This window comes from Takifugu rubripes, chromosome 17 (assembly GCF_901000725.2).
Source record: "Takifugu rubripes chromosome 17, fTakRub1.2, whole genome shotgun sequence".
Classification (NCBI taxonomy): Eukaryota; Metazoa; Chordata; class Actinopteri; order Tetraodontiformes; family Tetraodontidae; genus Takifugu; species Takifugu rubripes.
In genome coordinates this window covers 8692649-8813625 of record NC_042301.1, presented here as the reverse complement: position 1 = coordinate 8813625, position 120977 = coordinate 8692649, and the positions used below count along the sequence as shown (strand labels likewise).

General features: G+C 46.6%; 14 protein-coding genes and 2 long non-coding RNA genes across 34 annotated transcripts; 6 read left to right on the top strand and 10 right to left on the bottom strand.

Annotated features, from left to right (window-relative positions):
* Nucleotides 1-11510: 11510 nt before the first annotated feature.
* Nucleotides 11511-18173, bottom strand: LOC101073985 (homeobox protein OTX1 B-like). 4 transcript variants are annotated; one of them, XM_029851101.1, is made up of 5 exons: nucleotides 18061-18173; nucleotides 17581-17667; nucleotides 14652-14816; nucleotides 13784-13935; nucleotides 11511-13284 (listed from the first exon to the last, which is right to left on the bottom strand). In XM_029851101.1, exons 2-5 carry the CDS (start codon nucleotides 17624-17626, stop codon nucleotides 12550-12552), a joined length of 1098 nt encoding a protein of 365 aa, XP_029706961.1. In that variant the 5' UTR covers nucleotides 17627-17667; nucleotides 18061-18173; the 3' UTR covers nucleotides 11511-12549. The 4 variants fall into 4 exon arrangements, with proteins under 4 accessions (XP_029706961.1, XP_029706960.1, XP_029706963.1 ...); XM_029851100.1 differs by lacking the exon at nucleotides 18061-18173 and adding an exon at nucleotides 17865-17992 and having other exon boundaries at nucleotides 11605-13284; XM_029851103.1 differs by lacking the exons at nucleotides 17581-17667; nucleotides 18061-18173 and adding an exon at nucleotides 15773-15998 and having other exon boundaries at nucleotides 11614-13284.
* Nucleotides 18174-19861: 1688 nt separating this feature from the next.
* Nucleotides 19862-28156, bottom strand: LOC115253373 (uncharacterized). 2 transcript variants are annotated; one of them, XR_003891711.1, is made up of 6 exons: nucleotides 27798-28156; nucleotides 26809-26891; nucleotides 24922-25006; nucleotides 22628-22717; nucleotides 22218-22278; nucleotides 19862-22103 (listed from the first exon to the last, which is right to left on the bottom strand). It is a non-coding gene; the product is annotated as an uncharacterized lncRNA (long non-coding RNA). The 2 variants fall into 2 exon arrangements; XR_003891712.1 differs by lacking the exon at nucleotides 26809-26891 and having other exon boundaries at nucleotides 19863-22103.
* Nucleotides 28157-30427: 2271 nt separating this feature from the next.
* snrpb2 (small nuclear ribonucleoprotein polypeptide B2) lies at nucleotides 30428-36067 on the bottom strand. Its single transcript, XM_011612665.2, has 7 exons — nucleotides 35929-36067; nucleotides 35294-35362; nucleotides 35039-35211; nucleotides 34570-34707; nucleotides 30993-31028; nucleotides 30807-30895; nucleotides 30428-30731 (listed from the first exon to the last, which is right to left on the bottom strand). The coding sequence occupies exons 2-7, from the start codon at nucleotides 35355-35357 to the stop codon at nucleotides 30572-30574; spliced, it is 660 nt and encodes a 219-aa protein (XP_011610967.1). The 5' UTR covers nucleotides 35358-35362; nucleotides 35929-36067; the 3' UTR covers nucleotides 30428-30571.
* A 1300-nt stretch (nucleotides 36068-37367) lies between these two features.
* Nucleotides 37368-52884, top strand: kif16ba (kinesin family member 16Ba). Of its 7 annotated transcripts, XM_029850964.1 has the most exons (29): nucleotides 37371-37824; nucleotides 38451-38520; nucleotides 38596-38709; nucleotides 38929-39045; nucleotides 39214-39311; nucleotides 39413-39522; nucleotides 39600-39742; nucleotides 39871-40039; nucleotides 40120-40248; nucleotides 40319-40494; nucleotides 40739-40804; nucleotides 41020-41079; nucleotides 41161-41280; nucleotides 41396-41447; nucleotides 41565-41702; nucleotides 41764-41846; nucleotides 41914-42002; nucleotides 42479-42511; nucleotides 42783-42836; nucleotides 43105-44412; nucleotides 44496-44639; nucleotides 44699-44810; nucleotides 45230-45277; nucleotides 47509-47628; nucleotides 47701-47790; nucleotides 47860-47943; nucleotides 48008-48101; nucleotides 52521-52564; nucleotides 52747-52884. In XM_029850964.1, the coding sequence occupies exons 1-29, from the start codon at nucleotides 37778-37780 to the stop codon at nucleotides 52822-52824; spliced, it is 3990 nt and encodes a 1329-aa protein (XP_029706824.1). In that variant the 5' UTR covers nucleotides 37371-37777; the 3' UTR covers nucleotides 52825-52884. The 7 variants fall into 7 exon arrangements, with proteins under 7 accessions (XP_029706821.1, XP_029706823.1, XP_029706824.1 ...); XM_029850961.1 differs by having other exon boundaries at nucleotides 37368-37824; nucleotides 38451-38709; XM_029850965.1 differs by lacking the exon at nucleotides 42479-42511 and having other exon boundaries at nucleotides 37373-37824.
* On the bottom strand, nucleotides 48912-53065 carry LOC101063235 (dynein regulatory complex subunit 4). Of its 3 annotated transcripts, none has more exons than XM_029850969.1 (10): nucleotides 52976-53065; nucleotides 51815-51907; nucleotides 50695-50892; nucleotides 50344-50550; nucleotides 50213-50267; nucleotides 49944-50149; nucleotides 49529-49696; nucleotides 49360-49446; nucleotides 49090-49299; nucleotides 48912-49019 (listed from the first exon to the last, which is right to left on the bottom strand). In XM_029850969.1, exons 2-10 carry the CDS (start codon nucleotides 51827-51829, stop codon nucleotides 48948-48950), a joined length of 1218 nt encoding a protein of 405 aa, XP_029706829.1. In that variant the 5' UTR covers nucleotides 51830-51907; nucleotides 52976-53065; the 3' UTR covers nucleotides 48912-48947. The 3 variants fall into 3 exon arrangements, with proteins under 3 accessions (XP_029706829.1, XP_011610972.1, XP_029706830.1); XM_011612670.2 differs by lacking the exon at nucleotides 52976-53065 and adding an exon at nucleotides 52053-52179; XM_029850970.1 differs by lacking the exons at nucleotides 49360-49446; nucleotides 52976-53065 and adding an exon at nucleotides 52053-52204.
* ndufaf5 (NADH:ubiquinone oxidoreductase complex assembly factor 5) lies at nucleotides 52893-55397 on the bottom strand. Of its 2 annotated transcripts, XM_003972235.3 has the most exons (11): nucleotides 55068-55397; nucleotides 54835-54875; nucleotides 54703-54766; nucleotides 54589-54636; nucleotides 54387-54490; nucleotides 54180-54219; nucleotides 53830-54027; nucleotides 53513-53573; nucleotides 53346-53429; nucleotides 53146-53228; nucleotides 52893-53065 (listed from the first exon to the last, which is right to left on the bottom strand). In XM_003972235.3, the coding sequence occupies exons 1-11, from the start codon at nucleotides 55311-55313 to the stop codon at nucleotides 52982-52984; spliced, it is 1053 nt and encodes a 350-aa protein (XP_003972284.2). In that variant the 5' UTR covers nucleotides 55314-55397; the 3' UTR covers nucleotides 52893-52981. The 2 variants fall into 2 exon arrangements, with proteins under 2 accessions (XP_003972284.2, XP_011610970.2); XM_011612668.2 differs by lacking the exon at nucleotides 54589-54636.
* esf1 (ESF1, nucleolar pre-rRNA processing protein, homolog (S. cerevisiae)) lies at nucleotides 55390-59783 on the top strand. Of its 2 annotated transcripts, XM_011612667.2 has the most exons (14): nucleotides 55390-55625; nucleotides 56090-56431; nucleotides 56652-56950; nucleotides 57020-57133; nucleotides 57256-57365; nucleotides 57472-57624; nucleotides 57895-58009; nucleotides 58110-58275; nucleotides 58339-58470; nucleotides 58543-58670; nucleotides 58738-58822; nucleotides 58983-59062; nucleotides 59147-59296; nucleotides 59467-59783. In XM_011612667.2, exons 2-14 carry the CDS (start codon nucleotides 56107-56109, stop codon nucleotides 59749-59751), a joined length of 2142 nt encoding a protein of 713 aa, XP_011610969.1. In that variant the 5' UTR covers nucleotides 55390-55625; nucleotides 56090-56106; the 3' UTR covers nucleotides 59752-59783. The 2 variants fall into 2 exon arrangements, with proteins under 2 accessions (XP_011610969.1, XP_029706828.1); XM_029850968.1 differs by having other exon boundaries at nucleotides 58110-58470.
* On the bottom strand, nucleotides 59752-62437 carry acaa1 (acetyl-CoA acyltransferase 1). The gene is given in 11 exon segments (XM_029850971.1): nucleotides 59752-60184; nucleotides 60265-60410; nucleotides 60490-60545; nucleotides 60607-60786; nucleotides 60851-61041; nucleotides 61222-61302; nucleotides 61376-61474; nucleotides 61539-61575; nucleotides 61635-61826; nucleotides 62051-62105; nucleotides 62244-62437. Coding segments are annotated over 11 exon segments (1290 nt in total). The 5' UTR covers nucleotides 62412-62437; the 3' UTR covers nucleotides 59752-60099.
* Nucleotides 62438-62576: 139 nt separating this feature from the next.
* Nucleotides 62577-65612, bottom strand: btbd3a (BTB (POZ) domain containing 3a). Its single transcript, XM_003972200.3, has 5 exons — nucleotides 65219-65612; nucleotides 64678-64966; nucleotides 64183-64273; nucleotides 63975-64093; nucleotides 62577-63838 (listed from the first exon to the last, which is right to left on the bottom strand). Exons 2-5 carry the CDS (start codon nucleotides 64836-64838, stop codon nucleotides 62806-62808), a joined length of 1404 nt encoding a protein of 467 aa, XP_003972249.2. The 5' UTR covers nucleotides 64839-64966; nucleotides 65219-65612; the 3' UTR covers nucleotides 62577-62805.
* A 1170-nt stretch (nucleotides 65613-66782) lies between these two features.
* On the bottom strand, nucleotides 66783-78489 carry strn (striatin, calmodulin binding protein). 3 transcript variants are annotated; one of them, XM_003972201.3, is made up of 18 exons: nucleotides 78026-78489; nucleotides 74325-74428; nucleotides 73670-73737; nucleotides 73208-73289; nucleotides 72646-72807; nucleotides 72429-72555; nucleotides 71098-71233; nucleotides 70559-70672; nucleotides 70220-70351; nucleotides 69756-69892; nucleotides 69457-69626; nucleotides 69340-69387; nucleotides 68790-68911; nucleotides 68548-68715; nucleotides 68270-68410; nucleotides 67996-68097; nucleotides 67726-67812; nucleotides 66783-67615 (listed from the first exon to the last, which is right to left on the bottom strand). In XM_003972201.3, the coding sequence occupies exons 1-18, from the start codon at nucleotides 78224-78226 to the stop codon at nucleotides 67446-67448; spliced, it is 2271 nt and encodes a 756-aa protein (XP_003972250.1). In that variant the 5' UTR covers nucleotides 78227-78489; the 3' UTR covers nucleotides 66783-67445. The 3 variants fall into 3 exon arrangements, with proteins under 3 accessions (XP_003972250.1, XP_011610976.1, XP_029706827.1); XM_011612674.2 differs by having other exon boundaries at nucleotides 71107-71233; XM_029850967.1 differs by lacking the exons at nucleotides 73208-73289; nucleotides 73670-73737; nucleotides 74325-74428; nucleotides 78026-78489 and adding an exon at nucleotides 73018-73161.
* Nucleotides 78490-78674: 185 nt separating this feature from the next.
* map1lc3c (microtubule-associated protein 1 light chain 3 gamma) lies at nucleotides 78675-79857 on the top strand. The gene is made up of 4 exons (XM_003972238.3): nucleotides 78675-78880; nucleotides 78964-79019; nucleotides 79092-79198; nucleotides 79559-79857. Exons 1-4 carry the CDS (start codon nucleotides 78820-78822, stop codon nucleotides 79719-79721), a joined length of 387 nt encoding a protein of 128 aa, XP_003972287.1. The 5' UTR covers nucleotides 78675-78819; the 3' UTR covers nucleotides 79722-79857.
* Nucleotides 79858-84805: 4948 nt separating this feature from the next.
* On the top strand, nucleotides 84806-88039 carry rrp36 (ribosomal RNA processing 36). Its single transcript, XM_003972239.3, has 8 exons — nucleotides 84806-85012; nucleotides 85423-85822; nucleotides 85917-86052; nucleotides 86121-86187; nucleotides 86256-86360; nucleotides 86437-86511; nucleotides 86623-86740; nucleotides 87710-88039. The coding sequence occupies exons 2-8, from the start codon at nucleotides 85489-85491 to the stop codon at nucleotides 87856-87858; spliced, it is 984 nt and encodes a 327-aa protein (XP_003972288.1). The 5' UTR covers nucleotides 84806-85012; nucleotides 85423-85488; the 3' UTR covers nucleotides 87859-88039.
* Nucleotides 88040-88649: 610 nt separating this feature from the next.
* LOC101064572 (apoptosis-stimulating of p53 protein 2-like) lies at nucleotides 88650-96005 on the top strand. Of its 3 annotated transcripts, XM_011612677.2 has the most exons (18): nucleotides 88650-88822; nucleotides 90657-90804; nucleotides 90911-91095; nucleotides 91195-91296; nucleotides 91402-91567; nucleotides 91745-91938; nucleotides 92019-92183; nucleotides 92252-92456; nucleotides 92551-92673; nucleotides 92752-92849; nucleotides 92913-93020; nucleotides 93099-93285; nucleotides 93393-94099; nucleotides 94190-94327; nucleotides 94622-94755; nucleotides 94838-95004; nucleotides 95285-95484; nucleotides 95635-96005. In XM_011612677.2, the coding sequence occupies exons 1-18, from the start codon at nucleotides 88814-88816 to the stop codon at nucleotides 95674-95676; spliced, it is 3078 nt and encodes a 1025-aa protein (XP_011610979.1). In that variant the 5' UTR covers nucleotides 88650-88813; the 3' UTR covers nucleotides 95677-96005. The 3 variants fall into 3 exon arrangements, with proteins under 3 accessions (XP_011610979.1, XP_011610978.1, XP_029706378.1); XM_011612676.2 differs by having other exon boundaries at nucleotides 88671-88822; nucleotides 92913-93285; XM_029850518.1 differs by lacking the exons at nucleotides 88650-88822; nucleotides 90657-90804; nucleotides 90911-91095 and having other exon boundaries at nucleotides 91204-91342; nucleotides 92913-93285.
* A 341-nt stretch (nucleotides 96006-96346) lies between these two features.
* Nucleotides 96347-101522, bottom strand: gtpbp2b (GTP binding protein 2b). Its single transcript, XM_011612675.2, has 12 exons — nucleotides 101154-101522; nucleotides 100943-100969; nucleotides 100468-100652; nucleotides 100150-100261; nucleotides 99718-99915; nucleotides 98836-99010; nucleotides 98362-98581; nucleotides 98070-98205; nucleotides 97949-98007; nucleotides 97507-97678; nucleotides 97235-97399; nucleotides 96347-97145 (listed from the first exon to the last, which is right to left on the bottom strand). The coding sequence occupies exons 1-12, from the start codon at nucleotides 101331-101333 to the stop codon at nucleotides 96960-96962; spliced, it is 1815 nt and encodes a 604-aa protein (XP_011610977.1). The 5' UTR covers nucleotides 101334-101522; the 3' UTR covers nucleotides 96347-96959.
* Nucleotides 101523-118083: 16561 nt separating this feature from the next.
* Nucleotides 118084-120222, bottom strand: LOC115253360 (general transcription factor II-I repeat domain-containing protein 2A-like). The gene is made up of 2 exons (XM_029851392.1): nucleotides 118335-120222; nucleotides 118084-118251 (listed from the first exon to the last, which is right to left on the bottom strand). Exon 1 carries the CDS (start codon nucleotides 119818-119820, stop codon nucleotides 118339-118341), a length of 1482 nt encoding a protein of 493 aa, XP_029707252.1. The 5' UTR covers nucleotides 119821-120222; the 3' UTR covers nucleotides 118084-118251; nucleotides 118335-118338.
* Nucleotides 119400-120551, top strand: LOC115253361 (uncharacterized). The gene is made up of 3 exons (XR_003891697.1): nucleotides 119400-119529; nucleotides 120133-120158; nucleotides 120265-120551. It is a non-coding gene; the product is annotated as an uncharacterized lncRNA (long non-coding RNA).
* The last annotated feature ends 426 nt before the right edge of the window (nucleotides 120552-120977 follow it).

Sequence of the window (120977 nt, the reverse complement as noted above, 5' to 3'; positions counted from 1 at the left end):
AGTTGGTGCGCGAGGTTGAGAAGTTCCGACTGGATATAGTTGGCCTCACCTCAACGCACGGCAAGGGCTCTGGAACCAGTCTTCTCGAGAGGGGTTGGACTCTCTACCACTCTGGAGTTGCCGATGGTGAGAGGCGATGGGCAGGGGTGGCAATTCTCGTTGCTCCCCAGCTCAGTGCCTGTATAATGGAGTTTACCCCGGTGGATGAGAGGGTAGCCTCCCTTCGCCTTCGGGTGGGGGGACGGATCCTGACTATTGTTTGTGCCTATAGCCCAAACAGCAGTACAGCGTATCCACCCTTTTTGGAGTCCTTAGAGTGCTGGAGAGTGCTCCTTCTGGGGGCTCCCTCGTCCTCCTGGGTGACTTCAATGCTCATGTTGGCAATGACAGTGTGACCTGGAGAGGTGTGATTGGGAAGAACGGTCCCCTGATCTGAACCAGAGTGGTGTTTTGTTATTGGACTTCTGTGCTCGCCTCAGATTGTCCATAACAAACACCTTGTTCAGGCATAAAGGTGTCCACATGTGCACTTGGCACCAGGACACTTTAGGCCACAGATCGATGATCGACTTTGTGGTTGTGTCATCGGATTTGCAGCCGCATGTTCTGGACACTCGGGTGAAGAGAGGGGCGGAGCTGTCAACTGATCACCACCTGGTGGTGAGTTGGCTCCAATGGAGGGGAAGGATGCCGGATAGACCCGGCAGGCCCAAACGTGTTGTGAGGGTCTGCTGGGAACGCCTGGCAGAGTCTCCTGTCAGAAGGAGCTTCAACTCACACCTCCAGGAGAGCTTTGACCATGTCCCCGGGGAGGCGGGGGACATTGAGTCCGAGTGGACCATGTTCCATGCCTCCATTGTTGAGGTGGCTGACCGGTGCTGTGGCCGCAAGGTGGTTGGTGCCTGTCGTGGCGGCAATGCCGTCAAGCTGAAGAAGGAGTCGTATCGGGCCTTACTGGCCTGTGGGACTCCTGAGGCAGCAGATAGGTACTGACAGGCTAAGCGGAGTGCAGCTATGGCTGTTGCCGAGGCAAAGACCCGGGCATGGGAAGAGTTCGGTGAGGCCATGGAGAACGACTTTCGGACGGCCTCGAAAAGGTTCTGGACCACCATCAGGCGTCTGAGGAAGGGGAAGCAGTGCACTGTCAACACTGTATATAGTGGTGATGGTGTGCTGCTGACCTCAACTCAGGATGTTGTGGATCGGTGGAAGGAATACTTTGAGGACCTCCTCAATCCCACCAACACGCCTTCCAGTGCGGAAGTAGGGCCTGGGGACCTGGGGATAGGCTCTCATATCTCCGGGGCTGATGTTGCCGAGGTAGTCAAAAAAAAACCCGGGGGTGGATGAGATCCGCCCAGAGTTCCTTAAGGCTCTGGATGTTGTAGGGCTGTCGTGGTTGACTCGACTCTGCAACATCGCGTGGACATCGGGGGCAGTGCCGCTGGATTGGCAGACCGGGGTGGTAGTCCCTCTTTTTAAGAAGGGGGACCGGAGGGTGTGTTCCAACTATAGGGGGATCACACTCCTCAGCCTCCCTGGTAAGGTCTATTCAGGGGTACTGGAGAGGAGGGTCCGCCGGATAGTCGAACCTCGGATTCAGGAGGAGCAATGTGGTTTTCGTCCTGGCTGTGGAACAGTGGACCAGCTCTACACCCTCAGCAGGGTCCTCGAGGGTGCATGGGAGTTTGCCCAACCAGTCCACATGTGTTTTGTGGACTTGGAGAAGGCATTCGACCGTGTCCCTCGGGGGGTCCTGCGGGGGGGCCTCCGAGAGTATGGGGTGTCGGGCCCCCTGATACGGGCCGTCCGCTCCCTGTACGATCGGTGTCAGAGTTTGGTCCGCATTGCTGGCAGTAAGTCTTCGCCAGGGCTGCCCTTTGTCACCGATTCTGGGCAGCTCCTTCAGTGAGCGGCTGCTCCACCCTCGCTGTGTGAAGGAGAGGTATCGTAGATCTTTCCTGCCAGCTGCTGTCAGACTGCACAATAAACAGAACACCCGCTAACACAATCTGAATATTATATATTCTGATATGTATATTGTATTCACCCTCTGTACTATGTACAGGTACACAGAGGCCGAGTATCCATTTATCTGGATTATTGTAAATATACATCCTCTTTGTATATTCCATTTGATTTCTATTTGATTTTATCTTATTTTTCTCTGAGTGCTCTTGTTGCTGTTGTTGCACTGTAAATTTCCCCGTGTGGGACAATAAAGGATCTGAATCTGAATCTGCACCGGTCCGTAGTGGTGAAGAGATTGACTGGTCGATCTTCGTTCCTACCCTCACCTATGGTCATGAGCTTTGGGTAATGACCGAAAGAACAAGATCACGGGTACAAGCGGCCAAAATAAGCTTCCTCCGTAGGGTGGCTGGGCTCTCCCTTAGAGATAGGGTGAGAAGCTCTGCCATCCGGAAGGAGCTCGGAGTAGAGCCGCTGCTCCTCCGTGTTGAGAGGAGCCAGATGAGGTGGCTTGGGCATCTAGGTAGGATGCCCCCTGGACGCCTCCCTGGTGAGGTGTCCAGGGCATGTCCCTCCGGTAGGAGACCCCCGGGAAGACCCAGGACACATTGGCGAGACTATGTCTCTCGACTGGCCTGGGAACGCCTGGGGATCCCTCCGGATGAGCTGGAAGAGGTAGCTGGGGAGAGGGAAGTCTGGGCTTCTCTTCTTAGGCTGCTGCCCCCGCGACCCGACCCCGGATAAGCGGTAGAGGATGGATGGATGGATGGTGTGTGTGTGTGTGTGTGTGTGTGTGTGTGTGTGTGTGTGTGTGAATAAGCTGCTAATAAAAAATATATCTGATTCTCTGAGTGTAACTGGTCGAACTCTACGTTGTGTTTAATGAGACTCTCGTATCCAGGATTCTCTTTATTCTGGCAGCAACAAATAATAACAGTTATCGACAATTAACAGCCCGCTCGAGTTCCTAAAGACAGATAAGACAGGAAGACGAACATTAGTGAGACTCGTCATGGCGAGTAAGCTAGTGGTCAACACTGTCTAAACATCATGTTTAAGTGCTGGTATGTTTCTATTGTATTTCTAGCATGAATAAACAAACATATTAAACAAACAATTAGAATACATAAATGGATGAACACAGAACCAAAGTAACTAATCTGAACTGACGTGATGGAAAATGAGACACCCACCTCTCCCACGAGAGTAATGTGCAAAAGGAGAGAGGTGGAGGGCTCGCCATCAGTTTTATAGAGGCACCACGCCTAGTAATTTGGCTAATTTTATTAGACCCAAAGTGACCTGACAATCCAGGGTCCAGACCAGGATGCAGAGTTGTAGTCTTACACACCTCTCTGCTGCTTCCTTAGAAGCCTCATCCACCAACAATAACATATTTAACACTATAGAGGTAGTCTCTGTTCCACGGTTAAAAGTTCACCAAGCACAGAGCAGGGGAGCGGTCAATCACCAAAATCTTATTAAAATTAATACTAAAGCACAAGTTGGAGAAACTAATATCACAATTAAGTGTGGACTGTTAAATATTAGATCTCTTTTGTGTAAATCCCTGTTAGTATACAACCTGATAGCGGATCATCACATTGATTTATTTTGTCTTACTCCTCCTCCTGAAGCCAGGTCTCAGTATGTTAGCTTAAATGAATCTACTCCTCCTACCCATCTTAATTATCATATTCCCCGTGTTACTGGTCGAGGAGGGGGAGTGGCAGCAATCTATCACTCCAAGTTATTAATTAATCCTAGACCAAAACATGGCTCTAGTTCATTTGAAAGCCTGACTCTTGGCATCACTCATCTGAACTGGAAGGCAGAAAAGCCACTTTTGTTTGTAGTTGTATATCGGCCCCCTGCTGGTCCACATTCAGAGTTCCTGTCTGAGTTCTCTGATTTCTTATCTGACTTGGTCCTTAGAACGGACAAAGTCATTATCATTGGAGACTTTAATATCCATATAGACGTTATAAATGACAGCTTTAAAAATGGCTTCATTTCATTACTTGAGTCAGTTGGTTTCCTCCAGCAGATAAACCAACCAACTCATAGCTTTAACCACACCCTAGATCTAGTTCTGACTTATGGTGTTGAGGTAGAACATGCGTCAGTGTTCCCTCAGAACCCAGTCCTGTCAGACCATTCTTTGATCACTTTTACATTTATGATTAAGGATTCTTCTATCCTCAGAACAAAGTCTTACTATAGCAGATGTCTTTCAGATAATGCTGTAGCTAAGTTTAAGGAAGCGATCCCTGCGTTGATCCCAGGACCATTGTGTGTTTCCCCAGGGATAAATCATTATAATCTTAGCCCTGCTGAGGTTGACTCTATCGCAGAAGGTGCAGCAACCTCACTGAGAATCACGCTTGATTCTGTTGCCCCCCTGAAAAAGAAAATAGTAAATCAGAGGAGGTGTGCCCCCTGGTATAATTCACATATCAGGACCCTCAAGCAGAAAGTGCGAAGACTGGAAAGGAAGTGGCATTCTTGTAAAACAGACAGCTATCATGTAGCCTGGAAAGACTGTCTATTAGTTTACAAAAAGGCCCTTCGCAAGGCTAGAACAGCTTATTTTTCAAACAAGAATAACCTGAGGTTTCTTTTCAGCACTGTGGCCAAATTAACCAAGAGTCACAGTGTTTTAGATCCACTTATCCCTTCTTCCCTTAGTGGTGAAGACTTCATGAGCTTCTTCACTGATAAAGTTCTAGCTATCAGACAGAAAGCCAACCAGGCCATCCCAAAAACTGGATCATCACCAGATGTGCTGACTGTGGGAACATACAGGGTCTCCAACGAGCCCTTAAACTCCTTCAGCCCTATATATTTTTCGGAGGCGTCATCGCTAATTCAGAAATCCAAGACCACCACGTGTCTTTTAGATCCCATCCCAACACACCTGTTGAAGGATGTTTTACCATTGATAGGCAGTTCTATCCTGGACCAGATCAATGGTTCTTTAGTGTCAGGTTATGTACCCCGGTCCTACAAGGTGGCAGTGATTAAGCCGTTGCTTAAAAAACCATCACTGGATCCTGATGTCTTAGCAAATTATAGGCCAATATCCAACCTTCATTTTATCTCTAAAGTTCTAGAGAAGGTGGTGGTGACTCAGTTACTGGAGCACCTGCAGAGGAACAGCCTGTTTGAGATGTTTCAGTCAGGCTTTAGAGCTCACCACAGCACAGAAACAGCACTTCTTAAAGTCACTAATGATCTTCTCATAGCTTCCGATCATGGACTGGTCTCTATGCTGGTTCTGCTGGACCTCAGTGCTGCTTTTGATACAGTTGATCACAGCATCCTGTTACAGAGACTGGACCATGTGATTGGGATTAAAGGGACAGCACTAGACTGGTTTAGATCATAATTATCTGATAGATACCAGTTTGCTGATGTCCATGGTGTTCCCTCCTCATACAGTAGGGTTAGCCATGGAGTTCCTCAAGGTTCTGTACTTGGACCAATCCTCTTCACCTTGTACATGCTTCCCTTAGGGAACATTATTCAGCAGCATGGGATACATTTTCATTGTTATGCTGATGACACTCAGCTCTATTTATCCATGAAACCAGAGGAGACAGAGAAGATAGTGAAGCTCCAGACCTGTCTTAAAGACATAAAGTCCTGGATGTCTTCAAATTTTCTCCTCCTTAACCCAGGAAAAACTGAGTTCATAGTGTTTGGTCCTGAACCTCTCAGGGATAGATTAGATCACATGATCACTCTAGATGGTATCTCATTAACATCTAGTCTCTCTGTGAGGAATCTAGGAGTAACTTTTGATCAAAATCTCTCCTTCAACTCACACATTAAATTAGTCTCTAGAAGTGCCTTTTTTCACCTGAGGAACATCTCAAAGATCAGGAAGCTGCTGATGCGGCATGATGCTGAAAAGTTAGTCCATGCATTTGTTACTTCCAGGCTGGACTACTGTAATTCTTTATTATCAGGGTGTCCAAACAACTCTTTAAGAAGCCTCCAGTTGATCCAAAATGCTGCAGCCAGAGTTCTGACAGGTATTGACAAAAGAGATCACATAACTCCTGTAATGGCGTCGCTTCATTGGCTGCCCGTTAAATTTAGAATAATTTTTAAAACCCTTCTTTTGACCTACAAGGTCCTCAGAGGCCTAGCTCCATCCTACCTGGAGGAGCTAGTGATACCTTTTCAGCCCAATAGACCGCTCCGCTCTCAGAATGCTGGTCTACTTGTGGTTCCCAAAGTTTCTAGGAGTAGAATGGGGGGCCGAGCATTTAGCTACCAGGCCCCCCTGCTATGGAACCAGCTCCCTGTCCAGGTACGGGAGGCTGACTCCAGATCGGACTTAAAACCTACCTCTTTGAAAAAGCTTATTGCTACTAATTCTGTAGTTCCAGTTACTATCATAGACGGACAGATTATCATACTTAGGGGGTCGTCTAATCATTAGGTCACATCTTAGCTATGCTGCTATAGGCCAAGGCTGCCGGGCTCCGGAAACATGATCACCTGACAGGCCTCTGTCACCCTACTGGGTCATGGTTTCCTCTCCTCTCCTCTCCTTTCCTCTCCTTTCCTCCTCCTCATCAAGCAGACTAGTTATGCTGATTCTTGTGTAGTTTTTCTGCTCCCCCCCCCCTCTCTATTTATTTACAGGTATAGCCGCCTTCGGAGCTGGATAATCCTCTCCTCTCCTCTCCTCTCCTCTCCTCTCCTCTCCTCTCCTCTCCTCTACCTCCCCTTCATTCTACTTCTCCTCTCCTCTACCCCTCTCCTCTCCTCTACCCCTCTCCTCTCCTCTCCATTCTATCCTCTACCTGTCCTCTCCCTTCTCCTCTCTCTTTACCCAGCCGGCCATGAGCAGGAGGGTCCCCCTACATGAGCCTGGTCCTGCTCAAGGTTTCTTCCTGTTAAAGGGGAGTTTTTCCTTGCCACTGTTGCTTGTCTGGGGTCAGGCCCTGGGATTCTGGAAAGCGCCTTGAAACAATTTTGATTGTATAAGACGCTATATAAATAAAGATTGATTTGATTTGATTTGACCACAGAAGAAGAAATGCAGGAGTTCCCAAACCCATTACTAAACACCGGAAATTCTGTATTTCTGACAGCTGAGCATGCAACAGACCATATTTTGTGTAATTAAACGCTTTATAATGCATTATAACACAAAGGCCCTGTTACATGAGCTTTGCTTAAATCATATATGTGCTAATTTATTTTTGTGTTTTGTGTTTATTGATCACAGTCCTAAAAAAACACATTGTGTCCCTAAATGTTAAAATAAAGGTCAATTTTTCTGAACCAGCTCTGTCAGCATCTTTGCTCTCAGGACACAGCAGGAATTCTGGGAATGTGGTTTTCTGCCATATTTAATCACTTTCTGTTGAAGTTAAAGGCAAAGTGTGTCACTTTGCCCAGATGGTGGCCATCTGCCACCTCATCCTTGTTATGGTGAGCGCAGAAGCGATGTGGGGATTAGGAATATTCTGTGAGGCAGCAATGCTGGGAGAACCCAGATGCATTGTGAGAGATCCTTCTGTCCACCAGGTGAACCCATCAGTGACAGATCTAAGGACACAAAGTTTCTCCAACTGGACCTGAGTTCTCTTCTTAACCTCAGAGATTCATACATGTGGTTCATTTTCTAGGATAGTTTTATTTTCACTGGGATGAGCTGAACCAAACTTCAGACCACCATCTTTGGTGTCTTCTGCTACATGTACCCTGACCCAGAGGTCATTCTGCAGGTCACGTCAGTGCACTTCTGCATTCCAGGGAGATTAGCAGCAGGTTGAGGAGAGAAATCCAAACCTGGGATTAAAACTCCCTCCTCAGATGCGCTGATAAGCAAACACCACCCCAAACAATGGCTGCAATCAGAACTGCAGGCCATGACTTAGCCCCATCCATGCAGGCCCCTCACAGGAAACAGCCTGATGTCCTGGATTAGGATGAGTGGATCACTGTTCATAGTCAAAAGAGGATCAACCAAAGGATGATGCCTCTGCATCTGCCACCTCAGATCCAAGTTCAGTGCTGGCATTAAACTAACTTCGCCAAATGGTCATTGGTCCACAAAGAGGGAACAAGGTCAAAGGCAACACTACAGGTCAACTCATCCTGCTTCAGCTCCACCATTGTCAAAACCTTGGCATCAGATGGTCTAAAACTACCATCTGGTGGTCTACAACTACCATGTGATGGACTAAAACTACCACCTGATGGTCTACACCTACCATCTGATGGACTAAAACTACCATCTGATGGGCTAAAACTACCATCTGATGGTCTACAACTACCATCTTATTGTCTACACAACTACCAGCTGATGGGCGACACCTACCATCTGATGGGCTACACCTACTACCTGATGGTCAATTACTATCTGATGGTCTACAACTACCATCTAATCAACTAAAACTATGATCTGATGGTCTACAACTACCATCTAATCAACTAAAACTATGATCTGATGGTCTACAACTACCATCTGATTGACTAATACAACCAGCCTGACCCTGGACCTTCTCTTACGTCGCTTTCTGCTCTACGATCCCTGTAAAGAGACTTACTTTATATTCAAAAAAAAAAAAGTGAATTACCATAAATGTGTACACACAGTATTTGTATATCCTGTTTGTGAAATCAGAAAAAATCAGGGTAGGACAAATAAATTAACCCTGTTTGACAGAAGCCACATTAATCGATGAGGTGTGTGTGTGTGTCTCAGTGTGTATGTCTGTGGGGGGGTCTCCCTACTCATCCTAATGAAAACATAAAGGCGTATTTTGGCGCTTCACTAGAGCATTATGGCATCTTTGTTCTGGCCCCTGCAGACGGGTGGTGGTGAAAGTGGATCCAGCAGCCGGGCCCTGATAAGGAGACTTTGGGGCCTCCCCAATACTGTCTGCTCCAGCAGGCTAAGCCTTCCCAGTTCTACTCCCCTCCAGAGGAGAGGACAAAAGCATGCTTTGATTGTTTGAGCAAAAATGCAGAAGTCTCAGCTGCTCTGCTAATCAATAATAAATCATTTAAAATGGTGTTAAGGTTTGATTATGGTGATAGAAAAATGTGGAAAATGTCACTATTATTGTTGTTATTATTAATCATTACAAACACAACTAGCTCCAAACTGCTAATATGAAGGTGGTGTGGTGCTCTCCTAGGTGTGGTGTAGCTAACATAGCATCACTAACAAATATAAACCATTCAAGACATTAAGCATTTATCAGCCAGGAGGAGGTTGGGGGTCTTAGTGTCTGTCTCCCTCTGCATCATCTTCCTCTAATTAAAGTGTTTGTTGTGATCCTCAGTTTTTGATCTTATTAATCTTTATTTCTAAGGCGCTTTACAGAATCACACCTTCTCAAGAATTTTAGAGATAAAAGAGTTGAATATAGGTCTATAGTTTGCTAACACATCAGGATCCAGTGATGGTTTTTTTAAGCAACGGCTTAATCACTGCCACCTTGTAGGACCGGGGTACATAACCTGTCACTAAAGAACAATTGATCTGGTCCAGGATAGAACTGCCTATCATTGGTAAAACATCCTTCAACAGGTGTGTTGGGATGGGATCTAAAAGACACGTGGTGGACTTGGATTTCTGAATTGGCAACGACGCGTCAGAAAAATATATAAGGCTGAAGGAGTTTAAGGGCTCGTTGGAGAACCTGTATGTTCCCACAGCACATCTGGTGATGGTCCAGTTGTTAGGATGGCCTGGTTAGCTTTTTCTCTGATAGCTAGAACTTTATCAGTGAAGAAGCACATGAAGTCTTCACCACTAAGGGAAGAAGGGATACGTGGATCTAAAACACTGTGACTCTTGGTTAATTTGGCCACAGTGCTGAAAAGAAACCTCAGGTTATTCTTGTTTTCTTCATTAAAGAAGAAAAATAAGCTGTTCTAGCCTTACGGTGGGCCTTTTAGTAAACTAATAGACAGTCTTTCCAGGCTACATGATAGCTATCTATTTCACAAGAATGCCACTTCCTTTCTAGTCTGCGCGCTTTCTGCTTGAGGGTCCCGATATGTGAATTATGCAGTGGGGCATGCCTCCTCTGATTTACTATTTACTTTTTAAGGGGGGCAACAGAATCAAGTGTGATTCTCAGTGAGGTTGCTGCACCTTCAGCAATAGAGTCAACCTCAGCAGGGCTAAGATTATAATGATTGATCCCTGGGGAAACACACGGTGGTCCTGGAATCAGCACAGGGGTCGCTTCCTTAAACTTAGCTACAGCATTATCTGAAAGACATCTGCTATAGTAAGACTTTGTTCTGAGCATAGAAGAATCCTTAATCATAAATGTAAAAGTGATCAATGAGTGATCTGACAGGAGTGGGTTCTGAGGGAACACTGACGCATGTTCTACCTCAACACCATAAGTCAGGACTAGATCTAGGGTGTGGTTGAAGCTATGAGTTGGTTGGTTTATCTGCTGGAGGAAACCAATTGACTCAAGTAATGAAATGAAGCCATTTCTAAAGCTGTCATTTATAACGTCTACATGGATATTAAAGTCTCCAGTGATAATGACTTTGTCTGTTCTAAGGACCAAGTCAGATAAGAAATCAGAGAACTCAGATAGGAACTCTGAATGTGGCCCAGCAGGGGGCCGATATACAACTACAAACAAAAGTGGCTTTTCTGTCTTCCAGTTCAGATGGAAAGGGAGGAGCCAAGGCCGCGGAGCATGAAAGAGGACAGAAGACGGGGGAGAAGAGAGGAGGGTCGGTCTTCAAACACCCCCCGCCTCTCCATTTGCAGACATTTGAAGGGTGAAATTATTAACCCCCCTACAAACAGTTTAGAAGTGGCCCGGGGTGGCTTTACTGAGGAACACACACAGGAGCACTCATGTTTGTGTGCTGTAGGAGTTTGTGTAATGTTCCGGTCTGAGTATTGATGTTGTTGTTAGTGCTGTTGTCAGTTACAGCTGAAATCACCAAAACCCACCTCAGCATCTCTGAGCTGCACCACAGCACCCCACCCCCACCGCATGGTTTAACCTCAATAACCAAAGCCTGCTGCCACAATGTGATTAGTTTGTCAGTTAGTGGTATAAATTGGTTATTTAAAGATAGAGATGTTTCCAGATTGACGTTTGACCTTTAGCAGCTAAGGAGCTACCATGTTGAACAATATCTCTCTTTCTACATTGTGGTTTTCATCAGAAGTTTCACTCGACAGCAGCTTTAAACTTTCACTCAGGCAGGGAAATCTGACAGCATGTGGATGGAGTCACTTCAAAGGCTCCAGTTTGGTCTCTGCTGGGATTTAATCTTTCCTTTGAAGACAGCATCATTGTTTGAAGGCTCTGATACAAATATTCATGTATGGCGGGGGGTGTCCAGCTGCTGAACAAACCGAGGAGCCATTTTGTGTCAAGGGAGTCACGTTAGGGCTTCTCAGGATTAGCGGGCCAGCAGTGGGCAGCTCCCAAATCCCTCAGTGTGTCCTCATGTGTTTACCCACTGTGCAAAGAGTGATTTCCACACGATGCCAGGGACAAAAAGGTCCAGTCAGAACTCCGGGAGAGGGCCAGCTGATCCTGAATGAACAAACTCCAGGATCTTCAATCCAGAATCGTGAGACGTCCCTTCTCTCTGGGGATCAATTCAGTTGTTGGTAATCACTGCCACTGTTTGTTTGGTTGCGGCAGTGGCACACGTTTGCTAACAGTGTGTGTGCAGGATGACGACTTTAACGGTGATGAATAACGTTCTGCTGCCACAGAACGCACAAATGTTCTGTTGTCCCGTTACACTAAAGGAGGACCTGATGTGGAAGATATGGCTAAAATATCACTTTAATCCCTCAATAATAGAACATCCACGAAATCACAACCAGTGTTTTACAGTCAGGATCAGAACAAACCAGAGTCTTTGGGGCACCTTTATGGTAAAGGCAGAAGCACCTGGTTGGCCTTATAGGGACCAAACTTCCAAGGGAAGTGACACAAGCACTGACACCACTGGCACCATCAGTGATACCAGTACTGACACCAGTGCTGACACCACAGATGAACATAAATATAAAAGTGCTTAAAAAAGTTTTTGTATCTGTGTTTTTTGGCTCAGCAGATTGTTTTGAACAAAATTTTATTATAAAGACACAACATTTACACTGGAATTCTGTCATCTGTTCACATTTTTAGGTGTGGTCTCTTTGTCCAAAACCAAACAGGACAGTTCCCTGGTAACCAAGTGCTACCGCTCATTGTTAGGATGGAACCAGCTCAGCTTGCCCATTCAGGAGTAAACAATAATCCTGTTTGTCCTCTTCCACAAAAAAAGTTTGATTTTGAAGGTACTGACCACCCAATGATGATAAACTTGTGAAATCCAGAGTGGCCATTGTGACATCATCAAAGTCGGCCATCAGTCTTGTCCACGTTTTAACAGTATTTCAGAAAATCAATGTTCATTAAATATTTGAAAAATTGTTAAAATGACAGATATCAGTTTGAACGTTTGACCTGAGTCATCTGGACATCAGGGGAGGAAGAGTGGCTTATTGACCATGCTGAATCTAAAAGACTTGCGGGAAGTCTGTGAGGAGAGGACAGGAAGTCACAGCACCTGGAATCGCCAGGACCGCTGGTCTTTGTAGTCCAAACACTCTGACGCATTGAAGTTAAGCTTCCAGGCCACTGCCGGCTGATCTTTGTTGTCCAGACACTCTGTGGAGTTGAAGGCAAGGCCAGATGCTGAATACGCCTGGTGGGACTGGTGCGAGGACTGGTGATGGTGATGGTGGTGCCCTGATGGAGGGCTGATGTGATGGTGCAGGTGTCCCGACATGGAACCGCTGGTCATGGGGCTGAGCTGGTGGTGTGGATGGTGGTGATGATGCATGGGTGCCAGATACGAGCCACACTCCACACCACCAAAATATGAGCCTGATGCTGTAGCTGGGTAGCCCTGGCTGTATGCCGCCGGCGTCTGGCTGTAGGCCACTGGGTAGGAGGACGATGATGTTACTGCTCGCTGCATGCAGGAGGCACCAGTGGGAACAGCAGCATCTGGAAGAATCTGTGGTGCCAGAGCTGGGGAGATGGGCGCTGGACTCCAGATGGATGACGCCGGAATGGTGACAGAGGAAGAGGTGCTGAGGAGACTGGAGGAGGACGATGAGGATATGGAGGAAGAATTGGACATGACCGGCGGCGTGAACTGGCCACTGCTTTCCGAGCCAGTGCTGTCCCTCGCTGGTGATGACTTATTCTTCATGGATTTGAATCTGGTGTCGGTGCTACTGCTGCTCTGCTGCTGCCGACTTTTCGCTCGTCGGTTCTTAAACCAGACCTGACGGAGGAGGTGCAAGAGAATGTCAGGAAACGGAAAGTGAACCTGGACTGACCTTTGACCCATCCCACTCACAATTCCCAAAGGTCATCAGAATGAGTCAGAATGAGGCGATGGGAATAAGAAACAAGAAAAGGAAATTCAGCTAAATCAGAATGCAAAGCTCCATTTTTCGAATTCAAGCATCAAGGCCAAAATTGATTTATTACCATTTTACTGATTTTCAAAATATCGGAAAAACAACCAAAAGAGAGTTTGATGGTCAATTTGGATGTCAAACGATAAAAAAATCTCAAATCTCTTACACCATCAAAATCACTTAGCTCGCTGGCTAAGGAAGTCCTGGAACGGAAACAGGCTCCTGGAAAATCAAAACCTGGAGCTGAAACAATGTTTCTGGGCAAATGTTGGCTTCTCAGAATGAAGAGGAACAAACGTGTTCCTGACAGCTTGATAAGGAAACTAACTAACTAACTAACTGTCCGTCCGACCGACCGACCTGGACTCTGGACTCTGGCAGGTTGATTTTCAGGGCCACCTCCTCCCTCATGAAAATGTCGGGGTACCGCGTTTTAGCGAACAGCGCCTCCAGGATGTCCAGCTGCATCCGGGTGAACGTCGTCCTCTCCCGCCGCTGCTTCCGTGGATTTGCTATGGTCAGGAATATTTCATTTATTATGAAAATACAAGCAACAAAGTACTTGATTTGTTTTACTCCTATTTTCTGCTACATTTAGTACATTTCATTCTCATTTACTTGAGTTACTTTGTAGATTGGGATTTGTATCAATGTACATTACCTATAATGGTTTTAATTCAACAAACCTTATTTATCCCCACATGGGATTTAAAGACGGGCACATCGGAACAGACACTTTACAGATGCAAATATTATAGTATTTTATTAAAAGTCCGCCAGGAAAAAGAAAAAGATATACTGACATTTTCCGGGTTTCTTATTCTCTTTTGTCTTGTCTTTTTTGGGACTAATACTTTCAACTTTAATTTGAGCTATTAATTTTGAACTCAACATAAATAAATTCTCATCAGAATTTTGATAAATTTAGAATTTATGAGGAAAAAAACTTTTTAAAGATAGTTTTTGTATTCTCAAAATTTAAACGAATTCTATTACTTCTGAATAAGAGAACGAAAAAGTATTATTGAATATAAAATCCAGCGTGTGTTTAATTTTAGTGTACTTGTGATTTTTCTAAGATGAAAAATAAGATTTAATACTTTAACTATTTTATTTACACATCTAGATTAGATGTTAAAAGTTTTACTGTCGCGTCTTCTAACGGGAACACTTGCCGATCCTAAAAATGGAAGATTGCTGGTCCGCAACGATCACGACTGTTCCCTACCTGGGTAGCCCACAGAGGGGTGCAGCAGGTCCATGGCGGCTCCGCTCAGGCCCAGTCCGCTCATCCCGTAAGGGGCCTGTTTGAGGTAAGACATCATAGTCGCGCTTGGTGGAGGGGACCGAAAGGCGCAAGATGTCCCGCTGTACCGGTGCTCAGATTCGGTTCCTGTCAAAAGAAACATTATTATTATTGTTGTTGTTCTCAAGTAATTCTGACTTAAAATCTGACTTTAATATTTATATGCTTTTAAAACAACAAACGTATAGCCGAGTAACGATTTCTTTAACTGTTGCGTTTTAAATTTATTCAATTCAGGAAATTTTAAGAAAATCATTGAGGGGTTGTGACGTGTGTGTGTTTTTTGCAGCCAAGAAATAAAGTTTAAAAAACATGTAACCTTTTAGCGCGAACTATGTCAAAATAAATGTAGTAAAATCCAAATGAAACAGAAACGCGTGAGATATCTTTGCTGAAGCATCAATATAATAAGTAATGTACAGACACACATCTTAACCTTTAACATTTCATAAAGTTAAACGTTTTTTTCAAAATATTGTTAATATTGTTAAACGTAAAAAAATAAAATTCTGCATACGTATTTACTTGCAGAAATAGTTTTTTTTTAAAGTTTCTAAAACGATAACACATTAATAAATAATGATGGAGAAAATGTTTCCAAGTCTTTCCAGATAAAACGTCCTGCTGGATTAACGAACTACCTTTCAGAATTTCCATAATCCCTCTGGACTCCAATTTGCAGGTAAATGCGTGAATGTCACACAGCTTCACTTTATTTCCATTTAAATGCAGGAAATCAGTAGAATCCCGCGATGTACATGTGCCGACAACAGAGTACAAATTAGGTCCATTAAAAGTGAGATGAGATCTTATCCGACAATTAACAAACACTGAAGTTTTGGACTAATTGGTTGTTTGAGTTTTCCCAAATAATTGCCTTGATTCTGATTTTTTGTAGTATTAAAATAAAACAAATGACGGGGTTATACCGGATGTGTTGCAGTAGTAAAATATATTTTTTTTATTAAATATGTTAAATACTGAGCAGATATATTTAATTTGGAGGCTTAAAATCTAAAGTCTGAAATTAAATACCGTCTCACAGTCGTATGTTTCCTTTAAAAATCCTCTTGGAAGAAAAGTTTGATTCCAGAGTTTTTTGGATTAAAATCCGCAGCAGGAATCTGAGCAGAACTCGAACATTCTGAGTTCGGGAATGAAAAAATAATCAGTGTTTTGATCGGGGGTGCTCCTCGTGGTTTCTGATGACGGATTGACTCGCGTTCCTGAGGCTCGCGCTTCTTTCTGCGTCTGCAGCAGCTAATCGGGAGGGAAAAACACAGCCAATCAGAGCTTCCCGCATCATGTGACCCGATAGCTCACAGGTGTCCGAAACTTAAAACAGACTTGAAATATCGCGAGAATATATTTCAAACGATTGTTGACTAACAAAGTTAGAGGTGAAGTGGAGACTGAGCTGAAAGCTGTCGTTTCATTATCTACAGTTGCCAACAACCTTATCAGTTTCAGATTCAATAAGATAATTAAATAAAAAAGTTAAATGTATTTAGAATTAATTTTTTATGTTGCCAAAAACACCAAAACCAACAAGAGTGGAAAAAAGAAAACAAAAGTAAATATATTGATTGGCAGAAATTAAATCAATTATAAAAAGAGCTAAAAGCAAATGTAAATAAAACAAATCTTCATATATATTTGTGTGTGTGAGAAACATGTAACATTAGTAGCTTACACACAATGAATAAATAGCATTACATCAAACTCATGATATTTTTACCTGAAATGCAAAATGAATCTAAATTCTGTGATTTCATTTATTCTGAAAAAAATCAAACCGCTGTTGAGGTTTCTGATCAAATCTTGAACTCTGTTCTCCAAGTTATAAAATTCAGTGTTCAGGCAGCCTGGCAGACTGTGTCTATGTGATTGTGTGTGTTTACCCCATGTTGACTCAGGTGACCTGTTGCTAGTGCTAGCATTAGTGGCTAATGTAGACTGACCACCTTGCAGTAAAAACCCCAAGCATTCACACCTCACAGGTTTACTTGTTCACAATAGCCCCACCCCTTCCTCCAGTTTTCAAGAAATGAGAAGCAGCAGAGTGTCAGGTCCAGAAGACCTGAGAGCAGCATCCAGCCATCAATCAAAGGCCATGGGCACCACCCCTTGTTAAGGTTTACAGGAGCTGAAAGCAGGCAAAACGCAGTGATACAAAGTCCAACAACTAGTCTTTATTTAGCAAATTCAACTGGCACTTCTCCTGGACCACAGGGAAGCACTGGTCTAGTCTTCCGGGGCACACAGTGAGCTCCAGCACAGAGCCAACCCAGGGGTCAAGTCCTGCACATTCTCTAGTCCAGCAGGGCAGCGTGGAGACCTCAAACGAGCAGGCGAAAACACCAAAACTCTCCAACACTGGCAGACAGGCGCTCCCTCCTTAAATAGGTGGCCTGATGGAGATTGCCGACAGGTGCGCCTGCCTGCAGCGCCTGCCTGCAGCGCCAGCTGTTGCAAATATCAGCTCCTCCACACACCCTGCAGCAAAAAACAGACACACAACCCAGAACCCTGGACCCCAACACCCCTCTCATTAAAAAGACAACAGAAAAGAGACCAGGCAGCAGAGAACTGACCCTGTCCATTACCCATCAGCCCCTGTGAGAGGAGGGCCCCCCTCCACCCTGGATGTGGGGCATGGCCAGAGCTCATTCAGATATTTAATGACACATGGCAGCTGTTACCATATAAACACTGGTGAGACAAGAAAGACTGTACTGTACTGATGCCGCCATCCTAACTGGTTGTACTGGAACTGGAGAATAAACTGACTGGATAATTGGACTGGTTGGACAGAAGGGACAAATGAACATATTAGATAGAGGCACATCACCTTTGACCTCTTGACATTTTGTTCTGTGCAGGCTAGTTTTCCCCATCGTGAAGAATTAATCTTTATTGCTGAAGATGAATCCTTCACCTGAAAAAAAAGAATAAAACACTTTATACTGAAGAAAAACTCCAGATGCTGTGATTTCAGGTCATCACAGGAGCTTCTGAAGTTCTGCTGACTCTGCTCTCCTTGTGGAGCCACAGTTCCATCTCCTTTCTTCAGACTAAGGAGAAACCTTTATCACATTCGTTTATTCACTGAAACACAATCAAAAAGAACAAAACCTGCTTGTCCTAGATATGAGAGACCGCTCCAAAGGCTCCGCGCCATCAATAATCCACGATGAATAATCAGATTAACTGATAGCAGGTGTGCAGATGACTGGCGGCTGAGGAGAACAGCAGAGACCCTTGTCCAACCCCCAACCTAAACCTTTTAGACCCTAAACCAATTAGAATTGATTCATTATGGGTCAGGTACCTTATCATCTAAGAGAGAGAATTACAGTTTGCAAGTCAGAGGTTGCAGGTTGCCACTGAATGGCAAAATCAATCCAAGTCGACTTTTCTGCATCTAAACGAAGAACAATGCCACAGACCATGGCCCTAATTCAGACAATTACACATTTACGCTGATTGTGAACAAATGCAGGAGCCTCCAGGTGAAGACAGATGCTCCAGACTTTCCAAACACAACTTGAGGGAGAGCAAACAAGGAATATGTACCGTATTTTCACGACTATAAGGCGCACCTAAAACACTGAGATTTTCTCAAAAATCGACGGTGCGCCTTATAATATGGAGTGCCTTGTGTGTGGACTGAGTTCCAAAATCTGTATTTCAATCTGTAAACGCTCCGCCAATCGATTAGCGGCACACCTCCGCTTAAGGATCCCCTAAACTGGCGCCGGTCAAGCGAGACACGTATGAATGAGGCTTACTTTAAACTGCAGGCCATCGAATATGCGGCTGAAAAATGGCAATCGAGCAATCTTCGTGTTTTCGCTTTATGAGGAGGCGGCATCTCTCCATACGCGCAAGGACAACTGTTGCGCAGCGGCTGCCCGCGGATTACCAGGAGAGGGTGGCCATCTTCCGCACCTACTGCCGCGACAAGATAACCACGCCCAGCCACATCACCAACATGGATGAGATCCCTCTGACTTTTAACATCCCTTTGACCCACAAAGTGGAGAAAAAGGGACCAGCACGGTGGCGATATGCACAACGGGGCACAAGAAGTCGTCGTTCACCGTGGTTCTCGGCTGCCACGGAAACGGACAGAGCGCTGGATGACGGAAGGTGAACACTCCTTCACAAAGACTGAGGCAGCGGCGGGCAAGTTATGCTACCATATGCGGGTGGATTGTAGACGCATGGGCTATGATACCGTCTTCATGTATTGTAAGAGCTTTCACAAAATCAACGCTGAACCGGAACCGGTTGGTGAGTCCGATTCAGATGATTAAGAAGAGGAATTCAGGATGTTGGACATTGAAATAGTGCAGCTGTTTAATTCAGATACAGAAGATGAAAACTTTGGTTTTGTGGTGGAAGAATGAATATTTTGTTCAATAAATGTGTCGAAACTCAGTTTTACTTCCGTTGTCATTTTTTACTGTATGTTTCAGCATGCGCCTAATAATACGGTGCGCCTTGTGTATGTTTTAAATACAGAAATAGCACCCATAACTGAGACTGCACCTTTTAATACAGTGCGCCTTATGGTCATGAAAATACGGTAGCCTGACAGAGGCTGCATATTGCTAACTGAGCTAGCATTAAGTGTAACAACTGCCTCTTATAACTGTTCATATCTGCACCTCTGGAAACTTTGGAGCATCCTGACCCTTGATTCCCTTCATCACACTGGTCTCATAATATCTGCTGGTCTGTGACTTTAATACTGACAGAGGAGCAAATGAATCAACTGAAAGTTGGATGTGCACTGAACACTGTCACGGACCAGGTGAGAACCCAAATGCGACACACGAGTTTCGCTTTATTGTCAGAAACAGACAACAGACAGGATTCACCAGGGAGCGAGCAGAATAGAATAGTTGGGGACAGGCAAGGTCGAGATCGGGCAGAAGGCAGACAGAGATTCTCCTCTCTGGAGAGAGGATCAATGCATACCTTTAGCCTACTGGATGCACCTTTCACGTGATCTTCATCTGTCAGATGTTAGTCAAATTCTGCTCTTTATTCCCACCAGGGCTCAGGAGATCTGGCTGGATCCCGACACAGGCGGGCTTAAAGCTCTGCTGGTGTTGGTTGAGCACATTTTTCCTTTTTGCTTTAGATAACAAATCTTCTGGTTGACCCTGAGGGTTCAGGGAGCATTACAAATTAGTCCCAGTTTTAATGAGTCTGTCCAAAGCTGGGATCTTCACTCCAAGAGAAAGAAAGATTTATTTTTTATTTTTACACAAACACTTTATTTACAAATTACACACCCTGTTGACAACACAGTAGTGACAATAAAGTAAAATAAATAGAATTCAACAAACAACAGTAACTCCACAAGGAGTTTGTTCAATGTGCAAGTAATATTCAACATTCAAAAAAAAGTACAGTGAGTCTCTCGTGCTCATCGCACACTTGAAATATTGTCTTTCGCTCGGAACAGAAACGGGCACTGGTCTGACACAGAGATCCATCCCAGAGAGGAGAAACGGTGGTGGTCTGTCACGCAGGCTCCAGCGGGGGAAGGGGGCATCCCTTCCCAGCCGGACAGCCTACAAGCTGGTGCTCTTGTTTGACAGTTCTGAGCTGTTTCCTGGTGTTTCTTCAGCCGAAAGAGCTCAGGGTCAGTCAGGTCCGACGCCGCTCTGTGTTTTATCCAATGGTTTGCTGATTGGATGAACAGGAGCTTGTCGGGGAAATATATCCCCAAATCAGGGGCCCTCATGCCTTTAGTCTGTGTACGAAACGTCTCGATCGTACTTGGGGGGGTATAAATCATCCCTCTCGCTGTCCGCCACTGTGTGTGACAGTTCACTGGTGTCAGACATGTACTCCTGGTCACTATTATCTGTGGCAGTGGCTGCATCCTCCAGCCACCCAGCTCCTTTGTCTCCATTGTCCTTCCTGATATTTTTTTGCTATCTTCGGCGCTTTGCGGGAGCAGGCCACCATTCAGACAGCCCCCCAGTGACCTCACTTGTACCCGCACCTCCCTCACCCAGCTCGCCTGTGCTCACACCCACTTCACCTGTGCTCATTCCTCCCTCACCCAGCTCGCCAGCCATTTTCCCTGGCACCCCACGCTCACCTGTCCCCTGCCCCACTTCACCTACCGCTACACCGTTCACCTGTTTGACCCAAGTCTCCCGTCTCTCCTGCCTCACCCAGTTCACTTATTTCACTCATTCCATCACCAGTCTCACCCAGCCTGCACAACACTTCAATTTACACCCCAGTTAAATCCCTTACCTCCCCCGCCTCACCACTCTCGCCAGTCACTTCCACCACCATCTCCACATTCTCCCTCTCTCCACTCACCTCAGTCACACGCACACATTCATTCCTTTTCCCCTCCGCCTTCGACTCCATTGCTACTCCGTCCGGGACAGCGGGGGCCCCCGCACCACCGATGCCTCGCCGGCGGAACGGCCGGGACCGCGCGGCTCGGACAAGCCCTGGCCATATGTCCCTCTTCGCCACAGTTAAAACATTTAAGGGCAGAGGAGGTTGCAAACAAAATATAATCAAAGTCGTCGACGCGGACAACAAAACGATAATTAAACTCCTCCACCCTGTTGTTTAAGATAATATGTACTTGTCTACGGTGAGACACTACGTGTCACAACGATGGCGACCTACAGCCCGACAGTAATTTTCTGATGGGGGACAACAGTTTCCCATGTCGAGACAGTTCTCTTGGCAGGAACTCATCGCTGACGAACGGCGGCAGGTTGGACAAGGTAATCCGTGCTGCCGGCTACGTCAGCGGAGTCACCTGGACGAACAAGTCCCCCACGGTGTTCATGCGGGCGGCGGATTTAACCGAGCTGTGGCCGATTTCCCGACCCACAGCCAGAGCCACCTCCTCCACACTGAGCAAGGAGACCGCTCCCACTTTCACTCCGTGCTTTCTGCTCAACCCGGTTAAGTCGGCGTTCGCTGCCATGACGGCCGCCCCACAAACTCTCTCTCTCTCTCTCTCTCACACACACACACACACACACACACACACACACACACACACACACACACACACACACGTTAAACAAATAAATACGAAACACACAATAAATAATATTCACTAACATTCACACTCACACACACAACAGAATAGGAAACGCGTTTTCGCACAAAACCCCGCTAGCACTCCTTCCACCACCAGCAGAAAGAAAGAAAGGAGGGAGGGAAGATAGGATCACAGAGAAAAAGAAATATATTAAATCCTGTGATCACAGGCAGCTTTTCTTGTTTGTTATCCTCCATTTTACCGTTAATCCAATACTCGCTAATCCAATTTGTCTTCAGACCCTAACATCTCCTCATCTCTATGGTCATCACCTAAAACACACACACACACACACACACACACACACACACACACACACACACAGAGGCTGGTGTGAAATGTAACATTTGTGGAAATGTAAGATTTCAGGGTTTAAAATGTCTTACTTTAAAGCTAGAAAGCACCACTGTAGCTTGTGAGTGTGCATGAAGAGCCGTCTTCAGGTCTCTGAAGGGGAGTGTTGGGACACAAAGGATTGATTTAATTACTTAGAGAGGGCCAGAGCAGCTCAGCCACCTCGTTAGGCCCCAATGAAAAGACTGCCGGTGCTCTTCTGGTTGGTCTGTGGGGGGGCTAAAGACGCAGATGGTGGGGTAGCCTCGCTTCCTAAGTCACCAAAACTAATCTGCAGCATAAAAGCTCTGAAAAGACGGTGAAAAAACAGACAGAAGGCTCAGAACACCCCCCCCCCCCCCCTCGGAATCATCACCATCATCATCATCATCATCATCATCATCATCATCATCCTGCAGCAGAATTCTGACACATTAAAAACATAATTGTTATGAACACTGACCTTGTCATCAGGATGTGATGCCTCCAGATTTCTGACAGTATGCATGATTCCATCATATTTGTGAACATTTGAGATCAGAGGAAGGATTTCCTGTTTGAGAGCATAAAGAAATAAATCTGAAGTTTTAAAGATGTGATGTTAATTCACCTATATGATCAGGTTTTGGTAAATTCTTTAAATTAGTTATATTTTTAAACATCTGTATAAGAAGTAAGGGTTTTTTGCTCCATATTTCTTTCCTGTGGGGGAGCTGAATAGGGTTGAAAAGTGGAGACCCTTCCCCTTTGGTTTCAGAAGAAAATGTTCAGATTTCTCATTTGTCTTGATGCTGCGAGCGCCACATGTTCCTCCAGGACTTCGGATACATGGGAAGTGACAGAGGGTTGAGATCATTGGCATTGGCTCACAAGATCATTAGCATTGGCTCACAAATGGGCCTAAGCCCCCGAAGGCTCCAAGATGGCCGCCTGCCTCACTGTGCCCCCTGTTTCTTTGCACTCATTCAGGACTTTTTGTTGGTTCGGGTTCTTGGGAACAAGACCGAGAGGCTCCTGGGAGAAGAGTTGAGTTTAGAATTTATGACATTACTCTGAGAATTTAGACAGGAACTGCTCTGAGCAGGAAGTTTATCTTCAGGTGAGGCAGAAGAGCGACAAAGCCTCAGACAATGTGGTCCTGAAAAGCCACCAAGGCCCAGTTCAGATCAACCAGGAAGACCCAGAGTTCTGATTCTTTCCGACGTGAAGAGAAGGAAGGAAGGAAGGAAGGAAGGAAGGAAGGAAGGAAGGAAGGAAGGAAGGAAGGAAGGAAGGAAGGAAGGGAAACCTTGTATCTGCAGTCCTGGGAGAGTGTGTGGGTTCCCACCAAAGTCTCCTGCTTCTGATATTTTAAGGCAGTTCTAGACCAGATGTTGCAGAACTAACCGACAATCGTCCTGAAAGCAGAAAAGAAGCCGTGCGTGGGAGGAGGAGGGGGCTGGAATAAATTAATTGCTAATTTCTCTGTCTTTGATGGAATTAGGCTCACTTCTTTCCTTGTGCAAATGTCCAAGCGTTAAACATTTTTTCTTCTGACTGACCCCCCTGGCGGCACTCTCAGCTCTCTGGCAGTGAAGGGCCACCCAGAGGAGCGCAAGCGAAGCAAAACCAGCAGTAATCCTCTGTTTGTCTGGGCTCCGAGGCTCAACCCCAATCTCTCCCCCCATTATCCTCAGGATTTAAGGCAAACTCTCCTTTATTGGCCTCTGGCCTCCGTTCTGTGGATGGGCTCCTGCGCTCAGAACCCCCCATCCTGAGCCCGTCCCTATGTGGGGACATTTGCATGCAGCAACAATGCATGTTGCCGGGGTGGGGGCCGGTGTGTCCATGGCTGCAGAAGAATGTGGCATTGAGGGGAGATAGCAGCACCTGTGTGGCTGGGACCCCAGCATCCGCAGCACCAGATGAACTGGCTCCAGAGTTCTCCTGCTGCTGATCTCAGGATGATGTATTCTTCAGATTGTTGGGTAAAATATGAATTTTAATATCAATAAGGGATTATGGAAATAGATGGTCTCACCCACTGTCGTGGAAAATTTTGTCCAAAAAGCACTCTAGATACATTTTTAAATGAAAAGCCACAAAACACTGATCGAGAAGGAAGTTTATAATGCACAATATGGAGACAACAAAACTCCAGTACAGGTGTACATCAGAAAGTGCCTCCCCAAAGGAAAAATTCAGACAGCATAAAAAAGGTGACATTCCCAGACTGATTGGGGAACTATTTCTGAACTATTTATGCCTGTCTGCCAAACATGCAGTGTACATTTACAGATGTCTTCACAGGCTCCAAGCTCCTGCTGACCATTGCATGCTTCCAAGTAACTGAGCCTTTTTGACATCAACAATCTCTCTAAATAGCCAGGCATTTGTTTTTGTCTATATGATAGACTCAACATGCTAATGGAAGTTGGAGAATTTCCATATCACCACTGACAACAGGCCCCGCCCCGCCAATCAACAGAACCTGCCATCACAGAGACCCTCGATGGATAGTGTCCACTTTGTTCTTATTATTGATCTTTCATGTCAACAGTGATGACTCAGGAGGTTCTGGACTTCAGACCTGCTAGAATATCTGAAGAGTTTCTAAAGGAGCTTCTTCATCACTGAAGATTCTGAGTGTTCTTTTGGGTTCCTGTAGTCCATCCAGTCTGTGCACACACTGGTCTTACTGGTCTCTTGTAAGTTTTCTGTCCCTCATCAACTTTTGTTATGGTGTTACTAGTGCTGCTGAGGTTCTGATCTCAATACCTTACAGCAGCATCCATGTTTTGAATCTTCATGTTTTGAATCTTAATCTTGTTTTTCTTCATCACTGATTTTATTCACAGAGAATCTGAAAATGATGTTCAAAGTTAGATCAGACAATAAACATACAGATAAATTCTACAGGCAATTAGAACATTATTACTCTATGTAAATTCAAGACCGATTTTAAAATCAATCCTAGTTTGTTCTTTTTTCCCCACATGCTTTTGTTCTGCTGAGACTGTCGTTAAAATGACAGAGGGGAAAAAAGAAAAATGGAACTTAATGCCGACTATCTTCCTCTAAATGTATGTTCTCTGACTAAGGTGAGAATAAACCTGAACACCTTCAACACAGAGACAGTAATTAACACTGTATAATACAGTAATAAACAGGAAATAGGCCCTCATTTATCAGCTGTGATCACATCGATACATGATTATTACATTTTGTAAAGTTTTTAAAACATCAGTTTTTCTCAGCAGACAGAAAAGCTGTGATTCTCCCCTTCTCGGTCTCTCTGTCTCTGTCTCTCACACACGCACACACGCACACACACACACACTCACACACACACACGATGCTAATATTTGTTGCAGTCAACCCCTCCCAATTGGCTCCGCCTCCCCATTAGCAGCAGCTGTGTTTTGCCCCCCAGGGGCTTCTGTTAGAACAAATTTGAGTAGTGTCATTTCGCACACATTTGAACATGGCCAACAGGGTTACACTCATATTAGCGTAATGAATCATAGCTAAACCAACACAGGCAATTCCAGCAGGGAGGAATCCCAGAGAACAACTGTTGGGAAAAGCAGGGAGTCATCTGCAAACTGACTCCAACCTGCACCTCAGTACATTCACACAATCATCAGGTAGCATTGTCATGGAGACAGAATAAAACAGCTGTTATTCTTAAGGTTGTGTTGGGCTGAAGAATGAGAAGTTAGAAAAGGAAGGCAGGAAATGCTATTCTGAAGGATGGCGGCGTTAGCACGTGAATGCATCATGAACTCACAATGAGCATCTGAAAACACACAGATCAAAACAGGTGATGGATTGCCATAACAGGTGATGATTATGGGGTTCAGTGGTGATGGAAGAGCATCTGAAGAACATCAGGACGCTTTCCTGTTTCGTCAATAATCTGGAATTAAACCTCAGGAAATCCATAAAACAGCAAACTGAAGTGTTCCCAAAGACACAAAAATGAAGTTTATAGTGTCGACACCACCTGCTGCCCCCCCCCCCCCGTGATCCCCCATCCAATCACCAAACAAACGCTTTTCGTATTTTAATCTGCAGATTGTCAGATAATAGCCGAGAAGCCCGCTGCCTAATCTCCACTGCCTTTATCCCCCTGTGGAAGAATGTTTGAAAAGGCACAAAGTCAAAAAGAGAAGAAGGAGAAAGGACTCACTGATGTCAGAAACATCTGGGCGTGGGGGAAGGGGGCATGCCCAAAACCTTCCAAACATTTCAAATTTATTTTTAGAAAATTGTTCCTCTTAACTTTGAATCAGAGTGAATGTTTTAACAGCAACAGTTGTGTCAAGATGGAGTAGAATTATTTATAATGGCCACGATTCACAAAGTTCTTCTTCTTTTAGATCATTCACACCTTCTTTACATTCGTTAGTGTGACACTTCTTCAGAATTCAAGATTTGTGGACTTCCTGCTGCTCTCTAATCTGTTGCTTCATAAATGACCTCCTGCATTTCCAATTGCTGTTTCCTTCACTCAGACCATAAAACCAAGTGATCTCAGCTCTGGTACCACTAAAGCCCATGAGATGATGAAGCTGGTTCTGTTGAAGAAGCAGGTGAGTCAGCTTCCACATGAGCCCTATTATGTGTAAAACACTTTATTCTTGCTGCTGTGAAAGATTATACCAGTTATCCTGTCAGTGTTGAGTAAAAAGGCCATTCTTGCATCTTTAAGCTCTTGTCTGGAGGTCAATAAGACTGTGACTGTTCTGAGGAGGAGAGGAGAGGAGAGGAGAGGAGAGGAGAGGAGAGGAGAGGAGAAGACAACTAATCAGCTACATTTCATCATTTCCATCCTAATGTTGGGTTTATTGCTACTGTGGGGAGACAATGCTAATGCTAATGAAGAACTCCCACTAACTGTGGGAGTCTTAATGGGAGCCCATTCACAACTTTGGTCAGACACACCCGACCCAGCATACCCCACCAGGGAGAATGAGTCCCAAACTGGAGTGAATGTTAACAAAGGTTATAAAAACAGACGACTGCTCACTCTGCACAAAACAAGTAATCCAAACTCAGCCGCCATTGTCTAGCTGTGTGTGTGTACGGTCACATGAGCACACGCGTGTTGATGTAAACTCTGTCAAACATTACACACATACAGACACACAAATACAAACAACACATACACAGAAACACTCTCTCTCTTTCTCTCTCGCTCTCTCACACACACAGTCTCTCTCACACACACCCTGGCTTATCACTGCTCTCCAGACAGCTGCCTGGATCGGACGACCCTCCGTGTGATTGATGCATCCGATTAGGAATTAAGACAGAAACCAGCCTAATTTTAATGCACGTGTGTGTGCGTGTGAAGGATGATATGGTGGTTGTGGGGGGAGGGGGGATCCATACCAACAGAGAATACTCTGCATTCCCCCAGTCATTTCTGGTCTGATCCACCTGTTGATGTTGATGAGCAAGAAAATATTAAGAAACAAACAGGAAGTGAACCCCGACAGTTTCCTGTTGCTCTGACAGAGCCGATCCATGGACACGGTGTTAAACCTTCCAACCTCCACTGGTTGAAATAAAAACGTAATGATGATTGTTTTGTGTGTGGATCCTGTCAGAACCCAGCTGAGAGCCGGCGTGAAGCGTCTGTATTTTACCTCCAGCGTGCAGCCGTCAAATACCACCGTCACAGAAGGTCAGCTGATATCCGGCAGTTACTCCCACCGTGTCAGGACAAACAGGACGCTTGGCTCCACCCGGGGCTTCGATTGTCAGTGCCCTCCCCTGCCTGACCCATCTGCGGCGCTGAGAAGAGCCGCTTTGGTCAGCCTTCTCAGCAGACTGATGACTCCACCCACCTACCTCTGAGGGTCCTCGCCATCGTGTTTGCCCATGAAGGGCAGATTCCACCTACTCTGCTGGGGGTGAAACCAGCAGGAACACTGTGTTTATGTCCACCTTTTCCTCCAAGCAGTAGTTTGACCTGCAGCAGCTGTCTGTCCATCCTCAAGAACAATGTGGAGAAGGTCAGATCTTCTCTGGTGGAATAGGACAGCACACCAGGAGGGGGTCCAATTAGCAGGTTAGCACATCACATTAGCGGCATTTGTCCCTCACTGCACGACAAGGACCTACAAAGGTTTTTTCTCGAGCACCTCCCTAGCAACATCCTTATGGACGTAAACATCGATCAGTCTCACACAATCTATGACTCATCAATGGTTCCATCAAAGCACCAGAGACCAGCTGCTGTTCAAGCAGCTTCAGCATTTTAATGATAGGAAAACAAGCTCAGGAAGCTTGTAGGTTTGATTCTGTGTGACATCTGGGGGGACGCAAAGGGGCGGCCCAGGGATTGTCTGAGGATGGAGCGTGTTCATGTCCAGATGATGGAAGCAGATGAACAAATTCTGGGTTTGGGGCCCCCACATCATCTTGGATCTCCACATTCTGTACCTTTGTCCACGCCGGAGCACTGATGACCTCATCATCGTAGAGTTTATGGATCACCAGCCTCCATTTCTCTTATTGAATTATGAGTAATTCATTTCTGGATGGAGCAGCTTTCAAATCCATTCAGACAATCGGGAGCTGCTGCAATGTCACCTCCGCCAACACGGGGCTCACAGCCATTTAACAGTGAAACAGATAACCTGACAGGATCAAAGCAATCAAAGGCTAAATTCAGCCTTCCTGAGTCCAGTTCATTGATCCCCATGCTTCACATTCTTCTTGTCATGTGACTCAAACACGTCAGACATTCACACCTGAACCCATTTGACCCGCCAGGGTCATATGCCACGTGGTCATAGGCCAAATGGGTGTAAATGGGTGTGTACATGTGTGTCTGTGCGTGCGTGCCTGCGTGAATAGGTGTGTGTGTGTGCCTGAGCACAGCCTTCTTCTCCCACAGATGCTCAAAAACACATTCAAAATGCAATTTGTCTTTGAACAGGAAATTAAAAACTGTCACTCAAGTGTTTCTATTATTTCCAACCATTGCAGCATATAAACAACAGTGTGAGCAACAGTGTCCTGTCAGTGTGATGCTGTAGGTGTGGGAGGAGTCAATGCATGGGAAGTGCTAGTATGAGTGCAGCCCAGGTCTGTGTTTGTTAGCATGTTCGTTTGAAGTCAAACACGTGAGGTCACCTGTGTCTGAGGTCAGATACCTGAAATCACCTGTGTCAGAGGCAAGAATTCCTCCTGTTTCAGGATTAAAAAGCTAAACAAGTTTAAGTGGCTAAAGGTGAAAACTGTCCAGTGTCCACAGTTCATGTTCAAGGTAACCTTAAAGTAAAGGAAGTGATAACAAGAATGAGAACACTGGGAATGGGTCACAACATCTGCAGTCCAGACAAAGAACACACTTGACGGGTGAAACACAGGGAAGAGTACCAGTAAATGAGGAAGCCTTTCGGCCGACCACAGGGTCCTAGCCTGTATCTCAGGTTTGAGGTGAGGAAGACCATCGAGTCCACCAAAGTCAGCATGTGTTTGGAGGTCAGTCAGGTGAAACAACATTCCCGATGATAAAGTGAATGGTCAGAGGTGACAGGGCTGGTGGGAATATTGCATTCAGGGAACCCTAAACTGCAGTCACTTGACATTTTGAATGTGTGTGTGTCAGCGTCTCATCCAGAGATGATGGAAACCAGCTAGTTAACAGATGTCATGATAAAACACACACACACATCAAAAACCAGGCCGACATGTCCCTCGTCACACCAAGAGGATTTGAACTTGCGGTCAAAGAATATTTCCCACAATGCAAATGGCCACAAAAGAATCAGGGCTTAACAGATTTAACTCCCTGGAATAAAGGATGTATCTCTTTACTCAGGATACAACAGGCCACCAGTCTGCAGGATTAAAGCAATGAGTTGATTGAAAGAGGACAAAGAGACACTTTTCCATTGAAGATGTGTGACCCTGCTGTTCCTTCAGAGCCACCTGGTCACAGAACTTCAGGTGAGTTCAGCAAACCGAGGTTATGACAGGTGGACTCGTCCAGGTGCAGGATCATCTCAAACGCCATCGATCCAGTTTCAACCGTCTTGACTGAATAGAACATCTGAAATGAGAGCGCGGGGCACACTGCTCCCTTCAGGACAACCTTACTCACTGCACCTTAAATACCTTTATCACCTTGGAGACACATCAGCATGTTCTCCTGGATAGGTTGGTGTAGATGAGGGGTTGCAGGGGGCTCCTCACTGAAACCGCTGCGACCTAGAGAAAGTGAAGCCAACCTCACGAGAGTTCATAAGAGTTTGGTGTCTCATGGAGTGAAACAACAGCGATTCAAAGGTTTATTATACAAAAAGCAGGTTTCACCTGTAGAACAAGAACTAAAAATGATTTACAAAAACCAAAGAGCCAGGGAGTATCGGAGCCACCTTTGACTCATCAGTCCATCCAGGGTGCTGCTTCACTTCTTGGCGTAGGTGATCTTCATGGCACAGGTGGCCGTGATTCTGAAGCCCTGCAGCGCGTCTTTTGCTACACCCGCCTGCACGTCGCTCTCAAACTCCACAAATGAGATGTCGTGTTTCCCCGGAACCAGACGCACCTCTTTGAAGCCAGGGAACCTGCAGAGGTTAGAGGTGGCAGGGTCAAAACACACACACATACACACACACACATACACAAACACAAAACCTCACTGGTTGAACAACATGGACAGCATCATCTCATTGGTCTCCTCTGGCAGGTTGGTCAGGAATAGGATGTAGTTGGGCGGGTTGTCTGGAACCTGGTGAAGAACCGAGATCAAAACAAAATTTTAATGAGCTGAAGTGACATTATTCACTGAGGTTTGTTATTTTGGGTCAAATGTGTGAGCGCCTCACCTGTGCTGCAGGTGGGTGCACCGGTGCTGCTGGTACCTGCAAACAACAGATCCAAGTCAGAGTAGTTCAAGATTCAAGAGTACTTTATTGATCCCTTTAGGGGGTGTCCACCAGGGAAATTAGCATCTCCAAAGATCTACAAGCATCTACAAAATTTCCCACCACCATTACACCCCATTAAACCTATTAAAGATAATAAAAATATAATAAAATGAGAAATAAAATAGAATAAATTAAAAATAGAATATGAATATAAATATAAAACTATAAAAATGTTCCAGTTCTCCTGTTGGCCCTCCTCCCCCCCTGTGAGGAGTTGAACAGCCTGATGGCTCGGGGGATGAATGAGTTCCCCAGTCTGTTGGTCCTGAACCTGGGGAGGCGCAGCCTCTGGCTGATCAGGCTTCTCTGGCTGTGGATGACAGTGTGCAGAGGGTGGCGGTCATTGTCCATGATGCTCCACAGCTTGTCAATAGTTCTCCTCTCTGCCACTGTCGCCAGAGGTTTCAGCTTCATCCCCACCACCGAGCTGGCCCGCCTGATCAGCTTCTCCAGCCTGGAGAGGTCCGCTTTTGTCACACTCCCCCCCCAGCACACCACAGCGTAGGACAGGACGCTGGCGACCACAGACTGATAGAACATTCAGAGGAGTTTCCTGCAGATGTTGAAGGATCTGAGTCTCCTCAGGAAGTACATTCTGCTCTGGGTCTTCTTGTACAGCTGCCTCGTGTTGCTTGTCCAGTCCAGCCTGTTGTCCAGCCACAGCCCAAGATATTTGTAGGTCTGCACGCCCTCCACCTCCTCCGTTCCTATCTGAACTGGTCTAGGTCTCGGTAGGTCCCTCCCAAAGTCAATGACCAGTTCTTTGGTTTTGGAGGTGTTGAGCTGCAGACCGTTGTTGTGGCACCAGGCAACAAAGTCCCTCACCAGGCACCGGTACTCCTCCTCTTGGTCGTCTCTGATACATCCAACGATGGCTGTGTCATCAGCGAACTTCTGAATGTGACACATTTCAGAGTTGTAACAGAAGTCCGAGGTGTACAGAGTGAAGAGGATGGGGGACAGCACAGTCCCCTGTGGAGCACCGATGCTGCTGACCACAGTGTCAGACGTGATGTCCTTCATCCTGACGAACTGTGGCCTGTCGGTGAGGTAGCTGGAGATCCAAGCAACCAGGCAGGGGTCCACTCGCATCTGTAGAAGCTTGTCCTGTAGGACAAGGGGCTGGATCGCGTTGAAGGCACTCGAGAAATCCAAAAAGAGGATTCTCGCTGTGCCACTCCCCTTGTCCAGATGCGAGTGGACTTGGTGCAGCAGGTAGATGATGGCGTCCTCTACACCGACCTTGTCCCGGTAGGCGAACTGTAAGGAGTCCTCAGCGTGCTGCACCTGGGGCCTGAGGAGGTTGAGGAAGAGCCGCTCCAGAGTCTTCATCAGATGTGAGGTGAGTGCCACCAGCCAGAAGTCGTTCAGCTCACTCGGTCTGTTCTTCTTGGGAACTGGAATGATGCAGGACGTCTTCCATAAGGTGGGCACTTTCCCCAGCTCCAGGCTGAGGTTGAAGACCCGTTGTAGCGGCTCCCCGAGTTCAGCAGCGCAGGTCTTGAGGAGCCGGGGACAGACTCTATCCGGTCCAGCTGCTTTTCGGGGCCGGAGCTTCCTCAGGTCTCCCCTCACCTGGTCAGCCGTGAAGCAGGGAGGATGTGGGGATGGTGAGAGCAGGGGGATGCAGGGAGGATGTGGAGATGGTGAGAGCAGGGGGATGGGGGTGGTAGAAGGTGGAAGGGTGGGAGGAGGGAGGTCAGCAGAGGGAGGGGAGGTGAAGGAGGGAGGAGGGGAGGCGGGGTTGGGGGAAGTTGTGGTGGGTGGCTGGTTGGAGGGAGGGGGGGTAGAGGGGAGCTGGGCTGCTGAGGTGGGGGGCAGAGGATTGGAGTGGAGTGGGCTGACTGAACCTGTTGAAGAATTGGTTCAGGTCGTTTGCCCTCTCCACTCCTCCCCCTTCTGTGCTGGTCTTGGCTTTGTGACCAGTGATGGTCCTGACACCTTCCCAGACGTCCCGCATGTTGTTATCAGCCAGCTTCTTCTCCACCTTCTTCCTGTAGGTGTTCTTCGCCTCCTTCAAGCAGCGTTTCACCTCCCTCTGTGCTTCTTTCATCTCCTCCCTGTCTTTATTTCTGAAGGCCTTTTTCTTCTTATTGAGGACATCCTTGACTTCCTGTGTTACCCATGGCTTATTGTTAGGATAACACTGTACAGTCTTGGTGGGGACAACCACATCTTCACAGAAGTTGAGGTAGTCTGTGAGACGGTCGGTCATCCCATCTATGTCCTCTTCATGTTCCCCCAGCAGTACATCCCAGTCCGTGATGTTGAAGCAGTCACTTCAGAGCCTCCTCTGATGCAGGAGTCCATCTCCTGATGGAGCGTGTGGAGGCTGCCTGCCTTTGGACCAGTGGGGTGTACTGGGGCTGCACGTACACCAGGTTGTGGTCCGACTTGCCCAGTGGGGGGAGAGCGATGACTCTGTATGCCTCCTTGACGTTGGTGTACAGTAGGTCGATCGTCCTGTTGTTTCTTGTGGGGCAGTCAATAACCTGGTGGAGAGCAGCCAGTGTGGAGTCCAGGGTCACATGATTGAAGTCTCCAGAGATGATCAGGAGGGCCTCAGGGTGCTTGGTCTGCAGCCATGCAGCGACACTGTGGATCTTCTCACACGCAGTTGCTCCGTTGGCCGTGGGGGCGATGTACACACACGTGACTGAACTCCCTGGGCAGGTAATATGGCCGCATACTAACGGCTAACAGTTCCAGATTTGGGCAACACAAAACCGCCTTCACAGAGACATGGCCAGGGTTACACCAATGGTTGTTGGTGTAGATGATTAGTCCCCCTCCTTTGCTCTTCCTGCATGCCTTTGTGTCCCTGTCCGCTCTCACCGCGGTGAATCCTCGCAGGTCCACGTTAGCGTCGGGTATGGTAGCGGTTAGCCACGTCTCTGTGAGAATAAACAAGCTGCACTCACGGTAAATCCGCTGGTTTCCCAGGGCTGCCAGCTCGTCTATCTTATTCGTTAAAGAGTTGACGTTGCTCATAATCACGGAGGGGAGCGATGGTTTGTGCCTCCGCCGGTTTTCTGTTCGCCGCGCCTGTACTTTAGCCCCGGCTTTGCAGCCTCTGTAGCGCCGCTGCAGCTCAGCTGGGACCAGGTGTCTCAGTCCGTGTTTATTTTTTGCGAGTTCCAGTAACTCCTCTCTGGAGTAAGTGAGAGGTCTGGTTCTTCTCTGTGCGGTCGATGTATCCATGGGATGAATAAAAAGTAACTTCGTGACGAAGTGAAATACTAAAAAACAAGCTAAAATGAGTAAAAAACACACACAGTGCTGTAGAGCGCGAGGAGTGGCTGCCGTCTGCTACAGCGCCAGTAGTAGATCATCGTGTTAGCCTGGTGTGGTCCAGCTCATGTCTCCACCTCTGGTGGTTCTTCATCCTCTACTGAGTCAGAGGTCACCATACCCACCGTTCAACTGTGATGCCTTCACTCACACTTTTTTTAACGCACATTTGCACCTCACTCACCACCGCTGCTGCTTTCTTTGTTTGGTTTGCTGGAAGCTCCTGAGGTTTCTTCTTCTCCTTCTTCTTCTTCTCTTTGTCGCCATAGGTGCCTTTCATCTTTGCGATGACCTCGGAGTCGGTCTTGGCGTACTGTATCCTCTGGAAAACACAAGCACACAGCTGAGAGCAAGTCCGTCCAAGTACAACCAATACAGCTGCGAAACCGCACAAATTAAACCAAAAAACTTTCTGAATTCATTTTTGGTTCAACTTTCCTAAAAATCATGAACCATGAGGTCTGATATCAGATTTCACACATTTCAAAACTAAAATAGTTCTTTAAATTTTCTCCCAAAATTTTACAAATTACAATTTTTCCCTCAGGTATAAAAAATACCATTGGAAATAATATTCAGCGTAAAAAAATCCAGAGGTTTTACTGGTGATACAGGTAGAAGGTGCTTGGTTCTCAGTTGAAAGATGAAAGTACCATTGGCTTGTTGTAGAAAGGGAAACCCTGCAGCTGCCTGAGGGCGTTGGTGGCGGCAGTCAGTTCTTTGAAAATGACAAAAGCCTGTCCCCTCATCTTCATGGTCTTCATGGCCACAATGTCAACAATTTGACCAAACTGGGATAGGAGAGCGTAGAGAGATCGCTTCAGCTCTGCAGAGTAAGACAAAGTGGTTCACCTTCACACACAACCACCAAGGTGCTCCGATGAGCGTTTATCTGCCGTGACACGCACCTTCCTTCTTGACTTTATCATTGATGTTGTTGATGTAGATCGTGTGATTTGGTCTAATATCCATGATGACTTATGACAGAAAAGCGACACAGACAAGAAGACCATGCTGCCGTTTAGGAACTTCAAGTATAAACAAGGTTACACAACACAGTAGGTTGCTTTATGATCAAAGGCATGTATGATTAAAGTCTCTTGTTTAAAGGTCGCTCAGGAACATTATTAAAATTGATTCGTCTGTTCCTTCGCGCATTATCATTTTTTGGACATTTAAAAATACTTTCATAACTTTTTTGCTCAAAAACTTAAACGTCGGCTCTCGACCTACTTTGTGGAAGTAAATTCAACACCATATTGAACAGGTAAAAAAAATTAGATCAATATTTAATAAATAAAAAGCAAAACAAATATTCGTGTGTTTCTTTACCGATCCGAGTGTTCACAATCGCATGTGTGTTAGCTTGAAGCTAATCTTACATTCATTCATTCATAAGTTTGCCTGTAAAGAGCAGTAATTAGCTCTATGCTAAGCAAGTCTTTGGGAAACAATAAAATGGAAAGGTTGTCATCTAGTCGTTGGTTCTGTAATATTACAGAATATTAATAAACACAACAAATCGAATAAATATCAAACTCACCCGCCTGTCCACTTCGCTCATGTAAAACAGGAAACACAAATGCTCCCGCCGGAAGCGACGCCCTTTATTATGGCGGCTGTTAAACTATTGCCACCAACAGGCCGGGAGGACACCTGAATCTTTCGGACTGGGGTCGTCACGTCTGTTATAAATGAATTTTAAAGTATGCTATGGTGTACGTCACAATTCTGAAGTCATTTAAAGGAATTTTCCAAGAAAAGGAAAGCTTTATTATAGTGTTTATTTTCTTACCTTGTAAATATATGTCGTGATGAGTTTCTGATATTTTTCTCACATTATAAACACAGATTTTGCCACTGATTTTTACCATTCTGTTGTGCACTACATCAGCGATATTCTGGTTGACCTGATGGCTCCTTTAAAGCCCAACTGGAACCGACTTTTCTTTAACTTCTCCTTCACATATTTGATTTTAAATTATTTTCTTAGTTTATGAGGACAAAGGTAGGCTACATCAGATTAATGAAATAATCAAGCAAGACTGAAAAAATTAATTGGAGATCCTTGGGGCAAAGGAGGAACTGCCCGGATACAAAACAATCTAAAAGCTGCGTTGCTGTGAAATGGTTGTTTTTACAATCACGATCCTCCACTAGCAACACTCCTTAATATGTTGCTAATATGAAATACCATCCTTTGTAACCTTCATGCACATCAGTGAATCACCTCTGGACTCCCAGGACACACAGAGCCCCCTTTAACATTCCAGTAAATGCTCAGCCTGATGCAAAATAACATGTTTTTAACAATGCATGAAGATGATTGTTGTGCCTGAATAGGCGGATTTTCCAGACGACCCTCATGTGAGGAATGCAGTAGATAAGGGGTAGATGGACTCCAAGACTGTTCCAGAAAAAGGGAGCAGATCCAGTTGGCAATCTGTAGGTCAGAAAAAGGTACAAACTTGATGTGAGCAGCTCCAGGTTAGCAGTGGAGCTCCATCAGTAGAGGGGCAATGTGCATTGCTTCTGCTGCTTGAAGGCCAATGAATGACCATCAAAAGTCCCCTTGGCAACCACCACCTATCAATGTTGACCTTGTGCCCCTCCAGGGCTGCTAACCTAGAATCAGAGACACTGAAATGGAAAAAAACTTAATCAGTAGCATGGGTGTGTAGAGTAATATAACAGCCTCATTATAATGTAGCATTTTAATCCCCTATGTTGCTCCGAAACAAAACGTCTACCTTTGATCATTGAAGATCAAAGCCCCATTCGACCCTTTGATCCTTAAACGTGTTGTTTGATCACTTGAAGGAAAAAAATGCAGACTTCACAATAAAAGCATCAGCAACCATGAGTTTCCATGCAAGACTGACAACAACAGTGTGAACACGAGTAACATTTAAAAGATCATTCACATTTGCGTTACTATAGACTTTTCTTGCATTGCTCAAGTAGGTTCACGTTAAACGATTACATACAACGTCAGCTTTTTTGCAAACTAGTCTGTTAATTGTTGTGCAATAGCTTTGTGTGCAGGCTTCCGTAGAGATTCAATGTTTTCATCAGCTGATATTCGCGTCCTTTCATGATAAACCGGGCTCAGCTAACAGGCTAATAGGCTACAGGCTCACGAGAGCCTCTCTCTGACAGGGCTGCGAAACCATCAGGCAGCGATACTTTCTGTTTCTGCCCGTCAGCGTCACCGCTTGTCCTATTGACGCGCAGTTGTTCTGGTTATTTTTGTGATTTTTTCCCCCCCCTTTAGAAGGCAACGGGTCTATCCAGAGGTTGACGCTAACCTGTTAGCTCTCTTTGCTGTTAAAAAGCAGCCTTTCGCTTCGAGGCGGACCGACCTAAGTGGATCAAGTACAGCGGGATGCGCGATGGCTTCGGTCCGGGTGGCTGTCCGGGTCAGACCCATGAACAGGCGGTGAGTTCGGCACAAGAAGTTTCAGCTAGTCAGTCTATAAGGGTACAAACCGTTGGCTGTGAATTAATTCGTATTATTTAGCGAAGAACGATATAGTAAAATATTGATTGAAGTCCAAAGGTGAAAAGGACGTGTTCAAAAGTCTGAATAGAAAGGGATTTCTGTCATAACGAACGTCTTTGTTGGGGACTGAACGGTCTGAGTCTGTTGTTGAGGACTGAGTCTGATGAAGGATGTAGCTGAACAAACAGGGTGGAGGAGAAGATTAAACAGGAGTAGCAGCTGGGAAACGGTCCTTCATCGCAGGACACCCAAGATCTGCAAATACAACTACACCTTCCTAGAGGAATTTAGGTGTTTTTGTTGATGTTTAACACTTCCAAGGTAGTTTTCTCTGTCAACTGGACTGGGTTTCTTCTCTTGAAGACGTTTCGCCTTCTATCCAGAAGGCTGGATAGAAGCCCAGTCCAGTTGACAGAGAAAACTACCTTGGATACAATGACCTGGATGACTGAGAATTTACATAGACATGTTTAACACTTGTGTTTTCATGTCGACATTTGACATTTATCTTTAGCAATATCAACCAGACGAACACAAATGAGAATATTGATGTTTATTTTCAGGGAAAAGGATCTGACTGCCACATCCATTGTCAAGATGGAGGGAAACAAAACCTCCATCACCAACATGAAGGTACCCCCTTCCAAACACACACGCAGGTGCGTGCAGTCGGTCAGTCATCCTCCTAAATTTGTCTGTTTCCCAAAGAGCCTTGAGAGTATCACGGGCGAGTCCATGAGAGACAGAGTCAAAACCTTCACATACGACTTCTCCTACGATTCCTCGGACTGTAAGATCTCTGCCTTCGTCTCGCAGGAGAAGGTAAACAAGCGTTTGAGTCCAGCTGAGGGACGTTAGTGGTAGACGGTCCTGCAGACCACAGTGGTCCTGCAACCAGTTCTGCTGTAGTTAGAGAGTTTTATGTGTTTGTGCCTCTTTGATAAATGAACCTGAGCAGAGTTGACAACCGTTATCAGGTCATTTTGAGCTCACCGTGGTGACCAGGTCAGAGCAAAACTGAACAAATGTTTTTATCTTCAGGTTTTCAAAGATTTGGGTTTGGATGTGCTGAAGGCGGCATTTGAGGGGTACAATGCCTGTGTGTTTGCCTATGGCCAGACCGGCTCTGGGAAGTCCTACACCATGATGGGTGTTCCGGTGGGTTCTGAACTCTGAAGTGAGTTTTTAGATTATCGGGATGGTCCAACTGATCTATCGAGCAGTGTTATTTAGACTGATTACCAAGAAGGAATTAGTAATAGTATCGTCATCATCATCATCAATATGTGGTCGAAGCATCAACTTTGACAAAAGGTCCATTTTCAGGGTGATGCTGGTCTTATTCCGAGGTTCTGCGAAGGTCTGTTCGGCCGAATTGCTGAGGCCACTCGATGGGACGCAGCTTCGTTTCGTACTGAAGTGAGGTAAGGCTGCAGTTGTTGGGATATTTAGAGTCTTTACCTTCACTGCTGCCAAAACACTAAATGAAACGGTTGATCCAACTGATGCAACTGATGGTTTTTAGTTACCTGGAGATCTACAATGAGAGGGTGAGGGATCTACTGAGGAGGAAATCCACACAGACATACAATCTTCGGGTTCGTGAACATCCCAAAGATGGACCGTATGTGGAAGGTAAGGCTGAGCTCAGGCTGAGCACCATTAAGCTGAGGACCTTCGGTTTTTTCACCTGGTCTCCTTCTGAACTTCAGATTTGTCCAAACATCTGGTCCAGAACTACAGCGATGTGGAAGATCTGATGGAGGCAGGAAACATCAACCGCACTACAGCCAGCACTGGCATGAACGACGTCAGCAGCCGCTCACACGCCATCTTTACCATCAACTTCACACAGGTGCCTTCTCAAATTAATTGTTTTGTTGGTAATTGGAAGAACGACCATCCTGTTTGCTAGGAGAGCAAACATGTTGCTCCCCCTGATGAGAAGCTCTGGTGGCACCTTTGGGTTTCTGTCTGTTACAGGCTAAGTTTGACGCCGAGATGCCCAGCGAGACAGTCAGTAAGATCCACCTGGTTGATCTGGCCGGCAGCGAGCGAGCCGACGCCACAGGAGCCACAGGCGTCCGCCTGAAGGAGGGCGGGAACATCAACAAGTCGCTGGTCACCCTGGGCAATGTCATCTCATCGCTGGGTCAGGCAGCAGACCAGAATGTCTGTTTTAAACCTGCGCGTCCAATTGTAATGATGGTTGTACTTCCTGTTTCTCTCCAGCTGACATGTCATCAGATGGCGTCAACTCCAATCAGAAGAAGTCAGTGTTTGTTCCGTACAGAGACTCAGTGCTGACGTGGCTGCTGAAGGACAGTTTGGGGGGCAACTCCAAGACCATCATGATTGCCAGTGAGCAAACATATGTTCAGAAATGTGAGAGAGTAGCAGCAAAACTGATCCTGCGTAAAACTCGTTTCAGCCATTTCCCCTGCTGACGTGAACTATGGTGAGACGCTCAGCACTCTTCGCTACGCCAATCGAGCCAAGAACATCATTAACAAGCCCACGATCAACGAGGACAGCAATGTCCGCTTAATCCGAGAGCTTCGGGCTGAAATCGCCAGGCTGAAGGCTCTGCTAGTTCAGGGCAACCAGGTCAGTGTGATGTGACAGTCACTTTCAGCCAGGACTGAAAAACAAGTTTTTGAACATTTGTTTGCCAGAATGCAGGAACAGTTTCACAATTGTGAAACGCCAGTAAAGAACAAGATTACGAATATGTTTCTGAAGTAAATGGTCCCGTTACAATTAATGCAGAGGAAGCAAATTTGTAAAATGCTGCTGGTGAAGTGTGTATTTCAGATTTCTTTGCTGAACCTCCTGACTTTGTTTTTGTCAGATTGCTCTTCTGGATTCACCCACGGCTCTGAGCATGGAAGAGAAACTGCACCAGAACGAAGCCAGAGTGAGTCCAGTCTCTTAGTCCGTGTTAGAGATTCTGCTGGGGGGGGGGGACTGTAGCAAACTGACAATCGATGGGAGGAGCCAAAGTCCAATGACTAGTTCAGAGCCGAAGAACGCAGCTTTGCCCCTCCTGTAGGCTGTCAAACGTCCTCTCATGTGACTGGGTCTACTGTTGTGATGTTGGCAGAAATGTTCTGATTTTGAGGCTGTCTGCAGGTTCTGGAGCTGACCAAAGAGTGGACTAACAAGTGGAATGAGACGCAGAACATCCTGAAGGTCAGACAGGTTTCTCAGCTGCTGCTACTGAAGGTGTGATTGGTTTTCACCTGTTAAACTCTCCATTCAACCCGTGTGCAGGAGGAGACGCTGGCTCTGAGGAAAGAGGGGATCGGCGTGGTGCTGGACTCAGAGCTGCCACACCTCATCGGAATCGATGATGACCTACTGAGCACCGGCATCATCCTGTATCACTTAAAGGTCAGCTGACACACCTCCTCTTTGGGTTAAATTGGTGTTTATCGAGTCAACAAAGCTGATCCAAATATGTTTGAGTGGTCTGACAGAAACTTACAGTTTTCTGCTTCCGACTCAGGAAGGACGGACGTATGTGGGCAGAGAGGACGCATCCACGGAACAGGACATTGGTGAGTGTGGTCCTGCTGATACCGCTGGACAGGTGGAGGGTTCTAGGAACTGCAACATCCGCACGCTCCAGAGTGGCTGCTCCTGTACCCCTCACCGGTGACCTCTGCTCTCTGTAGTCCTGCACGGTCTGGACCTGGAGAGCGAACACTGCATGTTTGAGAACAAGAATGGGACGGTGACGCTGGCGCCCTTCAGCGGCGCTCAGTGTTCAGTCAACGGGGTTCTGGTGACCGAACCGTCACAGCTCAACCAAGGTGAGAAGTCAATTTCTGTTAGTCAAAGGGTGCTTCGTATCTTAAAAACCTGGCTGTGTAGGTGCCGTCATTTTACTGGGCAGAACCAACATGTTTCGCTTCAACCATCCCAAGGAAGCAGCAAAACTGCGGGAGAAACGGAAGGTGGGTCTGCTTCTTCCTGCTGCTGTACCTGCTGAGAGCTGTGCTTTACCATGTGTGTCCTCCTCAGAGCGGTCTCCTGTCCTCCTTCAGCCTGTCCATGACCGACCTGTCCCAGTCCTGCGAGAACCTGTCCACAGTCATGCTCTACAACCCCGGGTGAGGCGAACACAGAAACGCCAACCTTCTAAAGGAATTTCCACTTATTGATTTCAAACAGCAGCTTTTCCTCCAGCAAGCATCATGAGGACAGGAAACCAATCAGGACATGTCAGCCAGGTCACTCTTCAAAGATGTCCTCATGCATCTGGTAGATTTCACCATTACACTCTTTGTAGCAGACGGCAGTGGTTCTGCCTGCACAATACTTTCCTCCTCTGCTGCCTTCACGTCCTCTCAGCTGAAGTGTTCCCTTCTTCAGAATCATCAGATCTTGCCGCAAAGTTGTCACATCTGCCGCTTAATTCTCTCTCAGCTGTGTGAGAAAGCCTGTGAACTGTCAGCTACAGCGCCACCATCAGGCTGCCTCTTTGCCCTGAATGTGTGAAATGACGTAACACTGGCGAGCAAGCGGCAGCTGTGGTGACTGGCTGTGAGGTTTGTCACTAACAGTTTCAACCCTGTTTTGTTGACAGTCTCTTCAGTGGGAAAGGCTCCGTCCTCCTCAGGTAGACTCAGCCATCCACTTCCCATCTAACTGTCCCGTTGTGAGACATGTTGACTCGACCAGATGAACCCTGCTAACAATGACTGCAGCATTGTTACACCATCTGTCTGTTGTGTTGTATTTTGCACGCCAGCTCGTTGCTTTGACCTCCATTGATGTCCAACAGTGAAGACGTGATGTCACATGTTTTTGTCCGTCTCTCCTCTGGTGGTGTTAAACATTGCTGATGAGTCTCACTCCTCTGGAGTTGAAGGTGCTTTTTGTGTTTGCAGGCTGGAGTTTGAGAGGCAGCAGCGTGAAGAGCTGGAGAAGCTGGAGTTCAAAAGGTAACAGAAGATCCGGACTGATCCTGTTTATTTTATCCTGGAAATATCAAACCCCATCCACAGCTGCATCAGAAACAAACTGAGAAGAGCCTTTAAGATGTCCTTCCTGTTTCTTAGCTTTAATCTCCTGGGCTGATCTAAATGAACCTGTCTTTTCTGACCTTTTAAATATTTCTTCTCACCTTCACTTTGGGGCTGTTTCAGCCACTTGTTTAATATTAAAGTTGATCTAAATGTTCTCCTGTAACTGAGTGAGATGTTTGCACAGGAGGCTCATTAAGGAGATGGAGGCCAAACATCAGAGTGAAAAGGCAGATCTGGAGCGCCTCCAGCAGGAGGTTGAGAGTCAGCGAAAGGAGTCTGAGCAGGTGCAGCAGCGTATCCTACGTCAGGAAGAGAGCCTCCGCCGCCGCAGTCAGGATATCGAGAGTCGCCTTCGAGACTTCCTGGCTGAGAAGGAGCGCTTTGAGAAAGAGCGCTGCCTGGAGATTCTGGGGCCTAGGCTCCAACAGCATCACTGGCAGCAAGAGGGGAAGGTGGACGAGGAGCAGCGGCGGTGGCAGGACGCCACAGAGCAGACAGAGATCTACCGAGAGCTGGAGAGACTGAAGCGGGAACGCGAGGAGCAAAAGCTCCATCTGGAGGCTCAACACCGTCGTCTGGAGGAGCAGGAACGAGAGCAGCTGAGCCTGGTGGGTCGACTTGAAGAGCAGCTGAGGGAGAAACACGAGGAGGCCTCCACGCTGCTCATCCGTGACAATGCCCACCGCCTAGAGGAGGAGCACCAGGCCCTGGCTGAGATAAGAGAGGCACTCCTCCGTGCCAAAGAAGCCGGAGAACGCCTTGGTCCACAGGATGGCAGTAAGTTGGCCAAAAGTGCCCAGGATCGATACTCCAACTTTAAGGAGGCGCAGGTGAAGGAGCTGGGTCAGCTGGAGATGGAGCTGCTGCAGCAGAGGGAGCGCCTGGAGAAGGAGGCAGGCGTGGAGCATAACACGCTGCTGCTCCTCAACTGCAGTCTTAGAGAACGACAGCAGCAGGACCGCGAGGAGACACAGGGCGTGGCTGCTCTCTGCCTGGAGGAGCAGCTGCTCAAACAGGCTGAGCACAAGCTGCAGTTCAAAGAGCGTCAGCTGAGCCGCATTGTGGGCCTCTTGCCTGCATTAACAGAGGAGAAGCAGAGAGCCATGGAGACACTGGAGCGCAGTGGTGGCGTGGATAGTGGCAACCCGCCAGGCCTGAACAACACACTCTACCAGGTAGAGAAAGAGCTGGAAGACCAAGAGGAGAAGCTGAAGCTCCACCGGCACAGCGCCCAGCAGCTCCAGCAGCTTCAGGAGACCTATGAGTTTACAGCCAATGTGGCACGTCAAGAGGAGAAAGTGAGGAGGAAGGAGAAGGAGATCCTGGAGTCAAAGGAGAAGCAGCAGAGAGAGGCCATGGAACAGGCAGTGGCCCGGCTGGAGCGGAGGCACTCGGCCCTGAGACGCAGCATCTCCCTGGAGCCTGAAGATGAAGAGTTGAGACAGAGGAGCTGCAGAAACCTGAAGACAAGCACAGAGCTGGACCAGCAGAGGTCAGAGTCTGCTGGCTCAGTAAAACCAGTGCATGTATCCTCTCTGTCCCAGTATAACCAGAAAACCTGCTGTTTATTTCCAGAGTGGAGCAGGAGATCCAGAAGCTAAAGCGTAGGATCAGTGAAGGTGAAGAGACCAGGAGCCATTCTGGTGGTTCCGATGAGAAAATTAGTCCAGTCCACCTCCACAGTCTCAGTCCACTGCTGCCCCCTCTGTCAGATGACAGGTACTTCAGCACCGATCTTTGGTCTTCTGCTCTCTGAAGCTTCATCCTGTTTCCTTCAGCAGGATTAAGGCATACATCGAAGAGGAAGTCCAGCGGCGGCTGAGGAACATCAATCTTATGAATGGTTGCAGCAGCACCTTGGATCCATCTATGTCCTGTCAATCACTCGGGGTAAGAACCTATCCATTGCTTCAGCGCAAACCTTCTTGTATCGTAGATTTAGCATCTGTTCTGTGGTCGGTGTTTCTGAGTCTATTCTGAATCAAAACTTCTGACCTCAAAATTTGTTGTACCTGTTTAACTAAGACAATCTTGATCACACAATCAGCAATGAGGCTGGTTATGCATTGATGATCTGGTGGAGTTCTTGATCAGATCAACGTGATCAGATGTTTGAGCAGAACTGATATTCAGCTCGTTAAGCTGCAGGAGAACTAGGAGGTTCGGTTAGATGAACAGAGGTGGTCGGATCAGGATCATCTGAGCAGTTTTATTTCTGATGTTCTCTTGTGTAAAAATAAATATTTCACATCCTAATAAGTTTAAACTGTTAAAATTTGACTGTTTAAATCACATTTTTGTCTTTTCAGGACGAGGAAAAATTACTAAACTTGAATCCAAGAAGACACAAATATGAGGTAAGAGCAGAAGCTTCTCTTTCAGCAGATGTTGGTTTCTCCAGCGACTTTCATGTTACCCGGTCTGAACTACTATCGTCACATGATTGTTAGGTGTAATCTGGGATTATTCAGATTGAATCAGGTTTAATCTTCAATCACAGAAGGTCTCTGGTCCTCAACTTTCTTCTGAATTTGCATGTCTGAGCAATTTTCCTGATCTCAGTTGTTCCCTTGTTGTAATCTGCATGCTGAACCTTCTCGGGGTACATGAAGGACTTCAATTCAGAGCCTTCACCACCTTCTAGACCCTGGACTTCCTCCCCCTTGTGCCCATAGAGCACCAGTGGGTGGTGTTCAGTCTCACCCTCTCAGAGATCTGACTGGGCAGAAGCAGAAAAAAAGCACAGAAACCTTCAGGCAGAAGAAAAGAAAAGTTGCTCTGCTAATGGAGGAGAACGGAAAATGTCTTGAAGAAGACCAGAAAGAAGCTGAACAGGAAAGGCTAGATTCTGCCTGCTGTGGCCCCAGATGGGGCAGGGAGGAGGTTCTCACTCAGAGGTGATCAGAAAACATGCTCCTCCTTCTCTCCGTGGGTCCGGGCAGCAGTTGCAGCAGACAGAACCTTCAGATGTTCCAGCTGAGACCAGCGCAAGCTTCGGTTTGGGCTATTTCACCGGAAGACTGTCTGAAACCTGCAGAGATGCCAGGAACTACGATTTCCAGCATTCTATACAAAAATTCTCTGGAGGGTACAAAGATGCCAGAAGATGCTTACAGGGAATGCGGGAACTCATCCAAAATGTGAGTGTGGTCGACATGAAGGGCATATTCCTTCAGTATGCCACTCAGGTGAGCAGGGAGCTGCCCCTGCTCCATCGACTGCAGCCCCAAAAGCTGACAGAACTTCCCAACAACAAGGGCTTGAATGATCGGTCCAAAGGCAACGTCCCCGACGTTCCTCGGGTTTCTAGAGTGCCAGATCTTCCAGGCATCTCCATGTGACCCGGAGGTTCTTTGTGGTTTGTCAGGAACACACGTCCTGAAGTGTTCTGTCAGAAGCTGGTCCAGCTGCCTCCGGTCCTGTCTCAAATGACCTCTACGGCAGCTTCAATCTCTGGTTCCTCAGCTCAGCCTTGGCAAGCTCTTGGCAATCTTCTGGCTGAAAACCGCCAGTCGTCAGGTTCCTGTCCAGAAGCCTGCTATTATCAGAGAAGGACGTGGTGGTGCTTTCCAGTAAAGAGTATTCTCAAGCGCTAAGTGTTGATCATTTTAACCTGGGAGAGCTCAGGGAGGTCCAGATCAGCCTGGCGGGGCAGCACGTTCGTCTCCTGGGCTGCTTTGACAACGCCATTTTGGCCATTTTCACCTACAGCAAAGGGCTGATGCAGGAGTTTTGCAGGGTTCTACTCAAAGTACTTTGTCCTGGAACTCTCCCTGAAGGGACTGAAGGTCACCCTCTTCCATCAGATGACCTGATGCTCCTCTCTATGGATTGGATGTCACACACCCCTGACATTGTCTTGGGCTTCGGCCTTCGCGTCACCTCCAGGGTTAAGCGGGTTCTGCCAATCTGCTCTACATGGTTCACGAGAACATAGACGGTCCTGACAAACCCTCGCTGGCAGACAAACCCTCGCTGGCAGACAAACCCTCGCTGGCAGACATTCGTCCACTTCTTTTCTCGTGACCTCTAGCCGTCTTGACCCAAACGACATGTGACACTCCTGCTGGCAGAGACTCACGTGGCGCTCCTCTGTGAAGATGGCATCTTTCACCCAGTCACCCGCGGCTCTAGTCTGGTCCTGGCCCATCCCCAGTTCCAGGCTTTGGAACTGCATCAGTGCTCACAGATTGTGTGTGTGTGTTTGTGTGTGTGCGGGGGACGGGGGGGTTGGGCTGTACATCAGAAGCCATGACTTTGATCAACCATCTGTGTGTCTAATGGCCCCCAGGAGGTGGTTTTCACACTGAAACCTTTAAAAGAGTTTTTAGAAAGTGTTCTTGTTGTGGGATAAAGGATCATTTCTCTGGTCCCTCTTTACTGTTTTTGTTGTGTGTCATTTTATTCATGTAGATTTTGTTTTTTACGTTTACTTGGAAACAATGAAGGAAAATAAAGGCTGAACTCTTCTTCTCTCCTTTATTTGAATGCCACACTTTCACCTCTGTCACACCCTGCTCTCTCCAAGTTGACTTTTTTCTCTCCCTCTTCCCCCTCCTCTTATCCCATCTTGTCATTTCCTTTCCAGCACCTGATATCTCGTTCTCTGGGGACGAGCGCCACCCTTTGGGAGCCGGTCAGAATCAGCGTTCCTCGTTATTTCCTCCGCGGGCAGGGGAAGGATGAGCATTTTGAGTTTGAAGTGAAGGTGAGCAGAGCAGTCCGAAGCTCCCCTTCATCAGTCCTTCACTCTTTGATTCTTTGATCTGCTTGTCTTCAGATCACAGTTCACAATGACACCTGGACAGTGTTCAGGCGCTACAGCCGCTTCAGAGAGATGCACAGGAGTCTGAAGCTGAAGTATCCTGAGGTGAGACCATACACGTCTGGGGGCGCCCACCTTCTCTGTATGATTGTGTTTGTGCTCTTTTCTCCTCAGCTGGCAGCTCTGGAATTTCCTCCAAAGAAACTGTTTGGAAACAGAGATGAACGGATGGTTGCGGAGCGCCGAAACCACCTGGAGGTAAAATCTTGTGTAAAATCCAGCAAACACACTGACAGCTAACTCCAATGTGATGATTTTCCAGCGGTACCTGAGGAACCTGTTCCAGGTGATGCTGTTATCCTCAGACTCGCCTCTCAGACCTGATGGTGGCCTCCAGCTCACCAAATGGGATGTGTGTGAGTTCTCGCCGTTCTTTAGGAAGGGCGTGTTTGAGAACAGCAGCCACGGTACCGGCTGAGTCCTGAATGGACCCACAGAGCTGCACCGAGCCATCACACCTCAAACCATCCCACAAATGGACTTCGTACCCCAGTAAACCCAGCACTCCTTATCAGCGCATCAAACAGTCCCAAACTTTTCAATGGAAAATTCTAAATTTGCCAGGTGTCAATCATCTACTCCAGATTTGTTCTGTGATCATCAGAGGTGTATGTCTCCAGTCATTTACTGACTGGTTTTATGTAAATGCTGCTTGTTTCAGAAGCTATAGAGAGGAAGTGTGTGTGTGTGTGTGTGTGTGTATATATGTGTGTGAGCACACAAATTGGAGGTCAGTGTAATTTTATAACCTGCTTGTATATAAAGGTTGACTCTGAATAGATCTGCTGGGTCTCTTCTCAGTGTGATGCTTTGGGGGTGCCCTTTAGCACATGAAATCACTAAACTCTGGTTAGAACTATCATGGCACAGATCATAACAGGATGTTGGCAAAGTTTTATTATTAATGGTGACATTTAGATTTGATTGATCTGCTGGTTGTGATTAAGAATGTTTAGCGTCTTTTTTGAAAATGATAAATATGCTCAAAGGGATTTGTCTGGGCTCTACTGCAGCTAGCCATCAGGAAACACACTGCTGCAATTGTTGGACGAGCAGGATGTAACCTGGAGGTCAGAGCCCAACAGAAGCTATAACATCTACAGAAATTGTTTCTTCCTTTTTAATGTTAAGCTCAGACAGGAGGGAGGAGAAGAAACAAACACATCTTAAGGTTACTCTTAAGGTCTTTTATTGTGGAAGTGTTAGTCCTCACAGCTGGCACTCAGCTCCATCTGCAGGGCCTTAATGGTGACATCACCAGAGTCCAAAATGTCCTAAAATCAGGAAAACCTGTAAGTTTGTGTCTTTGGTGGGAAGAACAGTTAGCCAAACTAGAAATGGAACCTGGAGTTTCTTGGTGGTGTCACTGGCTGTGGTCGGGTCCAGGTTGGCGGCAGAGAGCACGGCATACAGCTGTGCTTCTCTATTCTCCACAGCTTCTGTCAGTGCCTCCATCTTCCTCTGCAGCAGCTGCTCCTTCAGTCCAATCTTCTGCTGCAACTCCAGGATGGTGTCCGCCTGCGTCCTCAGCAGCTCATCACGCTCTTGCTCCAGCTGCAGGAATGTTCAGGTGAACATCTGGGGGCTGCAACAGCGGCGCATGTGTCACCTTACCTCCCAGCAGCATTGCAACAGCAGCTCGTGCTCCACCTTCTGATCTCTCAGCTCTTTTTCCACCTGTCTGATTTGTACATTTCTCACCTGTTGGGATGACAGTTCTGTGGGTTACAGTCAGAAATTATTTTTATCAGCACATCTGAAGTTAGCCATGCTGCCAACGCACCTTCATCCTAGCCTTCTTCTTCCTGGACTGTTCCGCCTGCTCCTGAGCTTGAATGAGTTTATGTTCGGCTTCCTGCACAGCTTCACGCAGACGTGTGTTCTCCTGCTCAGCTGCTGAAAGTTCTCTGCCAGCTTTTGCCTGGACCTTGGTGGCCTCTGTCATCTCCCTCTGACAAACCAAACAAGACTCACACATCAGTACCTTCAAAAATGTGCTTTCACAACTAATGTAGCTGAAAACTTTAAATGTGTTCAGTTAAGAGAAAACTGAAAACCATCAGTGAAATGTTCAACAGTAACTTTGAGATGATTTTTACATGTATTCGCACGTCCCAGCAGGAACATAAAAAAACCTTTAAAGAACATCCAACTAAAAGACAACAAGCCTTCCTGAATTCATGCAGCCATGTGCTCACCTTCAGCAGCTTCTGATCCTCCAGGAGTTTCCTCTGAACAGCAGAGTAGTACTCCTCAGCCTCTCGGTGAGCTCGATCGTGCTCCTCTTTCAGCGTCACCATCTGACTTTTCATCTGCTCGTCCAGTTTTTTTATCTCAGCCTGCCGTTGCTTCCCTTCTGCCTCCAGTAGCGACTGCAGGTTTTTGAGATATTTCTCCTCCGTTTCTGTTCAGACAACAGAAGGAGGAGATGTTTCCAGAGTTTTGGGTTCAGATATTGTTAACTCACCTTTGATTCTCCTGTCATAGCTGCTGGCCAGGTCCATTAACTCCACCTGGTGCTTCTGTGGAGATCCAGTGGAAGAGAACTGTTTTACAAACAGATTGACCTTCACAGGGAGAAGCTGAAGTTGCTCTCACCAGCTGGAGCTCTCTGAGAGAGTTGTGTGTGTGATGTTCTTTTTCTCTGCAGTTGGCATGCAGGCTGGAAACGTCCCTTCGAAGGCCGAGCTCTGCCTCCATGTTCCTGTTCTGGACCAGCATGGCTGTAGCCACGCCCTCCATCTTCATTTTAGCCATGGCGTTTTGTTGTTCAGACAGCACGTTCTTCAGCTTCTGCTTGAACACCTGAACAGCAAAGATCCAGTGAAACACCGGTTCCTTCATGATCACAGTTTATCTGGAGATTTAAAGTGAATTCCTCTTGGACATTCTCCAAACATCTGACTGAATTTGCATCAGACCAAATGAGAAAAATGTTTTGTTTCTCACAGTGATCTCCACTCGGTGGCACTCTTCTGCCTCCTCTTTCTCCCTCTGTTGGTTCCTCAGCTGGGCATTGGCCTCCTCCAGGCTCCTCTTCGAGATTTCCCAGAATTCCCGGATCTTGTCTCTCTCCAGCTGGAAGAAACTCTTCTCCTCACGCTCTCTGTCCAGCTCCTCTCTGAGGCGAACAAAGTGCTCTACCAGCTAGGAGGTTTCACACACAAACACAAGCAGGGTTAGTTTTTCAGTACACAGAAGTATCAACTGTAATGCACAGTTCCAGGTTTCTATTAGGTCTTCATCAGATAACCATCAATATTTGGTGGCCAGTGCAGATCCTGCTGCTGCTTCTCCTGTCTTTTGCACATTTGAGTCCAGATCTCCTCCTCACATCCCTCTGGCAGCATCTCTTCATGCCTTTTTGAACAGCACTTTGTCACTGTGGCCCCACAGTGACAAAGCTCTTCTGATGAATACCTGGCCTCGGTACCAGGCTCTTCAACATGTTGTCCTGCTGCCTCTTATATGACAAAGTTCTGGACCCTTCCAGGCTGCGTCATTTTACACCCATCTGAGTGTTTTGTTTTTTTTACTCTCTGCTCTTCTATGTTGTAGTTCTATCAGACTGATTAGAGTTTCTCTGTTCAGTTCAGAGAATTTAGCTCCACTTCAGCGCCTCTTACCTCTGCGGTCCCCCAAGGCAACATTTCGGGCCAATTTTATTTCTGCTTTATATGCTGCTGGTGTTCTCTATTTTTAAACAAATATAATTGTTTTTCCACGGCACAGATTTTGATGGGCTGATGTCCTTTATTGATTTGACACTTCTGCAAATTATTTATTTTGACTACGTTTTATCGAACCTGATCAAAAACGTGTCTCATTCAAACTGCGCAAATGATCATATTAATAATTTGTTATGTAAATACGAACCTCGTTCTCTCACCCTTGCGTTCATTGCAACGTTTGCTGTATTTAAAATTGATTTCCCCTGCGGGATTAATAAAGCATTTATCAGCGTCAGTGGTTGAGGGAAGATTACATCCGGCAGCTTCCACTTGAGCATCGGAGTCACTGCTAGGCTAAGCTAACGGTAGCTTTATTAGCATCGTTCCGCTTCCCTCACCTGATCTTTGGTCATTTCTTCTGTCGACAAACAGTCAACCACCGCTGACTGTTCCCCCTTCGCGACTTTTTTACTTTTACTCCGTTTTGGTGGCTGTAAAGAAAGAAACTCATATGATTACCATAAAACGGGTTTGTTTGCGCAATTTACTAATTGTTTTTACGGGATGTCAAGGCTGACAACCGAACAAGCCAATAAAAATAATGCAAGACTATTAACTAATTGGAAAAATATTCACCATTGTTGGTAAAGGAGAATAAAAACGTTTGCTGAACTACTCAGTCTATAGCGACGAGCAAACAGTTGTCAAGACAACACGGTCATGTGATCGTCCTCTATAAACTATAATAGCGTCTACCCGCCACTATCTGGTCTACGGTGGTTATTACAGTTGCTTAGAGAGTAATATTCGTGTAGAATAATACATAATAACGGTTATTGAACATATATACGATTACAATGAATGGCCTCTTTACTTAAAAAAGAGAGCAGCCACTATTTTACTTTTGCTTTGCTGATATGTAATTTTTAGTGAGTAATTGGGTCCATTGTAGTTCTGCCCTTCTAGAAACTACTTTGATGTATTGTTAATTTATTAGAATCTACATGCTAACTTAAATTTTCAATGACCATCCTTTCTATAATCTTGCCGAGGAGAAGTTAAAGTTTTCAATCTATAATCTGGCTCTTCCTGGTTTGTTTCCAGGTGTCCGGTATAACCCTGCTGCTGTTATTAAAGCCTACCCTAAGGTAAACTTAGTTTAAATCATAAAAAATATCTTGGCACAAATCATAACAGGAAGTTGGCAAAGTTTTGTTTTTAATGGTGACATTTAGATTTGATTGATCTGCTGGTTGTGATTAATAATGTTTAGGATCTGTTTGGGAAATGATGCATTTGCTCAAAGAGATTCTTCTGTGCTCTACTGCAGCCGGCCATCAGGAGGCACACTGCTGCAACTATTGGACGAGCAGGACGTAACCTGGTCAGAGCCAAACAGAAGCTATAACATGTACAGAAATTTTTTTCTTCCTTCTTAATATTAAGCTAAGAGAGTGAGGAGGAGAAGAAAGACACACATCTTAAGGTCTTTTATTCTGGAAGCAATATTACATCATTAGCTGCTACAAAATAAGTCAGTTTAAATTAAATATATTTACAGTCTCTCAGTTGTTTGTTGTTGCTGGTCGGCTGATCTTGGACAGGTCCCCAAATGATGCCGTGGCTGAGCCTCGCTTGGCCGCTTTGGCCTGAAAACACATTTAAACAGTATTTCAAAGGACAGGAAGCCACCGGTAGCTCCAGCAGTGCTACGATCTACTGATGTTACCTGTGAGTGGTGAGGCTTCCAGCCAATCATATAGAGAATCTCAAAGGTGGCGGGGACAGACCCGTCTGCATTACCATACATCTCTGAAACATTAAATAAAAACACCTTTTAACATGCTGAATTTCTGCTCTTCTACCTAAAATATGAAGAAATTCTGAGCAACCCGCTTCAACTTCCTGTTTCAGCCTGATGAGTCCCACCTTTATAGATGGCTGCTGCAGCCAGGACAGTGTCCCTGTGAAGCAGGCCCTTCCTGTTCCACGCACAGTTACTCTCACCCATCCCTGCACACAAAGACTTCCCGTCACACCTCAACACACACCACTCTTCTTCCGGCAGGTCGTCATAGAAATAAAGGAGTTGCTACCCTGTAAGTCCATCAGGACCTCGAGGATTCCGGGATAGTGAATCTCAACGTCGTCGATGTCCTGAAACAGACCAACAAGTTAGAATTCGGATGGAAAATCATTGTATAAAGTAAAGAGGAAGCTCAGTTTTGGGTTCAATTTTATTCAGGTTAAAATCTATTCTCGTGTAAAAAAAGTTATCATGTTCTTCTGTAAAATATGTGTGGATGGTGGGATATGTAGTTCTACATGACTTCTATATGAGTTTTTGTATATGTTTATAAACCAAAGATCTTCCAGCAGGATTAAAGTGAGTCACAGAGTAGAGGTGGCTCACCACCGTCAGCATGTTGAAGCCGGCCCGGCCCAGCAGGTTGCCCAGGTCGGTGACGGCGGTGTAGGGGGAGATGTGGGGGGAGAACCCCCCCTCCCTCTCTGTCTCAGCGAGCTGGAGGGAGCAGCGCAGCTCGTACAAAGAGTCTCCGCCCACCATGGCCCCAATGAACACCCCATCCGGTTTGAGGACCTGCTGAATCTGAATTCAGAAGGACAAAGTTTCATCCTCCTGCTTATTTCTCATATTTCTGTGGATGAAACAAAAGGAAGCTACTTGTGTTTAACTGGTTGGTCTATAAAGGTTCCCCTTCAGCTTGTGTTATTAAAGGTGGTCATGTGTTCTAGGCTCACCTGTCTCAGGGCTCCGGGAAGGTCATTAATCCAGTGCAGACTGAGAAAAAAAACAAAGCAAAAATTTTTTAAAGACACAGAAAACGCATTAAAAGTCAAACATGTATCATTCTGAAACCTCTGGCATTTCATATTTACATCCGATCACGATGTGATTGGACCCCCCCCCACACACACACAGGTTAAACAAACGTTCTTCATATTCACCTCAAGCTGCTGACGACCAGGTCAAAGGTTTTTTCTTTAAATGGTAAAAACTCCTCATCGGCCAAAACGCAGCGCGTGGGGACGTCAGTGAGTCTCCTCCGTCTCTGATCCATCAGAATGTTCAGGAGATCCAGGTGAGGAAGAAAAAGATCTGTTATTATTAGAACCGTGCTCTGAACAGCATCCAGTTCTGTACCCTCACCAGACTTTCCTCTGATATGTCAGACAGAATCATCTGATGCACTATTTCCTAGAACACACAAAATCCAGATCAAACGCACAGACCAGGTCCACACCATTGGATCACAGAATCTACCTTGTTCAGATGTTCTGCAATGTGACTTTTTCCGCAGCCGACGTCCAGAGACAGAGGAAATGACCTGCGGAGACAGGAAGAGGACGTGTCTGAGAAGAGTTCACGTCGAAAGAAATCAATTCGTCAACTCACCTGGAAATGTCGTAAATCCGATCTGCCACGCGGCGGCCGACCTGCAACATAACGCATGACGTCAAGTAGAGCTTTAACATATTTGAATCTAGAATAAGCGCGAGCCGAGTTCCTCTCATTGTTCATCTACGGGTCTAAAAATATCTTAAGTTACAGATCATAGAAACGTGAAGCGGCGCATGACGTCATCCTCTACTTTAGTTCGAAATGACCGGATCCGTTCTGGTCCGTACCTCGTCTCTCAGGTAGTCGTACTGGTGTGCGTCCTCCAAAGACGCGGCCCAGTTCTTCTGTTTCTTCTTCATCTCCCTGTTAAACACGTTAATGGAGCTCCTGCCCGGACCTGACATCCGTCTACGGGCCTTAAACGTGATCTTGCTGCTACAGCCTAGGGCGGAGAAACAGCTCCACCGGCCCGGCGGACCCAGAAGACCACAGCTTAATGCCCGTAGGACCCCCAGACGCATCGCAGAACTCATGGTGCTGCTTGGAGGTGATCTGCGAGATTTCAAAACATCAATACCTAAACACACGTCCGGTCGGTGCTGCGCAGGACCGGAAGAGGCGAGGAAACCCGGAACTGGATACTTCTGGACTGACGGGGCGGTTTAAACGCACAGCGGCTAATTTCCATTTATTTCTTAACACTTAATTTTGCGTACTTTAGGAAAGAACCGTATCTTTATTACAGAAAGTTGATTCTAATCCTATCCTGATCCAAACTTATCAAGAGGACTAGTCAAGAGGAGAGTTACATGCTGGGAATCCACGTGTGTAGCAGCAGACCAGAGGTAACGTTAACAAATGTTAATATCCGTTTTCATGTATAATTTAGTGTGTCATTGTCATGTTCAGTCAAACACAATCTCTTCTTCCCACCGCTTCAGTTTGATTTTCAACGTTCTGACAATTTGTTTACGGTACATGTTAGCTCTTTGTTACCGTCCATCAATCTTAGCTTTGCTAAAGTTTAAAACGCCTTTCAGTTTAATACCGCCGACGTGTTTTTTCTTTATTATTGCTATTTTCATGTGTGTTCGTTAAATAAAATATTCACATTGTATGCTTAAAGTTAATTTTATGTCTGACTCTGAAGTTGCTCGTTATCAGTTTAAGAATTGGATCATGAAAGCAATTGAAAACACATTTGGACTATTCACCAAGAACAGGGGAAAAAAAATATGTTTCCAGCTGTGTTGTTGGTTGATGCTGAATTGTCTCACATGAAATCCACAGTTTATTGTTGTTCTCTCAGACATTCAGTTTGACACCATGTTATCCAGTAAGAAGCAGGATGGTGACAAACGCTTCCTGCGGGTGCAGAAGGACCCCAGGTTCTGGGAAATGCCTGAGAGGGAACACAAGATCAAAATTGACAAGCGCTTCAAGTCCATGTTCAGTGACAAGCGCTTCAAAGTGAAGTACACGGTGGACAAGCGAGGTCGCCCCATCAACCACACCTCCACAGAAGACCTGAAGTGCTTCTACAAAGTATCTGACTCTGAGGAAGAGGAGGAGACCGAGAAGAAGAACCCAGTGACAGAGAAGAAAGAAAGCGCGAAGCAGCCTGAGAGGAGCGTCCCCATGTTAGAGGGAGGTGAGAAAAGCCTGATGTTAGTTTTCAATAGTTTTCTGCAATAGCTCCTTTTGCTGTGTGAATATCTCTGTAATGGGCCAAAATGGTCCCACCTATGAGAGGAGTCATTCTGAATTCAGGTTTGTGGGATCAATGTCCTCTCCTTTAGTCCTGCTGCAGGAGGATGAGCCGATGTTCATTAATCTGAGCTGTAATCTCTTATTTCTGTGAAACAACGAAGGGTTGGAGGAGGATTCATTTGTGAGTGATGAAGGTGAGGAGGAGGAGGAGGAAGATCCTTCTGACCAGGATGATGATGTGCCAGGGAGCGATTTGGATGCTGAGGAAGAGAGTGGTGTCAGTGGATCAGACAAGGAGTCTGACAGTGACAGTGAGCCCGATCTAGCAAGAGGGAAGGGAAATGAAGAAACGAGCTCTGATGATGAAGAGGATGATGTGGACATTGTCTTGAGGAGGGAGGAAGAAGAGATTGAACATGCCTGGGGGGATCTGTGTAAAGATGCTCCCCGGACTGAGGAGGTGAGACGGTGCGAGGAGGTGTGCGTGTCCTGATGGCAAATTTAAATGGGTTTTTAATCTTTTCTGCAGGTTTCCACACGGCTGGCTGTGTGCAACATGGACTGGGACCGTCTGAAGGCCAAAGATCTGCTGGTTCTGCTCAACTCCTTCACACCTACAGGGGGCGCCGTGCTGTCTGTTAAGGTAAAGCTCCTCTGAATTAAAGATGAGGCCCAAACTATTTTCAGATTCATGTGAATCAGCAGCCATTTTGGTTAAAGAGCTGCCTCCCCTAAATGGCTGCTGTGCATTCTGGGTATTGCCAGATCTATCCATCAGAGTTTGGGAAGGAGAGGTTGAAGATGGAGGACGCTCAGGGACCGCTGGAGCTGAGAACACTGTCCCACGAATCAGAGGATGACACGGAAGAAGAAAAGTAGCTCATCCACATTATCATTTCTTTTCATGTATAAAGTTATTTTTGACTTAGAATTCTGTTTTTCCGATAGTTTAGTCTAAGACTGGTGCCTCTGTGGTCTCAGAGTTTACAGAGAGAAGATGCGAGACTACCAGTTCAAGCGTCTGAAATATTTCTATGCTGTTGTGGAGTGCGACTCAGTCAGCACAGCTGTTAAAATCTACGAGGAGTGTGATGGTTATGAGTATGAGAGCAGCTGCTCCTGCCTGGACCTGCGGTAAGACACGCTAAGCCAAACAGCTAAAATTTTCATTCACTATTAGACAGACAATTGTTCTTGAACATTTGGATGGATGCAGACCTGGATGGACTCGTGCTCCAAAGGATTCTTGGAGTTCTGATTCTGACTTTAGCTGCACTTCTCCCTGTGTGTCATGCTGGAATAGAGATGCAGGAAGCACTGTTGGGCACAGCAGAATCCAGAATAAGTAGAACATCCTGCTGTTGTCAGTGTCTCTTGATCTCCGCTTTAATTTGTCCTCATCAGATTTATTCCTGATGATGTCGCATTTGATGAGGAGCCAAAAGACGCTGCAACAGACGTGAACATGGTTGCGTACACGCCCAAACTCTTCACCTCCTCTGGCACCACCACGTCAAAGGTCAGACTGATGATGTCATTCGTGTGATATTCAGTCAGGATGTACACACCTGCTGCAGGTGCACATTCACTCACATGCGTTTGTATACGTAACCAATTAGGTGCAGCTGACCTGGGATGAGACCGACCACGAGCGCATGACCGCCATGAACAGGAAGTTCAACAGGGACGAGGTGCTGGACATGGACTTTAATGCATACCTGGCGTCCTCCAGCGAGGAAGAGGAGGATGAAGAAAAAACAGCAGATTCACGAGAGGGGAACAGAGGTGATAAGAGGAAAGGCAAGTTGTTACCATGGAAACAAGCTGTCACGTTTGTTTCTGCTGCAGGTGAAGCGACCAAAGAGAAGAAAAATGAGGAGCAGATGTGTAAGTACAGAGAGCTGCTCAGAGGCATCCAGGAGAAGGACAAAAAGCTGCAGGAGGACAAAGATGTGGAGATGGAGATCACCTGGGTACCAGGTACACACACCTGCCCCTCAACCCCAAACCCCTCACTTGGATTAGAGATTGACAGTTTTTATCTGCCTTCAGGCCTGAAGGAGACAACAGAGCAGCTGGTGAAGAAGAAGCTGGAGGAACAGAACCAGCTGACGCCCTGGGAGGAGTTTCTGCAGAAGAAGAAAGAGAAGAAGAAGCTGAAGAAAAGTCAGAGGAAGCAGGTGAGAAGAGCAACACTGATCACACACACTCGCATTTTCCTGCATCACCTCTGAGTTTCCTCCTCAGGGACAGGAGGAAATGAGTGACGATGACGTTCCTGCAGATGTCGACCTCAGAGACTCGTTTTTTGCTGAGGAACTCGCTAAAACATGTGAGAGAAATTCAACCAAAACATGTCAAAAACCAATAACTTAATTTAGAAATCACATTTGTGGTAGGAGTAAATGAAAGTTTATATGTTCCAACATCCACAGAAGTCAACCTGATATTTGAGTAGAAACCGAGTTTTTGACTGTTTTCTGTTCCTGCAGACACAAAAAAGAAAATCAAAGGAAAAAAGGAGGGAGAGGAGTGGACAGCCGAGGGGGAGGAGGAGCTGCAGAAACAAAAGGTGAGAGTTCATCTGTGAAATCAGAACATGAACTCTGAATCTTTGAGTAATTTAAAGGTGAAAAATGTTGTTCTGCTGTTTCAGGCGGAGATGATGCTGCTGCTGGAGGATGACGATTCCAAACACGAACATTTTAACTACGACAAGATCGTGGAGCAGCAGAACCTGAGCAAGATGAAGAGGAAGAAGATGATGAGGAAAAAGGAGGAGCTACTGGGCCATGACCAGTTCCAGGTTTCCAAGAAATCACTACAAAATAAGCTTTAAATATTACAGGCTGTAGCTAAGATGTGCAGGTAGAAAGCTGCGAATGAAGTAGGATCGTTTCAAACGCACAAGCACGAGGTGATGTTCCTCCTGAAGGAAGTGGACATTTGGTGTTGATGGTGTCTTGTCCTCTCCAGGTGGATGTGAACGACCCGCGTTTTCAGGCAATGTTCACCTCTCACCTGTTCAACCTGGACCCCTCCCACTCCAGCTACAGGAACACCAAAGCCACGCAGAGCATCCTGAGCGAGAAGCAGCGTAGACGGGAGCAGGGGCAGCAGCAGGAGGTCCCACCCTCACAGGAGGGCGCCGCGGCCTGTCCGACATCAACAATGGACCCGAGTCTGTCTCTGCTAGTCAAATCCATCAAGAATAAGACGGAAGAGTTTCAGACCCGCAAGAAACAGAAACTGAAGGTTTGATTCTGGAGCAAATACAGATTTTATTACAACTGTTGCTGTTTATTATTTACCTTCATATTCATTAAGATTCACAAACAGGTGATAAAGTGATAAAATGACCACAAAATTTGAAACTAAATGTGCAGTTTGACTTCTAGAATTAAAATAAAGGTTAGAAACAAAAATGTCAGAAGTCTATTTTGAAAAACAGAACTTTGAGTCAACCTGCTCTCGTCACTGATTTAAAAACAGGAAGTATTTTCTGGATTAGATCTTCAATCATCTCTGAGGAAACATTTAATCTGGGTCAGACGAAGGTCCGTGTTGACTGATTCGTGCGGCCTCAGAACTCGGGGTCGCCATTGAGAGTCACTGCTGCGCTGGTCCGGGATACTCAAAGACGGCAGCAGCTCCCATCCCAGTCCCAATGCACATGGACACAACACCGTAAGCCCTGTGTTCAGGAAGACAACACCATCAGTGTGAAGACAACAAAGCCGAGGATCCTTCCATTACCGGACAGCTGGGCCGGACATCTTTCTTCGCCGCTGGAGCTCATTGAGTAGTGTCACCACCTGTCGAGCTCCAGTGCACCCCAGCAGGTGACCCAGGGCGATGGCGCCGCCATTAGGATTGACTTTCTCCAGTGGGATTCCCAACATCTCCACACAGTACATAGCCTGGTGAGTCAGAATTTCTGATCAGAGTCTCATGAATGTTTATGCTTCAATAAACAGCAGAAAGAACCACAGAGGTCACCTGACTGGCGAAGGCCTTATTGATTTCAAACACATCCACGTCGTCAACGCCAAGTCCTGAACAAGAACTACTTTTTAATTCACAGGTCCAAACATTCCCGGACTTCAAGCATCTTGCCTGCCTGCTTCAGAGCCGCAGGGATGCCGAACACTGGCCTGATTCCCATGATCTTAGGGGGGACACCTACTACCGCACTCCCCCTCAGGACCCCCAGGACAGGCAGACCCAGAGCTGCCACTGCTGACCTGCGTCCAATCAGCACAGCCGCAGCTCCATCGCTCACCTGGCTGGAGTTACCTGCCACACAGGTGCTCGGTTCACCTGCCACCCCTGCCTCCACCCCTCCAACCCACTGACTCACCTGCTGTGGTGCTACCCCCGGGTTTGAAGGCTGGCCGGAGTTTAGCAAGTCTTGCCAGACTTGTTTCTCCCCTGATGCCGTCGTCCTGGCTGACCGTCACCAGGCGCTCTGTCCCGTCTGCATCTACGACCTTGGTGGTGACAGGAATGATCTCCTGCTGGTACAAACCTAAGCTCTGAGCCCAAGCGGCTCTGCAGCAACAAAATATCGCCAACCCGTGAAGAGACACTTGCCATGAGACGGGTTTGTGTGAAGATTAGGATTTACAGGGAGAAAAGTTCAGGTCAAAGTTCTGAAGTTCAATACTGAAAAACTGAGAGAGGTACATAAAAAGAACACCGATTTCCCAGATTCAGACTGTTGAGACTCACTTCAGCTGTGAGCGGAGAGCAAAGGCGTCCTGCTTCTCTCTGGAAATCTGGAATTTCTCAGCGACCTTCTCAGAAGTGATACTACCAGAAAAAACAGCCAAAAGCTTATTTTGAGGGCAGAAGTTGGAAACGTCAAAGGCTGGGAGCTGAGTACCCCATTGGAATGATGCAGTCTCTTGCTTTGCTGTTGTCCATCAGCCTGGAACTCAGATCTCCTGGATTACCTATAGACTGCAGAGACATGCTCTCCACCCTGGCACACACACACTCAGAACTCTCAAATATCAAAAGCCGCAGCAGAAACAGCATAAACAGACCCGCAGGCGAGGCCCATGTCAATGGTTCTGCTCCTGAAGAGTCAGGACAAAAGCATCAGTGGTTTTCCTGCAGCATCAACGTGATGAAGGTGACATTTGTACCTGCGATGTTTAGCAGTGCCTGAAGACCCGACAAGCACTGTCTGTTCACCACGTAGACAGGAACGCTCTCTGGAAAACCATTGAAGATGAGACAGTGATGAGGAGCGACTGGTGAACCCAGAGTCAAGAGTAAAGGTCAAAGGCACATTTCCTGGGGAGAGGATAAAACAAAGGGCTCTTAAGAACCTCTGGAACAGCTTTTTAAAATTTGAACCAAAACGCTAATGTTTGTATCACTTCGGCATGTTTGAACCTTGAAAGGGCTTAAAGTTTTGCCTTTTTCAACCTTAAACGATCTGTCCTGACCCAGGTTACAGGTTCTCTTGAATTTCAAACATTTCAGTTTTCCTTTCCTTTTTAAGCCAAAACTTTGTGCGAGTAGTTTCTGGACCAGCTCTGTTCTCACCAACACAAAAATCTCCTAGCAGCTCTGTCCGCGCTCAGCATCTCGTCAGGAGTTGTGTCCTTAAAGGAAAACAGGTAAACCAATCTGAAAAATCTGGATTCAAATGCGCTTCCGTATCTACTACTGTTTGGGATGTCCAAGCTACAGGGAGGGGGGCTGATCTAACCCGCTGCCCCTTTCGGGCCGGCTACAGTTACCTTAAACGCGCCACTCTTCGCTTTGGTGATGGCGGTTTTCAGACCGTGAACAACGACCATGTCGTCCGGATTCGCTGCTGACCCACATTCACTCCTCACCAGGTCCCGTTTGGACTCAGAGGGACAAAATTGAGACAAATATCCGGAGATTAGCTTTAACTTGAGCATTGCGGTGATTTGGACCTGCGCTGTTTGTTGAACTTTTGCGTTACAATCGGACTTCCAGGTTTATGTCAACACGACGGAAACTGCAGAGGGACAAAGGAGACCTAACGTCCACCTAATCAATACTGGAGGACCAAGTGCAACAAACACAAAGACCGCATTACAACATACACACCAAAGTAATTTATTAAAATATGATACGCTAAACTTAATATTTCAACAGGCCACCAGTTGCTAGGTAACCCTGCCCCCGATTGTGCCAAGGTCACTGCAGCAGCAATAAAAAGGTATTTTCATCTGTCCGTGATCATTCTTGTAATGTTCTCCACCCTGCCTGTCTTTGCCGCCATGGAGATGTTTATGGGAATGGACAACTGTTAGTGGAGCGTGCCCCACCTCAGGCGTAGAAGATCAGCTCTGGGATCTGACCACCCTGCACCCCTGTGCCATTGGTGCTATCTGAGGAGCACTGGAACTGGAAGGTCACTTTCCCACACTGCACCTCCGTCATTCCCTCCTGGCCAAAGTAGCTGAGTTCGTTGCCATCCAGCACCACGCTGGCGGTGTAGAAGGTGTCGGGCTCAATCTGCACCGGGTAATCAAACCATACAGGAAACGTGCTGCTGGAGCCATCCGAGAAGTACTTGATGATCCTGTGGGCCATGGCCATGCCCTGGCGCTTCAGCTCAATCCTGGCGCTGTATTCAGCTGAGCCGCAGCTTGAGCCATACAGGCTGAAACCAGCGATGAAGACGCGTCTGTCCACAGCAAACTGGATGCTGTCACAGCGGCCTCTGTAGCGCCACTGGTTGCTCCTGTAGGCACAAGACTGGAAGCGGTGGCAGCGCTGTGGAGCCAGACCTTTGCGAGGTTTGGAGCAGAACAACGGGTCAGGTTTGTTGGCGGCGGTGTACCACAGGAAGATGTCATTGGTCTCGTTGAGTGTGAGCATTCCGGACTGCGCTGCACCATTAGCAAAGTCCTCCAGCGCCATGGTGGGGATGCGGATCAGGTAGATCGCCTTCCCCAACACCAGCCGTTTGTTCTCAATGGTGGGTGTGAGATCCTGCCGCTGACACTCAGCCTCCGCCCAGTTCAGCGCTGCTTCAAACACCACCATCTCTTTGGCGTTCAGCGTCTCTCGCAGCAGGATGCTCTCCAAAGTCTGGACATCGATGTCACAGAACCCTTCAGAACGCAGGGCGAGCTCAGCCTGGGCGTCAATCACTTCCCAGCAGCGCTGAGTCAGGTCCGGCTCTTCGAACAGGCTGCTCTGAGACAGCAGCACGCAGGCGTTTTTAGCACTCAGGCTTGTCTCGAGGAAGTTAACGCACGCGCGGGCCAGGTGAGGCACAATGTACTTCTTCGCTGCATAGAGAGTGGCGAGTACTGTGTCAGCGCCCAGGTCAATCTCGTCACAATAGATGTACCTGGGAAAGTAGTGAGCACAGAGGTAAAAAGATGAATGGTGCGCAAGCTGGAAAAAAGAAGGAAACTCTTTTGATCGCCATCTGGTAGTAGGCTGGGCTGAAGTAGTCTGCACCAAGAACCCAAGTCCCAACGTACTTTAACATTGCCAGGAATGAAGGCGGTTCCACATCAGGAATCCGGATTTCATCCTGATCCTCGGCCAGCTCTCCATAAAACATGGCATGGAACACAGAGCTGCCGACGGCCAGGACATACTGATGGAGCAGAGGACAGATGAGAGATATGCAAGATCCATAAACATACAAGACCCATTGACCCCAGCTGAAGGCTCTTTAAGTTTTACCTTGTGTCCTGGCACTCTCTGTGTCCCCCCAGCTGGACCCACCACAAAATGAACATCAGCCATCATCTCATTGTTGAACATGACTGAATTCCTGCAGAGACAATTTGTCTTTTATCCAGAGTTCAATGACACAAAAAGACTTGTGTATTCGTCTAAATTTTAAAGTATACATAAACATGTTTTTTTGACATAAATCACACTGAATCTCATTTCAAACACAGCCTGACAAAAAAGATCCCCCGAGTCAAATCCAAACTGGCCTCGTCCACATTAGGACACTTTCTGGACACCAATAACTGAACAATGGAAAAGGTCAGGTGTAAGCAAACTACCAGAGCACCGCTTTAATAAGGACTGTAGAACCATAATTGCTGAAATTGAACCAAATGTCTTGCTGTTTTGCAAAGAGCTCTATGTGTTCAACTTAAAGCACATTTTGCTCAGTCTGGGCTGCTTGGTTGAATGGTGTGAGGACTTGTGTTACTGGGGGATCACCTCTCTCGGATGGTCGAGAACAGTCCCTGCCAGGTTCTGCAACCCTGGCTGCCCCAACTGCTGCTGTTGTTGTTGCTCAAGTTCTGCTGCTGCTGCTGCTGGATGGAGCCGCTGATGCTCGCAGAGATCTGCTTTTTGCTGGGGAAGAGTTCTGCAGCCATTCTGGTCCAGTCAGAACGCAAACCGGGTCATGGCAAGTCAGGGACCCAACGTTGAGGCTGTTGTTGCTGCAACTTCAGTCCAGCGCAAATCCAGTCGACGCAGAGATCTTACTTTGGATAACTATGACCTGGATGAATGAGAATCAACACCTTCAGTAGTTTTGCTTCATATTTAAACAATGACAGCTTTTTATTTATTTTTTTACAACGACGCTATTGTCATGGTAGTTCTGCTTAGCTAAGCACAATTAGCATAATTACCTAAACTTAAAACACATACAAGCTTACATTATCAATTGCACAAATAAACACAAACATTACGAACAGGAGAAGATACACAAGATATGATAAATCAGCTGTTCCTCTTTCCATAATTTTACCTGATAAGTCTTCGAAATCAGATCTCGGTTAGCATCTAGGCTAGTTAGTTAGCTCAGTCTTTCAAACCGATTTAGCGTGTTATTGCGTCAATGCCAAATCATTTGGTGGATATTACAGTACTGATAGTTTTTCCGTTATACTAAAATATTTACATAAAGTTGTTATCAACTTAAAGTGCTTTCCGACAGTTTGACACAGTAACAGTTCTGTTTTGTTTACAGAAATCTTCGTCTTTTTTAATGGTTGTTTGCAACAAGCTTGTAGTTTCCATATCGCCACCTTCTGGACTGGAGTGTGGAGCAGAGTGCCCTTGGGGCTAAACACTGCTACGTAGCCCTGTTGAATCTAAAAATCTAAAAACAGCCCTAAAAGCGACATCTTCCAAATTCCTCCTCAATAATCCTGTGATTCTACCGTACTTTATTTATTGTGTGTTTACAGAAATCAGCCGGATGGGTTCTTCGTCTGATAGCAATATCCGGTTTTCACCACCTCCGCCCCAAAGGTGCGAGGCTCCTCCCTACCGGTAAGATACGGCCCTGCATCTGAACCAAACCTGAACTGAACCAACCTCAGAATATGCTGGTACCAAGGGTCGGTAATTCCCTTTTCGGTAGAAAATGTTACTTGTAAATTTGTTTCAGCCGCTTGTAAAAGTGTTTAGTCATTTGTAAATTTGTTTCATCCGCTTGTAAAAGTGTTTTGCACCTCTCGGCCACCGTAAACCTGTGATTATGCTTCACTCACAGCAGATTACTATGACACATAGAGGAGGAATTGTGATTTAAATGTTTGTGGGGTTTTTTTGTTTTTTTTTTTATAAGCCTAAACCTTTTCCAAATGTCAATGATGTTATTTTGATATTTTTATGAACTTGAAGAAAGATTCCACCTGATGATATACAACATGTTTATTGAGTAACTCTATCATCCCGTGAAGACCAATAAGAAAAAAAAAACTGCTTTGGAGCATCACAGAACAGCAACGATCAAGGGAAAGCAAACAATTCTAATCATATTGTAAACTGAGAAGTTGATCTTTTGTGATCTTGGTCAAGTTTCACTAATCTTACAGTCAAATCTGAATAAAATAATTACATATTAAGAGGTCACAAAGCTGTTATGACATGCTGCTTTCTATTATGCTGTCCTGCATAAATGTGACAATATTAAGAGATAATGAATAATATGAAGAATAAGAAGAATAAGACTTCTATGCAGCCTTTACATATCAACTGCCATCAGTTCATCAAAAACAGTCCATCTTAACTAAAGTGTAACTGATTAAATATCTGTAAAACACATAATATGACCACTGTAAAAAAAATGTGATGGAGCATTCACACTGTGAGAAATTAAACTGTTCAAGGATAAAGTTTCATTTCCATGAAGCAGAAAACAGAAACACATATTTTTAAGTACATTGTTCAGAACTTCTCATTATTCCTTCATGTTGCAGATGTAATGTACCTTAAATTTATGTAGATCCCAGCTCTAAAATGGAAGGTGTGTTTCTTTTTTTACAGTTTCAGCTGCAAAAGAAATGAAAGACAACTGCAAAAAGTTACTTTTTGAAAAATAAAGCTTGAGGTAAAGTCTTGTTTATTATATTTTAGAGCAAAATACTTCACAGTTCAAGTAAAAGCTCTTAAAAAAAAATCAGTCTGCCACAGAACAGAGATTAACGCTAATTAATATTAAACAGCAGGTTTATGGTCAGGTACAGCAGTCTGAGCTAGCATTAGCCACCACATCTGGAACCACAGTTAAAATCACCCAGCACATCTGGAACCACAACTAGCATCAGCCACCACATCCAGCAAGCATTAGCCACCACATCTGAAACCCCAGCTAGCATCAGCCACCACATCTGGAACCACAACTAGCATCAGCCACAATATTGGCCATCACTGTTAGCATCAGCCACCACATCTGCCAGAGCCAAAGCAGCTCACTCTACTATTTTTGCTTTAGCTTCAGAAAATTGTAATAAATAGTACATGTGACAAAGATATAAATGTTTCACTTCATATTTTTGCCATGAGAGTTCACTGCTAGCAGGGGGTGCTCAGCCCGACAATCAAAGATGAAGTGCTGTCTGTTGTTTATTGCTTTACTTAATTCCTGCTTCTTTAGTGAGGAGACAGAAATAGGTGAGGTTCAGAACCAGAACTGGCCCAGGCTGAGGACTCAGGCTCCACCCCTTATCCATTCCACTCGGGACATGTCACACAAAGACCTTGGCAAGCGCGTCGGCACCGGCACTGCCGACGTAGCACTTAGTTGGGTGAAACGCCACATCATGGATGGACTCATGGAACTTCCTGCGGTGGGCGGTGAACTCCTGGATGCATGTTCTGCTCTCCATGTTCCACAGACGGATGGAACAGTCGTGACCTAGAGGCACAATGTGGAGGTGAAAGGTTGCCCCATCAGGTCAAAGGTCACAGCTCCATAAATCCACAAAAGGTTGTGATAAAATTCTTAGATGTATTGTCTGCACTCACTTCCTGACATCAGGTACAGCCCGTTTGGATCCACAGCCAGACAGGTGACCTCGTCCAGGTGAGCCACCATCGAGTGGATCAGGTGACCTTCAGATCAAAACACAGGACATCACAGAACCATTAACAACAACTAATGAGGTCAAAAACAGGTGATCCCTAGGTGAATAGCATATGATTCACAGGTGGTTAACTGGTGATTAACAGGTGATTAACATGTGATTTCTACTTTGTTCCATTAAAATATGTTATTGTAGTTGCATGTGATGTCACCTGTGTTGTTGTCAAAGAAACGAATGTTTCGGTCATCCTGAGCTGTGATGGTGACAGGCAGAGTAGGATGACTCAGCACTTTGTTGATGTGACAGGAAGCATCTGGAGAAACATAAGAATGATATCATTATTAATAGGTTTCTCTTCTGTCCTCCTCACCCCTCTCCTCCTCCCTTCCTCTCCTCTTCCCCGCTCCTCTCCTCCCCCTCTCCTCTCTTTCACCCTCCTCCTCCCCTCCTCTTATCTCCTGCAATCCTCTCCCCTCTCCTCTCACCTGGCCACCCACTGGCCTCCATCTTCAGGAGGAGCTGCTGCGTTTCCATGTTGAAGAGTACAAGGTCGCCGCTGGTGAAAGACACCACCATGTGATCCGGGTTGCTGCTGACCAGGTCCACTGAGGTGGGACATCCCAGTTCTGACACAAACACACCACAGATGTGAAGAAGAGCAACTCCAGGCTGATGAATCTTTATGAAAACATTTGATTAAATCTCTGTAATGTAACTTTTATGTAATTGAAAGCTTGGTGTTGCTTTGGCCACACCCCCTCACCTCCTCTCTCATTAAAAACCGTAAGAGATGGTGAGGTGTTAGTGGCGTCCCATAACCGTAGCGTTCCATCAGCTGAGCAGGAGAGGAGGCGTTGGTGGGCGGAGCTATAGGCCAGACCCCACACGGCGTCTGTGTGACCATACAGCGCCCCCCGCAGGACAGATGGCTCTGCCACAGCAGCACAGTCAACAATCAGAAAGTTTGTCTGCAGTAGCATTCAAGAACACACTAATGGGACGTACCATAGGAATCATAGGGGTCCGTGTTAGCTTCGGGGGTGTTCCAGCTCTGAATGGTGCCATCGACCCCCCCACTGAAGCACTGTTCACCACTGGAGCTCATGGTGACACTCAGCACAGCACCACTACACACAGACAAAAGGGTGACATCATGACAAGCATCAATAAATGTCTCACCCTAACTTATTGACATTCAGCCATCTGAGCATGAGCATGCTAATCAACTAGCATCTCAGCGACCAACACCATCCGAATGACTGCTGGTCTGTTAGATGAGTAAAAACCATTGTTTTAATTCATTACATTTAAGTAGCATTCATTTTAAAACTACACAAATGGCTTTTCAGTTTGCATTAGCAGAGAAGCATAGAAGCATCTTTAGATGATATCATCTTCCTATCAGTAGCTTCTGCTGGCACCACTGGATCAACTGCCTGCTTGTACCCAGAGGAGCGCTCAAGACACTCCTGTATTTCTCCTCTGAACAATCACGACTTTAGCGTAATGATGTTAGCATCAAGTTGTGCCTACTGCGGGACACGTGTCAACTGACCTGTGAGCTCTGAAGGTGTAGATTGGTTCCACGTCTAAAGCAGCACACCTACAGATGAAAAAAGGTCCAATCAACCCCAGTGGAAAAGAAGCAAATCATTGCCCATCAACCTCTCACTTTTTGGCAGGCACCGTCTTCTGCAGGTTCCACAGTTTGACGGTTTGATCCTCGGAGGCTGTGACCAGGACCGGCTCTACTGGATGGAAGGCCAGGTTACGGACTGAGTCAAAGTGGCTCCTCAGGGTGAACTTTGGGTTCCAGGTTTTCCTCAGAGCATCTTTGTTGTTCTGAGGAAAGACGGGTTTGCAGTTACATGTTGTGCCACAAGGGGGCAACAATATTGCGTTTATGCAAAATGGAGCCGAATTGTGTTTTTCCAGTCGGCGCAGTTGGAAATTTCCGTGTCACCCGCTCACCTCGAATGTGAGGTTGTCCACCTCGTTTGCGACCGTTATTCTGGCAAGTTCTCCCAGTCCAAATTCATTAGAAACCGCTTCGTCTACTCGACCCAGGATGAAGCACTTCCCCGTAGATGGCAGGAAGGTCATTGGTTCTTCGAGACAGCAGGCGGTTTCAAAATAAAAGCAAAAAAATCAGAAGATACAGCCACGATCATGATGACACACCAATCAATAATGAAATAAACCTGCAATAAAGCAATCAATTCTCAACGAAGTGATAGGTGGATGTGGAGCTCTAACTGTAGAGGCCACTCCTGGTGTAGTGTGGTGATTCTGCCAGTAGGTGGGCCCTGATCGAAAGGTGTCTAAAGGTTAGGCACTCAGCTGTGTCTGTCAGGTACGTATGTCTGTGCGCTGTCGAGTCTAAGTTCTAAACACAGACTCCACACTCGGAAACAGAAGAGGTTCTGTCAGATTACCGTCGTCAGACCGACCCAAATCCTCATCATTGACTTTGGATGCAGTGGGGCGCGATGGGGGTTGCAGGGGGGAAATGTCTTCGGTGTCCTGCAGATTTGCCAGCATCTCCTGCAGATTCGAGCAGTTTGGTCCTATTAGAAGGAAAGAACCCAAATCCAACCAGAACTTAGTGCTACGCTAACTAGCCTTGGTGGATCATAGTTTCCCACCATCACTGTGACAAACAGTGTTCTGCTGGCTGCTGGTGCCATGGCAACATCTACCACCATCTGAGGTCTACGGTACCAAACCTTTAAATGTTCTGCACACACATGCTGAAAAGTTGGATTTAGACTTACTCTTCACCCCCTTCTTTCCCTTGCGCTCCTTCCTGTACTTCTCCTTCAGCTCGGCTATCAGACCCTGATCCACATCCCAGGACAGCTCCCTGAGAGGAGAGGACCTCCCTCCGTCTGAAGGCCAGGGGATAGAAGGACGTGGGAGAGAAACATCCTGTAAGTCTAATTAAAGGCAACTTTTCCTCTTCAGCTCAACATCACAACACCTGAAGCAGCTTCCCTCTGGTTCCTGGCTCCATGCTAAGCTATGCTAACCACATTCTTTTCCTGCCACTGTAACATTAAACTAATAGTGTTATTTCAGAAAATCTTGGGTGAGTTAAACTTGACATAAACTATAGTAGATAGTGTGACTAGAGAAGTTAACGTTTGTATTTAATAGGGGGTGTGATGCTGGTTTGTTGTGTTTGCTGGTGTCCGGTCCAGATTTAGGTGTCCCAAACCAACACAAATCCATTGCTAAGCAACAGTAACGACAGTGTGGTCATTGGATCATGCTTCACAAACATCAGGAGACTCTTTAAAAGGCCTTGTCTCACCCCACTCACCGCTGTCCTCGCCGCTCCTCCACTCCGCTGATCCATCCAGCTCATCTGGACTTGCCAGAAAGTCAAAGCCCTTCAATGCCTCCTCTGTGTCTGTGTCCTCACTGAGGTCAGAGGTTGTCCTCGCCATCTGTTAGAGAAACGAGGTGAGGAAGAGTCCTGCAGCCAATGGGTCTCATTCTCGAAACATTAGTAAATTTGTGAACAGATTTACAAATAGAAACCGACTCCACTAAAAACCTACTCTGGATTCAGGAACACGTGAAACTGCGTTTGGGAAACTCAGATCTGATTGTAAACACGTGTAAAGATCAGGAATGCCAAATGATTGTAAATTGACAGCGCATTACCGGTCATGAGCTATTTGCATAAATCTCTGCCCATGAATTGGCAAGGAGCACCATAAAAGGAGGTGTTCATTGATACGTCCGGTTTACCTGTCAGTGTTGGCACAAGCATAATGAGAGAGAATAAAAGAACTTTTCTGAAGCAGAGATTATTTTGAGTGAAGTTGAGTTTAAAAAACACATTTTATTGTCACCAAATAGCTGTGGTGTGACCTGGACAGGCAAATCAAAAGCCTGAAAAGAGATAGTAGACGTAGTTAATGTGGTCTATTCTGTCCCCAGAACCATGGCTGAGATCAAAGAAAGTGGTTTGATAAAAAAATGGAGGCCAAAAAATGTATCTGCTGCAGGAGGAGGCTCACTGTCCTAACTGTCAAATACAGATGAGCACATAACAGGAATTATTGGAGAGAGTGCTTTGTCAGGAATCATCCATGAAATAGCGACCCCAGATGGTTAGGTAGTAAAGTTGTGTCACAATAGTCTACATTCTGAAAAATCACAGATACCTTAGTGATCAATTTAGTCTAGGTAGTACAGTTCCAAACAATTTGGGCAATTTTCTCTCCAGACTGAAGGAGAAATGTGAAACCAGCAATGTTATATTGTGCTTTGATAGCTTAATGTGGATCTTAAACCTATTACCAATTAATTTAACAAAATGTTTTAAATTTCTAATCATTTTTCATGTTTAGGATATGCCTATGTCATGTTATTCAAAGGCATTGCTTATTATTTACATATATAACAGTGCAATAACAGTGCATTATTTAAGTGTTTGTACATTTTCACAAGCGCTGCACACGGTCAAAATTATTAGTAGATTTTGTTAGTAGCTGTGAAAAGGTCTGAGCTTCTAAAATGCAAGTGAATGCGAGATTCACGTAAATTTATGTCTACGAACAGTTTACACACAAATTCACTCTGCTCACATTTCATGGATGAGACCCAAAGAAACCACAGGAGGCCACGTCTCACCTCAGCCGGCTCATGGATGCTTTTGTCTCTGTCTTCGCTGTCATCCTCAATGCTGAATTCTGCAGCTCTGCGCTCAATGAACTTAAAAGCCCGGAAGGCTGCTGCTCGGTCCAACGGGTCAGGTTTACTAGAGGAAAAAACCCACAAAGTCAGGTTGACAGCGAGGAGGAGAAAAAGGACATGGTTTGAAAACCCACTCTGCCCAGAGGTGTCATACCTGAGCACACCTCCATCCTTGGGTGATGATGCTTTGGTGCTGTTGATCATGGGTTCTGGTCTAGACTCTGAAGGATTTACCACCGTCAGGCCCAGCAGCGCCCTCACACTATGAGACTTCACATCCAGGATGGTGCCGGTGTATCCTACCTCCTGCAGGTACCTGAGGGTGCACAAATCAAACACCCCTCACCTGCCTTCACCCAAGTTCTCAGGACAGAATCAGATGAACTGCGAAATTAACTGAGGATAGAACTGCTGTTCACAACATCGCTGAATCAAAATGTTTCAAGATTATTATACAGAAAATACTCAGCTGTCAAGTGAAAGTGAGCAAGCCCTAAAAATGAAGAAACTCTGTCGACATTCTCACCTCCAGCCTGAGCACACATGGATGAGCTGACTCCAGCTGTACCAGCCGCACCAACTGTACCAGACCGCCACACAAACCCCCATTCACACACACACACACACACACACACACACACACACACACACACACACACACACACACACACACACACACACACACACACACACACACACACACTGTGTACACTCACTTGCTGAGCAGCTGGCATCCCTGTTTACAGCCGAGTTGATGGCTGCTGTTTAGAGGACTGGGAGGACTGTTGTTCCCATCATCTGTAGAGGGAAAGAGAGGAAGAGGAGAGGGAGGGGGGGGAAGAGGGGGAGAGGGAGAGAGAGAGAAGAGGGGGAGAGGGAGAAGAGCAAGATGGAGTGATGAGGGAGGGAGCAAGTGGGAGAGGGAGAGAGGGTTGAAAGAGGGGGAGAGAGAGCAAGAGTGAGAAGCATCTATCCTTGGGTGAGTGTCTATATTCCTCATGAGTATGACTCTGTGTGTCCACGAGTCGGAGCTCTGGCCCACCCTGACCCTTTGTTGCACCTATAAGCCAACAACACGCTCTCTCACACTCTGACCCCACCGACCCCATACGGTGGTTTCTGTGGCTTCTTGACCAGCTGCTGACCCTAAATGACAGATGTTCATCTTATTGTCTTACCTGAATCATAATTTGGAGGTTCAACCTCCTCCACTTCTGTCCCATATTTAAGCTTGTAATGTTTTGCTCTGTGGGTGAACACGCACACACACACACACACACACACACACACACACACACACACACACACACACTCAGATTCACACACATACACACACACAGAATTCACTGATCCAGTAAGAGGAAACAGAACCACACATTAAAATATGTGATATGTAAATGATTTGATGTGAATAAAAGAATCAGGAATAATCAGCATGACAACCATCACATATGTTCATCACCATTTATTAGTGATGCATTCACGTACCATCAGATTTATCCTTCATGTGAAACAGGACCGTGAAAAAGGCCCCAGTTAAAGTTATTGGTGCAGTTTAGATCCACTGAAAACATCAATGCTGGTCAAAACCATGTCAGCCGTCAAAGAGTTTTGCTCACAACACACACATTAAGCAGCTTAAAGGAGGATAAAATTCACAGGTGTTAAAGGCTCCTTTATAAAGAAAACATGAAAGTAAACCCGGAAAGTAACAGATCCCAGGAGATCATTCAGAGAACCAGCTCCTCTGAGAGACGGATAACCGTGTGTGTGTGTGTGTGTGTGTGTGTGTGTGTGTGTGTGTGTCTGTCTGTCTGTCTGTCTGTCTGTCACCTCTCCTGTCTCAGGGAGTACTCCAGCATCTTGATCCGTCTCACCAGATCTTTCTTCAGGTTCTCCTGACCTCGTCGCTCCCCCTGAAGGAAGGAGATCTGTGCCTGGAGGAAAACGACAGTTATGATCAAAGAGACGAACCGGATCTCAGGTATGATCAAAAAACACAATAACAGAGAACACAAGCTTTTTTCCCACTCTCCTAAGTTTCAATAATATGAAAATTTGGACAAAATGATTTATTCTAAGATGAAACTTCCACATTAAAAAAAAAAAAAGGGATTAAAATCTGAAGAGGTAAAACTGTCACAGCCCCATTTCCCCAGTTCCCTCCTGTCCCTCTGCCGCAGTAATTTTCCACTCTCCCTGCCTCTGCTCCACTCTACCTGCCAGCCACTCCCACCCCATCAGCTCAACTCCACTCACCTGCAAGCACAGCTGCAGCTTATTCCCAATCAGCCCTGCTTATAAGCCTCCCCTGCACTCGCAGTCTTTGCCCGATTGTTCTTCTGCTTTGATGTGAGACTTTCCAGTGTTATTTCCCTGCCGGATTCCCTGTTATCGGAGGAGCTGGAGCAGGAACAGGAGCGGCCGGTTGGCCTGGAGCGGGCATTAACGTCAGTAGCCACCCAGGTCCAACAGCTGGCGGTCTCAGTGACCCAACCGGTCACTCCTGTTCCTGCTCCAGCTCCTCCTCCGGTTCCTGTTCCCCCACCAGGCACTGCTCCAGAGCCCCAGGTGGGAGCCCCAGAGCGTTATTCCGGAGACCCAGAGGGCTGCAATCCGTTTCTCACAAATTGTTCTATCCTGTTTGCTCTGCAGCCTTACACCTTCACCTCAGAGGCGGCGAAGGTTGCCTTTACCATCAATCACCTGACTGGCAGAGCGTGCTTGTGGGGAACGGCAGAGTGGGAGAGGGGCACGCCGGCCTGTTCCTCGTTCTCTGGGCCCGGAGGCCACCAGGGGAGTCATGAGTGTGAAGCAAGGAAGTCGGCCCATTGCTGACTACGCTATCGACTTCCGTACCCGGGCCCGACTTAATGACTGGAACCAAGCAGCCCAGTGCGACGCCTTCCTCCATGGACTAGCACCATACATAAAGGATGCGTTTGTTTCCTATGATCTTCCACCCTCCCTCGATGGACTCATAGAGCTGACTTCTAGGCTGGACAGGCGCATCCAGGCAAGGAGAAGGGAGCTACGCCAGGGAGGGGCGGAGCACCGTTCGTCCGCCCGCCTGCAAGGGTCTCCAGTCGCTCCCAACCTGCTCTCAGGGCCTGCATCTGGGGGGGCTGAACTCATGCAGGTGGGAGGCAACAGCCTGACTCCTGAGGAGCGAGAGCGACGACGCCAGGGGAACCTCTGCCTCTACTGCGGCCAGGCTGGACACTTGCCCAGTAAAAGGGAGGGCTCAGCACTAAACGGGGGCGTACTGCTGAGTTGGACTCAAGACTCTGCCCCCTGCCCACGGCCATTGTTTCACGTCTGGCTCCTGTTGGCGGGGGGTTCTCACACCCTCGCCACCTTCATAGGGTCCCCAGTTCACGTCCATATTCTGGCGGGAGTTCTGCAGCCTCATCGGGGCCACCGTAAGCCTGTCCTCTGGTTTCCACCCCCATTCCAACGGCCCATCGGAGAGGATGAATCAAGAGATGGAGACTGCGCTTCGCTGCATGGCGTCCAGACACCCCACCACTTGGTCCAAGCAGCTACTGTGGGTAGAATACGCCCACAACACCTTAACCAGCTCTGCCACGGGACTTTCCCCCTTATAGTGCGCCTACGGCTTCCAGCCGCCGCTGTTCCCGGCCCTGGAGAAGCAAGCTTCCTGTCCGTCTGTCAAGGCCTTCATCCACCGTTGCCACCAGGCCAGGGCTGCTCTCCTACGGGCTGCTGACCGTTACTTGACAGCCGCCAACCGCCGTCGTTCCCAGGCTCCCAAGTACCAGGTGGGCCAGAAGGTATGGCTCTCGACCCGAGACCTTCCCTTGAGGGTGGAGTCTAAGAAGCTGGCCCCCAAGTTCATCGGGCCGTTTGTTATTGTGAAGGTCATCAACCCTGCGGCTGTCAGACTCAAGCTGCCCCGGACCATGCAGATCCACCCAACCTTCCATGTCTCAAGGGTCAAGCCGGTTCGTAAAAGTCCATTGATGCCTGCTTCTGAGACGCCACCACCTCCACGGATAATTGATGGGGGTCCTGCCTTCACAGTTCGCCGCCTGCTGCGCTCCCACCACCGTGGAAGGGGTCTTCAGTATCTCGTAGACTGGAAGGGATACGGCCCAGAGGAGAGGTCATGGGTCCCGGCCCATCACATCCTGGATGCACAGCTCATCCGCGAGTTCCATCGCTGTCACCCTGACCAGCCCTCCAAGATCCCCAATGCTGGTGGGGGTGCCAATTTAGAGACCCTGTCGTCCGAGGCATCCAGCGATGAGGAAGCTGAGACGGAGGCCTCAGAAGAATTTTACTCCCCGAGCCTGCAACCCATAGACTTTGTGCGGGCCCTGAGCCTGAAGAACTGACTATTTCCCGTGTTTCCTTGTCTGCCTGAATTCCTGTTTACCCGTGTGCTAATAAAAGTCATTACCACGGTCCAGTTTTCCAGAGTGCTGCTTCTGAGTCCTAATCGCACCCGTCACAAAAACGGTGGCTGTCATGAATTGGAAAAGCCATCAGGAGTTGAAGAGAACAGCTGAACATCAGAGTTGTTACATGATCAGAACAGATCCTCAGATATTGCAAAGCCCTGTGGGAAATATGGTGGTGACTGAAACCGGATATCTACAGACCTGATTCAGACTAACATTAACATTAAGACGTTTAATGACGCAAACAGGAAGTTCACTTATGTTCAAAACATGTTCACAGATGTGAACATCTGGTCATCAATATGTACTAACAGAGACACACACACACACCACAAATGGGTCAGTCATTACTGAAGGTAACAACTGTTTCCTCCACTCAGACAAATTCTGCTCATTCAGGAACACAGAGATGGTTTACTTCCTGTCAGGGTGGGTCGTCACAGTAACAAACAGTACAGGTAAAAAGAGGGAGGAGACAGATGACAGGAGAGAGATCTTTGTCTGTTTGTTTTGGTTTTTAAAGCGTTTTCAAATCTTGTTTTCTTTAGTAGTTAAGCATAAATATTACACACATTTAATCTAAAAATAGAAGGTTCTGTAAACCCCTCTGTTTCTTGCGCTGTGCCTAAGTGTATGTGCTCGCGTGAGCACAAAGTTCCAGCTCATCCAACACTTCGTGACTCAACTCGATCACGCAGACAAAAAACAAAATGTATGCGCCCTTTTCCGGACAGCACTGGAACCACCACAGCAGTACTAGCTCAGGTTCGGAGCTCCGATGAGAACATTCTGCTCTAAGATGTTTCAGATTAAACCTGAAGGTATATAATGTAAAGATGATTGAGGACACCATGGACATTAAAAGCGGAGTTATGGATTTAATCTACATATCACAGGAGCCCAGAAATCATCCAACAAAAGTGAACCTTCGGAGGAAAATGCGTCATCTCCGCCAGCCCCCAGATAGTACCAGAATGGTCGTGATGCTGCTGCTGCACAAATACCCAATCAAATAACCAATCGAATAACTCTCATTTCAATCGGAACATGTCGGTGGTCGGTGCGGACCAGCACTGTCCGAAAATGGGAGCAGAGACGGCGGCAGCCTACCTGCAGCTCGGCCCGCTCCACCTCCCACTGCGCCCTGTCCCCCTCGAAGCGGGCCCACTCGTGCCGGAGGAAGTGGAGGATCCCCGGGATGTTGTATTGAGCCCTACCCGCCTCTGCACTCGCCTGCGGAGCTCTGACGTTCCCACCACCTGAGCTGCTGCTGCTGTTGAAGAAGACCGCAGGGGTCGCCAGCTCATCCATGGCCGGACCGAGGCAGCGTGGTTCCACTCGGTCCGCTGCTGGGGACCTTTCAGAGTAAGATACTCTGGGGGTCGGACGGGTCCATCTACAGCCGTCTATGCTGGACAACACAAGTCCTCTTTGGGGAGGATGGAGCAAATGTCTAACTTCAGCGCGAAGGCAGCATTTCCGCCCCGGGATTGCAAATTAAAAGTCAAGTTGAAGTTCGAGTAGATCATCTTTGACACATCTCTGAATATATATATATATAGGTGTCAGATCATCTCTGAACTGACACCTATATAATTCACATTACAATGTTGGAATCTGTTCCTCTTTTAAACATACAAAATATTCTCCTCACGCTGACATCTACGGTATTTTGGACAAACCTTTATTTTGAAGGAAATTGAAATGGTTTATCTCCAGCTATAGTTGGGTTCCTTTACACAACTATCCACCCTACTCATCTCCTCGTCCTCACCACCCCCTTCCGCCGCGGCTGGTATGAAATGATGGATTCCCACGGTGCCGGTGGCCACGCGCTAATCAGCTGATGCGGCTCAGCCGTCCGTATTTAACGGCGGTGGCAGCAGCAGCCCGAAGCCGCCGTCATGTCTCCGCTTCACAGCCGCCCGCAGCACAGCAAGCCGTTCAAGCAGCGGAAGAACTTCGGTAAAAGTTTCAGGTTCCTTGACGACCAAATAAAATAAGAGGACAAATCTTCGTCACGTGATCGTATTGCTCTTCGTCCGTAGCTACCAGAAAGCAGGAGGTGGCGGGAATCCGGTCGAAATTCCCCAACAAGGTCCCGGTAAGTTTGTGGGCGCGGCGGGGAGCCGGTAGTGGCTGCTCCGCTGCTCTAACCCGGTTCTGTCAACGGCAGGTTATCATCGAGCGCTATGAAGGGGAGAAATATCTCCCACCGCTGGACAAAACCAAGTTCCTTGTGCCGCACGAGCTCACAATGACGCAATTCGTCACCATCATCAGGTAAGCTCATTTGTCAGGTTCGGACATCGGGAGGTTCAGACGTGAAACTCCGAAAACCTGCGAAGGTTCCTCCAGGTTTTCCGCATGGAACCTAGTATTCAAGCAAACAAACTTCTTTTTTTTTATAGTCGAATTTAGTTAATTTCCTATTGATAGTTTAATTTGATTTATCTTGAAATTGAAACATTTATGAAATTATAGATTTGCAAGGTTCCCATGAAGACACTTAATTTGAGGAAAGTCGCTGCTGAAGCAATGGGTAGTGTTTGTGAACACATGAACTCACCCTGTCGTTTTACACCGGGATGCTAACGGGCAGTACACAGCTTTACATTAATGTGCCTGTGTCACGTGTTGCAGGAACAGGATGGCCTTGTTGCCCACTCAGGCCTTCTATTTACTGGTCAACAACAGTGGGCTGGCCAGCATGGCGCTCACCATGGCTCAGGTCTACAGAGACCACCAAGATGACGATGGCTTTCTCTACATGACCTATGCCTCGCAGGAGATGTTCGGATGCTGACGTCGCTCTGCATTTTAAGGATCTTCTGCTGTAAATAGAAAACATGTATTTATTATGATATTTGATGATATATTTTTTTTAATTACCTGGATCCAATAAATCTTGAGCCTCTGGTGTGGACGCATTTCCACAATTTCTAGTGTTGCAAATCTGATTGCTTATGTTGTCACTAACTGCGTTAATGTGCTGATGACAGTTTTGTGACAACTGTTGGTTGAACCATTGATCATTAATCGATAGGTTGATGTCCTCTGATGGATGAGACTCTTGTCTCGGACAAGGGCTTGTTTCAACTGTCCAGCTGTGCGTTGATGTTGTTGGAAAATGAGGTTTGTTGTTCAAAAATGTTGCAGTGACACAGTAGAGACCACCAGGCTCTACTGCCACCTGCTATAGACACCTGTACTCATGACTGCCTTTGACAGGAATCAGGGAGATGTTATGGAATGCCAGTTACAGAAAGAAGAGGAAGGCAGGGAAGTGAAGTATAGGTGGCTCCACAAAGTGAAAATGTCAAGCTAGTTTAGTCTCTACTGATGGAGCTGGCTAGTATTTAAGTTTATAGGTTAATAATTTCTAAAGACTTAAAGCCGTGGTGCGGAATGATGGGGTTGTGCTGGGAGCCCACAGCTGGACTTGGTGAACACCTTTCATGCTGCATCTACTAGAACCCCTCACCAAACTGTAGGGGCTGCAGGCAACAGACCTCAACCTGGCAGAGTTACAAGAAAATTTATCACGTCGCACATATGTACAGTCAGTGCTGGAGTTAAAAGTAAATGTGTAACGGTCTGAATGTTAACGATATTGTAGAAGAGGCACCTCGAGCTCAGTCCAAGTCATAATTTTGGTTAGAGTAAAGAAGAGGTGGACAGCAGTATCACAAAGACAGATTTCAGAAAGCTATCAGGTTCTGTGAGAAGACAAATCTGCTACTGAAGGTCCCATAGCTTCACTAGTCAAGCTCCTGGGTATTTACCAGCTAATTTAGGGCTAAAGTTGTGCATAAAGTTACATTTCCAGATTGTGGGGTGGGGTGGGGGTGAGATCAGTGAGTGTGATTTATCCAAAAGAGGGGAGAGAGGGGAAATCCAGAATGCTTTTCTCTCCAAAAGCAAAAATCCTGTAATATGCAGCCTGACCTCACACATGGGTGTCCTGGTGCAGGGCTGGTCTCACCCGATGGACCTGTTTCCTTGAGTCTCTTTCACAGCAAAACGGCAACACATTTTGCTCCATCATTAAAGGCGTTCTCTGTATTATTTGCTAGTTATTGGCTGCTTTAGTTGTGATCTTTGGAGCTAAATTATGTCTGTGAGCTTTCATTTTACCTGTTAAGACACCGAGTGGGTTTGGTCCAAAGAATTTGCATCATCTTTCATCCCTACTGTTCTTCTTTAGTGTAGATTCGGTCTACATTTGTGGCCCCTCTGTGCAGCAACTGAAGTATGTAAGACGGTAGAAGTTGCAGAGTGATTTGGTATCTGAAACCTGTTTTGCTTTAATATTGAGATACTTCTTGACATTTTAGACTGTAGATGTTTGATATTTCCACCTGATTTGAATGTTTTTTAATTAAGATTAAGATGTACTTTATTCATCCCCGTGGGGAAATTGAATTGTAGTAGCAACCTATACAAAGTATAGAAACAGAATAAATAAATACAGATAAGATTAGAACGTTATAAGCATATATACAGCATATATTATAAGCATATATATACTGTATATAATATATACATAATATAATATCAGAATCAGGGTACTTTATTGATCCCTTTAGGGGGTGTCCATTAGGGAAATTAGCATCTCCCCAAAGAAACGTACAGCACTGTTTAAAATATTAAAAAAAATAAAAATAGAATAAAATAAGAAATAAAATAGAATAAATTAAAAATAGAATATAAATATAAAACTATAGAAATGTAAATAAATGAACTGAATGAATGAATGAATGTATGTCCCAGTATTATGTTATTGCAGTGTTGTTCCAGTCCTTCTGTTGGCCCTCCTCCCCCCCAGTGAGGAGTTGAACAGTCTGATGGCTAGGGGGATGAATGAGTTCCCCAGTCTGTTTGTCTATATATACATATTATAAGCATACATACATAAATATAGAAATAAAATTACAACATAAACATTAGTTATTGTTATTGGCTGGGTTAGGATGAGTTATACAGTCTGATGGCGGACGGCAGGAATGACTTCCTGTAGCGTTCCTTAGAGCAGCGAGGCTGCAGGAGTCTGCTGCTGAAGGTGCTTCTCAGTTTGTTCAATGTGTTATGGAGGGGGTGGGAGGGATTGTCCATGATTGTCCGCAGTTTCAACACCATCCTGTCTCTCACCACCTTGTCCAAGTTTGCAAGTCTACAGCCAACAACAGACCCTGCCTTTTTAATGAGTTTAAGTCTGTTGGCATCCTTTGCTTTAATGCCTGCACTTATTATAATTATGAAGATCTTTTTTTATGAACACTTTTTATTCTATAATAATTCAACTTATCCTGCAGATCAGTATCTCCTAAATACTATTTTTATTTTGTTTAAATTGAATGAGAATTACTTATTGACAATTTATCATTCAAGATTGCTGAACAAACATCATTCACATTCATTACTTTTGATCCAGTCCAGCACAATTCCCCCGATGCCTCACATTTTATTGTTGAAGTAAGTAGACAGGTCTGTAGTAGTTGAAGTGATTCTCCACGCTTTTGTACAGTGGAATAACTCACAATTGTATTTATACCAGTGTTAAATAACAAAATACAGACATATTGTACATTAATGCCTTAATACCCCCATTATATTCAGTAGATTTTTTGTTTTTACAGTTTTTTAACAACGTCAAGTATTATTTTTTCCACTTTAAGAAACAAGTTGGCTATATTTACATTAAACTCGTTTTCATTAAATAAATCCACATATTTAGCGTCTCCTGAGAATTTCAGTATGTCTTAATAGTTGCCTGAGTGTAAAGCCTCCATATGTTAGTGCTTATTCACAGCTATAATTATTTAAAATATTATATTGATTATACAGATATTAATATATATATGTATATATAGATGGATAAAAGTTATTCTTTGTGGGTTGAACTTTTATTTCTCATCTACTAAAATTAAATTTACCAGGCATTTGTTTGGGAAACTCATGTCGGCGTCCTGACAGCGTCATGACCCGCACAGGAGAATCAGCTGGTGTTTGAAGGTGAGCTACATTAAGCCCGGTCATGATATTTGATTTATTATTAAACAGGTTTATTATTGGATGGATAGATGTAGGTAGATATATTTCCTGTGCAACTGTACAAACAGGCAGAAATCACGCGGTTTCACATAAAAGCGATGCTCGCTCCCCGCTGCTAAGCTAAAACGTTAACAGTTCACACTGAACAGTTCACTGGGTTAAACTTTACATAGTTTATCAGTGTAGCAATGAACTAGGTATCAAAATAAAAATGGACAGACTTACAATTGTATTTATTAATGATTGCATTACAGTTGTGCTCATAAGTTTACATCCACGGGCAGAATTTGTGATTTTTATTCGAAGTATTGCGTAATGAGCATTGACAAGGGTGCTTTGATCATAAATCGACGTGGTAATTACACCGGACTACAGCTGTAGGAGATTTGAGCTCTCAGACTGCAATATACAATATAGTTTAAAAAACAGAATTTTGAGAAAAGGCTCAGAAATTGGATTTCTGAATTTTAAATCACAAGTGTCCGTAATCATTTTGCATTTATTCCATTTCAATGGTAACCCCCCCCAACTGTACTAACCAACAGGAAATGACCATCTTGTTGTTTTTTGCAGCTTGTACCCTTCACCATGAGCTTGCGGGACATCTGGAAGAACTATAAAGTGTTGATTGTGATGGGATCGAGCCTTGGCCTAATCCACCTTGGCTGGTACCAACTGAAGGCGAACCCCCTGCTCCACAAAACCAAAGAGGAACTTGTCCCTGAACCAGGAATCATCACCTACATCTCAACTTCTACAGCTCCTCCCACTGCCAAGAGCCAGTGAACCGGCCAGGTGTGCCGCAGGAAATCCCCATTCCTTTTCCAGGTGCCCGTCAGTCTGCTCCAGTATAACTAGTCATTTTTTGATTGAATGGTAGAACTCTGAATCTTGTTTCTGAAATTTAGAGGTCCACTTGAGTAGTGATGCAGGATGAAGCCTCAGAGCTGGCTTAGGAGGAACTGGCTGTGGGTGTCAGGGGGGGCATTTGTCACCATCCACCTGAGCACATGGCTGATGCAGAGAGCCATGAAGAGCATAGTGCGATCAGAGGTGGCGCTCAAACACACCGCTGCAGAGAACACATGGACTGACGAGGAGTGAGACCATAGTGGTCGCTCTGTCCTGGTCTGACACAGATCATCATTGTTCTTCATCTCTTTTGGTTTTCCTTTGAAAATCTGAATTTAGAGTGGTTTTCAGTGATTTTTCTTTTCTCTTTTACAAATCTTGTTAGGAAGAAAAAAATACTCAGATTAAAATGTGTTTCGGAGAGGAGCTGGAAAATCCTGATGTTTCCTTTAGAAGAAAAAGCTCTGAAGTGTATACATGGAGTTGTTATGACTGCCAGCTGCACTTGCTTCAAGGTGGTGCCAGGGAACTACACTCTTGAGCAAGGAGCGATGAGCTGGGGACCCGTTCAGGGGTGGAACTCGCTTTCTGCCCCAAAGTGGAGAAGAAAAGAAGAATATTTAAGTGCTTCAGTTTTTGGAGTTTTTTGTAAATAAATTACATCTGTGCCTCTGGACAATTAAAGACACTTTTGAACAACTGTGTGCTTTTCTTACCTAAAGGCAACATTCATGGTGTTTAAGTGTGTCAACAGAGTGATTGCGTACCAGTTCGTCAAATATTAATATTTATGGTTATATGTGTCGGAACAGGTAAAACTTCGTGTGCACGAGTTTCTCTTCATGTTTACACTACTAGAAGATATTTATGTGACCAGCAGAGGGCGGCCTATAATGTCTGAAGTCATAGGATAATATTTCCGGTTTGGCCGGATATTAGACTAAGTACTTACAAAATAAGTATTTAAGCGTTTTACGGTACGGAACATGATGTCCAATTTGGTCTGGAGGCATCTGTGAATTATAGCAGATGGCAAGCACACCGACACAGATAAATTAATTTACTTACTTTTTAAATCTCTTTGTATAACGCATTAGTTAAATATTTATTTTGAAACCGGAAAGAACACCGGTCCTAAGGAAGCACGTGGATAATGGAGCTCCTCAAAACAAGCTAAAAGCGAAAAAAGAGGTATTAGACTTTTTAATTTGACGTCAGATAGACTTTTTTTTTTTTTTGTGGGTATAGTGTCCATAACTATTTAGCAAACATGGATACATTTCAAACCGGAAGCAGCGATTCATTTATCCTAAAGTATTTAAATGGAAGATTGGGGTTTATTCACTTCCACATTTGGCAGCTACAGCTCAATTCACATTCCAAAACATTCGTTCTTCAATTTGGACAGTAAAGTTGTGTGTAGATAGATCAAGGACGAGCTGCAGGCCCGGTTCTTCTGTAAAGTCAATGATTTTAAACAGAATGATTGGAATCATATTTTCACAGCCAACACGAGATGACAAAACAGTGATTAAATAAAAATTATGATAGCTACTGTCTCATTTTAAGCTGTGTTGTTGAAGCATTTTACTGAATTTCAGGCTGCAAGAACCTAAAGGTACCCGAACCAGGAAACTGCCCCACAGTCCTTCCCGAGAAGCCCAGAGATGAAGAGCAGACAGAAGCGGTGTCCACAGGAGGCGTCCAACAAGATCCCAGTGACCCCAAGTAGCAACGTTGAGGAAGATGGTTCCGATGTGGATAAAAACTTCAGTCTCCTTACTGGAAGATATGGAAGGCAAACTGGGAAGAGCAGTCGCACAAGAGAGGAAGAGGAAGAATTCAGCAGTGATGAAGACGACGAGGGATCAGCATCTGCTGTGGAAGAGTCTGGTGATGGTGAAGAGGACAGAGACAGTGAAGCGCCCGATGAAGAGGAAGAAGACCATGATGGTGGTGTTGGGACCTCTGAGATCCAGACAAGAGAAGATATTAAAAAAGGTGAGTCTTACTGTTGGTGGTCTGAGCTAAAAGAAATCAACATAAAAAGCTGAGTGAATTCAGAGTCAAAGCTGCTCTTCTGTCATCCAATCAGAGCTCTCCAACATGTCTTTTGAGGACATCTTGAAGCTGCAGAACAGAGTTGGAACCAGGGTCTTCAATGAGGTGGCCTATGAGCAGCCGGCAGAAAGCCAGAAGGAGAAGAAGAATAAACGCCTGAATAAAAACAGGTAACTCCACCCACTGCTCTGCTTGACTCACCTGCTGATGGCTGATGATTACAGTCTGCTGTTTCTAGGCCAACGGAAGTTTCAACCAAGAGGCCGGCACCGTTTCTGCGTAAGGTGGTCCCCGTCAGGAGAGCAGTGAGTGTAGAAACATGAGATGACAGCATGTGCTCGCTCGCTCCTTCAAATCTTCCTCTATTTTCTAGATGTTTCGAGATCCTCGGTTTGACGACCTCTCCGGAGAATACAAACCACAGATTTTTGAGAAAACCTACAAATTCATCGATGACATCAAACACAGAGAGAAAGAGGTGAGAGAACCAAGGATGTTTCCAAACTATGGAAGTTTACCTGAAGAACATCTGTAGATCAGCTGTTTGTCTGCAGATGGTCCAGAAGCAACTAAAGAAGACAAAAAATGACAAGAGGAAGGAAAAACTGCACTTCCTTCTAAAGAGGATGGTATGAACACGGGTTGAAAGGATGATTCACTGCAAAATATGGCAACCCAACGTGTGTGTGTGTGTTTGTCTGTGTGTGTGTGTGTGTGTGTGTGTGCGCGTGCGCTCACAGGACAACCAGGAGCGAGCAAAGAAGAACCGTGACCAGCAGAGGGAACGAGAGCTTCAGTTTAGGAAACAGCAGAGGGAGCGAGCCAATCATGGCGCAATGCCATTTTTCCTGAAGAACTGTAAGAACATTTATTCTTTGTGCTCTGCATCTCCTTCTCACTGTTGCATTCCCATTCCCCTAACCCTAACTCCTTGAGCAGGACCAGGCTCATGTAGGGGGACCCTCCTGCTGATGGCTGGCTGGGTAGAGAGAGGAGAAGGGGGAGGACAGATAGAGGAGAGAATAGGCAGAGATCATGCAAGTACAATAATTATAGAGGAGAGGAGAGAGACCATGACCTAACAGAGGTCTTTCAGGTGATCATGTTTCTGGACCCCGGCAGCCTCGGCCTATAGCAGCATAACTAAGATATTAACCTAATAATTAGATTACCCTCTAAATATGATACTTATGTCTAGGATAATAACTGGAACTACAGAATTACTGACAATAAGCTTTTTCAAAGAGGAAGGTTTTAAGTCTAATCTTAAAAGTAGAGATGGCGTCAGCCTCCCGTACCTGGACAGGGAGCTGGTTCCACAGTACGGGGGCCAGGTAGCTAAATGAAGAGACGCCAGTACAGGAGTTATGTGATCTCTTTTGTCAATACCTATCAGAACTCTAGCTGCAGCATTTGGGATCAGCTGGAGGATTCTTAAAGAGTTTTTTGGACACCCTGATAATAAAGAATTACAATAGTCCAGCCTGGAAGTAACAAATGCATGGACTGACTTTTCAGCATCATGCCGCGTAGTTTCCTGATCTTTGTGATGTTTCTCAGGTGAAAAAAAGCCACTTCTACAGACTATCTTAATGTGTGAGTTAAAGGACAGATTTTGGTCAAAGGTTACTCCACGATTCCTCACAGAGAGACTAGATGTTAATGAGATACCATCTAGAGTGATAATGTGATCTAATCTATCCCTGAGAGGTTCAGGACCAAACACCATGACCTCAGTTTTTTCTGAATTAAGGAGGAGGTCATTTGAAGACATCCAAGATCCAGAACATTTATGTGAAACCTTATACATTCTCTGTGCTTCTGCAGCCGAGAAGAAAAAACTGCAGCTGGCTGAAAAATACGAGCAGCTGAAGAAGAGCGGCAAGCTGGAGAACTTTTTGAGCAAGAAGAGGAAGAGGAACACCATGAAGGACCGCAGGAAGCTGCCAGGACAGCAGAGCAGGAAGAAACCGTGAGGCGTTCAGGGTTAGCTGTATGACTGCGCGCACTGCGCTACGTTTAGAGACTGTCCAATATTCCACTTTATGGATGTACAGGTGAATTGTAGTTGAATGTGAATAACTCACAAACACCTGTGTGTTTGTTTACTGGAGTGTTTGTTCACATGTTTTATTAAATATCTTACATTTATAGAGAAATATTGAGAAATCATTAATGAAAACATGATATGTTGTAGATGGGCATTTTGTTCGATAGGGGGCGCTGTAGAACACATGACGTCACATGAAAGGCCAGCAGGTTTAACCCAAGGTCATGCGCTTACACACACAGACACGTCCACTGGCTGAAAGATCTAAAAGCTCTTTTATTCATTTACCGATTGAATGTGGGCATAGGCTGGATGAGCTGGACCTCTTGGTCACCCTTTGGTGGTTGTGGTCTTAATATGCAGGAACCTCAGATCATCAACATCATCTTTCAGAGTAAGTGTAAGGTTCCTTAAAAAGAAACTAAGGTTCCGGTGACTGGCGCTTGCTGTGTGACTGTAGAAAACCACATGAATCTGATCATAATCAATAGTTTCAGTACACTGGGGCTCTAATCACCTCAAACTGGACACAGTTAAGACAAACCTGGTCAAAGATGGATGGATGAAGATTTGAGGGTCAGTAAACCAACACATGGAAATGGCAAACAGACAGCCGTGTTTTTAGATTTTATTTTGAAGGGACGATTTTCCGACCGGTCTTAAAGATTCCGATCGCGTCTTGGTTTTATTCTGAAAAGCGGAAGCACGTCTAACCCTTGTGGATGGGGCCGCATGGGCCCAGTAGTGGGCGTGGCTCGGCGAAGAGCTAGAGTAAGGATATCGTCGTCGTGACTGGTGGCCTCAGTCTGAGCCGGGAGGCTGAGCTCTTCACAGCATTTGGGCGGAACCGCACATGTGACGAAGAGGAGGCAGGTGCCGACATGATGCCGGTGAGTGGAGCAGCACGTCCGCTTGTTCATGTACAAGAAGTTGATTCATCCGAACCGACCTGATTAATGACCGTTTAAATCAGGTGGAACCGAGAGTTTACAGTCCGATTCTGACGGACCCGAACAATGCAGTCTTGCATTTGGACATGTACAGTTTAGTGCATGCAGACGCGTGTAGATTTCAGATAAATCTTTTTTTGTTGTTAAAATCGATTTTAAAAGGCAGAACTCTGGGATTATTCAAAAGATCTGAAATATTTGCTTGTTTAAAGTGAATTCTTTGATCTAAAGTGTAGTTATTATCCGTGTGTGTGAACGCGCATGTGCGTGTGAGAGCCAGAGAGAGTCCCAAACAGAATGGAGCATACTGGACCACCTGGGAGCCCCTTCCCAGTATTATTGATGATTAACTGGACTTCACGGTGGAGTGTGATGAAGGGCAGAATGGGGAAGCCAGAACTTCTGCTTACTCACATCTGACGCTTCCAATAAGAACCATGTTTTGGCTTTTTGCTGTTTCCTGATTTGACTTCATCTTTTTCAGGCTCTGCGCTGCTGCCTAGTAACTGTTGCTATAAAAACTGCACAAACAGCTGAGGCTGGTGTGGTAACTACAGGCAAAAAGTAGTCCTCACCCATTATCGAGTTTGATCACATGGTGTGAAAGCTGCCAGTCAGTTATTCGTTCTGATGTTCGTTCACTTTAAAACAGCGCTAATGTTGGCTAGTGCTATCATCCTTTGCACTTTCAGCCGAATCTTTGAGGAGATTGTTGTTATGGTTGGCCGAATTTTGTTTCTTTTAAAAAATTGTTTGCGAGGACACTAGCACGTAGCATCTTGTGGAACAATGTGTCAACAAGAGTTCAATGCAACATTCCAGCTCCTGCTTTTCCTGAACAGCAGGTGCATGTTTGTTAAAATTGAGTGTGTGCGCGCGCGCGCTAATCCAATATTAGTGAGTCACGTGGTACTGTGGTCCATATGGCTCCAGACGTCCACTCGGGCAGGGCGTTTGTGAGTCACCTGATCAGTCCGTTTGATCGATGAGCCCCCTGATTGGCTGCTGGTGTTGGCGGAGCGTTGTGGTCAGAAACACTGACGTCACTGCTGCTAAGGAAACTGTTGACATGTTTCAGACGTGTGTGTGTGTGAGAATGCTTGTGTTTTGGGGCGATTCAAATCTGCTATCACGCTACTGTAATCAAAGTTCAACCTGCAGTGTTGATTTATTCAGATTTAGACTGTTTCCATTATTATTTTATGCCGATTTAACACAAATGTTTAATTACCAATATTTTAAAATTATTAACAAATTATGAACTAATAATTTTTTAGTCTTAAATATATACTTTATTTTCTTATTTCCCAATCCTAAAAGGATTTATTTTCTTTATCCATCTGTTATATTTCTGTTGTAACCAAAATCTACAGATGACCTGATAAATGAAATAATCCAACTATAGATTTACACCTTGATCACACTCAAACGGAGCCATGTTAGAAGTTAAAAGAAATATTTGTTTCCACGTGGAAACACTGGAATATATAAATACACATTAATGGTCATACTTGGACAGAGAGGGTAAATGTCTGGTTATACTGGGATAGAGGGGGGTAAATTGGATTCAGCTGCAAGTAAGGACGTTGGGGCTGTGAGCATGTAAACTCCTGGCTCCTCCCCCTACCGGCTCCCAGTGGGGCTGTGGGCGGGTTGTAAGTGTTGACTCTGCTCTGGACAGCAGATCCAGATCGCCTGCTGGATGCAACTACCTGATGAAAACAGGGTGACTGATGAAAACAATTTTTAAGGCTTTTAAATGTTTCATTTGCAGATGTTCCTAACTGTGTACCGCAGCAACAACGACCAAAACATCAGCGAAGTTCCCATCATGCCAGAGACACTGTGCAGAGATGTAGTCGAGTTCTGCAAGGAGCCCGGAGAGGGGGAGTGTTACCTGGCTGAGATGTGGCAGAGCTCAGGTGACCTTGGTTCGGCTGACCAGGAAAAGGGTTTTAACTTATGGCTGCATCTATATGACCAAATATAGAGTTGATGGCTCCCCTTCCTCCTGTTCCTACCCAACAGAACGGATGGTCGGAGAGAGGGAGCACATGATGGAGGTGCTGCAGCAGTGGGGGCAGCACAGGGGGGAGGTTCGATACCTCCTGCGGCACCGGACACTTCCTGGTCCTGGCAGATCCAGAGCTGCAGATATGATAATGAAGAGGAATCAAATGGACTCTTCAGAGGAGAGATCTGTGGAAAACGGGGTGAGCGACAGGGGGATCACTCTGGATCACTCACTGGATGATGGATGGATGGATGGATGGAGTGAGTGAGTGAGTTCTAATTCAATATGTATGTTTCAGGCTTCAACAACTCAAATCAATGTCACTCTGAGCGACCTTCAGGATCTGGCCACCTGGCAGCAGCAGCAGATCAACAGCCAGCAACACCTGCTGGCCTCCAAGGTGCTCCAGAGGGCCTTCTGCACTATCATCAGTGAAGAGAACACAGGTGGACCTTCTACCATCCTGTGAGTCCAGTCTGTCAGACTGAACTTATGTCTGTTGCAGGAGCAGCAGCTCATGAGCCTGAAGCTGCAGGAGCAGCAGGAGTTGTCTGAACAGGAGCATCTGCGGCAGCTTCGAGAGAATGCTCACAACCAGGAAGCCCAGCTGCAGTGGGTGCGAGCGCTCCGTGGTGAGGTGGAGCAAAAACGGCTCAGCAACCGCAAACTGGGTTAGTGTTTCAGGAGACCATCAGACAAAGTTTTACTCTAAACGTGTGAAAGATTGTGTTTTGATGATCTTCAATGAAGTTTCAGCTCTTGAGGAAAGATTAGACTTTTGAATCTTCTGGGAAGTCCGGTATAGATGGAGATCTTTGTCATGTATTCACTTGTTCTTCTGTCCCCAGTGGAGGAGATCGAGCAGCTGAGCGAGCTCTTTCAGCAGAAGCAGAGAGAACTCCTGCTGGCTGTGTCCAGGGTGGAGGAGCTGAGTGACCAGCTGGAAGCTCTGAAGAGCAACAGGCTCGAGGTGCTTCCTCCTCATTACTATCATCACAGCACCTCCACAGCTGAGTTGAAGCGTCTATACAAAGAGCTGCAGGTCAGAATTCCAACATGGTAACTGTACTGTAGAAACCCTGCTAACAGCTACGCTAACAAGCGTCATCTCTGTCCCTCCAGCTGAAAACCAAAGGGAACCAGGATCACAGCAACCATCTGCAGCAGCAGAGAAACAGCCTGAACAAGAGGAACCTGGAAGTGGCAGCGATGGACCAGCGGGTAGCTGAGCTCCGACAGCGACTCTGGAAGAAGAAAGCTGCTCTGCAACAGAAGGAAAACCAGCTTGTGAGTGATGGTGGCTTCATTAAACGTTCGTCATTCTTCATTCATCAAATATGAACATGTTCCCCCAGGTGGGCTCAGTGGAAGGGGCTCCTCAGCACAGCGCCCTCTCCAGGGTGGCAGCAGTGGGACCGTACATTCAGTCCATTCCCACGTCCTGTGCTCAGGGACCTCCCGTACTGGACCATATGGAGTGCCCAGACAGCAGCAGTCCCACTTCAGCCACGCAGGACTCTTCTTTAAAGCCACCTCCCAGACCAGTGAAACCGGCCTCAGGTGAACACCGTAATGTCTTTGTGTCTTTCTGTGCTGAACAGGAAACACACAGAGAAGCTCCATCCTCCATATTTGATTCATTTGCTCTTCACAGGGTTCATTACATCCAAAATAGGCATACAGTTGGAGTGGGGGGGCTTGTGTGTGGAGTCTGGTAAAGGTTCTGCCCAAGCCTCCACCCTGCCACGCATGTCAGGCCTCAGCCGCCAATGCTCCGGTCTGTTGGACTTTTCTGTCTCTGATGAACTTTTAGATTTTTCAGTACAGGTTTTAAATGTGGATTAACATCTTGCAGGTGGTAATTTCTTTGCCATCCTCACTGGAGCAGGCTCACCTCCGACTGTCCCGACACAGACCAAGAACCTGACAGAGAACCTGCTCATGGACCACCAGGTATGCAGATGTTGAGATGATACCTGCTGGATCAGCTGTGTGACTCAAACCCTTCTCTGTCAGGCCTCCACAAAGAGGGCCGTCCCTGCAGGGAAACCCAAACCACTCTCCTTGTTTAGGACAGCGGCTTTTTTCATGCCCACTTACAGCACTGGAACGTTCCCTGGGAAGGTTCGTCCAGCCGGGGCTCAGCGCCGGCCTCCGGGACTGTCTTGCAACAGCTACACTCTGCCTCTGCCTGCCAAACAGGAAAACCCACCAGCCGCTGCCGTGCGGCCCTACACCTCTGACCTGTCTGACCCTCCCCCGACCACACTTCAGAAGCCTCAGACTGTGGCAACTTCATCCATATACTCCATGTACACCCAGCAGGTGGCGCCGGAGAAAGTCTTCCAGCTCAGCGGCCATGGCACGCTGCCCTGCAGCTGGCCGAGAGGTGCTTCTTCTGTAACTGGTTCTAAACCAGTTAGAACTGGAGTCTTTGATAAACCAGTGAGCTAAAATATTTTTTAGTTATAATTTTTGTTGTTTGTGCCCTAACAGTGTATGGTAAACCAGTCTTCCCAGTCAGCGGGGGGCAGCAGCCTGTAGACAGCTCAAATGTGAATTCTTCCTCATGTGTACATGATGGGATGGAGCTGGACAGCAGTTGTTTGGGTGCCCCAGAAACTGGTGGAGGAACGGCCGAATGCTCCACCCCTCGCCCTCTCAGCCCTACCAAGCTCCTCCCCTTCCTTTCTAACCCTCATAGAATCCCCAGTGATGTGGACCTTGAGGCCCTGCGCCGCCGCCTACATCACGCTCCCCGGCCTTTAAAGAAACGCAGCTCCATCACAGAACCCGAGGGCCCGGCTGGACCCAATATTCAGAAGCTGCTCTATCAGAAAACCACCCTGGCTGCAATGGAAACTGTTCCTGTGCAGACCTGGGGCAATCCTCAGCTTGTGGAGGATGAGAAATTTAGTGATGGTCAGCCATTAGATGAAAATCAAGATGACAATGTGACCCTGCGTCCTCTGCCCTCACGCTGTCCTGTCACTGAACCTGCCACCTGTCGCGCTCTGCTGCCCCTGCTGGAGGATAAAGAGGAAGAAGCAGGTCCGCCTTCTCCTGCCCACCAGGAACACCTGACAGAGGAGTTCCACCCCTATCCACCCACAACATACCCCTGCTGTGCTCAGAGCAAGCAAGGAGCTGATGTCATCCACCTACCCCCACCAGAGGTCACAGAGCAGGTGCAGGTGCCCCTGGTGAGTCCTTTGGTTAAAGATTGATTGGTTTTTTTATGCAACTGCGAGGCATCCTCTCAGACGATGATGGTGTTCTGGGTTCTGTCTCAGGGGAAGAAGTCCATCCTCTGGCAAAGCAGCTCGGATCCACAGGACCGCAGCATGCGGGTCAAGTTCAACCCTCTGGTCTTGCTGCTGGATGCATCTCTGGAGGGCGAGTACGAACTCGTCCAGAGAGTGATCTATGATGTGAGTCGGTCTTTGTGTGGGCGGAGTCTAGTTCACACTTGAAAAAAGTGTTCAATAATGATGGTCAGTTGATCCTGGGGGATTTGTTGTGGGTGGGGTCGGAGAGGGTCCAGTTCTGGTCCCAGTCAAACAAGCTGGTCCAAACCAGAACTCCCCACATGGACCATCATTCCAGGGTGGCGGTGCTGAGATTCTGCAGACAGTTATAAATACTTAATTAATTAATTGTCTCAATTGCATCTGATCCAGCCATGAAAATGGTTGGATCTTCATTAACGGAGGTCTTTGGTGCAGGTGGAAGATCCTAGCACGGCGAATGACGAGGGCATCACCGCGCTGCATAACGCCGTCTGTGCCGGACACACCGAGATTGTCAAGTTCCTGGTCCAGTTTGGAGTAAATGCCAACGCTGCTGACAGTGATGGCTGGTAAATGTAGTGCAGCTGTTAGCATTCATGCTAGCACTTTGTGTTCCAGACCAATCTAACACTTCTCTGGTGCCCATTGTAGGACCCCCCTGCACTGTGCTGCCTCCTGCAACAATGTCCAGTTGTGTAAGTTCCTGGTAGAGTCAGGGACGGCAGTGTTCGCCACCACTTACAGCGACATGCAGACAGCTGCGGACAAATGTGAAGAGATGGAGGACGGCTACGCCCAGTGTTCCCAGTTCCTCTCCGGTAAGAAAAACAGACCCCGACAGAAGGGTGAGTTCTGGAGTAGTGCTATGAGTTTCTACTGTTGTCAGGAACATGAGCACATTCCAGACCAGAACACAGTAGAAGGCACAGGAGGGAGGGAGCTGGGTACTCCAGAATGGTCTTTGTGGAGGTTTGAAGTTTGCTGACATCAGTGATTTTACCACCTATTGTGTTTTAGGGTTGCGAAGACATTTCAAACTGTTAGATTTTTCAAGATGATTGAGTTTCTTTGTGAGCTGTTCCTTTGTGTCTTTGGCAGGTGTTCAGGAGAAGATGGGTGTGGTGAACCACGGCGTGGTGTACGCCTTGTGGGACTATGAGCCCCAGAATGATGACGAGCTCGGCTTCAGTGAGGGAGACTGCCTGACAGTGCTGAGTCGAGAGGATGAAGTGGAGAAGGAGTGGTGGTGGGCACGGTGCGGAGACAACGAAGGTTACATTCCCCGTAACCTGCTGGGGGTGAGCTGTCAGTCCACCCCGACATATTCCTGGCCCAACACAGGGTGCATTAGCATGTTGTTAGCGAGTCTAGTATTTTATCTTGGTGTTACCATGATGGGACATTGTTCCTGCTGCAACCTGATGATGTTCTAAACTATGGTCTTTCAGCTGTACCTACGGATCAAACCACGTCAGCGAAGCCTGGCATGACGGACAGCTAAAGAGCCCAGGAGGGCAAATCACTCCTTTAGAAGGAGGAAAACATTTTCTGTCAGGATTCTGGTCCTGTCAATGGTCACAAAGGACAACGTTGGTGTCAGTCAAACACATTTTGTTGATTTTGTTTCTGGATGTTATGTTATTTATTTCAGTGACACTTTTGATTTGAATACTTTTGAAATAACAAAAACATTTTTCTTCCATGATCTTATTTAATTTCATGTAAATCTGCTGAAGTTTCATTTTATTTTTTCTTCCTTATAAAAGTTGGTTATTTAACCACTTTTTCACAGCTATTTCTTTGATAAATCTGTTTTTCTGAATTTTTGGTCTTTTCTGTTAATGAAGATGATGAGTAAACCCCCAACAGACACACACACAATTTAATGGCTGCATATCAGCTGATTCTTGATTATTATGGGCTATGCTAGCTGGTGTTGATGGGCTTTCCGACCTTCTCCTCTTTAAACTTCCACCAACATCTGAACACAGCTGGTTTGAAGGCAGGCAGGTAATTCTCACACCTGCAGGTTAGAACACTTGAGCCACCAGTAGAGGAACCCAGCAGGAACAGGCTCTGACCCCACTGCTCTCATGCATGGATGGTTCAGTTGATTCCAGAAGGCCGAGAACCTTCTTAACATGAGCTAAGGTCACTAAAATGAACTGAACAGCTTCCGTTTCTTTATTTAGAGACAAAAACATCAAGCTGGTAAATGTACTGAAAAATGTTGAGTTTTCTCTGATTCTGTAGATTCAGCAACAGAAAGAAAACCAGATCCACAGAACAGAAGGTGCAAAGTCAGCAGTAGGTGAATTGAAATGTTCAACAGGACCCACAGAAGTTACCTTCTGGCTTCTGAAAGCAGCTAAAGATCACAGAGAAGGTTCTCAGTTCTGTCACAGACATGCAGGTTCTGCCTGATTCCTCAGAGTGTACATCTGGAGCAACTGTTCAGGTCATGTGACCTGGTCCATAGAGCTGACATGGTCAGTTCACAGCAACCAGTTTAAACAGGTGTTGAAATGGGAAACCTCTCAACTATCAATCAGTTCTGTACATGCACCTTCTGCAGCATGTTTCTGAAGAACCAAAAGCTTGAGGAACCACCTTCAAATCCAGGCACAGAGATAATCCTGTTGCTGTGAGGACCACAACCAGTTCAAATAGAAGATTGAAGTGGACACACCAGTTTGTGCTGGGAGGAGGAGGATGATGATGAATAAGATGCATTACAGAGGTGGGCGAGCAACATCCAGAGTCAAAGAGTTCTCTAATGCTCCTGCAGGTTCTGGTCTTGGTTCTGGTTCTGAGGGAGGGGGGGCAGCAGACGAGTGATGTGGCCAATGCCTTTGGTTACGCCCTCCCTGAACAGCAGCTTGGCACCAAGTCGCAGGTACTCGGGGTGCTTTATGAAACGGAAACGGACCACGGCATGCTCGCCGGTGCGCAGCTCCTCCTGTAGCAGACAGAGGGGGCCTGGTTAGCATAATAAGGGAAGTGGCTAGTCACAACAGATGACCCACAAGGGGGCGTGGGTGAACTGACCTTCCCCTGCAGACACTCCACTGTGGCCGTTTGTCGGACATTGTCCACATGCACTGTGACCTGGGAGCCCCGGCGGAAGGTTTTGGCATGAAATAGCAGGATGATGGCAGCTTCAAACTGGCAGCAGATAGTGGGGTTCATCTTCGGGCTAACCAACACCATCCCCTGGAACAGCCAATATACAGATTTCATTTAATTCTGGTGCAGAGTTAACTCCGCCCACCAGCTACAGGTCAGCTGAAGATGCCCTGTGAACCCATGTGACCTCTGACCTTTCTAAGCAGCGAGCGGTCAAAGTTTCCCAACGCCAGCGTGGCGGCCTGCCCGGCCCTCAGCACCCTGCAGGCTGAGCGGTTCCTCTGGATGCTGCCCACCTTCAGACGCAGGAACCGTCCCTGGTCGGTGGGCCCAACCACCAGCCGATCGCCCTCCCTGCAGGTGCCGCTGATACAGACACACACATCACGGACCAATCACACACCAGCATCTGACAACACACCAACCAAACAACTGTGTGTGTGTGTGTGGGGGGGGGGGGACTCAGATGCCAGAACCTGGAACATGTTGGTGGACCCAGTTCTGTTTACCTCTTCCCATTGGGTTTGTGTGGGGTTTCCTTTCTTCTGCTCTCCCTGTCGGGGCCTGTGAGCGCCCCCTGCAGGCTGAGCAGTAACACTCAGCTGTACACTCACAGAAGTTCACCTGTGTTCTCACCTGTACAGAGTTCCTCCCACCACAGTGCCAACATCAGGAACAGAGAAGATCTCATCCACCTGGACACACACACACACATAAGAACATTGGTGTGTGTCTGTTAGAGAGTGTGTGTGTGTACCTGGAACTCAGTGAGCTGCTGCATCAGCTCCTCCTGCTCTTTGCTGTTGCTCAGTGGAGGAAGGATGTTCAAGAACACTTTGAGGAGATCCAGATTTTCTCCAGAAACACTGGACAGTGTGAAGATGGGAGTGACGCTGCACACACACATAGACACACACACACACATAGACACACACAGTATTGTTTTCAGTCTTTGTCCAGAAGTTGTTGACAATGTTTAAATAGAATAATAATACAACATTTGTAACAAAATCAACAAGAACCAGCACTGGTAGAGTACTTGAACGCACCATGTTGACTGTGTGAATTGCTGCGCAGCTGTGACGGCATCATCGGGGTTGGACACCACCATGGGAACCTTGTTGCAGCCCGGTTGCTTCAAGACCCGCTCCAGTTGGCGGACAGTCCGCTCCACGGTGCTGCCGGAGCACAGGTCCACTTTACTGACCACAATAAAGATAGGAACTTTGAGCGCCATGGCCAGGCCCAGGTGTTCACGGGTCGTACCAGCTGTTTGAGGATAAAATGGATGATACCAGAATTTGGAACAAACTATGTAGTTTTTCTACAGAAATCATCTGAGCTGTGAAGCTAAAACAGCATTTAAATTAACATTTTAGACATTAAATATAGTAAACGCAAAGGCAATAAAGCTTATGTTCTGGGGCTGAGCTCATGTGTTCCCAGCAAGGGGCGCTGTGGAGTATCACATGGAATTGGAAACAATATTTGATCTGTCACCTGCTGGTGACGGTTTTGCTCACCAATGCCGGTGTTGGCGCTCACCATCAGCATGGCGAAGTTGGGGCAGTAGCTGGTGAGGCCGAAAACGGTCGTTTTCAAGTACTTGTGGTGTCCGGCCAGATCAATAAAGGTGATCATCTTGGAGGAGCTCTCGCAGATCTCCTCGGCTGTCCGGGAGTCGCTGTAGTTGACTACCTGAAGCACCACCAACGAAGGAGGACACATGATCAGTTGGGCCTGCAGGTGTTAGCGCAGCAGGTTAACGCAGCAGGTCCTCAGCAAATATAATTTGTTTACATGTTCCTGGTAATGAGGATGAGGGGTGCGTCAGGTTTTTAATGTAGCCTGGTCCTGCTCAAGGTTTCTTCCTGTTAAGGGGAGTTTTTCCTTGCCACTGTTGCTTGTCTGGGGTCAGGCCCTGGGATTCTGGAAAGCGCCTTGAAACAATTTTGATTGTATAAGACGCTATATAAATAAAGATTGATTTGATTTGATTTGACTTAAGATTAGCTGTTAGCTTGGAGAAACAGATGCTAATGGCCTGGGAGCAAGGAGTAATCGGTTTGATCGAGTTGTCCCTGGCTGGCTAATCTGCAGTGAACCGGTCAGGCATCAGCAACAGTCCCTCCTTGGCCCAACGCGTCGCCAGCAGTGCCAGTTCACGGGTGAGCATGCTGTTCTTCCCTCGGCCAGCATACTTCCTGCTGAGCTCCATGGAACTGAGACCAGAACCAGCTATGGAAGTGTACGATGCCCTCATTGTGTGATGTGTTGAAAATCACGCAAGAGTAGCTAACTTTTGCAGTGTTAATAGTACGGTTTGATTTTTGAAATACCAAAAATGTGCAAGTGCATGAGCGTGTGCATAGGTGTGTGACAGCAATGTGTGTGTGTCAGCTCACCTCTCCTTTACTGTTGAAGCCCAGGATCTCAAAGCTGATGCTGGAGGTTCTACCCGTCTGGATTTCATGCAGATGTCTGAACAGGTTGAGTCGTGCGCGCCCACGTCCGTTGTCTAACTCACCCTGTGTCAGGACACCCAGGAGGGTCGACTTCCCCGAGTCTACATTCCCTAGAACAGCCACCCGTAGATCCAGGAACTGTGTGGAAACAGCCGAAGGTCAGAGGTGATGAGGAATCAGGCTCAATCCAGGTCAGAGGTGAGGGGGAACCAGGTGCAGTCCAGGTCAGATGTGATGGAGTCCGGTCCAGTCCAGGGCAGAGGTGATGAGGAACCAGGTTCAGTCAGGGTTAAAAATGAATAAACATGTGTGTTGTTGATTTTGTCAGGACACAGGTTCTCCAGAGGAACCTAACTGAAGGAAAAACCTCACCTGCTGGTCATCAGGAACTTTTCGGACCAGAACTTCTGCGATTTTGCGGGTGCTTCTGTCCGAGTCATAGTCGAGCTCCCGCTCTCTGAGGAGGGTGATATCAGCACCGACTCTGATGACAGAGAACCAGAGCTGGACTTTCAGGTTTGATTTTGTAAACCGACACCATTAAAACTCCATAAGGAGAAGTTGCCTGAGGTTAGCTAACAAACCCACGTGGCTGAGTTTAGCTTATGCACGTAATGAGCTAGCAATGGCTAACAGGAAATACTCTGCTGGGTTTAGCTCCATGTTACATTGTTATAAACGTGGACCAACTTCTCTGCCATCCTCTTCAAGGTTCTGAGCGATGCCCTCATGTCGGCCTCCGTTAGGCCCACCAACAGCCCGTTGTCTTCAACGCCAATCTGGTAGACAGCCTCGCCGCGGCCTTCTTGCAGACGCCATTTCAACTGCGTGGCAAGATGCTCAAAACGGTACTGAGTGGGATTCACCAACTTCAGCTATGAAGAGCATCATAACACACAATTTGGTCAAACAGGAGCTTTTACAGCCTGAAAAGCAGCAGCAGCTGATTCACTGTTGTCAAAAAGCATCATTTCAATAAGAAATGCTAGTTTGTCCTGAAAACTAAGGACTTTCTAATTCTGTAGGACTCTTGTAAATCAGTGTGTGGACCATCTTTAACTTAATAATCTCACCTTTAAATGCTAACAATCACATGTTTTATCTACATATTCTTTATCTTCTACCGATGTGGTCAAAAATACAACCTGTTATAAAAAAAAGTTACCTTGTACTCAATATTTCCTTCTTCCGCCTGAAATAAAGAGAAAGAGATCGACATTGACGGTCATAGTAATGAAAAGGTGAAAGGTTAATATGGGAAGGTTTGGGGCTGAATGGAGATTTAAGCCACAGCATTTGATGGCTAGTGTTATTGTGTTCTAAATTAGCCCGGAACTAGCTTCAGCAGGCTCCTGCCTTAATCCTCGCGCTGCTACCTCGGGTGGAAAATACGGCGGTGGGGTCTTGTTGCTCCGGGTGTTCCTCTTGTTTCTTCTTCGTCGGCCTCTTTTGCCTCTTCTGGTCCGCGACTTTTTCGTTTTCTTGGCATTGTTGTTGGAGCCGGAGCCTTGACCCAGCCCGGTCCCCACGGCACCGCTGCCAGACAAGTCCACCATTGCCGAGCTCAAGACGCCGCCAGCGGCTCCAGGACGGTAGGGACGTCACGTTTAAAACTTAAAAGACGCAGGCGGTTGATGCATCACGTCATCGCCCGGAGGCAGCGGCCCGTCCTGCTGCTCTGGACCTACGGAGGATGCTCCTTCCTCAGCATCACCTGCACCCACACTGCGTCACTGCAGCACAACTTCCGGAGGTGCTTTCAAAACAAAATCCGAGGCACGCGTTCAAACAGGAAAGCCCTTTCAATATAAAAGGTAGAAGGAGTCGTGATTGACCCTTTTGAGAGAAGAATAACGGTAGATATAAGATAAACACAAGTATCACCAAGGACACCTCTGCAGTGTCACTTTCTACTTTTGCAATTGGGACTAAACCCAAAAACCGGGGAGGGATTTACAGACTGAGCTTAGGAAGTTTGGAGGGACACAGTAGGAGTTATGCTAAAACTTCCTGCACATGCAGATCAACTGAAAAGATTGTCAGGGCTAATTCTTCATCTCCATAACGATGATAAAGTAATATAACATTTATGAGTCTTCTGTGGTTCTGCTGGTGCTGACTGGCTGCAGGAAGGCAGGGCATTACTTATAATGTCACCAACACACTATTGGTAAGGTTATGTTGTTAATTTATTGAATTTGTTTGTCTCTCACCATATTCCAGGATTTAAAACATGCAAACGAGGCTGTCTGGAATGATATCACACTTTATTGAGACCCCTCAGAGGAGGTATTGATGTACATTATTCCTGGCTGCCGGCACATGAGGGCCTAAAAGGGAATTAGCTAAGAAATAACAACATCGGTTCCATTAGCAAGAGGATAAGCAAAAGCCATAGTGAAGAAGAGAAGTAGGGAATTATTGCAGAAAGCGTGGGAGGAAGATAAGAAAGTAAATACATTCCATAAAATAAAAACCACCACCTTATGCGGTGGAGGGGTTTGTGTGCCTGAATGAGCCTGGGAGCTAAGTTGTCCAGGGCTGTTACGTCCCTGGTAGGGCCTCCCATAGCAAACAGGTCCTCGGTGACGGGTCAGACTAAGGGCGGTTCACCAACCCACCATGAAGAGACACAATCAAGGTTGTTTACGTCACCCAGATTGGCGTTACCAGGGGCCCCACACTGGAGTCAGGCCTGGGGTTGGAGCTTGCAGGCGAGCATCTGGTGGCCGGGGTCTGAGTCCATGGGACCCGGCCCGGGGGCAGTCCAAACTGGCATGGAGGGAAGGATAGAGCGTGAGATTGAAAGGTGGATCGGTGCATCTTCTGCAGTTATGCACTCAGTGTACCAGACCATCATGGTGAAGAGAGAGCTTCACTGCTAAGCGAAGTTCTTGATTTACCAGTCAGTCTATGCTCCTACTCTCATCTATGGTCAGAAACTTTTGGTAATGACCGAAAGAACAAGAACGCGGATACAAGTGGCTGAAATGATTTTCCTCCGCAGGGTGGCTGGGCGCTACCTTAGAGATAGGGTGAGAAGCTCAGTCACTTGGGAGGAGCTCAGAGAAGAGCTGCTACTCCTGTTGAAAGGAGACAACTTCGGTGGCTTGGACAACTCCCTAGGGAGGTGTTCCAGGCACCTCGTCGAGAAAACGTCAAGTGTGGGTATGAATGCACTTTAAAAAAATAAAAAAAAATAAAAAGGGAATGCAACATGATCATATGAAAACTAATGTTGCAATCACATTTTGACTTTTTTTGACATTTGCTTGTCGAGAAAACATCAGTTTGCGTATTGATGTATTGACTTTTTTTTAAGTGAATGCAACATGATCATGTGAAAATGAATGAGGCAGACCCAGGACAAGCTGGAGAGACTATGTCTCTCGGCTGACTCCCTGAAGAGCTGAAGGAAGTGCCTACAGAGAGGAAAGTCTGGGCATCTTTGCTTAAGATGCTGCCCCTGCAACCCAGCTCGGGTTAAAGTGGGAGAAGACGAGACAAAACGAGATGAGATAAGTGTGAGGGTGAAGTTTTGATCACCCGCGCTGTTCGTTCACTAGACTCAGATCAACCACGCAAACTTCCTTGCAAGGGAGAGTCGAGCAGCAGTTCAAGCTTTCTCTCTCAACTCTGTTCGTCTGCTGCTCGCTCACCTCTTTTATTGGTGCAAACAGAATGGGTGTCTAAACAGGATCTCATAACTCATTGTCTTCTGACATCTTCTCCCATCTTAACAAACTTCTCTAATCTTGACCAACAGGATACATCTGGGTGCTGGGCTTGGTTGTAAACAGCTTCAACACTTTTACGAAACACTCTCATGTTTCCAAGGTAGTTTTCTCTGTCAACTGGACTGGGTTTCTTCTCTTGAAGACGTTTCGCCTTCTATCCAGAAGGCTTCTTCAGTTCTGAAATCGCTGGGGAGAGAGCTTGAAAATATATAGCCCCTGTGGACCATTAGCATGCTAATGATCTGGGTGGTCACCTGAGAGTCGTTAGCAGGGTCGTTCGTCGGGTCGTTCACCTAGTTTCTATTGAGGTGTCTCCCCTTTGTCTGCTGGATCACATGGTGATGAGTCACTGGGTCTCCTGGAATGGTGTGAATGTTTGTTTTGTTGTTGGAAGGAGTGGAGGACTGCATTGTATGTGGGTGACAGGAAGTGCCTCAGGCCACCACCTCTGTTTAAGGATGGTTTTTCCAATTTAACATGGATAGCTTCCTTGACCCCCCTTTCAAACCAGCGGTCTTCTCTGGCCAGTATCCTTACTTGGCTGTCCTCGAAGGAGTGCCCACTCTCCTTTAGGTGTAAGTGGACTGCTGAATCCTGACCCGAAGAGGTGGCACGTCTGTGTTGTGCCATTCTTCTGTGGAAAGGTTGTTTGGTTTCCCCAATGTACAGTTCCTTGCATTTCTCCTGGCACTGTACAGCATAAACAACATTACTTTGTTTGGGTCTTGGTGTCTTGTCCTTTGGGTGTACTAACCTCTGTCTGAGAGTGTTGCTGGGTTTGAAATGAACCGGTATGTCGTGTTTCTGGAGGATCCTCCTAAACTTCTCTGAGACTCCAGACAGGTAGGGGATGGAAACGCTGCGGCGTTTGTTTCTCTCCTCCTCTCCTTTGCTGAGGTCTCGCTTTCTTGAGGTCCTGGTGAAGGCCCAGTCTGGGTAGCCACATGTTTTGAGAGCTGTCTTAATGTGGTCCTGTTCCTTCTTTCTGCCTTGGGATGTGGTGGGTATTTCTCTGGCCCGGTGTTGGAGAGTTCTGATCACTCCCAACTTGTGTTCCAGTGGGTGGTGAGAGTCAAACTGGAGGTACTGGTCGGTATGTGTAGGTTTTCTGTAGACTTCGATGGTTAGACTTCTGTCCTCAGTGATCTTGACTGCGCAGTCCAGAAAGGCCAGACTGTTTCCTTTTACATCTTCCCGGGTGAATTTTACATGCTCGTCTGTTTTGTTGAGGTGATCAGAGAACGCTCCCAATTCTTGTGTTTGAATTTTGACCCAGGTGTCATCCACATACTCTCATGTTCTTTTCCTGTCAACATTCCTCAAACACTCAAAATCTACATACAATAGCATTTAAAGATAATACTAATAACAACAATAACAATAATTCTTCTCACATTTCCCTCCTGTTTATCGTTAAATGCGTCTAGATTTTCATCATCAGTATTACATCTTTACATTTTCATGAAATTTCAATGCATTACGTCATTTTGCTAGAAACACATTTCTTACACTCAGAGTTCAACATGGGTACAGCTTAAGACATCTTGAACAGTTCTTTTACATCTTGTATTACGTTGATCCATTCTTCTTCCGATTCCTCTTCATCGTCGTCCAGTAGAAATCGTTCTTCCACCTGCAGCAAAGTACTAGTAACAACTGATCCCTGAGCCGGCCAATGCAACCCCGAACAAGAGGTACTACACCTCAGAGCATCATTCTGTCCCTGATTACCTCCCTCCTGTCGGAAATCCCAAAGGCCGAAACTCACGAGTCCCGCCGTCACAGCACTCACCACAATTAGGAAGAACAACTTCATTTCCTTTTAACTCTCCTTCACATGGTGTTAGCTGAATAAAATCTAGAAAAACTGTGTGAAATGGATGATTTGGTAATGGTGTAGTGCCTGCAGGGGTCTTAAGGGCTCCCTGTGGGCTGTGTTTTACACAAATAGCACATTGTGAACAAAATTTTTTTGAGTATGTATGAAATCCTATAGTGTAATAATGTTCATTAACCATCTGTACCATCCCTCCTGTTGAGACATGGCATGGCCCATGGCTCACTAATGCTGCCCATTTATGCATATTCCGGGGAAGGATTGGCTTGTTTCCTATGGTTAACAGTCCTTTGTCATCCAGTTTGGCTCCTTGCTTCTTCCACGTGGCCTTTTCCTTTTCTGGAGCATTTTGTTGCATTTTTAGAATATCATTATCTGCAGGTTCTAGGCTAAATGATTCCTCATCATTATCAAGAAGTGTGTTGTTATTTGCTGCAGCCTTTGCGGCTTTGTCAGCAAAGGCATTGCCTTGTGAGACTGCGTCTGTGTTGTTAGTATGTGCAGTGCATTTACATACAGCTATTTTTCGTCGCATCCCAAGTCTTGCCATCTTTTCTTAAGTGGTTTAGCAATAGAAACATGTGGTACAGAACCTGACACTTTGAATAGCGCTGCTGCTTCAACGGAAAAACTTCCTGCCGTGCAGACAGCCATCTGACCACACACATATAGATGCATAATTACAATAATTTGTGGATCTTTAAGTTTAGCAAACTGCTCTGCATTGCTTGATGTGCCGTGTGAGTCTGATTTACAGATCTCACCAGTGCGCTCCACATGCATGGTTACATGCAAGTCAGCTTTACCATATAACATAGTGATTGGGTCAGAGAATGGAGGGGGCTGCTTTTCAGGAATGTCGAGTGACCAGTATTTACTGCACATCCCTCCTTCCCTTACCCACAGATTAACCATTCTATCTACAGACCACATCCCTTCGGCTGTGGTACGAATCATCAACTGAAGCTGAGAGATAAGATCTCTTCCTAACAGATTTACGGGACATGTGGTGGAGATCACAAAAGGAGCTTTAAGTGTGATTCCACTTACAGGGTCACAAACATCTACAGGAACTGACATTCTTTGTTTAGTTACGAGACCATTTGCTGATCTCACAAAAATCTGTGTAGAAGTTGGCTTTAGAGCTATTGGATCTCTAATTACTGATTTACCTGCACCCGTATCTACTAAAAATGTTAAAGAATTACCTAACACGCTCAGTTGTATTTCTGGTTTGCCTTCAGCAAACGGGAAGATGGTTTCTAAGTCTAAATCATCTTTTAAGTCTACTTTTTCCAATTGGTCAAATTTTGTGCCCTGATTTGTTTTAATTTTTTTGACATCTTTTTCCAGTTCTAGTCATTGTTGGGGTGGATTAGAACCTTGCTGCTGTCCTCTATTGTATCTCTGGTCACGTTGTTTCTTTCTACAATCACGTTCCCAGTGTCCATAATTTTTACAATAATGACACTGATCATTTTCACGGGAATTGCCTCCTCCTCCCCTTCCGCCTCGGCCTCGCCCACGCCCTCGGCCTCGGCCTCGGCTTGGGAAAGGATTGGCATTGAAAAACATGCCTGTTAATTTGTTCTTACTTTTTTGGCATTGTCTTTCAGCATGCATAGCATGTTGTTCATAGCGGTTTAGGGGACAAGTTCCGAAATCAACTAACTGTCTCTCTACCCATAATTTTATCTCTGATTTTGATCCCCCATGTATAGCTTGCTTTAACTGCTGTTGGTAGGGACCTTCTGGTTCTTCTGCATATGTAATTCCACTATTTTTCCGGAACACATCTTTCATTCTCATACTATAGTCTTCAAAACTTCCGTCAGTCTTTTGTCTCGTGGCCGTAATGGCGCTGTAGTCAGCTCGTCTAGTAAAAGTAGTTCGCATGCGCTCGTACAGTCTGTCAAGTCTGTCATTTAGTTCTTGGCTGCCAGGCTGCCATGGTCCTTGAGTGGCTGGATCCACTGGGATCCAATCTCCTCCAGTTTATCAAATGCCCCACCAGAGCAGAGAACACGCTGGATCACTGTTACACCACAGTGAAGGACGCGTATCGGGCCGTCCCCCGTGCTGCCCTAGGACTGTCTGATCACGTGATGGTCCACCTGATCCCCACATACAGACAGAAACTCAAACTAACAAAGCCAGCCGTGAGCACCACGAAGAGATGGACCAGTGAGGCTGTGGAGGAGCTGCGCACGTGCTTGGACACAACTGACTGGGACATGTTTAAAGGGGCCACACATGATCTGGATGAGTACACGGACACTGTGACCTCATATATCCACTTTTGTGAGGAGCGCATTCTACCAACGCGCACTAGGGTGAGTTACTCCAATGACAAGCCCTGGTTCACACCGAGACTCAGACAGATCAGGAAAGAAAAGGAAGCAGCGCTGAAAAGTGGAGACAGAGACTGCTACAGAGAGGCCAAATACCGGTTTAGCAAGGAACTGAGGAGAGCTAAATCTGTGTATTCGGAGAAACTTCAGCAGCAGTTTACTGCTAACGACTCTGCTTCTGTGTGGAGAGGCCTGAGGCAGATCACCGACTACAGGCCTCAGGCTTCAAAGGGTCAGGACGACAAAGCCCTTTGTCAGAGTCTGTCCCTCCACTATGCCCGCTTTGACACCTCGTCAGCCATGCCCAACACCTCCCCTCCCCCCAGTGCCACTGCCCCCATGGACCTTACTCCATCAAAGGCAGTCCCCTCCTCCTCCCCCCCTCCACTCACCATCAGTCCCCCCCCCCCATCACTTACCACCAGTTCCCCCCTCCTCCCCCCCTTCATTCACCATCAGTGAGCAGGATGTGCGCAGGCAGTTCGCCAGGCTGAACCCGCGCAAGGCCCCTGGCCCGGACGGCGTGTCTCCCTCCACCCTGAGGCACTGCGCAGAGGAGCTGACTCCTGTCTTCACAGACATCTTCAACTCCTCCCTGGAGTCGTGCCAGGTGCCAGCCTGCCTCAAAACCTCAACCATCGTCCCTGTCCCCAAGAAGCCACGGATCACTGGGCTTAACGACTACAGACCTGTGGCGCTCACCTCTGTAGTCATGAAGTCCTTAGAGCGCCTGATCCTGCCACACCTCAAGTCCATCACCACCCCCCTCCTGGATCCACTGCAGTTCGCCTACAGAGCCAACAGATCTGTGGACGACGCGGTCAACCTGGCCCTTCACTCCACCCTGCAGCATCTGGACTCCCCGGGAACCTACGCGAGGATCCTGTTCGTGGACTTCAGCTCTGCATTCAACACCATCCGCCCCGCTCTGCTACAGGACAAGCTGTCCCAGCTTAGTGTGCCTGACTCCCTCTGCAGGTGGATCACTCACTTCCTGACGGATCGGAGGCAGTATGTGCGGCTGGGGAAGACTGTCTCCGACTCCGTCACCATCAGCACCGGATCACCCCAGGGCTGTGTACTTTCCCCCCTCCTCTTCTCCCTGTACACAAACTGCTGCACCTCAAGCCACCAGTCTGTCAAACTGATCAAGTTTGCGGATGACACCACCCTCATCGGTCTCATCTCCAATGGAGACGAGACTGCCTACAGGAGGGAGGTGGCTCGACTGGTGTCCTGGTGCGGACACAACAACCTGCAGCTGAACGCTCAGAAGACAGTGGAGATGATTGTGGACTTCAGGAAAGTTACAGCCCCTTTGCCCCCCCTTGCCCTTATGGACTCCCCCGTCACCATCACGGACTCCTTCCGCTTCCTGGGCACCACCATCACCCGGGACCTTAAGTGGGAGCCAACCATCAGCTCCCTCATCAAGAAGGCCCAGCAAAGGATGTTCTTCCTACGGAAGCTGAGGAAGCTCAATCTGCCTCCCAGGATGTTGGCGCAGTTTTATACGGCCATCATCGAGTCCATCCTCACCTCCTCCATCACCGTGTGGTTTGCTGGTGCCACTGTCAGGGACAGACTGAGGCTGCAGCGCGTCGTGCGCGCTGCCGAGAAGGTGATCGACTGCAGGCTCCCATCCATCCAGGACCTGTATATCTCCAGGACCCGGAGGTGTGCAGGTCGGATCACGGCCGACCCTTCCCACCCTGGTCACGGACTGTTTTCCCCTCTCCCCTCAGGCAGGAGACTACGGTCCATTCGGACCAGAACCTCCCGCTACACTAACAGCTTCTTCCCCTCTGCCATCAGGCTGCTGAACACCAAGTGACTTATCACTTAAGCACCATGTACAGCAGCCAGCCGGACTCATAAACAATACACTACTCCTCATGGACCTGCACTATTTCTCACCACTCACTATTTATGTAAATACTGTATATAAGTCTTATTTTATTTTATTTATCTTATTCTAGTGTGGTGTTGATGTCTAATGTTATGTTGAATGTCGCAGCGGCACACCACGACAAATTCCTAGTTTGTGTAATACTGTGTATTACATGTACAATGGCAATAAACCTTCTTCTGATTCTGATTCTGATTCCTCTAACAGTGCCCCATTTTTTTTGCCATTAACGCACATGAGGACTTGCTGGGTTTCAGTACCGTTAGTATGGTAACTTCCTAGTAACTGTCTTATGTCTTGGATGCACAACTCTACGTCCATTTGGGGCGAGGTTATGTCATCACAAGCTTTTTTACAGTCTTCTGGAGTCCAGGTTCTCATTTTTCTTTTCTTTTTCTCTTTTTCGTTTCTCTTCTACATTTTGATTCAATGAGCCAGAGGTGACATTGTGTCAACCCCACATTTACTTTTGGATGTTTCTTTCCATATTCTATTAAATCTTCTTTTAATTTTATAATATTGCCTGGCCTGTCTAAGTTACCATCCCAATCGAACTTAGTCATCCACAGCTGAACATATGAGCATGAACCTGGATATTTGTCTTCCATGTGTTTACATGATGCTGGGATTTCGAATTCAGCACCTTTTGTGGAATGTTGGTTGCCCATGTTTGCACTTTATTTTATCAGTTTTTATGTATTTGGGTGGAGATTTCCGATCTCCCGACTGAACAACACTCAATCCATACTGGATATCTAGTTCAGTCCCTCCGCCATGGCCTTATAACCCCTCTTTTTTAATCAGGAGAGTATACACCAAGCTTCTACCTCCGAGGAGGTGGGTGTATCTTGCCTCTGCTTCTCTCCCGATGACCAGGCAGGTAATACCGCGGTATATTCCGTGTAGCGCTTTTTGTGTTTTATACTCACTCCGTTGTCTCTATGGTTTATCTCTGAGTTGTTTTGGTGCCTTCTTCCCGTCACTGGAGATGGTCGCCCTGGGAGGGACGAAGACCGGCCTTCCGTCAACTCGTGGTGAAAGGTCTTTCGATTCGGACGTCTTTTGACTCCGGCTGTGCACAGACTTCGGCGTTCGGTCGCCCCAAGGCGCTCCTCTCCAGGTCTTGGGATCCGGCTCGAAGGGCCAAATTTTGTGAGGGTGAAGTTTTGATCACCCGCGCTGTTCGTTCACTAGACTCAGATCAACCACGCAAACAACAGGAGTTCCTTGCAAGGGAGAGTCGAGCAGCAGTTCAAGCTTCCTCTCTCAACTCTGTTCGTCTGCTGCTCGCTCACCTCTTTTATTGGTGCAAACAGAATGGGTGTCTAAACAGGATCTCATAACTCATTGTCTTCTGACATCTTCTCCCATCTTAACAAACTTCTCTAATCTTGACCAACAGGATACATCTGGGTGCTGGGCTTGGTTGTAAGCAGCTTCAGCACAACACTCTCATGTTCTTCTTTTCCTGTCAACATTCCTCAAACACTCAAAATCTACATACAATAGCATTTAAAGATAATACTAATAACAACAATAACAATAATTCTTCTCACATTTCCCTCCTGTTTATCGTTAAATGTGTCTAGATTTTCATCATCAGTATTACATCTTTACATTTTCATGAAATTTCAATGCATTACGTCATTTTGCTAGAAACACATTTCTTACACTCAGAGTTCAACATGGGTACAGCTTAAGACAATAATTCTTCTCACAATAAGACCATATTAAAGTCAGCAATAACAAAAGAATATAAAGTAAAGATTAGGAGAGGAATTCCTAGCAACAAGATTTGACCAACGGGGTTAAGCAGCACTATGATTATATTATATTGAGAAAAAGGAACGGGAATAGATGTTTTGACTGGGGTGAAAGAGGTGTAGAGCATTGTTATGATGTGATGGATGGATGGATGGATGGATGGATGGATGGATGGATGGATGGATGGATGGATGGATGGATGGATGGATGGAGGTTGCCTTCTAAAGTCTGGCAGATGAAAAGGGATTTGTGTTTGGCAGAGAGACTAGGGACGTAGTGGGAGGGCTGTCGGTAGGAAGGAATTAGTTAAATATTTAAGAGACGTAGACGTTAGATTGTTAAATTATATGATGTCACACACCCCCTCCTGGGCTGCCACCTTATCGTGGTGGAGGGGTTTGCGTGTCCCAATGATCCTAGGAGCTCCGTTGTCCGGGGCTATATACCCCTGGTAGGGCCACCCATGGCAAACAGGTCCTAGGTGAGGGATCAGACAAAGCGTAGCCCAGGACCCCCTCATGATGAAAAACAACATTGGTGCCAAGTTTCCCTTGCCCGGATTGCACCGGGGCCCCCTCCTGGAGCCAGGCCTGGGGGTGGGACACGTTGGCGAGCGCCTGGTGGCCGGACCTCTGCCCATGGAGTCACTGCCCGAAGAGGCAACATGGGACCCCCTTACCATGGGCTCACCACCTACATGAGGGGCCAAGGGGGTCGGGTGCATTGTGTTTTGGGTAGCGGCCGAAGGCAGGGACCTTGGCGGTCTGATCCCCGACTGCATAGTCTTGGCACCAGGACTTGGCACTAGTGCCAGCTTGGCACCAGGACGCCGATGATCGACTTTGTGGTTGTGTCATCGGATTTGTGGCCACATGTTCTGGACACTCGGGTGAAGAGAAGGGCGGAGCTGTCAACTGATCACCACCTGGCAGAGTCTCCTGTCAGAAGGAGCTTCAACTCACACCTCCGGGAGAGCTTTGACCATGTCCCGGGGGAGGCGGGGGACATTGAGTCCAAGTGGACCATGTTCTGTGCCTCCATTATTGAGGCGGCTGACCGGTGCTGTGGCCACAAGGTGGTTGGTGCCTGTCATGGCAGCAATGCCCGAACCTGCTGGTGGACACCAGGTGAGGGAATGTCGTCAAGCTGAAGAAGGAGTCGTATCGGGCCTTACTGGCCTGTGTGGCCTGACTCTGCAACATCGCGTGGACATCGGGGGCAGTGCTGCTGGATTGGCAGACCGGGGTGGTTGTCCCTCTTTTTAAGAAGGGGGACCGGAGGGTGTGTTCCAACTATAGGGGGATCACACTCCTCAGCCTCCCTGGTAAGGTCTATTCAGGGGTACAGGAGAGGAGGGTCCGCCAGATAGTCGAACCTCGGATTCAGGAGGAGCAATGTGGTTTTCGTCCTGGGCGTGGAACAGTGGACCAGCTCTACACCCTCACCAGGGTCTTCGAGGATGCATGGGAGTTTGCCCAACCAGTCCACATGTGTTTTGTGGACTTGGAGAAGGCATTCGACCATGTCCCTCGGGGGGTCCTGTGGGGGGTCCTCCGAGAGTATGGGGTGTCGGGCCCGCTGATACGGGCCGTCCACTCCCTGTACGATCGGTGTCAGAGCTTGGTCCGCATTGCTGGCAGTAAGTCGAACTCGTTTCCGGTGAGGGTTGGTCTCCGCCAGGGCTGCCCTTTGTCACCGATTCTGTTCATAATTTTTATGGACAGAATTTCTAGGTGCAGTCATGGTGTTGAGGGGGTCCGGTTTGGTGACCTCAGGATCGGGTCTCTGCTTTTTGCAGATGATGTGGTCCTGTTGGCGTCATCGGCCCGTGATCTCCAACTATCACTGGATCGGTTCGCCGCCGCATGTGAAGCGGCTGGGATGAAAATCAGCACCTCCAAATCCGAGGCCATGGTTCTCAACCGGAAAAAGGTGGAGTGCCTTCTCCGGGTCAAGGAGGAGATCCTGCCCCAAGTGGAGGAGTTCAAGTACCTCGGGGTCTTGTTCACGAGTGAGGGAAGAATGGAGCAGGAGATCAACAGGCCGTAGGTCCGTAGTGGTGAAGAGAGAGTTGAGCCGAAAGGCGAAGCTCTCAATTTACCGGTCGATCTTCGTTCCTACCCTCACCTATGGTCATGAGCTTTGGGTAATGACCGAAAGAACAGGATAACGGGTACAAGTGGCCGAAATGAGCTTCCTCCGTAGGGTGGCTGGGCTCTCCCTTAGAGATAGGGTGAGAAGCTCTGCCATCCGGGAGGAGCTCGGAGTAGAGCCGCTGCTCCTCCCCGTTGAGAGGAGCCAGATGAGGTGGCTTGGGCATCTAGGTAGGATGGCCCCTGGACGCCTCCCTGTTGAGGGCACTGTTCAGGGCATGTCCCTGACCCCCGGGAAGACCCAGGACACGTTGGAGAGACTATGTCTCTCGACTGGTCTGGGAACGCCTGGGGATCCCTCAGGATGAGCTGGAAGAGGTAGCTGGGGAGAGGGAAGTCTGGGCTTCTCTTCTTAGGCTGCTGCCCCCACGACCCAACCCTGGATAAGCGGTAGAGGATGGATGGATGGATGGATGGATGGATGGATGGATGGATGGATGGATGGATGCCACACACTCGCATACAGTACTATGCACCTGACAGCTGGTTGCAATTCGCCAGATGAACTGAATAAGAATAAAAAGTTCTTTTGTTTTTTTTCTGACCCAGGTGCTCTAGCCTCAGCCTGCACTGGATGTTGCAGCACCACACTGGGGCTGCTTCACAATCTCCTTTATCTCAATTTTATTTTTTCAAGAAATGTAAAACGCCACCTTGGTTTCATTACAAATAAAATTCATGAGCTGCCACTTTTTTCAAACAGTTTTCTTATCCCCTGCTCCATAAATAAAGTTTCTAATAGAAAATGTTTCATTAAAAACACCTTTTAAAACATTAAAAAGCACAGTGAGTCTCTCACAGTCACTGTACGTGTGAAACACTGCCTCTCGAAGGCGGCAGAACAAGCACTGGTCCGACACAGGCAAGAAATACAACAAACAAATACAAGACACAGATCATGGCTATGAAGCCAGGGCTGAACCCAAACCTCCCCATCACCTTCCAGAGGAACTTGTGCTCAACTTGTTCAAAGGCCTTTTCCTGGTCTATCGAAATTAGACCAGTATCACGCCCAATGAGCCAGACACCTCCAGAACGTCCCAAATTAGATGGACATTGTCCACCATGGACCTGCTGGGCGACCAGTAGGTCTGGTCCCGGTGGAGGACTTGCTCCATAGCTTCCTTCAACCTGGTGGCAAACAAGGTGTAATCGAATTTGTCCACATGGACAATAATGCGATAATTAAACCCCTCTGCCTTGTTCAGGATCATTTGGACCTGCCTATGGTGAGACACCACGTGTCTCAACAGCGGCGACTTCCACCTCGACAAGATCTTCATATTAGGGGACACCACCTTCCCATGCTGGGACAGTTCTCTCACCAGGAATTTGTCACTGATAAATGGCAGCACGTTCGACAGGGTGATCCTCGCCGCCGGCTGTGTCAGTGGAGTCACCTAAGCAAACTGTCCACCCACGGTGATCTCCACATTTTCCAGGAACAATACCACCGCCGTGTTCATACGGGCAGCAGATTTCACTGAGCTGTGGCCGATTTTTTGGCCCACAGCCAGAACCACCTCCTCCACACTGAGCACGGACACTGCTCCCACTTTCACTCCATGCTTTCTGCTCAACCCAGCGTTGGCTTCCATGACGGCCGCACGCGGTTGGCCGCCGCACACACCAATACATGCACTCACTAAACTAATACAAAAGACACAACAAACTATATTCACCAACATTCACACACAAAAAATGAAAGATGAAAAAAAACGCTTTTGCACAATCTCTCTCTCTCTTCTGCTCACACACCTCCCACCAGAAGAAGATTTTTGATTTTTCCAAAAACACTTTATTTACAATTACACAGAGACACAAGCACCCTGTTTAAAACACAATAACAATAAATAACTAAATAAAAGCAGCAATACAGTTACTCCTGAAGGAGCTGTGCAAAGTGCAATTTGTCTTCAACGACAAAGTACATTCTTGTGACACCATGTGTCACAGAATTAACCTAGGTCGTTTATCATTTTAAAACCTGAACTCAAGCCTTAGCCTTCACCGGATGTTGCAGCGCCACACTGTGGCGGCTTCGCAATCTCTGTTTTTTTATTCTATTTTATTTTTTCTAGAAATGTAAATTGCCATCTTGGCATTGCCATCTTACCCTATAATAATAATTAAAGTTTCTAATGGAAAATGTTTGATTAAAACCATTAAAAATACCTTTTACAACATTAAAAAGCACAGTGAGTCCCTCACACTCACTGTACGCGTGAAACACTGTCTCTCGCCCGGAGTAGAACGGGCACTGGTCTGACACAGCAAGATTCATTTGAGAGAGGAAAACGTTCAGGGCAACAGCCCCGTGTAAAACCCTCCACTGGAGGTCCCCTGTCCTCTTCCTCATTGGCGGCTTGTACAGCACCCTCCAGCAGGGGTGGGCTCCATCGCCTCCCAACCGGTCAACCGACACGCTGGTGCTCCTGTTGTATAGTCGTCTCTTATTGAGTAACCTCACGCAGTTGATGTACAGTGTCTTCTTCTCCACTGCGTGCAGGAAGATGGCCTGCCTTTGATGGCCTGAGGAGAGGACCATCTAGATCCCTAAGATCAGCGGCCAGCCTGATCTCTGGGAAAGGATCGTCACCGTCTGGTTCGGTTCCCCGGCCGTAGTCCACAAGAAGACGCCTCTCCTTTGCACTGAGCCTCTTCCTCTACAGTTGCAGCACACCCTCAGCTGCCTGGACAGAGCGGATGCCCAAAAGAGAGCCCACGGCCTCTGAGCCCATTAGGTCCACTGCGGCCACTACGTGCTCCAGAACCACAGTCCAGGTCCGACACAGTGCTGCTGTCAGTCTTGGCGTGGCTTCGTCTGAGAAGTCCAGCCTGGCTCCGTGCACTAAGGGTTCTCTTAGGAGCCAGAGCACAGAGTCAGAGCTTTTTCTTGGTTCACATTTTAAAAGGGCTCACGCCTTAACAACACTTTGATAAAATAGAGGTAGCCCATTTAATTTAGCGAATTTAAAGTCAGTTAAAAACAGAGCATCATCCAACCCCAAGTTACTCACCCGTCTGAAGACACACCTGGCCACATCTCTCCATGTTAGATCCAACAGCCCTGTTGAAAACCTCTGGACAAACTGAATTCTAAAAGTGGCGGTCCTGCTGGCCAGGTGGATGAGACCCCGCCCTCCCTCCTCTCCCAATGCATGCCATTCCAGAAGAAGTTCAGAACTCTTGTCTGGACTTGTGCCAACAACCCTGAGGGGGGCTTCGGGCAATTAAGCCGGTGCCAAAGCACAGAGGCCACCAGGTTGTTGAGGACAAGAGTTCTGCCTCTGTACGACATGCGGAAGAAAAGCCACTTACATTTTTGAATTTTGCCCTCAACTCTTTCTAGTGTGTCCAGCCAGTACTTTTTTACAGTTTTACGGTTTAGCCGCAGACAGGTGATTTAATAAAACTGTTAAATTAAGTAAAACATCCACATTTCTCTGGCTACGCACCATTATTATCACATCATCTGCGTAGGCAGATAAAACAATTTTTTTTGTAAAAGGACAGTAGAACCAGGCCATCCATGCTTGCACAGATCCTGGAGAGGATGGGTTCAAGGGAGAGAGTGTAGAGCATTCCAGACAGGGCACAGCCCTGCCTGACGCCTCTACGCACCCTGAAGGGGGCACACAGACTGCCATTGAACTTTAGCTTACTCGCAATGTCACAGTACAGGATGCGGATCATCGCTATGAAGCCAGGGCTGAACCCAAACCTCTACATCACCTTCCAGAGGAACTTGTGTTTAACCCGGTCAAAAGCCTTTTCCTGGTCTAGCGAAATGAGACCAGTATCAACATCAAATAACCTAGAGACTTCCAAAATATCCCGAATTAGGTGGACGTTGTCCACTATGGACCTGCCAGGCAGACAGTAAGTCTGATCCTGGTGGATGACCTGCTCCATAGCTTCCTTGAGCCTGGTGGCCAAAGCCTGGGACAGAATTCTGTAATCCAAACACAGCAGAGACACAGGGCGCCAGTTCTTTATCTCCTGCAGGTTGCCCTTTTTTGGCAGGAGAGTAACCACTGCCCTCCTACAGGACAATGGCAGGGAACCTGAGGCCAGGCTCTCGTTAAATACCTCCAGCATGTCATGGGCCACAATGTCCCAGAAGGCTCTGTGGAACTCCAACGTGAGCCCATCGACACCTGGAGCTCTCCTACCTTGCATGCCGTGCAGGGCAGCGTGGAGTTCGTCCAGTTGCAGCGACCTGTCCAGCCGTGAGTTCGTTTCTGCAGAGACCTGAGAGAGCTCCCTGCAGAACTCATTGAGCAGGTCGCCATTCTGGCAGTACGCACTCTCATAAAGGAAGGAAAAGAACTCCACTGCACAATTTCTTATCTGGCCGGGATCTACGAGTTCCAGTCCTGTGCCCGAAAACAGTGAGTGTATCACTGTGTTCTGCCCACGCTTCTTTTCCAGCCCGAAAAAAGAGGCTAGAGCAGGGGTCGGCAACCTTTTTTATCAAAAGAGCCACATTGCCCACCCCCCTCCCAAAAAAATGTGTCTGGAGCCGCAAAAAATTACAGAGTTTATAAACTTCTAAGTTTTAATCTTTATTTAAATTTTAACAGTTGAAACCAGTGAATACAACAAACAAGCCCACTTTAATATATATATGTATATATACATATGTTTAATAGTAGTAACCCATGCGTTCTCCCGTCCTCTTCGGGTTTGTTGGCAGCCAGCCAGTGATCAATGGACGCACCTTAAAATACAAAAAAAACTACATCAGTTCTGAGTATGAGGATTTTTTTGAAAAAATAGCTTATTAAATTATGTTCCTCTTACCTGTTTAGTGAGATTTCTGTGTCTGCATTTCCCTGCAGATCTTCCCTATGTCGGCGCTGTAAGATGTGACTTTCATCTTCACGCAGGACTGTAGAGTCTCGCTGGTGAAGCGGGAGCGGTATTTGGACTTTATAATGTTCATGCTTGAGAAAACTTGCTCGCATAAGTAAGTTGAGCCAAAGATGGATAGGACTCCAAATGCACACCTTTTCATGTTGATATAGGTGTCGGGAATGGCATTCCATGTTGCAAAAATAAGTTTGTCGGGTTGGGGTAGTTGTTCCATATCACTCCATTTGTGCTCTTTAGCGAGAGTAGCCCTCTGACGGACGACTTCTTCAAGATCCGCTGACAGGGATTTAAACTTGTTAACCCACAAAACTTTATCCGCAATATCGGCCAGTTCAATTTCTAGATCAGGCTTACTTACTCCTGTGAATGCGGATGTGTTCAGCAGGGATGGGTCGCTGTTCAGTGGTGCGACAGGGAAAGAGAGAGTCTGTTTCTCCTTTCTGAACTCACTGAACCTTTTTTCAAATGCAGCTTGCATTGCAGTAATGGCACGGTGGAAATAATCACAATTTATGTGATTGTTTGCTTCTTTGAACTCTCTTAGGGAGGGGAAGTGAGAGAGCGTGCCATTTTGTACATCTCTGGCGAACACTGTCATCTTGCGCTCAAATGCCAAAATCTCCTCCAGCATGTGCAGTGCCGTGCTTCCCTGTCCTTGGAGATTTTTATTCAGCATGTTCAAGTAACTTGTCATGTCCACCATGAAGTAAAACTTTTCCAGCCAAGATGGGTCTTCCAGTTCAGGATACCCAAGGCCTTTATTTCCCAAGAAGGTTTTTACGTGCTCCAGACAGGCAGCGAAGCGTTTCAGCACCTCCCCCCTGGACAGCCACCAGACTCTGTTGTGCAGCAGGAGATCTGAATACGTGTTTTCGACTTCTTCTAACAACGAACAAAACTGTCGGTGGCTTAACCCATTCGCAATTATTTTGTTCACTATCTTAATAACAAGGTTCATTACTTCCACACATTCAGGGGGAAATGTTTGTGCGCAAAGTGCTTCTTGGTGGATAATGCAGTGAAACGTCATCAGATCTCGGCCCAGTGACTTTTGAAGTAAATTCACAAAGCCCTTCTGTGCTCCTCTCATACTTGGCGCCCCGTCAGTAGATACCGACACTAGGTGAGTGGTGTTTATCCCTTTATCTTTTAGACAACTCACAACAGCATCACAAATGTCCTGCCCCCGAGTTTGGCCCTTAAGCGGTATGAGTTCAATCAGTTCTTCCTGCGGCCCATTAGCATTGGCGTACCTGCATAACAGTGCTATCTGCTCAATATCGTTTACATCACTTGACTCATCACAGGCAATTGAAAATGCTTGAGCTGAATTAATATCATCAATTTGCTTACTACTGATATTTGCTGCCATTTTAATGGTCCTGTCCTTAACAGTCTTTGCAGAGAGAGGCATGTCTTTAATTTTCTGAACAATTTCATTTTTGTTTTTAAAATCGGAGAATAGATGCTCTGATATTTGAATAAACGTTTCTTTTATGTATTCTCCGTCTGTGAACGGCTTACCCCTCTTCACGATCTCCTGAGCTGCCAAAAAACTAGCAGCTGTAGTTGACTGTGGAGAGCTGATCCATTTTTTGAAAGATAGTTTTCTCTCTTCAACCGAAATTGCTCTCTGGCGCTCATCTTCGGTTGGGTATTTTTCAGCAAATGCTAAATGCTTGCTTTGAAAATGTCTTTCAACGTTACTTTTTTTGTTGTTTGATAGTTTCTCGCCACATATCAAGCACGCAGGTAAGCCAGCGTCATTGGCGGTGAATGCAAAAGCAGATGTCCACGCTGCATTAAACTCTCTATTTTCTTCTGAATTTTTTCTTTTTTGGGCTTTTCATGCTTACAGTGGTAGGGGTTCCCGCCGTGGTACCACCAGCAAGTGAAGGCGACGGCTGCTGACGTTGATGTGACATATATTTAAAGTGACAAATTATAAAAAAAATAATTAAAAAACTTTATTTAGATGGTATCAACTAAAACCCTAGGGGAATTGTGCAACAAAATGAACACATAATGACCATAATAAAAGAAAAAAAGAAAAAAAAACATTCCATGTTTTTTTGTCATGGCCATCGGGAGCCACTATAAGGAGGCTGAAGAGCCACATGCGGCTCCAGAGCCGCAGGTTGCCTACCCCTGCTCTAGATGGTATCTCATTAACATCTAGTCTCTCTGTGAGGAATCTCGGAGTAACTTTTGATCAAAATCTCTCCTTCAACTCACACATTAAATTAGTCTCTAGAAGTGCCTATTTTCACCTGAGGAACATCTCAAAGATCAGGAAGCTACTGACGCGGCATGATGCTGAAAAGTTAATTCATGCTTTTGTTACTTCCAGGCTGGACTATTGTAATTCTTTATTATCAGGGTGTCCAAACAACTCTTTAAGAAGCCTCCAGTTGAGCCAAAATGCTGCAGCCAGAGTTCTGACAGGTATTGACAAAAGAGATCACATAACTCCTGTAATGGCGTCGCTTCATTGGCTGCCCGTTAAATTTAGAATAATTTTTAAAACCCTTCTTCTGACCTACAAGGTCCTCAGAGGCCTAGCTCCATCCT

Coding starts and splice junctions, on each gene's coding strand:
- LOC101063235 (XM_011612670.2), bottom strand. Junction 50,551..50,694: donor GCCACCGAGTGGAGATCACT/GTGAGAAACAAA, acceptor TTTGCTGTTCAG/GTGTTCAAGCAGAAGCTGAA. Junction 49,300..49,359: donor TGTTGCAATGCTGCTGGGAG/GTAAGGTGACAC, acceptor ACATTCCTGCAG/CTGGAGCAAGAGCGTGATGA.
- map1lc3c (XM_003972238.3), top strand. CDS start 78,820: ATGTCTCCGCTTCACAGCCGCCCGCAGCACAGCAAGCCGTTCAAGCAG. Junction 78,881..78,963: donor CAAGCAGCGGAAGAACTTCG/GTAAAAGTTTCA, acceptor CTTCGTCCGTAG/CTACCAGAAAGCAGGAGGTG. Junction 79,020..79,091: donor AATTCCCCAACAAGGTCCCG/GTAAGTTTGTGG, acceptor TGTCAACGGCAG/GTTATCATCGAGCGCTATGA.
- LOC101064572 (XM_011612676.2), top strand. Junction 91,939..92,018: donor GTCTATACAAAGAGCTGCAG/GTCAGAATTCCA, acceptor CTGTCCCTCCAG/CTGAAAACCAAAGGGAACCA. Junction 92,184..92,251: donor AACAGAAGGAAAACCAGCTT/GTGAGTGATGGT, acceptor ATGTTCCCCCAG/GTGGGCTCAGTGGAAGGGGC.
- btbd3a (XM_003972200.3), bottom strand. CDS start 64,838: ATGGCTGCAGAACTCTTCCCCAGCAAAAAGCAGATCTCTGCGAGCATC. Junction 64,094..64,182: donor AGAGAGTGCCAGGACACAAG/GTAAAACTTAAA, acceptor CTGCTCCATCAG/TATGTCCTGGCCGTCGGCAG. Junction 63,839..63,974: donor TCATTCCTGGCAATGTTAAA/GTACGTTGGGAC, acceptor CTACTTTCCCAG/GTACATCTATTGTGACGAGA.
- gtpbp2b (XM_011612675.2), bottom strand. CDS start 101,333: ATGGTGGACTTGTCTGGCAGCGGTGCCGTGGGGACCGGGCTGGGTCAA. Junction 99,011..99,717: donor GCTTCAACAGTAAAGGAGAG/GTGAGCTGACAC, acceptor GTGGTGCTTCAG/GTAGTCAACTACAGCGACTC. Junction 97,679..97,948: donor GTGGGAGGAACTCTGTACAG/GTGAGAACACAG, acceptor TGTCTGTATCAG/CGGCACCTGCAGGGAGGGCG.
- esf1 (XM_029850968.1), top strand. CDS start 56,107: ATGTTATCCAGTAAGAAGCAGGATGGTGACAAACGCTTCCTGCGGGTG. Junction 57,134..57,255: donor GCGCCGTGCTGTCTGTTAAG/GTAAAGCTCCTC, acceptor GGGTATTGCCAG/ATCTATCCATCAGAGTTTGG. Junction 58,823..58,982: donor TGAGGAACTCGCTAAAACAT/GTGAGAGAAATT, acceptor CTGTTCCTGCAG/ACACAAAAAAGAAAATCAAA.
- rrp36 (XM_003972239.3), top strand. CDS start 85,489: ATGAAGAGCAGACAGAAGCGGTGTCCACAGGAGGCGTCCAACAAGATC. Junction 86,053..86,120: donor AAACGCCTGAATAAAAACAG/GTAACTCCACCC, acceptor TGCTGTTTCTAG/GCCAACGGAAGTTTCAACCA. Junction 86,741..87,709: donor GCCATTTTTCCTGAAGAACT/GTAAGAACATTT, acceptor GTGCTTCTGCAG/CCGAGAAGAAAAAACTGCAG.
- strn (XM_003972201.3), bottom strand. CDS start 78,226: ATGGATGAGCTGGCGACCCCTGCGGTCTTCTTCAACAGCAGCAGCAGC. Junction 72,808..73,207: donor GGATGCCAGCTGCTCAGCAA/GTGAGTGTACAC, acceptor GTGCACCCTCAG/GTACCTGCAGGAGGTAGGAT. Junction 69,627..69,755: donor TGGACAACCTCACATTCGAG/GTGAGCGGGTGA, acceptor GTCTTTCCTCAG/AACAACAAAGATGCTCTGAG.
- LOC115253360 (XM_029851392.1), bottom strand. CDS start 119,820: ATGCCTCTCTCTGCAAAGACTGTTAAGGACAGGACCATTAAAATGGCA.
- ndufaf5 (XM_003972235.3), bottom strand. CDS start 55,313: ATGAGTTCTGCGATGCGTCTGGGGGTCCTACGGGCATTAAGCTGTGGT. Junction 54,491..54,588: donor ACATATCAGAGGAAAGTCTG/GTGAGGGTACAG, acceptor CTGATGGATCAG/AGACGGAGGAGACTCACTGA. Junction 53,430..53,512: donor GGTCCTGATGGACTTACAGG/GTAGCAACTCCT, acceptor CTTTGTGTGCAG/GGATGGGTGAGAGTAACTGT.
- LOC101073985 (XM_029851101.1), bottom strand. CDS start 17,626: ATGGGGAAAACTAGCCTGCACAGAACAAAATGTCAAGAGGTCAAAG. Junction 14,817..17,580: donor AAAATGTCAAGAGGTCAAAG/GTGATGTGCCTC, acceptor TTCTTTTGACAG/GAACCGAATCTGAGCACCGG. Junction 13,285..13,783: donor TGCCAGAGTCCAGAGTCCAG/GTCGGTCGGTCG, acceptor CTCCTCCGTCAG/GTCTGGTTTAAGAACCGACG.
- snrpb2 (XM_011612665.2), bottom strand. CDS start 35,357: ATGGATATTAGACCAAATCACACGATCTACATCAACAACATCAATGAT. Junction 34,708..35,038: donor CTTTCTACAACAAGCCAATG/GTACTTTCATCT, acceptor TGTGTTTTCCAG/AGGATACAGTACGCCAAGAC. Junction 30,732..30,806: donor CTGTCCATGTTGTTCAACCA/GTGAGGTTTTGT, acceptor TAACCTCTGCAG/GTTCCCTGGCTTCAAAGAGG.
- kif16ba (XM_029850960.1), top strand. CDS start 37,778: ATGGCTTCGGTCCGGGTGGCTGTCCGGGTCAGACCCATGAACAGGCG. Junction 39,523..39,599: donor AGATGGACCGTATGTGGAAG/GTAAGGCTGAGC, acceptor TCTGAACTTCAG/ATTTGTCCAAACATCTGGTC. Junction 42,154..42,478: donor AAGATGTCCTCATGCATCTG/GTAGATTTCACC, acceptor TTTTGTTGACAG/TCTCTTCAGTGGGAAAGGCT.